This window comes from Amphiura filiformis, chromosome 12 (genome assembly GCF_039555335.1).
Source record: "Amphiura filiformis chromosome 12, Afil_fr2py, whole genome shotgun sequence".
NCBI lineage: Eukaryota > Metazoa > Echinodermata > Ophiuroidea > Amphilepidida > Amphiuridae > Amphiura > Amphiura filiformis.
Genome location: NC_092639.1, coordinates 31,033,161 through 31,177,339, shown reverse-complemented (window position 1 = coordinate 31,177,339; position 144,179 = coordinate 31,033,161). Strand labels below are relative to the sequence as shown.

Below are 144,179 nucleotides of genomic sequence, written 5' to 3'. Positions count from 1 at the left end.
ATTAAACTCATGCATGCTTGTTATTATTTACTTTATACAAATGCAACTTTTAAACACATCTCTGTCAGCGTTCACATACCGACATTCGAGACATTCATGTTAAGGTATTGGTCTGGTCGACTGTCGTGGTACATTTAACATGTTTTACATACAAGAGCGTGTTAGCAGCCAAACAATATCCTAACGTTCCGGTCCCAGGATGCGCCACTCGGATTCCGTACTATATAAGAAGATATTCAATTACCAGATCATGTTCACTATTTGATGTGAGAAACTCACAGTCCCCAGGTAAGATTATATTGTATGTAAAACAATAGTGACATATCACGCATATGTGACGTGGTTTGTCAAAAAGAGGCACTTTTGAATTTTTTACATATAGCGATAAATTCCTTTGCAACACTTTTTTTTGTCGTCGAAATCAGATATTCCAAAGCTAAGCTATGGAATTCCAACCAAAGTCGGAGTGTCTAAAAAGTAAAAAACAAGATTTCGTGATAAATTGATCAAAGTTTAAATCTAAAAGTGCAAATAATTGCAACCACAACAACAAAAGCACAAACAATTGCAGACCAAAAATATTTTTAACATTATTATTAGCACTAAAAATTAAAAAAAAACCTCAAATTCCATCAAAAATCACCCCTGCTGATTTATTTGCTGTTTCTCATTTGAAGATCGTCCCCAGAAGTACCCTCTTTTGACATACCACGCTACACATTATTTTGCAACGGGCATAGCAACAACTTGTGAATAATGTTTTAAACCATATTCTTGTTTAATACGAGTATAGGCCTATAAGATAGGAATAAATAGTGAGTATTACTAAAGTAAGTATTACTCAAGTTCAAACTACTCTTGCTAGCTGAACGACAAGCTATTGATTTGGAAACCGATGATGGATTTTTTTCTATTTTTGGTTAAATTTTAGTCGCTGATCATTTAATGTAATCTGAGCCGACATGAAATAAGCAGCGAGTTTCAGACATTGATTTCAACACGTAATTTATATCTAGACGTATGATCATTATTAAGATTTAATGTCACGATGACAATTTGAATGTGAAAAATGTAAAAAACGCGAATGGTTATCTAACGGCAAATGGTTTAAAAACACAACAGGCAGGTATTGCATTCGCCATTCTCAACAGTAGCGTAGCCAGCGGGGCAGGGGCACTCCCCAAAAAAGAATTGAAGAAAAAGTGCCCTTCTGACAAAAAATGAATCGGAAAATCTGGAGGACAAAAAAAAAAAAAACGGGCAAGGAGCCCTTTTCCACTAAAATTCACTCCGATCATGGGTTAACTATTGTTAAATAGAAACTTGCGCGCGCACATCGTCCCAGTAAAGCCTTTTTTGGAAGCTCGAAGACATTTACAGTCTCTCTAAAAACAAAAACAGTATATGTATGTATAATGCGACTGCATTTTATCGTCTGTGTTCCCAAAATGATAATTTGCCACGAACAAGAACATGAAGAAAGCTGGCTACGCTACTGATTCTCAACATATTGTTATGAATCGAAATTCAGGGAATTAGTCCATGGGAAAGGAGAGCGAGGTACCAGATTTGGAGTCCCAAGAGATGAGGGAATGAACGGGAACGGAAATGACAATAACGAAATGAACAAGATGAAACAGAAATTGGTAAGTATAACAATTTATTATGAATTTACATCATCAGACAAGCTGATCAAAATAATAATTATAATGTATGTATTAATATAAAGTCTTACCAGAGTTAAACTGTGTAGACTCTCATTCATCTGGGTATGTTGAAATTAAGATTTAATTTAAATCTGGTCAACCAGACATACCTATTTTTGAAGGACGAACCGACGTTGCGACTGAAACATTCAGTCTTCAGCTGGGTTGTGATGCAAATGACCTTGAGTACCGGACACTTCCGGTATTGATGACAATCAATCGCGTTTCTTGACTGTTTAGTGTCCGTGGAAAAAGATCGCTCCCTTACTGTGTCTGTTTATCGAAAACAGTCCTTAGTGCATCCCAAAGACAAAAAGCCCAAGGGGAGGATCAGTGGAGTGGTCTACGGGGTCCGCTGTTCTGAAGAGCAAGCCTGTCAAGACTCTTACATAGGAGAAACCGCCCAACCTCTTCACAATCGCATGTTACAACATCGCAGGACCAGCTCAAGTGGAAACGACTCATCAGTGTTCTTACATCTGAAAGCCACCGGACACCATTTTGACACCAAGGATGTCCGAATCCTAGATCGCGAGCATCGTTGGTTTGAGCGTGGAGTGAAAGAGGCAATCTGGGTGAGGGCTGAGCAACCCTCCCTCAACCGCGGTGGAGGCGTCCGGGCCAAACTATCACACGGCTGGGACAGGATCATAAAGGACATTCCTCGTCGATTGTCATCAATACCGGAAGTGTCCGGTACTCAAGGTCATTTGCATCACAACCCAGCTGAAGACTGAAGGTTTCAGTCGCAACGTCGGTTCGTCCGTCAAAATAGGTATGTCTGGTTGACCAGATTTAAATTAAATCTTAATTACCAGAGTTACATCGCATCATAATAATAATTGAATATGATTCACGTGCAAGACATGATGACAATATAAACGTCATCATGTTGACCAAGCTAACTAATCATCATGAGCCAAATCAGAGCACGTCGTTTTCGGTCGTAGGGTTAACAAGGAGTGAAGTCTTTATTAACACACAAACAAAACATCGCTTCAGCCAGTGCAATTGATGCACGGATATAAAACGAATGGTTATCATGGCTTACGCACTATGATCAATATTCAATTATCGAATAAATTATCGTCACAACAATATGCACATAAGGTCAAGATAGTCTTCAAACAATGTATCTTCAAACATCGGTGTATCTTATTACAGTCTTAATTTTATTTTAACCAAATGTTTGTTTCAACTTGAGCGCATCTTATCTTCTTTTATTATATGGAAGATACCATGCCTAACATAATCGAGTAGAAACACTGCTTACATGCGCGCAATTGGCTACAGGTTATTCAATATCGTCAAGGTTGTTTTTCATAACACAACGAACATGATCATTTTAACTGCATTGCTCTCCTTTTCTGGAATCTAAAGTTGAATCTTTACCTTAAGAGGACAAAAACAAAACACCCTGTTTTACCGATCCAGCCAGATCTCAAATGTTTGCCAGATATTCAAGCCTCTAAAAAATAATAACAAAAAATCCCAACCGATCGACCCTACTTGAAAAGTTCGTCCAGCCGTAAAACAGATTTAATTTGTAGACTAAGTTATACAAATATGCGTCAGAATAATATTCTCTAAATCGACAAAACCTACGCGGTATATCCTACCGAATAAAGTCCATAAAGCGCAAGTTACATGAACTGGTGGACATTTCTTCAATGGATTCTGCTGCAAATTCATAAAATGTATTTACCAACAGCTAGGTATATAATCTTCCTTTTGTTTTTATGCGCCCAGTCGAATCGCCAGTGAGCTCGAAGATACTGTTATTACCTTTATTATTTCATCTGCAATTGTTTTCAGCTAGCACCTGCAATTGCTTTCAGCTAGTAAGTAATAACTGACCATGTTTATACTTGTGCTATTCTAATGCAATCTGTATTTTTAAAATTTTGAGGAATATAAAGTTATAACATCATATTGAAAATACCACCCAAATTTGAATGATTTCGATCCAGCAGCAATAAGGCGTTTAACATGAACGCTATCTTGTTAATATATAAATAATGTATGTTCGTATGCTATCGCCATTTAGAATGCAATGGGAAAGCAATCAGTGAGAATTATTGACCCATAAATAATATTGAGATTGTTGTTTGCTCTGTTAGTTCCGGATTAAAAACTCAAAATGATTAAACAAAACCCGACATTTCAGGCACGTTTGGTATAACATGAAGGCACAATAATGCATGGTATATTAGATGACATGTTGTAGTCATTTAACGTACAGAAAGCATCACAACGTTGCATGCATTACATGTTGTAATCAATATATCAGATATAATGTCCGCACTGTATAGTCGAGCGGAAGACTCTTTTCAAGTTCATTCATCTGTAAAGAAATGTCATTGAGCACGTGGAATAGAAAAATAAAAAAAAGCAAGCCACCTAATCTCTTTGAGAAGTTATGGAGCGTAAACTCTCTCATTTGCATAACAAGGAACCACTTTCATAAGAGCCAACGCCCTTTATATGTGACACGGCAGCACAAATGAGCCGTAAATTCCCTAAATTGTATTCTGAGTTACGGTGTAAAATGTGTACGAAGGTCATATTCATCGGTAACTTAAGCTGGCCCGACATCCGTCTCATTTTGATAGTCAAAAACTAATCAATAATCCTGTTGTTGAAGTGGATAATAAGCTTCTACCTTAGATCGCTATAGAACTTTTAATAGCTCTGGTCTTTGTTTGCTTTTGCTAAATCCTGTTCAAGTGGTGGGTTACCAGGCATTGTATTGTGTACAGGTAGAGAACTTTCTTAAACCACGTTGACTTGGGGATGATTTGAAATGACCGCCAATTATGCCTGTTTGATATTTATTGCCAGCAATGTGGAAAAAGAGACACATGTAAAAACGTAAAAAGCTATAAAACAGCTAGGTATATAATCTTCCTTTTGTTTTTATGCGCCCAGTCGAATCGCCAGTGAGCTCGAAGATACTGTTATTACCTTTATTATTTCATCTGCAATTGTTTTCAGCTAGCACCTGCAATTGCTTTCAGCTAGTAAGTAATAACTGACCATGTTTATACTTGTGCTATTCTAATGCAATCTGTATTTTTAAAATTTTGAGGAATATAAAGTTATAACATCATATTGAAAATACCACCCAAATTTGAATGATTTCGATCCAGCAGCAATAAGGCGTTTAACATGAACGCTATCTTGTTAATATATAAATAATGTATGTTCGTATGCTATCGCCATTTAGAATGCAATGGGAAAGCAATCAGTGAGAATTATTGACCCATAAATAATATTGAGATTGTTGTTTGCTCTGTTAGTTCTGGATTAAAAACTCAAAATGATTAAACAAAACCCGACATTTCAGGCACGTTTGGTATAACATGAAGGCACAATAATGCATGGTATATTAGATGACATGTTGTAGTCATTTAACGTACAGAAAGCATCACAACGTTGCATGCATTACATGTTGTAATCAATATATCAGATATAATGTCCGCACTGTATAGTCGAGCGGAAGACTCTTTTCAAGTTCATTCATCTGTAAAGAAATGTCATTGAGCACGTGGAATAGAGAAATAACAAAAAGCAAGCCACCTAATCTCTTTGTGAAGTTATGGAGCGTAAACTCTCTCATTTGCATAACAAGGAACCACTTTCATAAGAGCCAACGCCCTTTATATGTGACACGGCAGCACAAATGAGCCGTAAATTCCCTAAATTGTATTCTGAGTTACGGTGTAAAATGTGTACGAAGGTCATATTCATCGGTAACTTAAGCTGGCCCGACATCCGTCTCATTTTGATAGTCAAAAACTAATCAATAATCCTGTTGTTGAAGTGGATAATAAGCTTCTACCTTAGATGGCTATAGAACTTTTAATAGCTCTGGTCTTTGTTTGCTTTTTGCTAAATCCTGTTCAAGTGGTGGGTTACCAGGCATTGTATTTTGTACAGGTAGAGAACTTTCTTAAACCACGTTGACTTGGGGATGATTTGAAATGACCGCCAATTATGACTGTTTGATATTTATTGCCAGCAATGTGGAAAAAGAGACACATGTAAAAACGTAAAAAGCTATAATTTTGTTGAAGGAGCAAAGTTTAACAAACCATAACCCCGTTTCTGGATATCGTTTGAAGTCAAATGATATACCATTTTTAAGTTGATGATTTAATTTTTTAAACACGAAATAAAACAAAATTTACCGGGGGAGGAATTTACGGCTCATTCGCCGTGGACGGTCACATATCAGTTTAGGTGATCGCCGGTTTGTCATGGGAACTTGATATAATCTTCCGACATAAAATAATCCAATTACTGATTTTCAACAATATGTGGCGTGTATTTTTACCCAAACCAAAAGAGATAATTGGTCTTTTACGAGTAATTAGATATTACATAACTTTGTACTTTTGTAATTTTGTACTGCATGTGGAAAATATAGAAACTATCGTTCATAAATATTTTCGTTCATAATTTACAGCTCATATAGATTTTTGCGTTCACTTCGACATCGAGAGGCTTTCATGGCAGAGTGGTTTGAATAAACAATCCTCTATATTGCTATAGACGTTGAAGTTTGTGCTTTTGAACCGCATTTCTCAAACTCTCTAATATTACACACATTGTATGTAATGTAATAGTGATATACCACGCACTTTGTTTTCCTGCAGACGTAATGTTACAAAGTATATTCGTGTCTAATATAAAATATATTATACAAAAAAGGAATGATGAAATAAGCTCAAATTACAAACGATGTATTTTTAACCAATGATGTTGCGCAGATTTTGCTATGTTCGGAAGTGATTTGTCAAATGCAGTCGCTGATCGCTCAATACAATCTCATCTAAAGTATAGGCCTACGCAGCGAATTGTATTAAAACTTTAGAATAAACGCTTTTCAATCAATTGAAAAATTGGAATATTTTACGGTGACCTCTTATTATTTTCAAAGTTCCAAAGTAACGATGAAATTATCAAATATCATGATTCAATGTGTCAAATATTTAAAAAATAAAACCCTGACTAGAAATGACCTAAAATAGAATGAAATTGATTTTAAATCTGAGACGCATGCAAATATTCCGTGCCGTTTTCGATTGAAAATGGTACGTATCCCAAGACATGCACCCTTTTTAATATAATCGGAAAACAAATTACTTACATGTGCGCATTTGGCTAGAAGTTATTCAATTGTATTCAAGGTTGTTTTTGAAATTACAACAAACTTGAGCATAGATTCCATTTCTTTTCAATTTTAACTACATTGCTCCCCTTCTCCGGAGTCTAAAGTGGAATTTTGACCTAAAGCTATACAGCTATGGCGTAGAATAATGTTCTCTAAAACCGACAATAGCTACGTGGTATATCTTGCAATATTGTTTAAGTCCATAAGGCCTAAGTTAAATATATCGGTGTAATTTCTTGAACAAATTTAGCAGCAAAATAATACAAAAACTGTATTTACAAAAAGGCTGTGTGCGAAATGCTTTTGTCCGCCAAGTCGAATATTGACATGCAGTACATCTCCAGTAAGCATGAAACTACTTTTTACCTTTGTCAATCTCATTTTATTTGAAGGAACACTTGGAACTGATCATGTTGGTACTCGTTTTCTTCCAATCTGTTTTAACACTATTTTATTAATTTATAAAATATCACCAAATTAAACAGCACCCATCTCGCTAAAATTACTAACCATCCCAGCAAACACAAAACGTTTTCGACATCATTCGCAAAAGGTTATAAAAGGTTGTCAGAAAACGTTTAAATGTCGGGTTATATAAAGGGTATATTGAGAGTATAAAACGTTTTCATAACCTTAATTTTTTTATATTTTTATAATCTACTGCTCAGCAAACAAAAATGTTTTACAGAAAACGTTTAAATGTCGGGTTATATAAAGGGTATAAAAACGTTTTAATAACATTCCAAAAATATTCTTGAAAACTTGATACAAAACATTCTAAACAGAATGTTATTTTCGGGTTAAAAAATATTTTGCGAAAAATGTTTGCCCAAAATATTTTCAATAACGTTTCAAAAACGTTTTTATGACCTTTATATAACCCGACATTTAAATGTTATTAAAAGGTTTTGAAAAACACATTTTAAGAACATTTATGTGTTTGCTGGGTTCAAATATTTTAACATAATGTTATTTACGTATTGACACAATATTTGGTAAAAATGTTTGCAAAAATAGTTTACAATAACATTTTTTGAAAACATTTAAAAATATTGTTGTAGTGTGTTTTCATACAAAACGTTTTAAAACGTTACCATGACCTTTATATAACCCGACATTTTAATGTTATTAAAACGTTTTTACCTAAACCAAAAGCCAAAATATAACTTATTTAAAACGTTTTTAAAACGTTTTTGTGTTTGCTGGGATGTTCAATGCAAGTAAATCATGTGTACGAACGCTGCACTGCCGTATTTCTTTAGATGATTCAAGCCTCTTATTTACATATTTTGTAAATATTACACTACATGTCTAATAACATGAATGATATGAAAAGTAGATCGATCTTTATCCACACTAATGCCCTGACTACTGACATATCGGAGGCGCTGAAACGAGCCGATCAAGTGTTCCTTGTCTACTTATAGGAGTTGAGAAGAGTATGGTTGGCATCTTGCCAGGAGTCTCTCTCTCTCTCTCTCTCTCTTACAAATGGATAACCTTGCACGTCTGTAACATTCAAACATTTTCTTCTTTGAGTTGACGGTTTCTCTCGTTATTGTTATTCCCGTTTTTGAGGCACATGTTGAAAATGCGTTATCCAACATTCTGATTTTACTTCAAAACTTTAAAGAACATTTTCAAGAACGATTCTACGAGTAAGGGTTTCCATCTGAAGGAAAATCTAAAAAATGTTCAGGTTATTAATTTTGTTTATTTTAGGGCGAACTTCCTCTAACTTCTGCGAACAGGGTACCCATACATTTGACATAAATCGTCTGTGTATTTATACTTAGACACTAATGTTACTTTTCCCTCCTGTATGCTTTTCACATGATTTTACCGTGTTCTTTAGTTCTTTATGCATACCTGAAACAGAATTGAAATAATCATGCAAATGTGCTTTTGTATGTGATTTTTTATACTATTTTCCAGCTTCAATGTTTAAATAATACTGCTGGAGTATGCTAAAACATCGTAATGCATATTCGGTGTAGTGAAAGAAAACCGATCTCATGAGAGTATCAAAGTGCATGCTCTTAATAATTAAGATGCATATCTTTGCGGTGCTAGCTTCCATCAGATAATTATGATGTCTATCAAATATGAGTGCAGGAAGATTATGAAATGCGATCAAGTGAAATGGGATATTTGTGTCGAAAAATCTGATTATGAAATATGTTCCAAAACAAAGTGCAAATTAATTCGTTTTTATCGCCTAAGGCATCACACGAAAACCGTAACTTTTAAACAAAAACCCAAATACTTTCAGGATCAATGCAGCAGTATTATCACTTTTAATAAGTTATCAATTATTAGAAAAGGTCTATGCACGATTTGATGTTATTTTGTCATCGTCATTTAGAATGTAATTGGAAGAAAATCAGTGAAAATTATTGACCCATGTATCACATTAAGATTGTATTCTGCTCCATTAGTTTCGCATTTAAAAATTCACGATGATTGAACGAGCCTCTAAATTAAAGGCACATTTGATAGAGCCTGAAGATATAATTATGCATGGTATATTAGATGACATGTTTTAGTCATTTAAATTTAACGTGCATTAAAGCATTAATTATCACGTTACCTGAGTTTGAAATAGTCTTCTCAAATTACCATTTTATTATAACATTTGTGAATAATAACATGTGTATAAAATATATTGGAAAGTTACATATCAAATGACTCATGTCGTTACACCTGGTCTGTTTTGTACTAATTTGTGACATTTGAAGATGTTTATACGTTTTACTTGACTGATTTATTCTTATTGGCTGAACATATTCATCAGGATCGATATAGTAAAATCAGTAGACAAGGTATTTTGTTTTTGATGCAGGAATTGTACTTACTTGTGTACGTTTTAGCCACCACCAGTTGCCAATAACAGTCACTACTCATCAGGCGTTCATAATTGCAACAGTGGTTGCTGAAACACAAGTACAATGTAAGTAAGATGCTACGAACTTAGTCTGTTGTGATGATCCTCCTCTTACTGTTGAATGTTACGGAAATAGCAAAAACTACATGGCGTGGGTTAGTGCAAGAAAACCCTCTGTCATATATATCACTAAATTCAAACATTATTATACTCTGTTGATGTTATATCTGAGTGTGTTTCATTCTTGAATTGTTTTGTTTTAACAAGAAATTTCGGGGCAATGTGGATTGTTTTTGAATATATTTTATTTCTGGCTCGTGATACAATCCTCAATTAGTGCTGCATTTGAATCTTCTCTACATGTTCAATAAACTTGAATGCCCTGCTTGCCTAGCCAAATATAAATCCCATGTATGTTATCACTTAGTTTATACATTTGTAACTTTAAAAACACTACAAATCTCTGTCAGTGTCCTCATATCGATATTCGAGACATGCACGACAAGAAAGTGGTGTCGTAGTACATCTAACATGTTTTATGCAAGAGCTTGTTTGCAGCCAAGCAATGTCTTAATGTTCCGGTCCCAGGATGCGCCATTTGGATTTAGTACCAGATAAGAAGATATTCAATTGCCAGATCATGTTCACTGTTTGATGCGAGCAGATCTTGGACCCTTGGTAATATTACATATAATTTTGTATGTAAAACAATAGTGATATACCACAAGTATTGTTTCCAACAGACATAGTACATATCGTGAATAATACAAAAGGTATAATACGAGTTTATAGTATTATGGAATAAAGCTCACATCACACTCAGCCACTGAGTGACAAGCGATTGATTTCTATGCAATGGGCTATTCCATTTAAAAAACACACTACCCCTGTGGAAGATTTTGGAAATATCTTCGACGGAGGAACAAGAATTTCAAATGGAATGACCACATTAGGCAGCTCCATTTGAATATCATACACCCTCTGTGAAAGATTCAAACCGAATCTTCAACAAAGGGAGGATGAGTTTTATATGGATCTGCTAATGTGTTCATTCCATTTGAAATTCTTACTCTGTGGAAGATGTTTCCAAAATAGTGTTGTGTGGTTTTTAAATGGAATAGCCGGTGGTTTTTGTTATTTCGGAAAGTGATTGGTCAAAATGCGGTCACTTATCGCTTAATGTAACTCCATTTGAAGTGATCGGAGTTGAGTTGCATACGTTGATTTCAACACCTAATTCATTTGCAGATTATAACGAGACATGAATTGTGAGATCTTATAATACTATGCGTTTTATATGGTTTACAATATATCCATTAAAATACTTAAAACGATGATCTAAAAGGATATTGATAAAACACCGAGCAATCTTAAATTCAATATGTATATCAACTTGGGCGCAGATTTTGTTTTGTTTATGACAACACACTTACATCAGGATTTAGAGACATCCCTGCTTTCATGTGTGCATTTGGCAAGAAGTTATTCAATTGTATTCAATGTTGTTTTACAAAACACAACAAACTTGAACATATATTTGACTGCACTTTCATTTTTAACAGCATTTCTCTCCTTCTCTGGTATCTAAAGTGGAATTTTGACCTAAAGCTATACAGATATACCGCAGAATAATGGAACAATGTTCTCTAAAATCGACATCGGTATATAGTCTGAGTCCATAAGGCATAAGTTGCATAATCCGGTGTAATTTCTTGTACAAATTTAGTTGCAAATACCAAAAGTTCTTTTACCAAAGGCTGTGTATTACATCTTCGTATTGATTTTGTGCGCCTATAGTCGACTCTGTATATTTAATCACCAGAGAGTTTGAAACTATGTTTTACCATTATTATTTGAGTAACGCTTCAGTAATTGTCTTAAAGAAGCACTTGTAACTGAACAAATCAGCATTTTCATTGATTTTTAAACTAAGGTAGTCGTAAGTTCAAATTAAATTTGATTGAAAATATCACAAAATAAAGCAATATTACATAACGTAAATTGTTAATCATTTTCAAATATTTGTAATGCAAATATTCAGCTAAACAAAATCACTGGCTTCTTCATGATCAATTCTTTCAAGCAGCCAAAAATTATAAGAACCACTCTTTATCATGAATTTGTGTAAGTTACAGAGCTGAAGTTGTGAAATGGTTGAAAGACTACAATATTATGACAGAACACGAATATGTTCGTTTGGTCTTTATTTCTATTAGCTGTACTCTTAATGTTTCGATCTAAGGATGCGCCACTTGGATTCAGTACCAGATAAGAAGATATTCAATTGCCAGACCATGTTCACTGTTTGATGCGAGAAGATCACAGTCCTTCTGTAAGAATACGCATATTGTATGTAAAACAACAGTGATATTTTGTTTCCTACAGACACAGCGACAACTTGTGAATAATGTTATCAAGCCCGTTCGTGTCTAATATAAAGATAGGAATGAATAAGTATTATGGACTAAAGCTCAAATATTATTACTCTTGCTCGCTGAACGACAAGCTGACATCCCCTTGGCTACCACCACTGCACCTCCCTGTCCACTTACAATGCCCTTCCTCTCCCCCTCTCTACCCCTTTCTTATAAGGATCAACGTATGACATGTTCTATTTAAAATATATATGCACCTGCTATACTCTTCCCAGAAGTGCTTCCTACACTGCTAGCTCCAGTAAAAACACGCCATTTTACATGAATACCTGAAGCATGTAATATGTTAGCAAGAAAGTTTATTGTAGTGAAAAGTAGATTTCGTGGATAAAAACAATTCTTTAATCCAATATTTGTGGAAGAAGGGCCAAACTCCATGGAGTTGGGCCTTCCATGAAAACCATGAATAGCTGTACGTGGAAGATTATTTAAAGAGTGGACTTTGGCTCATCTTTCACACACAAGGAAGAACAGACAGTCTGCTGGCAATAAAATGCTGGGTGTAACTCATGTTTGTAAAAAAATGTTGGGCCCTTCTTCCACTTAGGTATTCAATTTTGTACTGTTCTATATAACACTATCGTTCTTAAATATACGTATTTTCGTTCCTGATTTACAGCTCATATAGATTTTTACGTTCACTTCGACTTCGAGAGGCTTTCATGGCAGAGAGGTTTGAATAAGCAATCCTCTATATTCCTATAGACGTTGAAGTTTGTGCTTTTGAACCGCATTTCGCAAACTCTCTAATAATTTATTACACATGTTGTATGTAATGTAATAGTGATATACCACGCACATTGTTTTCTTGCAGACGCAATGTTACAAAGTATAAACCATATTCGTGTCTAATATATATTATACAAAAAAGGAATGATGAAATAAGCTCAAATTACAAGCGATGTATTTTTAACCAATGATGTTGCGCAGATTTTGCTATGTTCGGAAGTGATTTGTCAAATGCAGTCGCTGATCGCTCAATACAATCTCATCTAAAGTATAGGCCTAAGCAGCGAATTGTATCAAAACTTTAGAATAAACGCTTTTCAATCAATTGAAAAATTGGAATATTTTACGGTGACCTCTTATTATTTTCAAAGTTACAAAGTAACGATGAAATTATCAAATATCATGATTCAATGTGTCAAATATTTAAAAAATAAAACCCTGACTAGAAATGACCTAAAATAGAATGAAATTGATTTTAAATCTCAGACGCATGCAAATATTCCGGGCAGTTTTCGATTGAAAATGGTATGTATCCCAAGACATGCACCCTTTTTAATATAATCGGAAGACAAAGTACTTATATGTGCGCATTTCGCTAGAAGTTATTCAATTGTATTCAAGGTTTTTTTGAAATTACAACAAACTTGAGCATAGATTCCATTGCATTTTCAATTTTAACTACATTGCTCCCCTTCTCCGGAGTCTAAAGTGGAATTTTGACCTAAAGCTATACAGCTATGACGCAGAATAATGTTCTCTAAAAGCGACAATAGCTATACGTGGTATATCTTGCAATATTGTATAAGTCCATAAGGTATAAGTTAAATATATTGGTGTAATTTCTTGAACAAATTTAGCAGCAAATACAAAAACTGTATTTACAAAAAGGCTGTGTGCGAAATGCTTTTGTCCGCCAAGTCGAATATTGACATGCAGTACATCGCCAGTGAGCTTGAAACTACTTTTTACCTTTGTCAATCTCATTTTATTTGAAGGAACACTTGGAACTTATCATGTTGGTACTCGTTTTCATCCAATCTGTTTTAACACTATTTTATTAATTTATAAAATATCACCAAATTAAGCAGCACCCATCTCCCTAAAATTACTAACCATTTTCAATGCAATTTTGCAATTAAATCATGTGTACTAACGCTGCACTGCCGTCTTTCTTTAGGTGATTCACGTCTTTTCAAGAAGCTGTATTTAATTCAAGAAGCTGTATTTAAAAGTTGTGTGTGCGGAATAATGAAACGAAATCAATACTACGCATGTTTGCCCTTCAAATAAACACAGGCTAACGTGACAATTTATTTAAAGCAATACCTCTTCCGACATTAGGTTAGATATAACTCTTTTATATTGGTCGTATCTCCATTTGCTGGATTAATTCATTTCAAAATTATGTTAGTATTAGATTTGACTGTTTCAGGACGCAATACGGTATATCAGGGGGTATGCACATGGAAAGCCTCTTATTTACAGATTTTGTAAATATTACACTATGTCTAATAACGTCAATGATATGAAAAGTAGATCGCTCGTTATCCACAATAATGCCCTGACTACTGACGTATCGGAGGCGCTGAAACGAGCCGATCAAGTGTTCCTTCTCCACTTATAAGAGTTGTGATGAGTATGGTTGGTATCTTGCAAGGAGTCTCTCACTGTCTCTCTCTCTCTCTCTCTCTCTATTTTCCCAGTTGTAAAGTGGTCTCTTACAAGTGGATAACCTTGCACGTCTGTAACATTCAAACATTTTCTTCTTTGAGTTGACGGTTTATCTCGCTATTGTTATTCCCGCCTTTGAGGCACATGCGGAAAAATGCGTTATCCAACATTCTGATTTCCATCTGAAGGAAAATCTAAAAAATGTTCAGGTTATTAGTTTTTGTTTATTTTAGGGAGAACCACAAGGTTCCTCTAACTTCTGCGATCAGGGCACCCATACATATGACATAAATCGTCTGTGTATCCATACTTAGTAAAGACAATGCTGTTACTTTTCCGTCTTGTATACTTTTCACATAATTTTAATGTGTTCTTAGTTCTTTATGCATACATGAAACAGAATTGAAATAATCATGCAAACGTGCTTTTGTATGTGATTTTTATACTATTTTCCAGCTTCAATATTTAAATAATACTGCTGGAGTATGGTGAAACTTGAAAATCTAGATTTACATCATAATGCATATTCGGTGTAGTGAAAGAAAACCGATCTCATGAGAGTATCAAAGTGCATGCTCTTAATAATTAAGATGCGTATCTTTGCGGTGCTAGCTTCCATCAGATAATTATGATGTCTATCAAATATGAGTGCAGGAAGATTATGAAATGCGATCAAGTGAAAGGGGATATTTGTGTCGAGAAATCTGATTATGAAATATGTTCCAAAACAAAGTGCAAATTAATTCATTTTTATCGCCTAAGGCATCGCACGAATATCGTAACTTTTAAACAAAAACCCACTTTTTTGAAGGATCGATGCAGCAGCATTATCACTTTTAATAATTAAGTTATTAATTATTAGAAAAGGTCAATGCACGATTTGATGTTATTTTGTCATCGTCATTTAGAATGTTATTGGAAGAAAATCTGTGAAAATTATTGACCCATGTATTACATTAAGATTGTATTCTGCTCCATTAGTTCCGCATTAAAAAAATCTTGATGATTGAACGAGCCTCTAAATCAATGGCACATTTGATAGAGCCCGAAGATATAATTATGCATGGTGTATTAGATGACATGTTTTAGTCATTTAAATTTAACGTGCATTAAAGCATTAATTAACACGTTACCTGAGTTAAAAATATTCTTCTCAAATTACCATTTTATAATAACATTTGTGAATAATAACCAGCGTACTTCGGTTATATTTATAAATGCGCCTTTATAAATACGTGACCACCTCCGCGCTGCCATAACAGCTTGTAGATATTTCCAAAAGTTTAAACTGACTTTCAGCACAAAAATTCACTAACCTTGAATTTTCGATGTGTGACACACATCTTCATCAGAAGAAGTCCTAAGATGTTGTGATGGACTTGCCCTTTTGTTGATCATTGGCAACTTTTGGTCTAACGAGGGCGTTGTATAAGTTTGGCAATTCCAGTCCTTGATCGCGATTTAGTTCTGACGCCCTCATTAGACCAAAAGTTGCCAATGATCAACAAAAGGGCAAGTCCATCACAACATCTTAGGACTTCTTCTGATGAAGATGTGTGTCACACATCGAAAATTCAAGGTTATTGAATTTTTGTGCTGAAAGTCAGTTTAAACTTTTGGAAATTGTTTATTACCAGCACGTATGAACTTACATTCGAGCTTGTAGATAGTAAGTCTCGAAGTGACCTTCTACATAGCGGGTGGTCTTCCTATACATTGGAATGCAAAGGCGGAATAACACGAGACTATTGTGCAGAAAAATTGTTTATTTTGTTCAACTTTGTGATTATATTGTAAACGTTTCCGTCGTTGAATATTTTTTCCGTCGTCAAATACTTACAAAATGTTGTTTTTGATAACATATCACAAATTCGGAATTGCAACATGTGTAATAATTTTGCAATTCATTATTAATACTTTAATTTGATGATATTTGTCTACAAAGTTCCTATGTTTTTCTGTATGGTAGTCAATGCGTGAAGATTTAGTCACGCTTGCTGGTCTTGTCGTGCCCATGAGTCACGTGCATATTTATAAAAGCGCAGTTATAAATACAGGGTGTCCCAAAACAAAGAGGCCCCTCATTGCGCCCTCTTTTTCTCCTATTTCTGAAAAGTTGATTAAATATATTTTGGTATGTAAAGAAACCTTTAATCGTTAGCTTTAATAAACCAAAACAATTCTTTCAATCGGCTCACAATTTTTGAAGATATGCCCTTTTGAATAAAAGTACCCGTTTTTCACTCTGTCCACGGATAGCAAACAGAGTGGTTGGGATGGCTCATGCTGTGGAGTGGCCTGCACGATCACCAGACCTCACACCACTTGATTTGTTTCCTTTGTGGCAAAATCCAAGATCTTCGCAAACGTATTACTGAATGCATTCGCAAGTATCCGAAGGATGGTACGCAACGCAATTGATGCAATGAGGACCAGGGCTGAAACCTGTATTCGCCAAGGAGGCAACCAGGTAGAGGGCAGAGCAGCACAGTAAACTCACTTCAGAAGAACCAAAGACAAACCAAACAGCCTTTTAGGGCTACCTTTTATCCTAAAAAGAGAAACGACTTATGTTGTAAATAAAAAACAAAGCAAGAAACAACAAAGTAAGAAAGTAAGAAACATAATAAAACAAAAAGGCATAAATAACAAAGAAAAAATAAGTATTTGCAAGTAAAGCAAAAGAAGTCCCATTCGGCATCCATTTTACCCACAAATTAATGACACCATTAACAAAATCCATTGCCCATAAACCCACCGGTAAAGCCCATTCCATAAATAAAGTTATTTTATAAAGTTATCATTGAGGAATGTTTGATATTCATGCATGGTATGTGTACTCCTTTTCAATCTTTGAAGTAGCCAAACCTTCTCCGTGGACAGAGTGAAAAACGGGTACATTTCTGTAAAAGAGCATATCTTCAAAAGTTGTGAGCCGATTGATATAATTGTTTTGGTTTATTAAAGCTAACGACTCAAGGTTTCTTTACATACCAACATATATTTGATCAACTTTTCAAAAATAGGAGAAAAAGAGGGCGCAATGAGGGGCCTCTTTTTTTTTTGGGACACCAGTATAACCGAAGTTCACTGATAACCTGTGAATAAAATACATTGGAAAGTTACATTCCAAATGACTCATTTCGTTACAAATGGTCTGTTTTGTACTAAGTTGTGACATTTGAAGATGTTAACACGTTTTACTTGATTCAAATTAAAGATTATTTTTATTGTCTGAACATATTATTCAGGATCGGTAATCTCATTAAACAAATACGTCATCAACAATTTCATTAATAGGGCTGCGTTTAAATCTTCTTGCATAAACTTGAATAAACAGCAAACATTAATCCCATATATCACTTAGTTTATTATAACTTTAAAAACACTACAAATCTCTGTCAGTGTCCTCTTATCGATATTCTAGACATGTACGACAAGAAAGTGGTGTCTTAGTGCATCTAACATGTTTTATGCAAGAGCTTGTTTGCAGCCAAGCAATGTCTTAATGTTCCGGTCCCAGGATGCGCCATTTGGATTTAGTACCAGATAAAAAGATATTCAATTGCCAGATCATGTTCACTGTTTGATGCGAGAAGATCGTGGACTCAGGTAGTATACATATAATTTTGTATGTAAAACAATAGTGATATATAACATGTATTGTTTTCCAACAGACATAGTACATATCGTGAATAATACAAAAGGTATAATACGAGTTTATAGTATTATGGAATAAAGCTCACATTACACCCAGCCACTGGGTGACAAGCGATTGATTTCTATGCAATGGGCTATTCCATTTGAAAAACACACCACCTTTGTGGAAGATTTTGGAAATATCTTCGACATGGGGAGCATGAATTTCAAATGGAATGACCGAATTAGGTGCTCCACCGTCTCTGAAAGATTCAACCCGAATCTTCCGCAGAGGGAGGATGAGTTTCTTTTTTTGCATTTCAGGATTTTGATGATCATATTTCAGTAGAACATGATGAAAAACATCCACAGTCCAAATTTGGTGGGAATCGGATCATGAGGGTCCGAGATATGGCTGCATGAATACCTAATTAGCCCCATTGAAATCAGTGTAAATTGGCATGGTTCATAACTGTTTGGAACCAGGCCAATTTACACTGATTTCAATGGGGCTTATTAGGTATTCATGCGGCCATATCTCGGCCCTTATGATCCGATTCCCACCAAATTTGGACAGTGGATGTTTTTCATCATGCTCCACCGATACCATGATGCAATCATGTCCACAGTAGAATTCACCACGACCTTTGCAGGACTTAAACCCCATTAAAAGCTATTAAACCAAGATAACACTCATTGAAAACAGCTCAACTGATTAAATCATATCTTCTCTGGTTAAATAAACACAACATATGTTTCTGCTTTACATGTACAATGGAGCAATGAGCTGGTATTATAGTTTCAGTTGGGTGAACGATTATAAAGCGAACGCTAGAGAACAATTCTGTGTGGGCTTTTGTTTACGAAATCAGACAATACTCTGCTTATTGTTAACCAGCGTTCTTGAAAATGAGAAGCATGGTGGTTTGCAGACTTAACACGGTTTGGAAATAATTTCTTCATATTTTTGGCGTTATCTGTCGTTTACATATCCTTCCTAAAACACCAAAGTACGAATATTTCCAAACATCTAAATTAGCTAAAAATTTAGGACATGTTACAAAACTATATTTTCTAGAATTTTAGAAGAGTACTTTTAATATTGGCCGGTTATTTTTCACACAGCGACGTTAACTAGGCAATTACCATCTAACATACGCTATTTGTAGAGGTTACGCGTCAATGGTAAGAGCGCTGTGTATTGTGTATAGGAAAACGGACAATAATTGCAGTATGCATGGTATTCAAAACGCTGAAATGCAAAAAAGTTTTCTGTGACGTCATCACTTCGGTACTCTATTCCATTTGAAGTTGTTATTCCCCTTGTGGATTACAGTGAAAGACGTTTCCAAAATCTTCCACAGGGGTAGTGTGGATTTTAAATGGAATAGCCGGTGGTTTTTGCCTCTGTGAAAGATTCAACCCGAATCTTCAACAAAGGGAGGATGAGTTTCATATCGATCTGTGTGGATTTTAAATTGAATAGCCGGTGTTTTTTACTATTTCGGAAAGTGATTGGTCAAAACTCAAACACTTATCGCTTAATGTAATCCCATCTAATCGGAGTCGAGTTGCATACGTTGATTTCAACACATAATTCATTTGAAGATTATAACGAGACATGAATTGTGGTAATACTTTGCTTTTGATATGGCTCACAATATATCTATTGAAGTACTTGAAACGATGATCTAAAAGGATATTGATAAAACAGATCTTAAATTCAATATGTATATCAACCCTGGCGCAGATTTTGTTGTTTTTGACAACACACTCACATCAGGATTAAGAGATATCCCTGCCTACATGTGTGCATTTGGCAAGAAGTTATTCAATTATATTCAATGTTGTTTTTCAAAACACAACACACTACAAACTTGAGCATATATTTGACTGCACTTTCATTTTAAAAGCATTTCTCTCGTTATTGAAAATATCTTAGGCAAACATTTTTCGCAAAATATTTGTTCAACCCCAAACCAACATTCTGTTTAGAATGTTTTGTATCAAGTGTTCAAGAATGTTTTTGGAATGTTATTAAAACGTTTTTATACCCTTTATATAACCCAACATTTAAACGTTTTCTGTAAAACATTTTTGTTTGCTGAGCAGTAGATTATCAAAAATATTTTTAAAGGTTATGAAAACGTTTTATACTCTTAATATACCCTTTATATAACCCGACATTTAAACGTTTTCTGACAACCTTTTACAACCTTTTGCGAATGATGTCGAAAACGTTTTGTGTTTGCTGGGACACTATGTCTAATAATGTGAATGATATAAAAAGTAGATCGCCCTTTATCCACAATAATGCCCTGACTACTGACGTATCGGAGGCGCTGAAACGAGCCGATCAAGAGTTTCTTGTCCATTTATAAGAGTTGTGAAGAGTATGGTTGGCATCTTGCCAGGAGTCTCTCTCTCTCTCTCTCTTCCAAGTTGTAAAGTGGCCTCTTACAAATGGAAAAACTTGCACGTCTGTAACATTCAAACATTTTCTTCTTTGAGTTGACGGTTTCTCTCGTTATAGGTATTCCCGTTTTTGAGGCACATGTTGAAAAATGCGTTATTCAACATTCTGATTTTACTTCAAAACTTTTAAGAACACTTTCATTCTACGAGTAAGGATTTCCATCTGAAGAAAAATTTAGAAAATGTTCAGGTTATTAGTTTTTATTTATTTTAGGGCGAACCACAAAGTTCCTCTAACTTCTGCGATCAGGGCACCCATACATATGACATAAATACTTAATATAGACAATGATGTTACTTTTCCGTCTTGTATAATTTTCACATAATTTTAATGTTTTCTTAGTTCTTTATGCATACATGAAACAGAATTGAAATAATCATGCAAATGTGCTTTTGTATGTGATTTTTTATACTATTTTCCAGCTTCAATATTTAAATAGTACTGCTGGAGTATGCTGAAACTTGAAAATCTACATTTACATCGTAATGCATATTCGGTGTAGTGAAAGAAACCCGATCTCATGAGGGTATCAAAGTGCATGCTCTTAATAATTAAGATGCGTATCTTTGCTGTGCTCGCTACCATCAGATAATTATGATGAGTGCAGGAAGATTATGAAATGCGATCAAGTGAAATGGTATATTTGTGTCGAGAAATCTGATTATGAAATATGTTCCAAAACAAAGTGCAAATTAATTCGTTTTTATCGCCGAAGGCATCGCACGAATACCGTAACTTTTAAACAAAAAGCTAAATTTTTTCAGGATCGATGCAGCAGTATTATCACTTTTAATAAGTTATTAATTATTAGAAAAGGTCTATGCACGATCTGATGTTATTTTGTCATCGTCATTTAGAATGTAATTGGAAGAAAATCTGTGAACATTATTGACCTATGTATCACATTAAGATTGTATTCTGCTCCATTAGTTCCGCACTTAAAAATTCACGATGATTGAACGAGCCTCTAAATTAAATGCACATTTGATAGAGCCTGAAGATATAATTATGCATGGTTATTAGATTACATGTTTTAGTCATTTAAATTTAACGTGCAGAAAGCATTAATTAACACGTTACCTGACTTTAAAATATTCTTCTCAAATTACCATTTTATGATAACATTTGTAAATAATAACCTGTGAGTTTTCAATAATTTCTTTAGTAGTGCTGCATTCGAATCTTCTCTACATACTTAATAAACTTAAATGCACAGCTTGCCTAGCCAAATATAAATCCCATGTATGTTATCACTTAGTTTATACTTATACAATTGTAACTTTAAAAACACTACAAATCTCTGTCAGTGTCCTCTTATCGATATTCGAGACATGTACGACAAGAAAGTGGTGTCGTAGTACATCTAACATATTTATGCAAGAGCTTGTTTGCAGCCAAGCAATGTCTTAATGTTCCGGTTCCAGGATGCGCCATTTGGATTTAGTACCAGATAAGAAGATATTCAATTGCCAGATCATGTTCACTGTTTGATGCGAGGAGATCGTGGACCCAGGTAGTATACATATAATATGGTATGTAAAACAATAGTGATATATCACATGTATTGTTTCGAACAGACATAGTACATATCGTGAATAATACAAAAGATATACGAGTTTATAGTATTATGGAATAAAGCTCACATTACACCCAGCCACTGGGTGACAAGCGATTGATTTCTATTAAATGGGTTATTCCATTTAAAAAACACACAACCCATGCAGAAGATTCTGCAAATATCTTCGACGGAGGAACAAGAATTGCAAATGGAATTACCTCATTGGGCAGCTCTATTTGAATTTCATACACCCTCTGTAAAATATTCAACCCGAATCTTTCACAGAGGGATGATGAGTTTCAAATGGAACTGCTAATGTGTTCATTCCATTTGAAGTTCTTACTCCCCCTGTTGAAGATTTGGAAATATCTGTGCTAATGTGGATTTTAAATGGAATAGCCGGTGGGTTTTGTTATTTCGGAAAGTGATTGGTCAAAACTCAGTCACTTTACGCTTAACGTAATCCCATCTGATGTAGTCGAGTTGTATATGTTGGTTTCAACACATAATTCATTTACGATTAACGAGACACGAATTGTGAGATCTTATAATACTTTGCTTTTATATAGTTCACCAAATATCTATTGAATTACTTTAAACGATGATCTAAAAGGATATTGTTAAAACACCGAGCAATCTTTAATTCAATATGTATATAACTTGAGCGCATCTTGTTTCCTTTTGAATATATGTAGAGACATCAGGGATAAGAGATATCCCTGCATTCATGTGTGCATTTGGCAAGAAGTTATTCAATTGTATTCAATATTGTTTTTAAAAACACAACAAACTTGAACATATATTTGACTGCACTTTCATTTTTAACAGCATTTCTCTCCTTCTCTGGTATCTAAAGTGGAATTTTGACCTAAAGCTATACAGATATACCGCAGAATAATGGAAAAATATTCTGTAAAATCGACATCGGTATATAGTCTGAGTCCATAAGGCATAAGTTGCATAATCCGGTGTAATTTCTTGAACAAATTTAGTTGCAAATACCATGTGCTTTTACCAAAGGCTGCGTATTAAATTTTCGTATTGAGTTTAATCGCCAGAGAGTTTGAAACTATGCTTACCATTATTATTTAGGTAACTCTCTAGTAATTTTCTTGACGAAGCACTTGCTACTGAATAAATCAGCATCATCATTGGTTTTTTAAACTTGAGTGTTTGTTTCTTACGGGGAAGATTAATGGAAGGAGAGACAGAGGGCGCCAGAGGACAACATATCTTCAGAGTATCGCAGCCTGGACGGGTGTGGATAACATCAAGCTGTTGAGATTGGCAAAGAACAGGATGGATTAGCATTCCATGGTCGCCCACGTCACTGGATATGGCACATAGAGAGAGAGAGAGAGTCGTAATTAAGTTTAAATTAAGATAGAATTAAAAAAAAAACTACAAAATTGAACAATATTCAATTCCAAACGTAAATTACTAAATATTTTCAAATAATTGTAATGCAAGTAATTAGCTAAACAAAATCAATGGCTTCTTCTTGATCAAGTGATTCGAATCTTTCAAGCAGCTGCATTTGTTAAGAAACGAATCTGAATCAATACTAATATTACTGTTTGTACTTTTAATACACTATAAATAAAATGCGGACGTTTATCCCTCAAGTTTTCAACTAAGCGTGGTACAACAGCTTACAAAGACCCCATTTGTAATGATGTTTCATCAAATTTACATCTACTTTTTCAATCAAAATCGAAGCCAAAAATTGGCAGCCCAATGTCCAGAAATACGAATTCAATATTGTCATTAATTAAGACAGTTGTATAATTAATTGATTAACAAATATAGGCTCCTACTAAAAACGCACTTGTTCTTTGGCAAATATATGCCAATGAAGATTGAATAACAATTTCGTCGCGAGTGTATTAATGCGCGCGTCTTATTTGAAGAATAATTGAATTTAAAGTGATTTTATTACTCGTTGTTGAATTTAATGTATTGCGTTCCAATATTATAGAAATCACGGAAATATACTTCGATTGGAGAGAAATATTGAAAAATATGAAAATGTGCTTTAATAATGACTATTTTGAATGATAAGGCGACAAAAAAGCCTGTTCTGTGGACCCGACTGACCCAGAATTTGTGTTTCGGAGAATATGTTTTTAATTTGGCTTAAGGGAACTGGAATGAGCCTTTTGAGCGTTTCGACAGCATTTTTTGTGGGACATGAGAGCACATCACACCTATCGAATTGCATTCTGAATACGAAAACTGTCTTTCTGAAATCAAATAATTTTCATTTTATGAAATTCACGATATGATACAAATTTTATGACAAATTATTAAAATTTGATATTTTTCACATTTTGGAGATATAACAGTCCTCGAAATAAATGATACTAGCGGTCACCCGTCTTTTGCGGTCAGGGTCTTTCGCGGTTGGTACATTTTGTATTATTTTGTGTACATGTAAATGTTTTATTTAATGTGATTAATGGTATGAGAGGAGATTATCATTTAGAACTTAGAAGTATAATATTTAGTATCTTTTCCATAATCAATGGCTTGAAATTGCAATTAGATCATGATCGAAGCAAGTCTTCTTGCCACCATATCATATCCACCGTGAGAAGTCTTGCCCCTGTGAGCTCCTGTGGGATGCTGGCCTCTCTGATATTTAAGATTATTATGCATTTGTTTCAACCGTAGGCCTACCTTTTAGCCCATTTTGGACAAATTTGTTGTACCTTTTAGCTATTTTTTTTATCATTTTCATCCAAGTATGTCCCCCACCTTGAAATGTACCTTGCTGCCTCCGCCTCCTGCAAAAGTCCTGGCTACATCACTGAGCAGATGAAAACAATTTTATTCACATCATGATCTGTTCCTATGGGAAGTCTCAGTGAAATTGTTCAAAAGTCACCCATTTGGGTTACCCGTTTGGCAACCCTGATTAATTTGTCCTTCAAAAGTTTCACTTACAAACTAATTCAATAAACAAACACTCTACTGTTGATTATAGGTTCTCCATAAAAATACAGAATACATGCTAATGTTGATAAATTAGTTGAATAAACAATAGATGTTAATTGAGTTTCTACTGTGTCATGTAATAGTTGAGACTACAGGCATACTTCTACTGTGTCATGTAATAGTTGAGACTACAGGCATAATATCCTCACACCGATGACAGGATAGAAGGCCTAATTCAGGCTATGTCAACATTAGTGTATTGTGTTGGCGTGAAAAGTTTTAGCATGCAGTGCGCTGCCAGTGCCTTTGAAACTAATTAACATAATTTGACACCCTCAACGTAAACAAAAACAAAATTGGACGTTTTATTGGGGTGCGGACAACTTTACTCTACGCAACACAAAAATCCGTTTTCCGAAATAATGTAAGCCGTAGAAGTTTTTAGCCTTACCAATTCGCCAAACTCAGTAATTTATTATAGTCTTAAAATGTATGTATAATGTATATTTTCCCCAAAAGACCTAATTTTTTTGGTGTTTTGGAAAAAAAATATATAGCTTCAATAGTAAAGTTCAAAATTTTCAATTGATCGTCGGCTTTTCATCCCACCTACATACACTTTAAGTAGAAATCACCAGATTTATAAAGTTTACTTCGAGTACTGTTAAATATCAAAAATATCAATTTTAATGATTTGCCATAAAATGTGTATTACATTGCGAATTTCAAAAATCAAAATTATTTGATATCAGAAGGCCATTCTTCGTATTCAGAATGCAATTCGATATGTCTGATGTGCTCTAATGTCCCACAATAAATACTGTCCAAACGTTCATACCCCACCCCTTAAATCGTGTTAAGTCAGTTAGTTATTTAGCTGGACTTTTTTGTTCAGATTTTGGTGAAATTTTAGGTTATAAAGGGTTTTTCATCGTAACAAAAGATAACTTTCAACTGCGATACCTAATTATGATATACGGTATTACATTAGAATTTGGGGATGCATTTATCAGAACATAAAATAATAATCTGATGTAGATTTGAATGAAGTGTTTTGCTATCAAGACATTAACCGCTCTCTTTGCAGAGGCTTCCTTTAGGTTTGTTCTTAATTGCTTGGGCTGCTGTAAAAGTGCAAAATTACATGCTCGACTGGTTGCAATCTTAACAAAATATCAGTTGAACAGCACCCATTGGTGGGATAAGCCAGGTGTTAATCCTGGGGAAAGGGGTGACTTCTTCCTCAACCATCTTTTGTCAAAATGACCATTTTTTTTGTTCTTTTCAGCCACTTTTTGACAACTCAGGCCTATTCGCCGTCGAAGTGATGTAATAATCGGATTAACTACCATAGCAATATATGTGATACGATCATGCCAAATCAGTCTCTTATAGAATAGTAAAAAGCATATACAAACTGCATTTTGCAGAAAACCCCATCGAAATTAAAGCAATTAAAGAGTTTCCAAAACAAAATATTGCCTTTGTTGGGCTATATCTCAAAATCAATATTTCCGCGTTCCGACTAATTTTGCTTGATCGCATCACATATGAATAATTTTTTTGAATAAATCGCCCTGCACTACAAGCAGATTACACTCATCACCTGTGTATGTTGTAATCATAGATTGAATAAAACACCACTCTTTTTAAAGATACTTATCTTACAGGTGCGAGTAATCAGCATTTCTCTATGGTTTAATGCATAGGTACCGCGTGAACGTTATAGTGCAGGGCGATCTATTACAAAATGGTATTCGCCTATTGATATGGTAGTTACTATTGCTAATCCTGTTACATCATCATTTCGACGGCGAATTGTCCCCTCATATTTCAAGACGGATCGACGCTAATGGTAATGTTGAAATGCGCCCCTACTGATGCATCGGGCATTTTCTTCCTACTCTTGAGGGCTTGTCCATCTTTCATTACTGCAAAGGGAATATTTATTACTACGCGGACAACGTAGTTATTTTATGTTATCTCACGTTGCATATCGTTACATTATTTTACAACGACAGTTATCTGTACGTTTATGTAATCTGTTTCTGTTTTTTTAAAATTGTAGTTTGTGATACACAAATCTTCACAAAATCATGGAGCAATTTGCGTAGTTTATACGTATACACCTTTACATAAATGTTCATATCTTTTATTGCATAAATAACCACAGTAATATACAACATATATAACACAAGCGGAGCTTAATAATGCAATAATTATGCAGAGATGAAGAAAACGCGGAAACCAATAATAACGGTTGGCTGGCGGCGCATCGTATTGTGAAACGCGAGAATTGTGACAATTGTTTAACATGAATATGTCGTGTCCATAGTAATGTATTCATTGAGTGGTTGGTAGCAATAAGTGTCGGCAGAAGCATTAACATTTCGGGAGGGGGTAGGGTCGGGAACGAGCATAATTTGTTCCGGTTTTTCTGGGCACGAAGCGCGCGAAAATTTCCATTCCTGACTATTTTATGGGCCAGTGCGCGCAAACCGCGCCTTTTACAATGTTATACATGTGTTAACAAAAGGCAACAAAAAAGGGCAACATCACAATAAAGGCATGCATGGTCTGACGACGCAAATAAGAAGATCGGGTTTTCGGTGATGGGTATTGGTAATGAGATTGAGTACCAAGAAAGTCTGAGAGAGAGGTCGTTTACGGGTAGACTGGATCTGGTGTAGCGTGACCGACCATCAACCCCAATTCTACCAGTCTGAGATCTCATGGCAATTTTCTCTCCATTTGTACGTATCTTCTTCATCCTCTTCATCACAGCTTTACAATAATTCAGAAAGATGTTTCAATGATTCCCTAATGACATGTGACGCGCTTTACAGAAACGTGGGCCAATCACAGCGTGTGCCTTATCATCAATTCAGTTTTATCATGTTCATGCTCCCAGGATGGCTATGGTGTAGATTTAACGTATTTCTACGAGGTCCGAAGAACGCCATACTAAAAGTACTATACTAAAACATCCTGTTTGGGGGTCACCGGGTTTAGCGGTTCTTTGGGGTATAACATGCTTAAATGGCCCTATACTAGGGCTATGCCATACCAATGTATTCATTATGCCTCATGATATAAAGATTAACAAAAAGTAAAGTTTGATATATTGGTCTCCTTCCAACTCTGTCAACTAAAATGAATTTGCTCCAATTTTGATCAAAATGGTCTTAACATGTAAATGACCCTGATTGACAGTGTATGTTTGTAAAAAATGATCTTATGGGTTTTAACGATAGTTAGTTTCTTTTACAGAACCACTGTTTAAATGACTCTCTGCCTCCAGATCTCCTTCTGATTGGCTCCTATTCTGCTTCGCAAAATTGGCCGTGATCTCTCCAAATGTCTTATTTTTAGTTTCAGGTAAATATCGAAATACTACCATAGTAGCTATTAATAAACAAGCGAAGTATATAAGAAATGTGTATCCACCCAATTCTTCCTGTAAAAGTTAATAATAAAGAATATTTGGTAATCACATTTAAGGGCATGGAAAACAAGATCATTGCCTTTGCAACATCTGGCTACAGTGTCATGTTAAACATCAAGCGTGTGGATCGGATTCCAAATGAAACAATCTACAGCACTTCACTAGTTACCGTAGTCGAGATACATCAACGCAAATTTCTCAGCCATATACTGCGTCTTAAAGACGACGAGCCTGTTAAAGAATATGCCCTTTATATTCCACCACATGGGAAGATGACACCGGGACGGCAGCGCATACTGTACCCACAGTATAATATGTCCAACACCTTCTGGAAGATACTGCAGCCAAACAAATCATCATCATCATCATTATCATTATCATCATTATCATCATCTTCATCGTCGTCGTCGTCGGTTGCGACGTCATCATCATCATCATTATTATCATTATCTGATCATCATAATTCTCTTCATCACCACCACCACGCCCATCGCCACCACCACCACCACCACCACCATCATCATCACAACCACAACCACCACCACACCACCGCCACTACCGCCACCGCCACACAACCACCAATCATCACCACCAACAGCAGCAACAGTAAACAATAAAGTTTATGTCCCTGGATAGCATCATAATGTACATTGTACAATCTTCGAGAAGTATTAATAAAAATTGATAGTTTCAAATTATGTTTTATGTCATGTACACATACGTTTAGAAGTGGAAATGTAAGAGATACAAACGCCTTTGTCCACCAAGTTACTTGGACCGTTATACTCATGGCCGCTGGTCTTGTACTCTGTAACCACAGCTCTGCTGTTATCAGATTTTTACACTCCCTAAAATAATATAAGAAACCGGCTGATGAGTTAGTCTTATTAAAATTATTTTTAGCATTAAAACTACGCTTGTCAAAATATCAATTCTAGACTAGACTTAAATGTCCCATGTTCTACTTTTATGTGGCATATCATTTGTAAGTGTCATAGATGTCCTAACATGGCATGCTAGTGGTTAAGCAGAAAGCCGATTATTATTATTAATTATTTGATTATTATAATTATTGATCCCCTATCAGTATTACCTGGACCGAAAGAGAAAATCGCAATGAAAATAAAAACAATCGCGACGGTCAACCATTTCATCCAGTTCAGATCATCCTAATACAATAAAGCAATATATAGATATGAACATAATTATATTGACAAGTAAAATATAGTTAGAACTTTTGTTTATATGGTTTTTCGTGTGTGATTGTTTGCGGAGTCGTACTCAGGTAAAACACCCACGCAGGGCTTACAAGCCTATGAAATATTTAGCTCATAGACCCCTTTAAGGGATCACTGAGAAGGTAACGTATCCAAGAGATGGAAGGCCCCAAAATATTTTAGTATAATACATAAACTAGGTGACCAATTTGCTTGTTTTAAAGTTTGGAACACAAGGCATTTATGATATTTCCGGCCCAAAACTTAAATATCTATATGGGCTTTTTTAAAAGCGTATAAATGAAAACCGAAACTTCCTGCTACAATTATTCTAACAAAGTTTTTAACAAAGGGTACAAACAAAGACATCGATAATGGCGTCACTCAAGAGCTTAGCCAGGAAAATAGGAAACCACGTGAGCGAAACCAAACCTGATACTACAACTCAATATTTGAAACAACCATATGTTGTTCGAAAACGTTGAACTTTGACCTTCCGCTTTGCGCGAATATAACTAAGTAGTTTTATAGGCATCTACCTGTGTGTTAATAGACACTGTCATTCCTAGAAGTAGGACGAGTCCTATTATAAATGGATATAGAAGTAATGGTCTCCTTCCAACTCTGTCTACTAATATTACCTGTGGATATAATGAAAGAAAACATCAAAATGTATAGCAAGGAAGATGGCCTGTAGGCTCGGATGTAGACCTGAAGAGGAGTACAGGAGATATAAATGAAACCATAAGATGTTATTGTTAATTGCTCGCGGAATTCATTTTGTCTCGATGTTATCCTCGGGCTGATTTAGATATGCACAATTATACACATCAACTAGAGTGCTAAGATCGAATGTTAACAAATCATGTGATATTTTTCTGTTGTAATTGTTTAATAGAGCCTAACCATGGCATTAGTAAAACAAACACAGTTAACGCAAACGGATTGGCACCAAATAACAATCAATCTCCCTCTTGAAGATCTACAAATCCTGGGTTGAAAATTGACGGCATTCCATATACATACAGTGCAAAGTATGGGAGAAATGTTCCTCTGTGACTGACCAGTTTGGATCTTGGCATAATCACTGTTAGATTGTGATATCTAACAGAACGACTGAGATGTGGGTAAACTGTGCGAAGTAGTTAGGGTCCCACTGCTCTGTAATGCCCAATTGTACCATAGTTATCCATGACCTGACCACAGTGATACCTATGATTTATAGATAGTTTATGTTGTTTTGAACCATGGATTTGTACAATCTTTGGATTCGTTTTTTTTTGGTAGAGGTAACTTGACGGAATCATTTCAATACGTTAACTGGCAGTCATTGGCATTCTAGTGACCACATATGACATTGTCAGGTCCTTACAGATAGAGATACCAAGTTGTTTACAGTCAATGTATACGAGGTGTTCATAGTATTTACGTAAGTTTACAGGAAAGTATTAAAATAAGTCAAACCTACCCTAAAAACGTTGAAATGACGTTGATAACGCTGTAACCGACAGTTGATAGAGCAATTTCTGTTTGATCTAGACCCGCAGACTTAAAGATTTCGGTTGTATAATATGTAAGCTGAAACGGATAGACATTTTAGAAATTAAAAAGTAGCCCTAATCATAATGATCTCATAATATATTTAACTAATCGACATCCTCGTATATCCATATAGCTCATGTCTATTGTTAGATAACCTATTGCGCGTCACCACGCTTTCCTGAAGCCATACCCTTGATAAAAATTAAAGGTGACTATAGTTAACGCTTTAACCAAGTTCTTCACATTTGTGTGGCTCACCAAGTCCATACAGTCTGATCAAGGATCAGACTTTACTTCTGGGTATTTTCTGGAGGTCATGTACCAATTTTGACTTCTCCGTAGTCCACTTGCCCATTTTGCATACTCTGGCCATTACATTTAAGCATAAAACTCTGATTTATATTGATTTGTGTGCAACTGATAGATTTTCACATCTGTATCTGATCTTTTCAGTCACCGCACTCCCTCTGTTTGTTAGCTTCCCAAGTGGACTACTGACTTTGCCTTGCGGTTACGATTTTTAACATGGGACTCTATGGAGAATTAGGCCAATTTCTGGCCTAACTAAAATTGGCCATGATGTAATGCATCTTTAAATGGATCTGCCTTGTGATTGGTCGCCCATATCTCGCTATGGTTTAAATCTTCTGGACCCGCGCCATTACCATTAACTACACCGTACACAACTGTCTGTGGTATTTGCGGCGCTTTTGTGTTGACGCGAAAGTTAATCTCTCATCAAACATCTAGCGCGTCTTGTACTATACCATGCTTAGTACTTGTGGTTAATGGACTGATAAACAAGTATGCTTGACAGTGTGTTTTTAGAGAGCAAAGTCCCGGGTAAAGTTCTGCTTAAAATTCAAAGTCCATAGTCGGATTTTCGGGGTTCGCTATCAATAAACTGGTAGATTCCAAAATCAGAATTGTTCAGTATTAAAGTGAGCCATTATAATTATGCAAGATAATGTTGCATTCAGTTACTTTTATTGTCACTAATTATCTGATATTTTAACTCTTTATGACCATTTTACTATTGAATACTTTAATTTTAATAAACATCAGTATAATTTTGAGTTCAACGAAATGGGTTCATCATGACTAATAATAACATATTTTTAATAAAATTCGACTATGGCATAGTCTAGTACCAATTAGGTACAGAAGAGTACCTCAAGTGATTACCATTCGGAATCACAAAGTGCACTAAAAAGGTCCACCAAACTTGGAAAAACATGATCAAGACACATTGTGTGGAATTTCAGAGGGATTAGGATGAGGGAATACACCTGTTATTGTTTGTTTTCTGCTAAATAAGCTGTTCAGGAAACTTGAGGATTTAGTCCTTTTGAGTTTGGACACACAGTACGCGAACCCGTAAAGTTGTTTAAAGGAAAGTGACTCAATAAAAAATCAGTTATTGGAGTATGTCTCCAATTTTAAGCATAAGCTTAACAGAGCAACTGATATCGTCAAAGAAAACTAGAAAACAGGGTATTAGGCCAAATGAAACGATGGTATGATAAACGTGCCAGAGAAAAAGTGTTCAAACCAGGGGATAAAGTTCTAGTTCTATTTCCAATTCCAGGATACCCATTATAAGCCAGATATCATGGCACATTTTGAGGTAGAGTCAAAAGTTGGCGATGTAGATTATAATTATTATCAAGACTCCTGGTAGACGTAACAGAAAGTAGTTATGCCACATAAATATGCTCAAAGAGTATGTTGAAAGAAGTTACAATGGCATTCCAAAACATGTCTGTGTAGCAAACAATCATGTCAATGTAGACAAACATGCCGATGTATACAAACTCGCCAATGTAGACAAAAGTAAAGATGACAATTCTGATTCTGACATTTGATCAGGATAATGAGCTTGAGCACAAAGCGTATAATGTAAAATTGAACAATGCTGATGTGCTTACTAACTTGGATAAAAAGGTCGTCTTGCTCAGGACCAACAAAGTTGCACCACAAATTTGACAATATATTCCCTGACCAAATGCTGCATTTCATGACGTGGATGTTATATATACAAAACCAATCAAGCAGCAGCCTTGCAGAATCAATCCACTTAAAATGGAACATCTCAAAAAAGAGATCATGCTAAACAATTAACGACATCATAGAACCAAGTAGTAGTGAATGGAGTTCACTACTACTTGATTCTATGATGTTCTATCCTTCCCAATCCTGATGGTTCATACAGATTAGTCGCACAAATGAGAGCTGCAAATGTTCATTCAAGGACAGGCTTGTACCCTATTAAAAATTGATGATTGCACAGACAAAGTTTGGCCCAATCCAAAATCTAAATAGCAGTTTCATGTCTGGCTTGCATGCTACTTCTTGGAGGTGTCAATCACCAGAGACATTGATCATAATCAGCATCCAACAGCAAACATCATCTTTCTTCTCTGTACTTAAGGGGTAAGTTGGAATTATAGACCACTTGACATGTGACGCCATTGCCCGGCAATATACGCAAGAATTATGGCAATTTCCATTGTTCTTTGCCCTGCAGTGTGCGTACATCGTAGTTTGTACAGGGCACGTGCATTTTAAGAAAGCCAGTTTAGCGGTTCGTTCGAGCATATCGATAGATCAGTCCCTCGCCTTTGTTGATAAACAAAGATGTCAAGTGGTCTAGTATACAGGTTTAATTTTATTATTATTATACGCATCCGTGCACCTGGGCGCCTGTTTATATCAATAAAATCATTTAGTATACAAATATATTAAAACTTTGGACATAGCAAACTTACCGCTGCAAAGCCGGATAGATGGAACCCAACCGTGATGATAATGCAGAGCATGAGCGGCGTCTTCCATTCAGGATTTTTAGTCTAACAATATCCATATTACCCACCCCTTCTGTAGCGTCATCTCGAAGGGCCTCAATTTTCATCTCCTCAATCTCTTTACTAATATCTGCGGTTTTACCCCGAAGCTGTTGCAAAGCTGAGAATGCATGAATCAATATAATCATGTCAAAATGTTGGAGTTGTCTATTACCATTATTGAATTTAAGGGATGGGTTTATATGTGTGTAAATGGAGGAGAAATGGGAGGATTTTGGCATGTTTGCTGTGATTGTTTGCCTAGCAATATTGATCACAAGTACACAATTGATGGTGCATATCAAGGACCAAACTCTATAGTTTTATATTTGAGCACGATCACTTCTGTAAGGTCATGGGAAATTATGTAAATCGGCTTTTATATTTGATGTTGCATATCGGCTCACGCACTTTTTTTTTTGTACCAAGTATTTCACAAAGTCCCTGTACTCTGATGACCATATGACTTTTTGCTGGTATGTTGAGTACTTTAAACAATTAATTATAGTACTTACCTCCTACTTTAGGAACATGCGTATGCCTTAATGTATGTCGACCATGTCAACAACCCAGTGTAGTTTTACATGGTTGGAAAAGTCTATTTCCTTTCGCTATTTTGCCAATCATAATTCATAAATTGTCCAACTTTTTTGACAAAAAGAGTTTTGCAACTATTCCGCCAGCAAGGAAACACAAATTTATGTGTATCCAGTGCGTCCTTTACGTTTAAATAGTTCAGTTTATTATCAAGTTGTGCCTCTATACGCCATATTTACGGAATTGATGATACGAGCTGATACGGAATTTTTGAACCCAAATTTCTTGAAATATACATTACCTTTTTAACTTCTCGCCACGAAATTGGATTCATAAGAAGGTCAAATACAAGCCTTCCATTATGGCTGGTATCATCATCTCGATTGGTGTCTTGTGTTAGTATTATTCCATATTTTGCTGGTAGAAGTTCAATGAAACCCTCCATAATTCACGACTACTGTCACTTGTGTTATAAACTCGATGTGTTTACTATATTGTCGCTCGGGTCCGCGACTAATCGCAGGGACCGGTATATCATTAGCTATTCTATACACTTTTCAATAGCCTTATTGTGATGTGTGGGAGTTTGAAAAGCCGAGCCATGAACAAAATATAATGCGAGCACCCGGGGGGCATCAACTTTAGAGGTGACGGTATGTGCCTGTCAATATATGCCCCTCTTTTGAAGCCGACTATACCCGATGACCAGGCACCTTCAGTTTTCAAAATATTATACCCAATGACCCCTTTTTCATTTTGATTGTACATAATGACCTTTTTTTTAAATAAAAAACCCCCAACGTTTTGTACTGATATGCGCCTACTTCGCGACGCTTGTAGGCACATATACCCATCAATTCTAAAGTTGAGTGCCCCGGGGCGAGCGCATACTGCGGGCCAATGAACAATGAGATAGTGGCTTTTCTGATATCGCTTTGAGGAACTGTTGAAGTATAAATCAGCCAACGAGTAGGTGTGTCCAAATTGCACATCTTGAATTGAGACCAAGACAGCTGTTATTTCAATTGTTATACCGTTCCGGTTGGTTTATTACCTACCATTGCCTACGAGATGCAGTTCTAAGGTGACAGAGGGACAGGTCTGCAATTCGATTCCACAACCATTCATACCTTTCATCTGTTTTATTGTATTACCGTGCGAATTGCTCCGTGGTACCTTACGGGTACCTGAATTTTATTTGAATGAAGATGACTCTGTCATGCTCGACGTCATATTGCATAATTTCTATACAGTATATGCAATAAACCAACCAGAACAGTATAACAATTGAAATAATAGGCAGTTCTAAGATAGGTTAAGAAGAATATAACGTCACAATTCTGTATTATTATTCAAGGTTGTAACGTGTGTCCATGGAAGAAAGAGATGAGAAGGAACCACAACGACTTCGATCGGCCAAGTTTTAATCCGCTTATCTATTGACGCATGAAAAGAAAAGCTATCAATGGTACTTACTTTCATGTATGATCCATTTACCGCGATCGATGCTTGGCAAAATCATTACTGGAAACAATAACAAACCCATCCACGAACAAACAAACGCTACCCAGAAGTAAGATTATGGAATTTCACTGATGCTCTGAACATGTATAGTAGCTTTGTTTTGGGATCTACAGTCAAATTGTTTTCTTGATCGTGTTGTGTAGAAAATGTCCTATAAAACATCGAAAAGGTAATCAAAATCGGCCGTTTTTTTGCTGAGTTTCATCTTTAGCAAATAAGGTAAGATTTTGGTGACTTTTTCGATGAAAAATAGATGTAAAATGTTCTTAAATAATGCACAATGTTCCGGTTGAGTCCGGTACATAAAACCTGTTTAATTTAATAGTTTATATGTGTATAATCGTAACTAGCTAACTCGTTTCAGTGCCAAAGACTGCCAACTCTGAGAAAAAAGTCATCAAAGTTCGGAAAAATTGGGCAAAATGGAAGAAAAAGATGTAGGCCATCAATGACCGATGATCACGTCACCAGAGAAAATCCTATAGGGTGCTTGCACGGAAGGTCATTAGTTCAAATCATCCTTCACACACGCTCCAGAAGACATGCAAATACATGGAATACAATACCAATCACCTATTTAACGCTGGGTATTGATCAAAGTAAATCCTCATGAATAACAATGTCAATGAAATGTCGGTAAAGGGAGTGGACAAAGTGAATGCGTTCGTTGTGGTTCCTTCTTATCTCTTTCTTCCATGGTGTGTCTATGCTGTCATGTAGGCCTACCTGGCAACAGACACGCCCCCGGTACAAACAGATGAAATTTGCAGAAAAGCGTGATTATGACAAAAAACATTAAAAATGATACTTTGAGGTATTGTTTTTTAATTTTTGTATGGCAGATCATACATACACATGTGCTGAGGTCAAAAAGGTAAAAATTTTGTTTTTGACCCCTGACTCACCTGTCATTCCAAACAACCCCTTAACACATCATTTCAATATAAAAGGAAAGCGGCTTTTGATTGTTACTGATTTAACGGTAACTACCTTTCTTTTTATGTTAGAATATTGTGAATACAAGTCTTTATGATATGTGACGCGATCAAGCAAAATCAGTCGGAACTCGGAAATATTGATTTTGAGATATAGCCAAACAAAGGAACTATTTCGTTTTGTTTCCTCTTGTTTTGGAGACTCTTTAAGGGGTACTACACCCCTGGCGAATTTTGTGCCTATTTTTGCATTTTTCTCAAAAATTATAGAGCATTGATGAAGCAACCCTTAATTGCTCATATCTTTGGAACTGGTTATTCAATTTCAATGGGGTTTTCTGCAAAATCCAGCTTTGTAAGTGCTTTTTACTATCCTATAAGAAACTGAAAATTTAATATTTTCGAGTTCCGACTGATTTTGCTTGATCGCATCACATATAGGCTATACCCTTTTCGGCATCCCGGTAGCGTTTTTGTTTGATGAACAACCAGCGTGGACTTTCTGGACAAAACGGTAATACAAGAATATTAATCATTCCCACACATCCAATTAATGATAGCAGTATCGGCCATGATTCCTGGCTATAGAAGCCCCAAAAGCCGATCACCTGTGATAAATAATGAATATATTCTCTATAAAAACACATAAAATATCTCGCTTTAAAAGCCAGAATGTACAAAATTCGGTAAAATGTGGACAACAATATTTGTTGTAGAAAGACCTTCATATCATGGATCCATTGCCCGCTGGCAACATTTTAGTATGAAACTAAAGTTTACGTTTGCTGTCCCGAGTTACTACAAGTATACGCATCAATGTATGTCAAAACTAAACTGTCATTTATATCGTAGAAGAATGGGTAATATGGTGTGTCTTACATGACTTAATAGTTGTCCACAGGTGAGCATCAAAGTACCGAAAACACCGATTGCTCCACGTAAATTGACAGGTGATATCTCAGCAAGATAGAGAGATATTATCCCAAGACTAATCCCTGCAAAGACACAGATTTCATATAGTTATGAATCCGTATTCGATTTTTAGTACAATCATGTTACGCATGAACTTTTTTTTTGAATTATTGAACAAGTGATTAACGCTGTAGTTCAAGAGGGCAGCATATCAATTTTTGTAACGGTGATAATCAATTTATCAAAAAGATGAATTCAGATTCGGCAGTTTGCAGAATTTATAACGATATACGCAATCAACAACAAAGACAGGGGTTATGGCAGTAGGGTTATGATTGGATCTAGGGTTAGGGTTGGGGTTATGTCAGGATAGGGTTGTGATTAGAGTTAGTGTTAGAGTTGTTCTTAGGGTATTAGGGTTTGCCGTGAGGAACAAGTGGAGTGTCGGACCCCAGGAGAAAAGCTCAGCACATACGAAATTCTTCAACATAATAGCAAAAAAATAATGTAATTCTTTTATCATAACTTACCACAATATAAACCAACGACAAATCTTCCCAAGAATAGTAGCCAATACATGTCGGCTCTTTGGCATACCCCCATTAGTAAACCTCCAATTGGAAGGAGTATGGAAAACCCAACCAAAGCGTACTTTCTATAGATAAACAACACCGATGGCTCACAATTACACAATTTCGATAAACATAAATTATGACAAAATATAAACTACATGTACAAACATTTACAACGCTACGCTTTCATAAATGTTTTGAAAATGCAATTCTGCTTTATTTCCTGTATTTATTAAAAGCTTGACTATGTTTCATCATGATGTGTTTCACAAACCATTCATGGCGTTGCTGATAATTTTACCAATTAGATTGAAATTATCGTTTCCTATAGTAGGGTCCACAACTTATAAGTTCCCCCCCTAAATACTTTTTAAGATAAATCGAAAAATATTTGACGAAATGCAAACGTGTAAAATGGTATGGGTAGCCTTATGTGTTTTACACATATGTGAGTGGACGCGGCGAATCAGCCGTAAACTCGGCAAATTGTATTTTGAGTTAAAGTGTCAAATGTATGTGAAGGTCGTATCAAGGGGGTGACACTAAATTCACGGTTGTTCTATTAGCAACGCAAAATCTATGAAAAATTCAGCTGGTTTACTAGCTAGAAAGTGAGGCCAGTTATCGATCCGTTATAGCTCGTTATGAATAATTCATGTTCGACCCTTGGATCATGTTAATTGAGTTTGGCAAATAACAACGTTGTTAGTTTTGCGAACTTTGCCTGTTCAATGAGAGTATAGCGCGCCCCCAATACATCTGGGCGCAAAACAGGCGAAAACGATCCAGTTTAATGAAATGGCGGACGGGTATTCCCATCAGGCACCAGTGATATGTTTTTTTCAAAGAAAGTCTACTAATTTGATATGAAATGACATTTTGCAATAGCAAAGTCAAAATTAGGACTTGCTGTCAATAATATGAAGGAAACATGTGACAGAGGCAAGGTGGGAAATACAAGTAGTATTTAAGTTATGAATAACCTTTGATACCCGACCTGACCTTCCATCATGGCGCCTTATTCGTTTTTATGTATTTCTATTATGCTCTCAAGTAAAATAAAATACCAATCTGCTCTGAGCAGACAATGTTACTTGGCTCCCAGCATGAATTATTGATTTTATACGGAAGTAAAGAAATGCACAGTGTATGTGCATGATGTGCAAGCATACTCCAAATATTTACGGTAAATCTGAATAGTGGTCACATGTTAACATATCATGTGTTCGGGAAATCACGTGGCAACATTTTAAGATTTCAGGCTTGTTTACTAGTTAATTGCCATTTGTACTCTTTATTATTTATCTTTGTTAATTAACATATATTTTAAATGCTGATAAATCGTGGTTGGCTACCCACGATATCTGTTAAATTCAATATTTTATGAATATAATTCTACCACGCAGAGGGGGTCACGCAGCAGAATTTCACATCACCTGACTTAGCTACATTTCGAAGCTCTGCTCTTCAAATTCATGTAAATTTCAAAGTTTATACATTTAATATATTTAATATGATACTAATTTTTTTGTTATAACCAACTGGTACACGAAATATACTATACAGAAAGGTAATTATCAGCCTTCACTCAGCAAATTGACATGCCCGGCATATGCAGCCATTCTCCGTCTGGATAACATGACTGTCGCCCTCAATACGTCTTGGCGCAAATTTAAATAACAATACGCTATTTACATATCAATGCGGCCTCATGCTAATTAAAGCTGCCCCATCCAGGAGTTCATCTATGGTATTATTTGAAATGACCGCCAATTATGACTGCATGTTGGATATTTATTACCAGAAATGTAGAAAAAGAGACACTTGTAGAACCGATAAAAAATACAATTTTGTCGAAGGAACAGAGTTCAACAAATCATAACCCCGCTTTTGGATATCGTTTGAAGTCAAATGATATACCATTTTAAAGCTTATGGTGTATATTTTCTAAACACGAAATAAAACAAAATTGACCGGGGCCGACTTTACGGCTGATTCGCCGCGTCCAGTCACATATGGTCCAAATTATAGCGTCACACGTCATTGCGTTTGGTCACAATGGTTCATTATGTAAACAAAAGAGACCGTTTTTAACAGTGTTAAAAGTTACATCTGAGTCCATAGGAGGTAATTACTTCTAAAACAATACAGTAGGCCAGGAATATTCATGTGTTTGTTAAAGAAAACTTAATCTTTGTTTTTCTTCTTTTTCAAAAGCAAAGCAGTTGTTTAATTCTTTTCTCTTTAACCGATAAATGGCTGAGTTGGGCGGGATATGTACGGCGGTGAGATTAGACCATACATCGCCAGTAGTTCATCACATGTGAAAAGTAATTTTAAAAATGCCACGTTTGCCCGATTTCCTTCGCGGTCGACCAATAGGTTTGCTGGATGAAAATGTACCAGTGAAAGAAATTGCTCGTCGTGTGGGAGTTGCGCCCAATGCGATTCGAAAATTGAGAACAAAACTTCAGGTGAAAGGAGAAGTGAAAAATCAGCCGAGAGCACCTCGTGGACGTGTCACGTCTGTTCGTCAGGACATGTCAATAGTGAATTTGGCTGAAACCAGCAACGGATCCGGAATTTAATGAACAGCATGCACCGACGTTGTAATGCACTTGTTAACAGTTTAGGAGGACACATTACCTACTGAACATCTAGAATTTAAGTTTTATTTCCAATACAAACACATGAACAGACCTGACATACTGTTTTGTTTAAAAATTGACTCCTATGGACCAAGGTGCAACTTTTGAAACATTGTGACCGAACGCAATGATGTGTGACACTACAAATTGGTCCAGATTTGTAAAACAAATAAGGTTACTCATAACTTTTTACAATTATGTATTTCGTTAAATAGTTTTCGATTTCTTTCAAAAAGCATTAGGGGAACTTATAAGTTATGCACCCTATATGAAAAGCAAACAAAATAAACAATTCTCCAGCCTTTACTAATTATACAGGGTGTCCCAGAAAAAAATATCGGGTGAATAAATTTGGACGTAAGTCGAGAAAATAATAGACATCAGAATCCACAAATCTAACAATCAACATGTAGCCCATCCTATTCTCCATCTCATACGCTTATTTTACTGGAATCGGTTGACTGATTGCGAAGAAATGAGCGATTACATAACGCATGCGTCAATTGACTTCATTCCAAGTTTGAGTCTTTCAACACAATGCGCACTAGTGGCTAATTGTTACGGTCTTCATATTTTGTTCAGTGAAATCCTTTTCATTCTTTTTAAACAATCTTTTTCTTGCAAACCATTTAATTAGGTTTTGTTCAAATTTGAAAACCTTCCCGATATTGAAAATGAATGATGATCGGTACTTGTAAAATATCATTTTTCGTTAATGTTAATATAAAATTTTGCATAAAGAATTATTGCATTAAGAATTCCAGCCGGCTTAAAAATTTCTCACACACATTAATGTTTTTGGAATATTTCCAAAATATTGTAATGCAAAGTTTAAATCATTTAAAACTTGAATATTAATGTTGTTTGGTATCAAAATCACACGTAAAGCTGTAAGCACTTGATCATTGTCATTCTTGGCTCATATGTTCTTTGGAAAGTTAAAATATAACATATTTGCACAACCTAAATTATTAAAGTTGGAATGCTTCCAATTGCAGAAATCAAAGTTAAAACTGTTATTCATCTTCAGCGAAAGCATGAATAACATAACCCCGTCGGATTATAAAATAGATAATGTGAACTAAATTTAATGAGATACACAAACTTTTGGAAATGATGAGCGAGTATGAAAAAGGTGTCTGTTAATCAAACTTGGAATGAACTGCATTGATACGCGCATTATGTAATCATTAATTTCTTCGCAACCAGTCAACAGAATCAAATAAAATTTTCGTATGTGATGCACAATAAAATAGGCTATGTGCTACATTTTATATTTTGTGATTCTGATGTCTATTTATCGACCTAAGTTCATTTTCATTCACTCGGTAATACAGGGAAGAGAATCATACAGATTCTCTTCCCTGTATACAAAAAGTGACGATCATTGCAGTGGCGTAATTTGACTATCGCAATCAATCCCAGGGGAAATAGGGGGACATTCTGCCCCAGGGTGGCTTATTGGCTTTAAAAGGTCAGTCAGCTCATAGGGGGGAGGGTTTTATCGTGAGGAGGGAGGAAGGGTACATTGTCGAGGTGGGGGGTAGCCGGGGAACTTCTTCCGAGGGAAGTATCGATACGCCATTGAATTATCATACAGATTCTCTATCCATTTGCCATTTGGGAACAGTGCGTGCGGGGTTTATATAATAGTGGAATTCCTCGTCAGTAACACAATCTGTAGGAATAACCGATATTGGCAAGATTCAGAGACCCTGTCCGAATACCGGTGTTTCAGCAAAGCACCTTGTCAAAATGCGGCAATTCATTTGGTGAAGGTCGCATTGAGTAAGAGCAAGGACAAAGGTTTCAATCGGGACAATACCCCAACCCCCACCTGGATCCGGATCATTATGATTTTACGTTGAAGTTTAAATAGGACCTAAACACCTCACACGCACCCTCCCCCCCTACTCCCTCACAAAGATTACAAACCTTCCTAATGTATCGCTCAGCCATCCTGCCATAATAGCTCCAAATGCCCCACCTACAGAATAAATTGTCACTGTACACGAATACATCCAAGTAATGGCCAACTCTGGTGCATTGCCGTTCCACTGCTCTTGATTAGTTTGATTCAGAAATTCTAAAATAAACTTGAGCATAAAAGAAAACATAAGTAGAAATATAGTTTTCCATATACAGTATTCCTTATTTGTAAAATTTATAAATACGAATTTATATATTCTTGATAGAGAGATCTGGAAGCTGCCATTATGGCTGGGCGAAAGTATGTCTGGAGAGTTGAACTCTAGCACAGTGGTTGGGCTTCCTGTACGGTAAGGCAGTTGACTTCAGCAACTGGTCGCTCAAAATTGGGTGTGTTTTGCCAATTAAAAGCCATTATTAAATGAATGGCGCTTGATAACTTTTTAAACGCTTTCGATAACTTTTCTCTAAAGTTAGTTTGTCATAATATATGAAAGTTACAGGATCCCCCAAGTAAATGTAGTCATTTTTGTGAAATTTTTTTCACGAATACCAATATCTAATTGTTTTCCTGTTCATTTGTATGGAGTGAATGCCTATCTAGGTACTTTTTGCTGATACGATGTTGTGTAATGGCTGCGCTCATGTACCCGAAAACTCGTATTTATAAATAAAGAATACAAGACTGATATAGCTAACTATTTATAAATAAGGAATACAAGACTGATACAGCTAACTAATTCTTTAGCTCGAACCCAAGTTCATTATCTTTAAATCATACAAATGCATCTATTTCATTATCTTTAAAATAGTTTCGGTTTTAACAGAATACAAGCGGAATACTTGGTTTCTTACCGGGGCAGCAACGGTCATAACACCATCATTGTATCCCAAAGGTACCCCCGCACCGATGGATATCACAACAGTAGATAGAGCTAACCAAGGTGTCACTTTGCCGTGAAGTTCCTGTAAGAAAAATAATACTATACCGTAAAACCTCGTCCACAAGCATTAATGCTTTTGATAAAAGCTAAATTAACCCAGCGCCATCTATCGACAAAATTATAACATTATGGAGTTTGAGCAAATAAATTACCGATACAAACATTTACATACAATTACTATTGTAAGACTAATCTATTGTATTGGCATATTTAAGGCTGTTTTGTACTAATCTATAGCTTTCATCAAAAACACTCTATATGCTTGAAGACGAGGTTTTACGGTTTATGGTTTAGTAATGTCTATAATAGATCCTGAACCCAAAGCTTACATTATGTCAATATTTTGAGAAGACTATTGCTCTCTTTGTCAAAGACTCGCGAAGCGGCGAGTAGTTAGAACTAATAGCGAGCGAAGCGAGCAGCGAGCCTACGTGTAGCTACTGTGGTTTACAAGAGTGCGTGGTTCCCAGTAGTTTCTCTCCCTATGGGTAATTATAGGTACATGGTCTGTAACACAGACTACAATGTTCGTCGCTGTACAATGAGTTCCTCGAACAACACGCATTCTGTAAATAGTTCAAATACAGTCAAAGATGATACTTACTTGTTTGTTAATAAGAGGTTTCCTAGGATCATCTTCAATGAAACCAGCATTTTGATTTCCCATATTGTAACAGAAATACCGTGAAAATTGAAGCTAAACAACCATGTTCACCAAGAATTTCATAGATATAATAACTTGTTTAAAAACACTTGTAATAATTTGGTTATAATTAAGATTATCGAAATTATGTTATTACTAGACTGATCATTGTATAGACTATTAATTGTATAGTTAAGACTTTGCACTGTGACCGTATCTTTATTTGCTATTCTGTCTATCGAATTGCTATAGTCCAAATATAGGGTCCACAAGTTATAAGTTCCCCCTAATCCTTTTAGAAATAAAAAATATTTTACAAAATGTATAAATGTTAAAATCATGTGTAGCCTCATTTGTTTTACACATGTGGACCAATTTACAGCTTCACATGTCATTGCGTTCAGCCACAATGGTTGTACAATTGTGTAAAAAGAGACCGGTGTAAAAGTTGCACCTGCGTAGATACTAGTCATGTTTTCCTTAGCAAACACACGAAAATACCTGACCTGCTGTGTTTTTGAGAGTTCACTCCTATGGACTCACTGAATGAGATGCTACTTTTAATAACGTTATAAAAACGGTCTCTTTTTTACATACTGAGCCATTGTGACTGAACGCAATGACGCGTGACGCTATAATTTGGTCCATATGTGTAAAACATATAAGGCTACACATATATTGTTACACCTTTACATTTCATAAAATATTTTGTAATCTATTGAAAAAGTATTAGGGGACAACTTATAACTTGTGGACTCTATATCACAAAGACACAGTTGAACACAAGCGCCTACAAACACATGACAACCCCACCACCAACAACCTCACCACCCCGTACGCACACAAACGCACCCCAACACCCCTCCCCCCCCCCGAAATACGCACGTATACATGCATGGTAAAATACGCACCACATATATCTAACCAGTATATTTACAAATGGGTTAAATTATCACTGACTGATGAACACCGCCCTCAAAATCACTGCATATTTATATAGAAACACAACTTTTTGTTTGAGGTCGCTCTTAGTTTTGCATTTGTAAAACTTCATTGGAAGTTGGCAATTTGTTTTCTCGTTCAACATTCTTATTTTCTCTGTAGTTTCTAATCAGGCTTCCTCTGCATAAAGTGATTCAAATCTTTCCAAGTAGCTGCATTTGTTAAGAAATTAATATAAATCAATACAAATATTACTGTTTGTACGTCTTTGAATACACTATAAATAAAATACGGCCGTTCAAATGTTCCTTGTCCACTTAAAGCCATATTATATCATTTTCAAACAAAATAGGTTCGCATTTTTTGCCATAAAATGTTAGCTTTTACTGTCAGATATATCCCCTTTTAATTTTGAGCCGAACAACTACGGCAAAGCAAAGAAAATTGGAATTTACTACCAGCGCACATGTCGCCAATACGTACCACTCCTTCAGTCATGTTATGGTACGACCCTTTGTTGTGTATAGACCGTCCCGCACGCCGTGTACGTACTGTGTGTTATGAACATCGTGTATGCGTTCGACTAATAATTCCATCGTAATAATAAAACGCCGGTTCCATCGTTTTATTCAAAATCTCGGATTTTGACAAAACTACAGCACCTAGAGTCTTGATTTTTGCAGGGTATATTGGTTTAATAAAGTACAATATAATCGTGTAAAAAAAGAATTAAAAAAAATTCAGTGAGGGCGTCCTCCTCAGCAAATGTTATAATATGGCTTTAATGATCGGCTCTATAAACGAGTCGTGGAAACATGTGGTTGCCTCTGGTCTAACAAAGACTCTTTTATATTGTCTTGTCTGTATAGCAGTTTTCAGAATCGAAGTATTTCCTTTTTTTTTGTGCACTTGACCTGTATTTGCGACTGGATATACTGTGATGTGCCCTCAGTAATTTAATTTAATTATTGAACTTTGTTTACAAGTTGAAAGTATGTCATGAGAAATATGAGACAAGGGGAAAAACCTTGGAAGTATAATCATGAAAGAGTGTGTGTGTTATGGCATGTTTAGGGGAATTCCCTTTCATTCATCAAGTGACCAAAACAAATGGAATCATATCTAATTTTAGATTGTTTGGGGGAAACCCCCTTCATCTCTAGAATATTCTCTCTGTTTATAATCTTGGGAAAATCCCTTGGATTGTGAAATGGATAAAATTTGGGAATTACCCACAGGAAGTGTTGTAATATGGCAGAGTGGCTATTAATAGATGTGGGTTTTGGTTGCTATAAAAGCAAATGTTTATTACACAGATATTCAATTATTATGGAGCAGTGAGCTGTGTGTGTATGGTGCAGCAAAATATTCACAAAGTTGAATATTGAATCAGCATTGGAATTATAGCGAAGGTGCTATATTTAAATATTTAGCCGCTGAACGGAGAAGATAGTGTGGAGACATCTCAAAAAGGAGGGATTTATTGTGATCTTCGTCGTCATGCTGATAACTGATATTCTAAAGTCTGTCAAGTAGGAGAACCGTGCAAGGAGTAAAGACATTTGGAGAACTGCGCAAGGAGTTTAGTACTGGATAACGGCGCAAGGAGTTTAGTATTTGAAGAACTGCGCAAGGAGTTATAAACGTGTTTGGAGAACGACGCAAGGAGTTTAGTATTTGGGGGAAAGCAGCACCATTTTCATGTGAGGATTTTATACGCAATGATTTATAAATGCAAGTGTACAATGGACTTCGCTGATTTTCGCAGGACAAGTAAATAAGGATATATACATCAGCCGTCCAGAACATTGCAAGAACTCTACAAGAAGACTGCTGGTTAAGTACTGAGTAGTTAAAATAGTATTGTGATTGTGTGATTATTTTATATGTGCATTTTGTTGTCATAATATTGTACCAATCATACATTACTTTCAGTTAAAGACTTAGATTTTGTTAGCTTAATCAAACAGTGTATTTGTGTTGTGCATTCGTGTGAGTTGGGTAAAAGGTGATTTTGGCCTTGAGCCAAGTACGACTCGTAACAATACCCCTGTATTCCTGTTACATTCCAATATTTTTCTTTCGCTATTGTTTCTCTTATCTTCAGTCACATGTTCAGTATGCAAATACATTATTGTTATTAATTAAGACAGTAGTATAATCAATGGATTGATCAATATTTGCTCTACTGAAAACATGTATTTTCTTTTCATTTATTGGCAAATATACCAATGAAGATGGAATAACACATTCGTCGGGAGTGCGTCTTATTTGAAGAATTTATTCAAAATGATTTTGTTACTCTTTGTTGCATTAAATGTATATTTTGTGTTCTTATAAGACAGAACATACTTCGATTGGAGATACAAATGTGGGAAAATTTGAACATAATTATATTTTAACATTGACTACAGTGAATTATATATGTTGATATTTTGTACTAAATTTCATTTTGATATAACTGTCCTTGACATTAATCGCGAGGCAAACAACAACGGTATGAGTAGAAAATGAATTATCTCAATGCGCTTTAAGATCAGCTGTACACTACGGGATTCTCATGAGAGTAGCAGCGCTGCTACTCTCGAGTACCCACGTCGGCCACCAGACCCTTGTGGCCCAGCAAGCCGGCTGCAACTCGCGAATACCTCGTGGCGTAGGTACTTTGAAGGTACTCCGAGTACCGACACTGGTACTCACCTGCCAGGTAATATGCAGCTGAGTACCGACGTGGGTACTCTGGCAAGAAAATGAGGCAAGCGGGTTGCCATTTCTTATTTGTTTTTGTTGCCATATTGATATATATTGATTAATATGTTCTTGATTTATGTTTCTTATTTGCTTTGGGGCATTTTTTAAGCGGATAAGTTAAGTAGGCCTAGGCCTATTAGTAAATGAGTAAATAAATAAGTAAATAAGTAAGTAAATAACTAACTAAAGGAGTAAGTAAATAAATAAGGCAATAGGTAAACAAATAATTAAATAATTACTCAACTTGAAGTAAATAAATAAATAAATAAATAAATAAATAAATAAATAAATAAATAAATAAATAAATAAATAAATAAATAAATAAGGAGATTGGTAAACAACTAATCATACAAATAAGTAAATAATTAGGTAAATAATAACTAAATGAGTAAGTAAATAAACAAGGAAATAAGAAAATAACCAAGTAAGTAAATAAGCAACTAAATAAATAAATAAATATCTAAATGAGTAAGTAAATAAATAAGTGAAGATAATAAATAAGTATATAAACAACTAAATAAAAAATAAATAGTGAAATAAGTAAAGAAAAAGTAAATTTATAAGTAGGCCAACATAAATAAATAAGTAAATAACTAACTAAATAAATAAATAGGTAATAAATAAATGAGTAAATATCTAAAGCAAATAATGATTTAATGAATAAAAAACATATGAACATGTCAATAAAATACATGATTCCAATCTTTTCTAAACATTTCTGAAAAATAATAAACTTAATCTATATAAATAAAAGGAAGTCGCTAAATCTTGTGCGCGAATAGACTCAGAGATGATTTCACTTTCAGCTCTGATTTATTCGTACATTGATCGGGTACATATTGCCAAACCATCTGAGGTTAATTTTTGCAACAATTGATGGTAACTAAGAGAATAACATAAAAAACTGTCGTGTTGCTATGCAAAATCGCATGCAGTGGCATTGTGGGTAATAACCATACGCAGAGCAACATTGCCCTGTTTTCTGCCAACTGCGAGGTGGCAAAGAAATGATTCAGGCTATCTGGATGCACAACATCGCGTACTTTAAGAATGATCTTACGAGCTTTCGCCCCTACGCAGAGCTACGCACCCCATTCTCCGCCACTGCACCGAAGTTGGCAGCCAAGAGATTAAGGCTACGTCGCGTGAATTTTATTATTTATTCTAGGCCTATAATGAATCGTCGTTTAGTTTTACAGCCACATTCATACGGGAGATTGAGGAATATAGGCCTACGGGAAACGCATTGCACTTTGGTTGAAAACGGTCAAGACCAAGAATTGGCCTCAAAATCAGTGAAAATATGGTTAAAACCGGGGTTTTTCCCGGGATTTTTTGTTGTCAAAACTCAGTGGTAGCGCGTACCGTAACTAACTGGCAGCAGGGGTTTGGCGTTAGTACGTCGGCGTACTGAGCAATGTGACGCGCACGTACGGGGTGCATAATATGCACAGACCAACTTTCCGTGCCAGAGAAATAGAAAAGAAAAGAAAGGAAGACAAAACTGAAAAGGTAGGCCTATGGATGGGTCGGGTTGTCGATTATATGCATGGTACTGGATTCGGTTAAGAGATTACCCGCCAAGATGATAAAAATCGTGAGGATACGAGAGGAAAGAAGGAAGCTAAAAATGAAAGAAAGAATAAATAAATAAATAAATAAATAAATAAATAAATAAACAAATAAATAAATAAATAAATAAATAAATAAATAAATAAATAAATAAATAAATTAATAAATAAATAAATAAATAAATAAATAAATAAATAAATAAATACATAACTAACTAAACTAACTATTAACTAACTAACTAACTAACTAACTCATGTAAAAAAAAATTAAAATAATGAGAACAGAATTAAATAGATAAAATTCAAACGGGAAATCACAAGCTAAGCAGGAAATATGAAAAATGGGAACAAAATGTAGAAAAAAAGCCAAAACTAAAAGGAGAAATGTAAGAAATGGTAGATTTATAAAATAATGCATGGGAACGGGGCTCAATAAATGAATAACATGGAAACGGAAATCACGAGCTAAGCAGCATGGGAACAAAATAGACCTATGCAAAAGAAACTGAAGAGAAAGAAAGGAGCTAAATGAATAGAAAAAAAAAAAAAGAAGAAGACAAAAAAGGTAGGCCTACGGGTAGGCCTATTATACAGGTTATGATTACAGTAACTAAATGAAACGGGAGCAAACTTAAAGGGAAAAAAGAAGTTAAAATTAGGAACTAATCACGAAAAATAAGAAAAATAAATAACGACTGAAGGAAACGGGAAATCACAAGCTAAGCAGCTGATAAAAATGAAGCTATAAAGGGAAACATATAAGAAAGGATAGATTTAGAAAATAATGGGAATGGGGTTAAGCCTAGATAGATAAATAACATGGAAACGGAAAATCACAAGCTAAATAGCATTTTGTTTTAATGGAAACAAACTAGGCCCGTGCAGAATAAACTGAAAAGAAAATGGAAATGCAAGAAGGGACAGGTTTAGGAAAATAAAATTTATCTTTCATGATTCTACCTTTTCAGTAATTCCTCCTGTTTTAGTGATCGCTCCCATTTACTCATCTAGTGGGGACCCGCGCGAAGCGCGGGTATCCCGCTAGTTAATTAAATAAGATAACAATTACAAATGAAAACAACCAAGCTGAGCAACCAGCCAAGCAAACGGCTAACTATATCCAACCAAGTAAACAATCAAACAAACATAAAACCGATAGGCCTACAAAAATCAAAGCACAAGAAAATAAATAACAATCTTCAGGTTTTGGAACAAGGCAATTTAAAACAGAAAAGCTTCACATAACATCGGTCTAAGTAACATGCTAAAACATTATTAACATAACAATGATGATGGTACAAAACGGAACACAACAGAAAAACGACGGGATTATAATATAACACTTTCGCCGGCGTACGGAAAAACTGCATTGTGCAACAAGCATTATTGCATCCATCATAACAAATTAATAATTCCACTTCAACGCGTTCGTGTGCAAACTTTGTTGAACGCGTAGTCGGCCGCGTAGTTGTATCATAGGCGCGCGCGCCTTGAAGTCAATGAACTTTACGATCGAAGGAATTTGGCGACGGAGTACCTCGCGGGTGAGTACCTTCACTGCTACTTCACTGCTGACACATGGGTACACCGTGTATGCGGTTACTGTGCAGGTACTTCCGCTGAAGGGCCATCGAAGTACCCCCGACTATGGTGTGCCTATAAGTCACCTACTCGGTACATCACAGTTGACAACGAACCGTAGCGGCCACTAAGCAAAACAAAGGTTCGTTGTCTGTGTGGCAGGTCACATGGGAAAACACGGAACAAGGGCACACGCCACAAGGGAACAGCCTATGGATACGAGGCCTTAGGTGACGCATGGCGGAGTATCGATGTAAGTACTTTGCTACGGGGTATCTACAGTATGGTGGCCGACGCTGGTACTTTGGTGTAGTACCAACGTCTGCCACAAAGGGATTGGGTACTCGGTAGTAGCAGCGGTAGTAGCCGCGAAGTAACATTGCAGCAGAGGTACTACGTCGCCAGGAATCTTGTAGTGTAGTTTTGACGTTAAAATACCATGTCGAAAATACCTATCTTACTATAAATAGGCGAATGTTGTATGTGTGTATCTGAGTCCATCAAAGGCTCTGTCAGTTTCGATCCAAATGTCTCCAAATTCATACGGGAAATCGAGCAATATACCGAGACGGTATTGCAAAAATTTGGTTGCAAACGGTCAAGAATTGGTCTCAAAATCAATAAAAAAGTGAGTTTTTTGGGCAAATATATATAGCGGTTGTTTGTTTTCGGCCTATGCCAACCAACGCGTCCACATGTCTAGCATAAACCGCGCCGTCGTTAGCGACTCGCGTACACGACGTGCGCCACTTGACTTGCACGCGCGGGTGCGCATAGCCAACTTGCGTACGGGGTTATGGTTTATGATATACGGGATGGGATAACAGGATTAGGCTTACGAAGACTATAAATATCGTAAGGGTACGGGAGGAAGGAAGGATCCTAAGCAAAAATACGAAAGAAAGAAAGAAAGAAACAAAAAAGAAAGAAGGATGATACATGGATCTTAGGGTATACTTCAGCGATTCTTCCCGGGCATTCCGCTAGTCTAGATAATTCCAGTTCACATCAAACTCAACTGGTCACATTTCTTGTGTGTTAGAATTTACTGATTGAACACTAAATATTCGATACTGAGTGTACATACGCTGGCGAAGTGACGTAATAAATCGGATAACTACCATAGCAATAGGTGAAAACAACTTTGAACAATCGCGCTGCACTACAAGCAGGTTGCACGGTTGTTTGATGTATATAGAATTGGCTTCATTATTAACTAAATGCAAACTATAGATGGCGCTATTTATCCTAAATCATATTTCAGATGATGGTGGATGCGATATCGCTATTTTGACGTCGCCATTGGATTAACACATAATCATGAAATCTTCACAAACAATTCTAAATTTGTTATGTGGTGTCAAAGCAAAATTATCTTACTCTAAAACCGTTGGGGTTCTGCAAAGTACCCCACTGCAAGTATGTTAATTGTCCATTTATAATCGCTAACCGTGTATTGTGAATGGGGCTGTCAGCCCTGTATCTTCGCCAGCCTCGTACGTCCGTGTTGCGTGTCCTATGCCGCCTGTCATATTTCTTTATTTGCAAGGGTAGGTGATTAATACTGCCATTAAAACAGCTGTAAAAGGTGAAACAAGCAACATGGAAATTTTATAAGCATATTTTATCAAACAATAAAAGGAATTATTTGTATTAAAAGCTTGAAAGAGCAATTTCCAGTAACTAAATAGCGCCACCAATTTTGTCATTAAAAGATACATTTTATATCCGAAAAAACTTTAAAACAATCTATAAAAGTGAATAATTTTGTAAAAGAGGGAAAATTAAAGTTGAGAATGACTCAAAAGCATCTGTATACATTAGCATGATATCACTTTAAGCTATTTAAGCTTAAAATTTGGTTGTACATGATGTTTTCTTTGAAAAACTAATAAATGGTCCCATCAAACAACCGTGGTTGCATTATCACCGGTGTATGTCTGCAATCATAGATTGAATACAATACCGGTCTTTTCAAAGATACTAATCTTACAGGTCCCGATGGCCCCATCCCATGCATGAGATAAGTTAAAGCGGAGGCCTCTTTTGTGTTCAGTGATGGTTGCTCAATGCGCTCCCAAATGGCTTCTTTTATGCCATTGTTCCTCCTGATCCAGAATAACGACTTCCTCGTTTATAATTGAGTGTCCAGTATCCTTTAAATGGAGGTAGACAGCGGAGTTTTGCGCTTCGTTGGTGCTTGGTCTCCTATGTTGACCGATACGTCATCATACGTGTTTTTGACGCCTGTTTGGTTTCTCCAACATAAGCCGCTGAGCAATCGGTGTAACCACACACAGCCCCCTACACTAAGTTCGAGCGCTTCCCAGCAAACACAAAAACGTTTTAAAAACGTTTTAAATAAGTTATATTTTGGTTTAGGTAAAAACGTTTTAATAACATTAAAATGTCGGGTTATATAAAGGTCATGATAACGTTTTGAAACGTTTTGCTACAACAATATTTTTAAATGTTTTCAAAAAATGTTATTGTAAACTATTTTTGCAAACATTTTTGCAAAATATTGTGTCAATACTTAAATAACATTATGTTAAAATATTTGAACCCAGCAAACATATAAATGTTCTTAAAATGTTTTCTTCAACACCTTTTAATAACAATTAAATGTCGGGTTATATAAGGTCATGAAAACGTTTTTAAAACGTTATTGAAAATATTTTGGGCAAACATTTTTCGCAAAATATTTTTTCAACCCCAAAATAACATTCTGTATAGAATGTTTTGTATCAAGTTTTCAAGAATGTTTTTGGAATGTTATTAAAACGTTTTTATACCCTTTATATAACCCGACATTTAAACGTTTTCTGTAAAACATTTTTGTTTGCTGAGTAGTAGATTATCATAAAATGTTTTTTAAGGTTATGAAAACATTTTATACTCTTAATATACCCTTTATATAACCAGACATTTAAACGTTTTCTGACAACCTTTTATAACCTTTTTGCGAATGATGTCGAAAACGTTTTATGTTTGCTGGGTTAGCCTTCGGCTGCTTGTCCTTTACATTCACAAGTTTCCTGCGAAGCGTCTAAACCGGTTCGAGAACGTGGAATTTCCATGGGATTTGAAGTGGTTCTTCACGCGTTCCTGAAATATATGGTATAGTAACACTGGCTCTGTTGGTTTTGAGAAAGGCCCAGTCCGGAATACAACAGTTATTAAGGGCTGTCTTGATGTGCTACTTTTCCTCAGGAACTTGTTCGGACTCACTAATGATCGTATCTGCTCTATATTGGAGAGTTCAAAATACTCCTAATTTGTGAACGAGTGGATGATGGGAACCGAACTGAAAATAATGGTCAGTATTGGTGGGTTTCCTATACACCTTAGAATTTAGGGTACCATCACTTTGTACAGATATCAAACAATAGAGAAAAGCAAGGGAATTGTCTTTGCACAGTTCTGGAGTGAATTTTATGTTGTCGTCCACGCTACTGATGTGTTCCAAGAACCCGTCAAGCTCGCTACGGTTAAGTACCCGGGTACGACTTCAATGTCTGTTGTTCGAAACTTTCCATATACTATTGGTGAAACGGAGGAGCCCACGCCATGTTGTTGTTTGAAGTATTTCCGCTTGTAGAAAGGTAGATTGCGTTCAAACAAATTTCAACCATTTCTACGATTCGTTCAACCTTCAAGTTTGTCCTTTCACTTAGTGTATTATCACTCTCCAAACACTCTTTCACAACTTTGAGGGCAAAGTCAGGTGGTATACATGTGAAAAGAGCAGGAGATCTTTAATTTTGGTTGACAAAATCTTGCGTGTTCTTAATATGATGAGGTGACCGACCAACTAAAGGGCCAAGTATTTTGGCAGCCTGTTTGGCGAGGTTGTAAGTTACGGACCCAATGCTACTCTCTATGGGCCTGGCAGGAATTGGGTCAGATTTGTGGATTTTGGGAAGCCCGTAAAAAGCCGGTAAAAAGGCTGGGGGTGGGGGTCTAACTGTCTCTTGAGCACAATGTCTATGGACCCATCAGTAGTGATTGTATTCGTGAAATCAGTCACTCGCTCTATAGTCACTGGAAAGGGTTGTAGCCTACCGGTTCGTAAGTTTTCTTGATCATTACACTTGTCATCGTAATCACTTTGATTCAAAACAACAACGCATTTACCTTTATCAGCTGGGACTACGACGATGTTATCATCCTTGGTTAAATCTGATAAGGCTTTCCGTTCGTCCTTGGTGATATTCGGTTTAAGGCAATTTGGTATTACAAAGCGTTTTGCAGATTTTATGCCGTAATGAATCCGCGTCCGATTGTTTCAGATGTGCTTGCGAAACAGCTGACTCCGCAACGGTGACGAATTCTGCTGCTGGAACATTCTCCAGTACCACAGCGTAACTCAATCTTTTCGCGAGGATGAAATCAAATACTGGAACTTGTTTTTTGCAACTTTGCGACATTGCGTCTGGAACCACCGGACTTCATCAGCCAACTTTATACCCACTATTCACGTGATAGACGGCTAGGTATCGTCCCGATGGCCCGGTCCCATGCATGAGATATATCACTTGATATAGTGATCATAAAAACAAATGTTACTCATACATGTACCTTTACCGTATCTTTTACTGAGTTAAGAACAAACGCGCAATATAACGGCGGCCATTTTGGTCACCATATCAATCAACTAACGATATTATATATTTGAGTGTCCAATACAAAACAATCTAGAGAGTGATATAATGGCTTTATATATTCGCCATGTTGTTTTAAGTGATTTTTGCTGAAAATGGAGACATGTTTTTTCCCCATAATCTCCCCCCATAACAGCGCTAATCAATCAAAGGTAGTGCGTTCCGGCCTATCCCTATTAAATCAGCAAATCTATGCACAATTGGTTTATCATTGGTACATGTATTATGTGATTACTTACGGTGGTACTACACCCCTTGATAAATTTGTGACTATTGGTGCATTTTTCTCAACAAAATTATAACACACTGGTAACAAAAGTTAGTTGTATTATAGGGGCAAGACATCCAGTTACTACACTGGCATTTCAGTGACTCAAGACAAGCGGTACGTTATTTATGATAAGAAAAGAGGTACCGCTAGAATGTACCTTATTTCTTAACATATATAACGAACCACTTGTCATGGAACACTGAAATTTCAGTGATGTAATTGGATTCATTGCCCCTATAATATACATAACTTTGGTTGCCAGTGTGTAGTTATTTTTTGAGAAAAATTAGTCAAACAATTTATCACCTTAACTTAAAAATAAAATGCTAGTCTTACCGTCTTTTCTCGAGGCATTATCCAACGAACTTGTCAGCGTAGCTAGTTGCTATAGTTACAGAATACACGTACACTTTGGTTTGGTTTATTATTTTAATAAACACTGACATCAATAGTGCAGAGATTCATACGTCTAATAGTAGTAGGCGCTCAACAACATTCATGTTTTTGTCCGAATAATTTCAGAGTAACAACATTCCGTCATCGGCGGTGTGATACTAGTGACTCATGTATGACATTTACTTCTTAACAATGCCCTTTTTGTTATCAATAAGTATTACTACAAACTAAGGAATAGCAACAGCAAATAAAGGCAAGATACGGTTGTTAATACCCAGAGGATGATTTAAGCACTACCCAGCAAGTCTTGTGGTTAGCATAGCTGTGTGAGTGAACATGGCACCACTGCCCGCCCACTGCATACACGTGCATGATTAAATTTGAATTTGGACTGAAGTATTTACAATAAAAACACCTTCAAAAAGCTGGTCGATTTCACATTTCATGTTATCTACAGAAGGTGTGAATTATCCTTTATGCATACATCACTTTAGATCTGAAATCGACCAAGTAATAATGACACACAAACAATTCTAAAACAACATCTTTTGCACAGAGTTCAATGGGATTTGAAAAGTAAAGTGGCAGTTAACTCTAGTGATAACACTTATGCAGTGCATGATGGGGCTTCCTTAAATCATCCTCTGGTTGTTACCAATAATCATGAACTTGGTATATTTGTTAAAAACGACCTTGCGTTAAAACATGAAAGAAGAATCTCTACTAGCTTCATTCGTAGAATTATTGTGCATTTATTGTATTTATTTCTTATTTATTATTCATTTATTTATTTATTTATTTATTTATTTATTTATTTATTTATTTATTTATTTATTTATTTATTTATTTATTTATTTATGTATTTATTTATTTATTTATTTATTTATTTATTTATTTATTTATTTATTTATTTATTTATTTATTTATTTATTTATTTATTTATTTATTTTATTTAACATGGGTTAACCTTTCAATGCACTAGCATTGTTCTCCCAAGGTGCCCAACATTAAAATATACAAGATACTACATAATTATAAAAATACAGATGGAACAATAATGTACACAGTAAACAACTAGCACACAGATTTAAAAAGGTAATCAGCAAAAAGAGTGGATCATGATCAGGCGGGACAACCGGATCAGACTCCAAGCCACATGCAGGCCACAGGACCCCAACCCCGACCAAGGCACAATAATTGATCCTCTCCCAGCCCCCGACCAGTCACAGTCCCCAACAGCACCCAATCCAAGGAGAAAGGTCCAGCAATCCACATGTGCCCAGGACACCAACCGGCTTTCCATCCAGTAGACCCATATATTAACCCAGGAAAGACACTATTGCACTAGTGCCAAATTATGGGCAAGTCCATTCGCGTTAGCAGAAGATCCATACTTCCACCCAATGGGAATGCTGCAGCCGAGTCAGGGGTCCCCGGTCCCCGCCCGGTCGGTCAAACCCCTATGGCCCAGTAACCATCGCCCCAGGTAAGCTTAATTAAATAAAGGGCCGGTCCCGGACAGAACCTGCATCCAGTCAAAAGCTATCTCATTTGGCGATGAAAATAATATATCCGAAAAAGACATAAATATCCAAAAACTATGGAACAATTTAGAGCCTCATTTTTGTAAGGAATGAATTTCTATCAGGAAATCCCTCGAGCAATTTTAGCTAGAAATACTCAAAATATCGAATCATGCTGTAAACATCTAGACATGTTAAACACATCTGATCTCTTCACTACACCGTGCACATGGTATAACAATATTGATTAAACGAATCAACCTTATGAGAGATCAGTGTTTTATGTCGTATAGGCTTTTGCGTTCTGAATAGTAAGCGTGCTAACTGGGAATATTAATTCCGTATAGCTTAAAAAACATAGCAAAGACTTGCAATTAATGGAGTTCCTATAATTGTCTTTCAGACTTGAAAGCATGTATACTTAATTTCATATGTACCTGCACTTTTTATGATAATGGTGATCGTACTAGAAGTCTCTTTTGCCTGCTCTTTCGAGCCTTGCAAATGTATTAAATGAGCATATTAAAATAACAGATGTGGAAAATTGGAGTATAAACTGACCATAGATACCAGTTGTAGTCATACTGTATATGGCATATTGGATGGACTAGGGGAAAGTTAGCCCATATTTGCAAGACTATCCTTGCCTTCAAGGTGAAACAAACCTACTCATGTTACCCTCTGGCCATGGGCTGGCCTGGTGTCAGATCTTACCCAGGGAAAGATGACATTCCAATATCGGCCTTTAAGTTATGCTACTCTGCGCATAACATATTCTCAAACGAGATTCTCCGGGGCGAAAAGCGACTACGCCAAGACCATCAGTCACCCGGGCAGGGATCGCAAACCCCCGCCACAGCACCGACACCCCAGCAAACTGTAGCAGGGGCCTTAAGTCAACACAAATGGACACACCCATAGTAAGGCCACATACCGTATAAGAGGGATGCATGATGAAGAACAATAATTGCAGAGCACATAATCAAATAATTAATTAAGATTTTTCATTGCACCTTCCCAGCAAACACAAAACGTTTTCGACATCATTCGCAAAACGTTATGAAAGGTTGTCAGAAAACGTTTCAATGTCGGGGTATATAAAGCGTACATTAAGGGTATAAAACGTTTTTCATAACTTTTAAAAACATTTTTTGATAATCTACTGCTCAGCAAACAAAAAAAATGTTTTACAGAAAACGTTTAAATGTCGGGTTATATAAAGGGTCGGGACCAGGAGGTCTCCCTTGCCACTGGTCACCGTGTAATCCGGTGCAATCTGTCCATGGTCGAGCCCCCGGCGACTGACCCGGGACACCCACCCTGGAGCAGCTGCTCCTGGGTGAGGAGGGGGAGCTGGACCCCCTGTCAGAATTAAGAACGAGATCTGACTTAAGAGCTCCTTCAGAACGGGCAGGAGTCCAAGGAGTTCATCCAGTACATCTACTAATCCCATCGTGGTAGATTTGCCAGATCAGGGTGAGATCAAGAGATCTCCCCTGCCACCGGTCATCATGTAACCCGGTGCAATCTGTACATGGTCGAGCCCCCGGCGACTAACCCGGGACACCCACCCTGGAGCAGCTGCTCCTGGGTGAGGAGGGGGGAGCTGGACCCCCTGTCAGAATTAAGACCAAGATCTGACTTAAGAGCTTCTTTAGAACGGGCAGGAGTCCAAGGAGTTCATCCAACACATCTACCTTGTGGTAGACTTGCCAACCCGCACCCGACCAGCGTGGCAAGTATTGGTCGAAAACCTCCCAAATTATGACAGTACAACGAAAGCCAAGGCCCTCAGTCCCCAGCAGCTCCGGACAGTCAAACGTAGGCAACGGTTTGACCGGTGAAGGAGTAGAGGGTGCTAAGAATCTCTGGAAGAAAAATAAAAGTTGCCAGCAGAAATTAAATATCTGCACCTACAACACAAGAACTTTAGTAGGAGAAGACAAACTTATTGATCTTGAGAACGAACTCGAACATATCAATTGGGACATAGTTGGATTAAGTGAAATTAAGAGAAGAGGCGAAGAACTAGTGGAACTACGAAGTGGGTCAATGTTCTATTATAAAGGCAGGGATAATGACAGCAACAGTGGAGTGGGCTTCTTGGTGAACAAGAACATCAAGGACAAAATCATCAGCTACAGGAATTCAGGGGATAGAATAGCCCAGATTATCATCCAACTTACAGAAAGATACAGACTTCAGATAATTCAGGTGTATGCACCAACAACCAACCATGATGAGGAAGAAGTGATTGAGTTATATGAGGAAGTATACAAACTCATTGAAGAGGAAAAGACACACTTTAAAATTGTTATGGGAGACTTTAACGCTCAAGTTGGGAAAAAAGATGATGAAAAAGAAACATCAGTTGGAAACTTTGGATACAAGAAGAGAAATGAACGAGGGGATCTTTTAGTGGATTTCGCAGAGGCAAATAAACTAAAAATAGGAAAAACTTTCTTCAAAAAGAAAGAAAGCCGCAAGTGGACCTGGAAAAGCCCAAATGGTCTTCACAAGAATGAAATCGACTATATTCTGTGTGACAGACAACAAACTTTGCTAGATATCTCAGTACTCAACTAATTTTCGACAGGAAGCGATCACAGATTGGTTAGATGTATAGCAACCTTCAATATCCGTAAAGAAAGGAGGAAACTCATTACCAAGAAAAAGGTAATTGATTTAAACAAATTACAGGAGGAGAAATACATCTTCAAAGTGGAACTGAAAAACAGATTTGAAGGATTGGAAGTAGAAGAAAGCTACAAAGGCACATGAGGTGGCTGGTTCCAAAAGAAAAGGGAATACAGACAAGCTTAGTCAAGAAACCAAAGATCTACTAAGCAGAAGGAGGGACATGGCAGCACAAGAAAAACACAGTACACCAGAATATAGAGAACTATGCAAATCAGCAAGAAAGAAGATGAAAACTGACATTCGCAATTTCAATACAGAGCACGTCAGAAGAGAAATAGAAAATAACAGGAGTGTAAAAAAGGCCAAAAGAAGCTTAGTCATAGGGAAAAATCAAATCATTCAAATGAAGGAAGAAGATGGTACCATCATCTATGACAGAGATAGAATAATCAAAAGAGCAGAAGAATTTTACCAAGACTTATATGACAGCAAAACCCCAGTACCTGATGTAAATCTGGTCCCAGAACATGAAGAGGAAGATATCCTTGATGTGGGAGCAGATGAGGTGGAAGCAGCTTTGAAGTCAATGAAAAATGGAAAATCTCCAGGGCCAGATGATATCGTGGCAGAAATGCTAAAGTGTGGAGGAGACACAGTCATCCAAGCATTGGCAAAACTCTTTACGAAATGTCTAAGAACCAACACCATACCATCAGGTTTGAAGAGCGCTAATGTTATTATCCTGCACAAAAAAGGCGATACAAAAGATCTTAAAAACTACCGGCCAATTAGCCTTCTCTCACATATAAACTCTTTACCAAAGTGATCACAAACAGATTGACCACTCAACTGGACGAAAATCAACCTGCAGAACAAGCTGGATTCAGGAGCAATTTCTCCACAATTGACCACTTACAGGCAGTGAATCAACTTGTTGAAACGTCTAGGGAATACCAGCTGCCCTTATGCCTTGCTTTTGTGGATTATGAAAAAGCTTTTGATTCGGTGGAAACAAATGCAGTCATCCAAGCACTCAAAAACCAAGGCATAAACAAAATCTACATAAAGACCATACAGGAAATTATATACCAATGCCACAGCTACACTAACACTTCATAAGGACAGTGAACCAATTTTCATCAGAAGGGGAGTTCGTCAGGGAGATACCATGTCACCCAAGCTGTTTGTAGCAACCCTAGAAGAAATCTTCAAAAGATTGAACTGGGCTGATAAAGGCATCAATGTAAATGGAAAGAAATTAAACCATCTAAGGTTTGCAGATGACATTGTAATCATATCTGGAGATGCAGCCGAGTTGGAAGAAATGTTAACTGATTTGAGCAATGAGAGTAGGAAAGTGGGGTTAAAAATAAAAAAAAAAAAAACAAAGGTCATGTTCAACATGTATGCAGATAATAAGGAAATCAAAATTGGAAATGAAACACTGGAACACGTATCCAAATACACTTACCTAGGACAAGAGATTTGGCCAGATGGGAATCAGCCGCAGGAAATAAAGAGAAAAACGCAAGCAGGATGGGCAGCTTTCAGCAGACACAAATATATACTAACAGACAAACACATGCCAAATGAAAAGGAAACTTTTCAATCAATGCATATTACCTGCCATAACATATGGAAGTGAAACTTGGACATTAAACAAAGATATGAAAAGGAAACTTCAGACTACACAACGAAGTATGGAAAGGATGATGCTGGGGTATACAAGGAGAGACCGGAAAAGAACAGCTGGATTAGGGAACAAACAAGAGTAAAGGATGTGTTAACAACATTAAAAAGAATTAAATGGAGGTGGGCTGGACATCTGAGTAGGATAACAGATGAAAGATGGAGTCAGCTCACAACAGAGTGGCAACCGTTGTATGGAGTAAGGAAAAGAGGAAGACCTCGAGCTAGATGGAGAGACGAGCTGGTCAGCTACCTGGGAACAACAGCCTGGACAGGAATTGCAGGAGACAGGAGAAATTGGCAGAATTTGGGAGAGGCTTTTACCCAGCAGTGGGATGACATGGGCTGATGATGATGATGATGATAAAGGGTATAAAAACGTTTTAATAATATTTCAAAAACATTTTTGAAAACTTGATACAAAACATTCTAAACAGAATGTTATTTTGGGGTTGAACAAATATTTTTGCGAACAATGTTTGCCCAGAATATTTGCAATAACGTTTTAAAAACGTTTCCATGACCTTTATATAACTTTGTATATCTACAAACCTGATGAACCTATTTAGTAGTGCTGTTTCTTTACATTTTAGACTCAAAAATTCAATATGGCAAATATGCGCATTTGTACCACAAACTTGTTCTGTCGCCAAAAGGTGCTGGATTCGCATTACTTTTTTCCACACCCTATCCCCCAATGTCAAAATAAAATCGACGCCACTGCCAATTTGTATCAATTTCAACTGCTCGAATAATGAAAATCATTTACTTCCACAATCAACCAACTTACGATCCATATAAACGACAAAAATGTATTACTTCTCTTGTTTATCAAAGTTATAAATAGTTTCAAATTTGTGCTGATTATTTGAATGAGTAACATACAGTTAATGGATTATCACGCACGGGCTCATCTGCGCATCTTCATGCGGGCGCTATAGCAATTATAAATTATCATAGTACAAATAGAGATTCCAGTTCAAAGTCATCGTTTGCCCTGAGTCTGACTCGTTTTGTGTGAACAAGAGAGGCTGTATACATAATTATTAATTCAATCAATCGCTTACTAATCAAATATTATTATGCAGCATTATAAGCCTTAAAATGGCTAATAAGAATGTTTAAATTGTTTGGTCATTCTAAAAATCTCGAACACATCATTTGGCTAAACTGTTCACGCCTATAAAGACTAACGTTTAGAATTTACCAAAAAAGGTAAAAATTGTTGTTTAATTTATTGTCGGAAATTTTGTACCAATGGATCGGCTTGAAAATCATGCAGAATATGGATCTTTCGGACATCAACGATGGGCAGGCCGCGTTGCACTTGTTACGGGAGCTTCGTCGGGGATTGGCGCTGCTGTAACAAAGAAGTTGGCGAGTAGTTTGGGAATGACTGTCATCGGATGCGCACCCAGTATTCAACAAGTCAAGAGAATACAGGTACGGTTTCCTTCTATTAAATGCTCAGGGGCACAAAGACATTACGTCCATTATTTATAATTGCATATGAATAAGATAATTCATGGAGTCTTTTAAAAATACAGGACATGTATTGTGAGCCATCGGGTTACACTTACCTTTTAATTACATATTGTATGTTGGAAGGTTGTACTTTGGTATAAAACGCCATAACAGTGTCTCAAAGGTCAACAGGAATTTTGGCGTAGTCTTTTCACTCTATTTAGTTTGCTATTCCATTGTGTTATGATCACACCAGCTACCGAGTTCACGTAATCAAATCACTATACAATATCATTCAGAAATTGAACTTAAAATTACTACAAATATCTCGTTTTGCTTATATCTAAGCCTGCAGATCTTAATTTCTGATGAGATTCCTATGATCATGATGATGGTCTCAGTTCTGGATCCAAGATCCGACAATGTCCAAGATCCTGTCTACCCAAGGGAAACCTCTTGTCAACCACAGTCGCAGTCCAAATCCTGAAAACTATGTTTTCAATATCCTAGCTGGTATGATAGTGCTTTCTAAATGGTCTTCTATATGCTGACCGTAAACTCCTCTCTCGGAGATCTCTTGAGCTTGCTGCTCCACTTGACAGACTACCGCGTCCAGTTCGTTGATGGAGATATTTCAGTATGTCCCTTCTTTGAGTCGACACATCAATCAAGCAATAGTGGCTTTTATTACCCCCTCACTGGCTATGATACTGAGTGCCATGCTGGCCGATCAATGCTCTAGAGTCTATGCTTAACATGAATTTAAGAAAGAGAGGAACCGATATTCGGGTCTGTTCCAATCTACGAACCGATATCATGATATGTCAAATATAATGAGTTAAACGATGTCGCCAGATTTTATCATTCAGCATTTAGTCGTGATATTAACAACTTTTACAATATGATTTTAACTTAAATTTGAACAGAATGCAGCAGACGAGCTTAAGCATGAGATGGTCCGTGGTTCGATTCACGCTATTAAATGCGACGTGTCCACAGAAGATGATATTATATCGATGTTTGCTGAGATCAAAAGCAAATATGATGGTGTAGACATATGTATAAATAATGCAGGATTAGCACATCCAGCAACTCTTCTCGAAGGCGAAACACAAGATTGGAGACATATGATTAATGTAAGTGTTGTAATCAACTGATACTAATTTGTGTAGTATTAATAGTGCGCTTATCCCCTTCCATTCGGTAATCAGGCAATAATACGGTACCACTTTTGAAACAGTCACCTTTTTTACGGCTGAGTACACGTCATGTGAATGTAGTGGTGTCTCAAATAGATAGAATGTGCCAAATTGAACGCAATCTGCGCAATCTGGGACCTTGTGCAATCATCCAGGATGACAACGCTCGTCGCGAACAGAGCCAGAGTAATCAACGGTTACCTACATAATATGGGAGTAGAGCCCAGACCTCAACCCGATTGAACACTAGTGAGACCAGCTTGGTCGTACCGTTTGTGCCATAGAAGTCAATGCAACCACATTAAATGACCTTCAACGAATCCTGGTTGAAGAATGAATTGCCATCCTGCAGAAACGTGTGACCAGGCTGGTGAACAGCATGAGGAGGAGATACCAGACTGTTGATAAGTACCGATGGCTTTTTCTGTAGTACCGTGAACATTTTCTATTTTTTCCTCGGTTTCTTTCTTTTTATGATGAACCCCATATACTACATTAAAATGTATTTTACAGATTAATGTCATTGGTCCTTGTGTATGCGCTCGTGAAGCAATAAAATCCATGAAAGAAAGAAATGTTGACGATGGACACATTATCAATATTTGCAGGTGAGTTAGGGTCATTTCATACTCCGTACTCTCGGCGATGACACCATTTAGAAAATAATGCCATCAATGATTAATAATGTACTACCCAGCAAGCACAAACATCCTCTTAAAACGTTTATTTAAAACGTTTGATAACATTTAAATACCGGGTTATGCAAAGATCATGAATGTGTTTTTAAAACGTTATTGTAAAATATTTAGGGCAACAATTTTTAACATTATCTTAAAATGCTTTGCACCACGCTTTTATAAATGTTTTATGAATATTAAAATGTTTTATACCCTTTATATATCCCTACATTTAAATCTGTAATTTAGAATGTGGTCTGTTTCCTCTCCAAAAAAAAAAGCACACCGTACACATTTTGTACAAGAATGTGTTATTTTTAACGCCATTTCAAGCCTTTCAGGTCACAGAATACAAAGTGGCAGTTCCGAGATTCACATGTATGCCGCAACAAAACATGCTGTTAAAGCTATTACTGAAGGTCTACGTCAGGAATTACGGCAAATGAAGTCCAACATTAGAGTTGGGGTAAGCAGTGATTTATTATACCGTGTGTAAATATCGTTTTTTGTTGAGTATTATGTGTATTTTATAGAAATTAAACGACATTGTGGTGATATCAATTAATTTTTTCTTCAGATGCAAGAAACATTTAAAACTAATTATGGAAATAAAATGAAACTCTTAACACTATCAAATTCTATGTTTATTTCAGCAAATTTCACCGGGTGACGTGAAAACAGAATTTGTGCTGAACATGTATCCAGATAATCCGACATTCCACGAAAAATTCGTAAGGAGTGGCCAGGTAAGGAATCATTGCAGAATGCCAAGTTGTGTGTTACTTCGATCAGACCCATGTTACTCTGTTGTAAACGCTAATACCATGAATGCCGGGCTTCAACTTCACTTTAAGGGGGTACTACACCCATTGATTTTTTTTTGCATTTTTTTTTTGCATTTTGTGAAAAAAAAAAAAAAAAAAATTGGACAAAGTGGTATGCAAAATGAAGGGGCAAATCTTCTCATTTTATTGGTGGCATCGGTATCAACGTAGCTTACATGCTTTTAAAAGTAGAAGCCAAAAGGTGGTACATCACTGATGATTTAAATTCACTTCATTTTGGAAAGCTTACTATCAACGGATTTCGTTAAAATTTTGGATATGTGTTGCTAACACATTAGGGAAATAAAGTTGATATGTAAAATGGGAATAAGTGGTTCCTGATTTCTTTTATGACTTCATGAACTTGGTGCTCCACAACTATCAAAAAAGGAACTGGTTAAAATGCTTCTTTTTCAATGTTGAGCTATATTTTGTATTTTTAACTAGCGACATTATTTCACTGAAACTTAATTAAGCCACAGGTAACAGGTTACCACAACCATACTACAGCAATGTTGAAAAAATTGTATTTCTTGTCACCTATACCACCATATTGGGTAGTTTTCCGTAAGCTTAACTTTTGTGATGTTGGTAACTATTTTATATTTATTTGTGAAATCCATCTCAACTAGGCATTCTAAATTGTACTCACCATTTACATCCCAAGGTATATTAGTATATCCACCTTGCACTTCTCGATATATATCCAGTTAAAGACAGAATATCAAAATTATGCCTCATTATGATATCACAGACTCTCACATGTGTATTCAAAATTGATGCTTAAATTTGACCTGAACCAATTGACCTATAACCTGACATACGGTGACCTAATAGCCTTTTCTTCTCCTAACAACTCTCCTATCCATTGTGTAAGTGTTTATTTAATTTATTCAGTGTTATATATTTTGCATGCACCACTAGATTTTCTATAGAGAGTATAACAAAGGATTTAATGTATTCTATTCATGTACCCTACTTGAACATGTTGAATAGAATAAATTATGGTTTGTTATGAAACACGCATCTGAGTTACTAGGATACAGTAAACAAAAAATATATAGGGCTAAAATGACTTACTAAAATGGTTTAAAAACACTTTGTATGTAGATATATTTTATAAGTTCAGGTCATGAGGTGATGAACATATTTTATGTACTTCATAAATTTGCGAGAAAAAAAAGAAGAGGGGTACTGATGAAAATCAGGGTATTATTCCCCCTTAACAACATGCCTCCTGGAACGTTCGTGCGGTGATATTAAAAATCCATGCAGTGACAGTTGAAAATCCGTGCTTAAAATATTTCTATACGATTCAAATATCGACCCGACAAATGACCAAGAATGTCATCTACAAAGTAAGACTGATCGAGTCGGAAGTTCTTTAGTTCCAATGCCAACTACTTCGACCAGGCCCATGTCACTCTGTAGTAAACGCTTATACCGATTTTTAACTTCACTGAGCAGAGACTATAGGAGGCACGTTTGTGCAGTGAGATTAAAAATCCATGCAGTGACAGTTGAAAATCCGTGTTTCTATACGATTCAAATATCGACCCGACAAATGACCAAGACATTTAGGGATCTAAAATGAGCATTTATTGCGTTTCGACAGTATTTTTTGTGGGACATGAGAGCACCTCAGACCTATCGAATTGGATTCTGAATACGAAGCATGTCTTTCTGATATCAAATAATTTTCATTTTTTGAAAATCACAATATAATACAAATTTGATGACAAATTATAAAAATTTGATATTTTCAAATTTTGATATATAACAGTCCTCGAAGTAAATTATATAAATCTAATGACATATATTCTTAAAGTGTATGTAGCAGGGAGGAAAAGCCGACGGTCAATTGAAAATTTTGACCTTTCATATTGAAGATATGGATTTTTTTCCCAAAAAGACCTAATTTGTTTTGGTGTTTTGGGAAAAAAATCCATATCTTCAATACAAAAGGTCAAAATTTTCAATTGATCGTCGGCTTTTCATCCCACCTACATACACTTTAAGTATAAATCATCAGATATATAAAGTTTACTTCAAGTACTGTTAAATATCAAAAATATTAATTTTAATGATTTGCCATAAAATGTGTATTAAATTGCGAATTTCAAAAAATCAAAATTATTTGATATCAGAATGACATTCTTCGTATTCAGAATGCAATTAGATATGTCTGATGTGCTCTAATGTCCCACAATAAATACTGTCCAAACGTTCATACCCCAGCCCTTAAAGAATGTCATCTACAAAGTAAGACTGATCGAGTCGGAAATTCTTTAGTTCCAATGCCAACTACTTCGACCAGGCCCATGTCAGTAAACGCTTATACCGATTTTTAACTTCACTGAGCAGGGGCTATAGGAGGCACGTTTGTGCAGTGAGATTAAAAATCCATGCAGTGAGAATTACAAATCCGTGCTTGAAATATTTCTATACTATTCACCGTTTGACCCTACAAATGACCAAGACATCAAAGAATCTACAAAGTAAGAATGATCAAGTCGGAAATTCTTTCGTACCAAAAAAGGTATATAGATGGTGGCAAAGTTAAGGGATCTAAAATGAGCATTTATTGCGTTTCGACAGTATTTTTGTGGGACATGAGAGCACCTCAGACCTATCGAATTGCATTCTGAATACGAAGCATGTCTTTCTGATATCAAATAATTTTCATTTTTGAAAATCACAATATAATACAAATTTTATGACAAATTATAAAAATTTGATATTTTTCAAATGTTTGATATATAACAGTCCTCGAAGTAAATTATATAAATCTAATGATATATTCTTAAAGTGTATGTAGCAGGGAGGAAAAGCCGACAGTCAATTGAAAATTTTGACCTTTCATATTGAAGATATGTATTTTTTCCCAAAAAGACCTAATTTTTTTTGGTGTTTTGGGAAAAAATCCATATCTTCAATACGAAAGGTCAAAATTGTCAATTGATCGTCGGCTTTTCATCCCACCTACGTACACTTTAAGTATAAATCATCAGATATATAAAGTTTACTTCAAGTACTGTTAAATATCAAAAATATCAATTTTAATGATTTGCCATAAAATGTGTATTAAATTGCGAATTTCAAAAATCAAAATTATTTGATATCAGAATGACATTCTTCGTATTCAGAATGCAATTGATATGTCTGATGTGCTCTAATGTCCCACAATAAATACTGCCCAAACGTTCACACCCCAGCCCTTAAGCACTGTATAATTCATAAACAGTGTGTTTAATATTTTGTAATAAAATTTGCATGCAACAGTGCTGAATTATACAAAAAGTACAATATGCCGATATCTTATACAGGGTGTCCCAGAAAAAATTACCGAGTGAATAAAATTGAACGTAAGTCGAGAAGCAGACATTAGATTCACAAAATTTAAAATGTAGCGCATAGCCTATTTCAATGTGCATCACGTACGAAAATTTTGTTTTATTCGGTTGAATGGTTGCGAAGAAATTAACGATTACATAATGTGCGTATCAATGCAGTCCATTCCAAGTTTGATCAACAGGCGCTTTTTTCATACTCGCTCACCATGCTCACTGCTTCCTAAAGTTTGTGTATCTCATTAAATTTAGTCCACATTATCAATTTTATAATCCGATGGTGTTATATTATTCATGCTTTAACTGAAGATGAATAACAATTTGTCCGAGAAAACTTTGATTTCTGTAATTAGAGCTTTCCAACTATAACTATTTAGGTTGTGTAAATAATGTTATAGTTTATTAACTTTCCAAAGAACATTTGAGCCAAGAATGACAATGATCAAGTGCTTACAGTTTACGTGACATGCGATTTTTAATACCGTGCAACATTAATGTTGAAGTTTTAAAAGATTTAAACTTTGCATTACAATTTCTACGAAATATTCCAAAAGTTTAAATGTGTGTGAGAAATTGTTTAAGCCAGCTGGAATTCTTTTATGCGATAATTCTTTATGAAACATTTATATCAACATTAACGAAAAAAATATATTTACAAGTACCGAGCATCATCTTATATGCAAGCTTTTTCAATATCGCGCAGGTTTTCAAATTTGAACAAAACCTAATTAAATGTTTTGCAAGAAACAGATTGTTTAAAAAGTACGAAAAGGATTTCACAGAACAAAATATGAAGCCCATTGACAGGTAACCACTACAGTGCGCTTTGTGCTGAATTATCTTTCTTTCAAACTTGGAATGAAGTAAATTGAGGCATGCGTTATGTAATCGCTCATTTCTTCGCAATCAGTCAACCGATTCCAGTAAAATTGACGTATATGATGCAGAATAAGATGGGCTACACGCTGATGTTTAGATATTTGGATTTTGATGTCTATTGCTCGACTTACGTCCAAATTCATTCGCCCGGTAATTTTTTCTGGGACACCCTGTATTACACCATTGCGGAATTTAAAGAAATCTTGTTGCATTTAGAGAATCTTACGCTACTCTGCGATATTTTATGAAATTGTAGGCACCTGTGTGCACTTTATACAGCATTGCAGAGTTTCTATGTGTTTTTCCATTCTGATTGATTCCGTTTGACTTGATATCAGTAATTCAGCTGCGTACTTTCTTTGAAATTCAGCTAGGGAAAAAATGACAATTCAATTAAATGGATTTAAATTTTAAATGAAAATCTACCCTCATTAATAAATTTAAACATTTTAAAATTAACGTATACAGAGATTGTATAACATTGTAGGTACCTGTCTGCATTTTATGCAGGGTTTTTTTAAAACATCATACCGTTCAACTTGAAATTAGTGAGCCAGGTGTGTGTACTTTTATCGATCTGTAGCTGGTTTCAAAATGACAACGAAAATCGAGCCATATGCACTTTTAAAGTTCTAGATATTTTATGCTGGTGTTTACTTGACAGAAAAAAAGTCACATCACAAAATAATAGAAATGTTGATCTAACGACGTAAGGGAAGTGTAATGGGTAGGAACCTGGTTTGGATTCCAGAGGGAGGGTGCCTGTAACAGACCCAGTGACTACCTGCTGCTGTTATTTGGGGTAACTCGTTGCTTCCCCTCTCCAGATACCTGTACTCCAAGTTCGCCCATACCCCACGCCTTAAACACTTTTTTTTTATTTGCAATTTTGTTAATAGTGTGACCAATCATGGACCATGTTCATGGACCAAGTTGTAAAGTGAAAGTTTAAAATATCAATTCTGATGTACTTGGACCTCTAATATCTGGGACGAATATGTGATTCGTCCCAGCAATTATACAAATGTTCGTGAACAACATTAACACTGCATTACTCCTGACATTCCTTTTGAGTAGTCAAATGAATATTTTATTATCTTTAATTTGGATAGGCGGAATTTCGCACTTGCACTACAAATGCATTTTCTAATGACGTATGATCAAGGTCTAACCTAAATCTGTGATTCGTTAGGGAGTCATTTCCAACCATTGTAGTAAAGTTTTACATCTTACACCATTCTACTTGCGTTATGTGCTTTCTAACAAACATGAAAAATGATCTGTTAACATAGTGAGACCGATACAAAATAATAATGTGTTTCTCTGGCGTACTCGAACAGTTGAAGAGTTCAAGTTTTGATATGTAGTCAAAAGCTGAATTGGTAACTATTTTTTTTCATCTCCTGTAGATCATGGAACCCGACGATATTGCAAATGCAATTGTATTTGCTCTTACGACTGAGCCACATGTTCAGGTATAACTATCAATGTAAAATATAATTGCAATTATATGGAAGTACATCTTTCATTGTATATTTTGTATAGAGGCTGTGCATATGACGCATCATACCGTAAATATGGCGGACTACTTATTAAATGTATTCAACAAAAGCATGATTGCAATCTATCGCGACAGTCCGTCTCACAAACATATCAAAATGCACTATGATCAAATAGGTTGATGACAACATTAATTGAATAGACTGCACTGCGCCAATAATTACGATGAAGGACATCGGTTCAGATCCTTTGTCTGGAGTCAATCAATGATTTCACGCACAACCTCTATTGCGTAATGTGAAAGCAAAACCTTTCATTATAATATGTTGTCATGTCTGCATACTGCCGAATACCAAATACGTAGTAAACTGTATCAGCCGCCCCTATTCCTTATGCGCCCCATACACGATCAAAATATTGATCCATATTGGGGACCCTAGATGCAGGAGTGGATACAAAATCTACCATTGTGCGTGTTCAATGGTAGATTTTGTATCCACTCTTGTATCTAGGGTCTTTTATATTGATCAATAAGATTGAACGTGTATGGCCGCATTATGAAGTACCCGAACGCGTTTCGTCATGAACACGATATTGGCGCCCTCTACCGTTATTTTAACACAAATATACGGTTAACAGTTATCTGGTATTGGCCAACATGGGGAAGTAACAACAACACAGGTTTTGCTACACTGATGCCCTCTGGCATATAAAAATACGTACATTGATAATATGTGATGTGATCAAGCAAAATCAGTCAGAAGTCGGAAATATTGATTTTGAGATGTAGCTTTGCAAATGCTTTATATATCGAAGTAGAAAAATGGAAATTGATTTGACTTCAGCCTGATTTTGCTTGATCACACCACACATGCGCAGTTGACAGAATGATGACGTAGAATGCATTCAATTTGTTTCTAATCTGTCAGTCTAATGTTTTGTATCGTTTCCAAAGTGTTTCTAGTCTATCATTATTCATCGTCTGCTTCAATACATAAAATTTCAATACACGATACTTTAATAATTTTCATTTCATGTCTTTCAGGTTCATGACATCGTGATTCGTCCAACTGTTCAAGACTCTTGACTGGTAGTACAAGACGATTAACTGGTGGCATAAAATGCTTGACTGATGGCACAGAACAGTGCGTGTTTTGTCATTGCCTCATTTCAAATATTTAGTTTTAGTTTTGGTTTTGGTTTTGGTCACGTGGTTTCCTATTGTCCTGCCTAACCACTTGAATCATAAGATATCGAACTCATTGTTTCTACCTTTTGTTTAAAACCGAACATTTGTGTCAGTCAGTTTCGGTTTTGGTTTCAGTTTCTTATAAGTGGTGTGGATCGTAAAATTATTTGATTTGAAGTAACCTACTCTAAGTATACAAAAGAAATGTTTAAATTTCGCAGTGCAATATTCACGAGCAGAGAAGTCGAACAAAGCAGTCTACATTTGAAAGCATTGATTTAGTTTGAAAGCATTGACTTGCGACTACGAATTAGCCTAAGCTGATTTCACTGTGAAAATATATAGACCATCGAAATATTTCCACAGACATTACAATAGCCACTTGACAGATTATGACTTCATTGATATAAACACTATTATGCACAACTCTATTTATGTGCATGTCGCATGACGGAAGATCAATATCATAGAAAGCTGGTTTAAACTAACTTTTATTCAATTTATTTATTGGAGAATAGAGACAGAGAGATAGAAGAGATCGCCAGGGAAAGAGGGTATGTGTGTGTGTGAGGGGGAGGGGTAAGGGTAAGGAGAAAGAGAAACAGAGGGAGAGAGCATTGGAAGTGGGAAGGAAGGAGGGGGAGAGGGGGCTCAAGAGTGGAGTGGAATAATAGGGAAGAGTCGATATCGAGTGTGGGGAGGGGAGGAGGAGGTTATATATAGGTGGCGGAGGAAACATAGGTAAGAGGTATGGGTTGTGCTTTCCGGGGAATAATCTAATTCATAATCAAATCATCTACATCATCATGCATCGTTTATATTTCAGACAAATAAACAAAACACCCCCCCCCCCCACCCCTCAATATATGCATAATGCACATGATTTCTACATGTAGGCCTACGTCTCAACGATGTCTATGCATAACTTATCAAACGAATCTCGGAACTCGGGTGTAATTTTATGGTGTCATGGAAGTGTGCCACCTACGGCAAAAGTCGCCCGCGTTGATAGATATCGATAATTAAAATGTTAGCACAATAGGCTATTATATACGTATGGTTATAGGCCATTATACTTTTGATTATATTATATACCCTCTTGTGTCCTCCCAGCACAATAGTGTTATGATTGCATACCAGTTCATCTCCACATTTTAATCCCTTGATTTTTGGTTTCTGAACAATAGAGAAACCAAAACTATATATTTGAAATGAGGGATTGTGAAACTTTCCGCTGCGTTTTCTGGCTGTGCCACTTGAAATATCGATTTGTCACAACAAAGCCCCAAACATTGATAATCCAATGAACGGAAAATTGTTGCCGAGTCTAACCGAAAATACAGTGTTGCAACAGCAAAAACACGCAAAATATCGGACTCTAATGGGCACGTCATATCAAATGCTGGTAGCGTTTGTACAATGGCTACAAGCGTCAAGTCATAGTTAGCGATATAGTAACAACTTTGCTTTCAAGTCAACTACTTCCGATTTGACGGTAGGGCGTGATACCAGCCACTTATTAATCTGATATCAATTGCTTTTCTGCTTAGCGATGGAAGTCACGATAAAACGCTACGCGCCCAATGATTTCAAACCTGCGGGTATGCCCTTGTCGTTAGGAGTTTTGCAAAATGCCGAAAAGTGATTTGTCTCTTTGAATTTAGAGGATAAAGGAACAGACGGTGGAGAGCCAGAGGGCAGTATATCAATCATTTACCTGTGAAATGTATTTGAAGAGCTTTGTTGAAAAACCCCTTACATCCACTTGAGCAATTTTTAGAACACCTCCAAAAATCATCAAAAATCACTGATATAAAAGCAGTTTTTGGCGGGAAGCTCATCCTACCAAAGCATCCCACCAAAAACTGCTTTTGTGGCAAACCCCCTTATATCAGTACTTTTTTTTTTTACTATCCAAAAGCACGTGGGCCTGCTTGCAGTATTTTAAGATTGACGGCTGGTTTACATGTAGTTAATTGTCATGTGTATACTCGATTGTTTATCTTGGTCAGTTAACATATATTTTAGATGCTGATAAATTGTGTTTATTACACATCTATCTGTTAGAATTCGGTGTTTTTTTAAATAGAATTCTATCATCCAGACAGGATGATGCAGCAGAATGTGACACTACTAGATTTAGCTACATTTCAACCATGCTCGGCACAAATATGCTAAAGATTCACGTACATGTTGAAAAATTGAGCAGTTACATTTATTTTACAGCGAAATTGTATACTATATATCAGTTCGGGGGCACTCGTAATAACCGGACGTCTCTGATTTCAAAGACGGGTCAGTGATTTCACATACGGGGGTCTGTGATATCACATACGTCGAGCTTTGTTGACAATTCGGCACTCGATGCAGCACATCGGAACGAAGCTGAGTGTATTACAATAAGCTTTCCTATGTTTAGCAAATATCTACCTGTGCAAAAATTATATCTATCTGTGCAAATTCTGACAAATGGTCCCAGAACACACTTAGATTGCAATGGCTAAAATCAAATGTTTTGAGGTAAAAAAATCCCAATTTTACTATCCAATTCATGAATTGGATAGTAACATTAGCAGGCACTCAACATGCTCAACTTGGGCTAGCTACAACCCTGATAAGGCCTATACACAAAATTATTCCCACTGCGCTGGCACGTTCATCAAAATTACTTATATCGTTTGCGACTGGGTTTTGAAACTAGGGAGTATGTGATTTATGAGACGTCTCTGAAATATGATACTGTAAGGTGACATAACCCTTCAAGAGTAGTTGATATCAGAGACGTCTTTGAATTAGCAGTGCCCCCGAACTGATATGGAAAGCCTATAATTTAAAAGTTATTTAATTGCGCATTTAACCATTATAGAATTCGAGTCAAGCTCTGTCTGCTGATATTATTAGCGCCCTCTAGTTGAATACCATTACGCTATTTACATAAGCATTCGACACGTGCTAATGAGTAATTGTCATATCCTGATTTTATTATCCTTAGCACATAACACGTGCTCCGCGCCGGTTCAAAGGGCATTACAAAACCTTGTGACTTGGCACACATAACGATAAAGGTCTATATCAGACGACTGAGTCGGGCCCGGGAGTCGGGTCAATATTGTTGTTTATGAATACTTTTGTTATTAAATGTAAAATATATTAAGGTACTTGCAACTAAATTTCTACTAGTACAAGTTGTACTAGTATCTGCATCTGCCATATAATTATCAATGCGAGTTATTATTCTGACATTCCGGCACGACAATGGCTTCTAGGGCATCATCAGCTACAAACTGGGCCAGACGTGTAGCACTAGTTACCGGAGCGTCTGCAGGGATAGGTGCTACAGTGTGTGAACATCTTGTTCTCAGACTAGGCATGAAGGTTATCGGTTGTGCACGAAATATCGACAAAATAGAAGTGAGTACCGTATATAGAATTTATTATATTTATGACTTAATATCGGGAGTAAACTTACCGATGTTGAAAGAAGTTTTCTTTAAGCACGAGGCAAACAATGTTACCGGCAATGTAACCACACACCCATCAGATGTGTGCAAGGCCCGGGTGCAAGGGCCGAGTACTCATCATATCAGATCCGGTACGTCACCCGTCGTCGAATATTCGTTCAACAAGTATTTGTAACTCATTCTATTTTATTTAAAATCTGCTGTTAGGCCTACAACAATACTGGTAATAATACATGGTGGTTTAATATGAATATACGTGTATATACATGTGCATCCCATTTAATGGTCCAAGATTACTGAAGAAAGACATTTTTACAAGCCTCGATCATTATTGTCTTTTTTTTTAAATTGTTTCTGTCAACGTATTTCTCATGAAATGTCTCTTGGCATCATGGCTAATTTATTAATAGGCCTATGATACAGTCTAGCCTCTTGGCATTGTCGTATTCTTACTTTACTCAAAAAAGAAATCGTACTTCAAGATTACTTCCTACGTAGGGCCTACGACGTTAATGAAGTTGTTGCATTGTCTCCTGTAATTGTTTTCATGATTTGCTTCCTTCAGGAGAGCGCGGTTAAACTTCGACAAGCGAATACCACCGGATCCCTCCATGCGATAAAATGTGATCTTCGTCACGAAGATGAAATCTTGGCCATGTTTGCTGAAATCAAGGAGAAATACGGAGGTGTGGACGTGTGCGTTAACAACGCTGGCTTAGCTCATCCGGCCACGTTACTAGAAGGCAAAACTGAGCAATGGAGGAATATGTTTGATGTATGTTTACAACTTCGGAAATACATTATATTTAATAAGTTAAGGCTTTCCGTTTTCTATTTCCTTTTCTCATTCTTATTCGAATTCTCGACCATTCTTACCCTTTATACAATCCCCTCCTTCTCCCCCACAACCATATCATACTTATGACAATCTTCTTACTGCCTTGTTCTTATACTAAAGGGTTAAAAATAACTCCCCTAAAATTACAAAACATTTCTTTGCATAACTTGGCAGACATTTTGTTGATTCAGGAAATTTAAAAACCTGCGAAAAGAAGAATCTTTATTCTATCCTACCAAAGTTCTCCCTTCTCAAAATCAATATTGTTCTTAAGTAAAATATAATCACATTTACCAAAAATGATGCTTTCAGAAAACTTTTTATACACGTAATGTACAAAAATGCTGTCGATATCAACGTGATCAATGTTTTGATTGATTGACTTTTTTGTTTGTTTTCTTCCGATAACCAATGCAATCATCCTCCAGTATAAAACAATAATTCATTGACATGATTTTCTTTGCGGAAGTCTTTATTCAGTCGGTGTTCAAAATATAAGATGAGAAATAGGGTTTGTAGTGTAATGCTTAGGTGCTTACTTGTAAATGGAAGACTTCAACAGTTGCAAAGATTAAGAGCAAAGGCGTAGAAGTCAAAGAAGAAATGACCATCAAAGATTGGTTGAATTAAGAGGTTGGATGTCAGCATCCGCAGCCTCCTAACTGAAACCAGACTCTTGTGGTCACATCATGATTGTTATGCCTTTATCCAAGAATGGCAAGAAAGTCATTACTTTCGATCAAGATGCAAGATACGTCAGCCTACCCATTGCAGGTAAATGTTCACCCTTCTGGTCATATGTATGCGTGGAGAACTCATTTTTCCTGTCCAGTGATTTTATCATTTTGAAACAACTGCTGAATAAAGACTTCGGTTGACAACAAATCTGATTCAGAAGTCAAATTTGTAGTTTTCTGTGGTTTGTATCTTTTCAAATCGGCCAAAATACTACCATTTCTATAACTTCTCGACATGGGGCCTCCAGCCAACAACAAAAATAAAGACTCTCCTCTACATGTTCATGTGTTCAGCTTCACATAAAATGCAATTTTCGCCAAGTATTTAACATATATTTTACCGAAATCGGCCCAGAATATGCTCGATTCGAGGTCAAAACAAAATGTAAACAGTTTGAAGAGACTCTGCTACAAGTCTTCAACTAGTCGCACTGCTCCACGGTCTATTGTGGGTTGAAAAGCGTAAGTGTAGGCACTGTAGCGTCATGTAAAATAAGTACCCGGATGTCCGGGGTCACCTATACTAGAAATCTGAAAATATAAAAATCGAACGGTCATATTTTTGTAATATTTTTTAATTCTGTTAATCAGAATAAAGAGTAAGGCGAATCAACATTGTTTCCCATTAAACATGCTGTAGGTCAATGTTTTAGCTCTTTGCATCTGTACCAGGGAGGCGTACCAATCTATGAAAGAAAGGAATATTGATGATGGATACATTATACACATCAGCAGGTATCTATATAATTTTAATAGTTGCTAATTATTTATCTGATATTCACGTCGTAAGGAAAATAAAAAGTTTGTCTCTCAGATATTTGAGGAAAAATCTTTGTGCTATTTTTATTTCTTTCATCATTCTTTGTTTTTCTTCGTTATATAACACTTATGCTAATCATGTAACATTGTTCTTGAAATTCTGTCCGCCTTATATACAGTATGTCTGGATATCGTTTGGAACAGCCCGCCACTAATGTATACGCCGCGACAAAACATTCAGTAAAAGCACTCACTGAGGGACTACGTTTGGAATTGAGAGAAATTAAATCAAACATTAGGATTACGGTAAGAATTATGAATAATTATGTAAGAATTACAATCCACGCATAATCTTTGAAATAAAGAATCTTTATGTTAAGGTTTTAACGAATAGTTGTATAAAACACAACTGATTTCTGTTATAAGGGAATCTTTCCCATGGAAAACAGGACAGTGCATACGTGGACAACTTTCTAAACCCATTCTTTATTATTATTATTCAAGGTTTATTACAACAATGCATATGGCAGCCAAAAGGCTGAATTACATACATGCTACAAAGAAATTGGCAACAACAAAACACTAAATATATCTTACATCAGCATGAAATCCAAAACGAAATCACATACAAACTATATATAACTGCAAACAAGCTAGCAAGAAATTATTGACCTGCTCCTGAAGTATCCTTGTTCCACAGCTGAACCATGTATGGGATGGGACTACGCGCGTATCTTTGAGTGCGCACCTTGGGTAAAGACAGGTGGTTAGCGTTTCGCAGGTTCCTACAACCTGGAAGCCAGCTACGGAAGTCAGGATGCTCCAGGAGTTTGTTGGCAAACTTAAGACAGATTTGATCGCGACGTGATCTCAGCTCAGTCAATTTGCAACGTTCTAGAGCATCTTGATAAGATGTGTATTGTAGCCCAGCATGATTTTGCATGCCCGTTTTTGGACGCGCTCCAGGGCGTAATGCTGCTGCTCGGTCAAACCTGGATGCCACGCTGGAACAGCGTACTCAACAAGCGGTCTTATAAAGCCTATGTAGATGGTTTTAAGGTCATCCAGATCTAGACCGAACCGCTTCAGCGTGGTGAGCATGAACAAACGCCCTGTAGCTCTTTTGATGACATCTGTAGTGTGCACATCCCATTTAAGATCATGAGTTATCTTCACACCCAAAATTTTGACACAATCAGTAGATTGCAATTCGACACCAGCAAGTGTCAGTGGTTGATGATCTGATTGAGTGTGACAAAAATTAATATCCATGAACATGCATTTTTTTGGGTTTAATGTCATCTTATTGATGTTAGCCCATTGATCAAATAGATTCAAATTATCCTGGATACTAGATCTTGGATTGACAAAGGTGTTCTCAACAATAGTGAGATCATCAACGTATTTGAGCACCAGTTTGTTCTCATCTGTAGTTTGAGCAGCGTCATTAACCTGACAAACAAATGTGGCAGGGCCTGTAAGTGTGCCCTGGGGTACACCACCTGTAAGATTGAGCCATGCAGAAAGGCAGTCTTGATATCTAACACACTGAGACCTCTCTGAGAGAAAATTACAAATCCAGGGGATTATGCAAGATCTGGCTCCCATTTGAATTAACTTTGGAATAGCAATGTTGTGATCCACGCGATCAAACGCCTTACTAAAATCTGTTATTGCATTGATATCTTCTGGAACAAGGTACTTCTCCGTAGCACAATGTGAATAACCTATAAATTGAAGTCATCATTATTATGTGTAAAGTTATACGTCATTTGTTTTTTAAATATATGTTATGTTGTATGTTCCCAGTCTATATCTCCCGGAGACGTATCGACCGAATTTTGCCTGCGAATGTATCCCGATGATCCTAGTATTCATGAAAAGTCCGAAGCCGCCAAAAAGGTAACGTCAAAATATTTCATAAGTTTCATTGTTATAAACAAAGATCGTTTATCCCTGCTGTATATACATGTAGCTTAGTTTTTCATAAAATCAGGAACACAGAAAAAAGCAGAATATAAGCAGTTTTCTCATGAATTTTATAATAGGCTTAAGGTGGTACTACACCCCTGGCCAATTCTGTGCCTATTTTTGCATTTTTCTCAAAAAGTATGGGGCATTGTTGACAAGATATGTATATTATAGGGACAAGGACTACAATTACTGCAATGGAAATTTTATTTCAGCACAGACAACAGTTGAGGGAAAACAAATATTTGATCAATAAATCAACAACTACTTGTCTTGAGTCACTGAAATTGCAGTGTAGTAACTGGATTCCTTGCCCCTATAATATGCGTAACTTTTGTTACCAGTGTGTTGAGAAAAATGCAAAAATAGTCACAAATTTATCAAGTACCACCTTAAATGATGTGTATACTTACATGTACATTCGTATTATTTTGTTAAGTGTCTGGAGCCTAAGGATCTAGCTGATGCTGTTGTTCATGTCCTCCAAACGCCACCACACGTTCAGGTACGTATATATCACAATTTAAAGCAATCCTAGAGACCAAGGATACCATTTTGATTGCTAGATAATAATTGATAATAATTGATAATAATTAATTAATTAATTAATTAATTAATTAAATAAAAACATTGTTATGTTTATATATATTCATACTGCGACAAGGGTTTCAAATTCCATCAACTTTTTAGCCATATTACGGGCAAACAACTGTCTTTAAAAAAGACAACGCCATAGATGAAGATTATAAATAATTGAATAAATTAATAAATAATAAAATAATAAAATAATCCAATCATTTTATTTATTTATTTACCAGGTCAAATTGGGTACATCGTTCAATACTATACATGTATGAATTGTGCGCGTAACATAGGCCCAAAAACTTTATTTGTCATCGGATTTTCCCCTTGAAAAGACAAAATTGAGGTAGCACCTGTTACCAGCTATTATGACAAACTGAGCAAAGCCATCAGATGTAACTGTCTCCACATATTAAATGATTGCCTTATAACAAAACCCATTTCAGGAACACCGGAAATTCCATTCTTGCCATTTGGGAACTAATTTTAAAGCTGCCGAAGAGAATTAATGGAGATTTTAAGGGAATATTTTACTCAGCCTGCTTTGGTTAAAGTTGTGTCCATTCGTAATTTGATGAAAGTTATCTATAACGCAATAAATCACAACTCATCATTGCCGTCCACTCCTCTTTTCGCCAAACGACAAGTGTTTCTAGAATGCTGTTAAAATAAGAAAAATTTTAATGCTAATTTATTGCACATTCTACGGAAGCGTGGTTACCTTTTTGAAATAACCGAGTGGGAAGGTTTTCAATGAAATATTTTTGTGTCAAAACAGAATCATCCTATGTATAAAAGAATATATAAATATTAACTGCACTATAACGATTCGTGATTCCCAATTGTGACACATTTGATGTCGTTTAAGAGGCGGAGAATTTTAGTTCAATTTTATATACGCCAAAATATTTGTTTAATTAAGTGAGAATGAAGATACAAAAAACGTTGAAAATTCCATGTTAAAATTACATTAGACCCGCCTAAGATTACTGTTTCGTTTTTATGGTAATCTAATCTTTTATTTCCTAAAAATAAACTTTGGGGTCTAATGTGGATTTTTTTAATATAAATAATAAAAACATCGAACGTGTATTCAAGAAAAATGGTAGGCTCCATATACTGACCTACATGTATATACGAGTAACACGTGCAGCCCGTCGAGTCAAAATCGATTATTATGATGTATTGTGCATGTATAGAAGCCCATTTATTGTCGGATTTCTGAGCGCTATTAATACACATTAATGTTTTTAAGTAAACAAAATTCTGTCACGTGGTAGGTCTATGTTGAAATTGTGATTGTATGTTCAAATAACTTTCAAGATGGATACCAACAAGTCAGGTAGCCGATCGGTCTACATGGTCTAAGGCGCTAGCCTCATACAGTATCCATAATAGCGGCGCTGCGTGAGTTTGAGCCCCACCTCTGCCAACCTTAATTTACTTTTTTAGTAAATTTCATATTAGGAAAATGTGGCTGGGAGAATTTATGTATGGCATAGGGAGAGTGATTGCCGTCATAATAAATTGACGTGATCCTCTCAGTCAATGTCTTACGTGTCCATGATCTGATTTGCATATTGTTCGTTACATATGTTTTAATACGAGTATTCATATACACATGGTTACAGTTGCATGCGTTGACAATTATCTAACGCTTTTGTATTTTAATAGGTTCATGATCTACTTATGCGACCCACTGAACAGACTACATAGGTGACTGCAATCAGATAGACCTACTGAAGACTTGTGAATTCCATGATTTTTCACTTCAATCTTTAATCTTTAATCAAGAATCAGGAACAAACTTAAAAGTACATTCTGCAACATAAAATAAAAAATGGTTGTTTTACTTTATTACGTTATTTTGTTCTGGTAAGGTGTTCGACTACAACTACTATTACTGAATTAGTCTTTGCGGTGCTGAATTGTTTTGATTTCGTATACTCACCCACCCCACGGTCATAAATTTACATTACATGTCTATATTTGACGGTTTGTGTTTAGGAATTAAACATGTTTAGAAACAAGGTGCAATTTAGTGTTTATTTTCTTAAATAGCAATAAAAAAAAAGAATGAATTTCCTCACGCCGAATATGCCATAATATGTGTTTGCTATACAACACATTCTTAAACACTTGAGAATGCTTTTGCAATCTTATTGGTTCTTGCCCGTGTGGTATGACACTGTATCACATACTTTAGCGCGTGCGTGTCGACGCGATACTCGTACACGCTATTTGAACCAATCGGAGGTGCATAGCAACAGCGGGACTGATCGATTCTAACCCCTAGGTAATTACTTGTAAAACGTGAAAATGTAGGATTTAATTTGATTAAAATTTGGTATTCTTACGAGTAATATATTTATTTGAATTGAAGTGTTTAAGAATGAGAATAAAGGTATTGTTTAGCTGCTATCATCTCATATACAGTGCACAACTTATAAGTTCCCCCTAATGCTTTTTGAAATAAATCGAAAATTATTTAACGAAATGTAAAATTGTAAAAGGTTATGAATAACCTTATTTGTTTTACAAATCTGTGCCAATTTGTAGTGTCACACATCATTGCGTTTGGCCACAATGGTTCATTATGTAAGAAAAGGAGGAGTTTTATAAGTTGCACCTGAGTCCATAGGAGTCAATTGTCAAACAATACAGTATGTTAGGCCTGTCCATGTGTTTGTAATGGAAATAAAACTTAAAGTCTAGATATTTAGTAGGGGATGTGTCCTCCTGCACTGTTGACAAGTGCATTGCAACGTCGCCGCATGCTGTTTATTAAATTCCGGACCCGTTGCTGGTCCATGTTGTTCCATACATGTTGGATTGCTCGGGTTAGCTCTTGCAGTGTTGTGTTTTCATTGATAAGGTATTAACATGGTCCCAAAGATGCTCAATGGGGTTCATGTCAAGATATTTTGCTGGCCAATCCATTCTTTCAATACCCTGATTCTCCAGGTATGCGTTCGTTATCATGGCACGATGAGGTGTAGCATTATTATCCATGAATATGAAATGTGCACCAATAGCACCATGGTAGGGAATGACATGTTGTGAGAGGATTTCATTAACAGCTAATTTTTCACCTCTCCTGTCAACTGAAATTTTGTTCTCAATTTTCGAATTGCATTAGGCGCAACTCCCATACAACGAGCATTTTCTTTCACCGGTACATTTTCATCCAGCAAACTATTGCTCTACCGCGAAGAAAAACGGTATTATTAAAATGTGACCGTACAGCACGAATGGGCCGTAAATGTCCTCAATTGTATTCTGAGTTACAGTGTAAAATGGGCATGAAGGTCGTATTCATAGGTACCTCAATTTGGTGCTACGTGTACCTCATTTAATGAGATACACGTAGCACCAAATTGAAATACCTATGAATATGACCTTCATGCCCATTTTACACTGTAACTCAGAATACAATTGAGGACATTTGCGGCTCATTCGTGCTGTACGGTCACAAATGTGACTTTTCACATGTGATGAACTACTGGCGATGTGGTCTATTCTCACTGCAGTACATATCCCTTCCATCTCAGACATTTATTAAAACGAAAAGAATAAAACACCTGCTTTGCTTTTGAAGAAGAAGAATAAGAATACCAAAGATTAAGTTTTCTTTTACAAACACATGAATATCCCTGGCCAACTGTCTTGTTTGAGAATTGAGTCCTATGGACTCAGATGCAACTTTTAACAGTGTTTAAAACGGTATCCTTTTTTTACATAATGAACCATTGTGACTGAACGCAATGACGTGTGACGCTAAAATTTGGTCCACATGTGTAAAACAAATAAGGCTACCCATATCATTTTACAGGTCTGCATTTCGTAAAATAGTTTTCGATTTATTTTAAAAAATATGCAGGGGGGAACTTATAAGTTGTGCACCCTATATATAACACGCGACAACACGCGACATCATTATTTGGGCGTAAAACAACTCAGCTTCGTCTCGTTGTTTTACTTAAAATAATGATGTCCCCCGTGTTATATGAGACGATAGATGCACTCCAGTGGCTAAAACCAATACCTTTATTCTCTAATGCATATTAGTATTACTCTTAGGTGACAATTTTTATAGTATCTGTACGTGAATATTCATGATGATCGTTTCCAATTCAGCTCATTATTGTACACGGTTCACATGCCCTTCGATTTTGTTGTAAATTGGAGAGAAAAAAAGAAAAGAAAAAAGAAAAAATCTTTACTACTAACTTGGCAAAGTACCTACTCCCCATTCCAGAATTAGAACTAATATTTTGGAATTAGAAAAATATTATCCGGTTTTGCCAAATGAAATATATTTTTCTGGAATAGGGAGTTATGCAAGTTATGAACCGTTTCATTTTCTTATGTGTTTTATTGTTTTTGTCCTCACTTTTTGCTTATATCTCAGTTTCATTATTGCCGACTTTAGCCTGATTGGATCAGATCTGGTCACATAGGGTCCGAGTTTTATCACAATCATGCATGTAAGAAACCGTAATACCCGGTTGAAAAAGATGCATATTAGTGCAAATTACTATCTTTAAGTATCTACTGCTACATTCGACCGCCTGTACTGGTGCGATAAGAGAAATCGAAACTTAATCATGAATTAGGGTATATTCGTAGTTTTAATATAATTTTGTTTAAACGTCCAATAAAATTGTGTTGTCATCAGATGTTTTTACATGTGACATGCGCATGCTTGTTTTTGTTCCAATAAATGATAATGCCAAAAAATCTGAATTTGGAAGAATATAAATTCATGTGTTAAAACGTTTTTTCATTTATACCTCAAATGGTTGAACCAACAACTAGTACATACATTATTATACATTGGTTACTGTGCCATGCTGTTGTCTTTTTAATTGACTTGAATAAAAATTTCTAGTTTCTTATCAATATTTGTATATAAATAAAACGGCATCTTCCACCACCTTAGCGCGCTGATGAGAATGCAATACCGCCCTCCTCAAAAAGATTTATATCCGGCTATATTCTGCTGAACATGCTGATGAATCGATGCACACACTGTCAAAACTCTCACGGATATTGACATCAACAAGTCACTTCCGATTCTCGAATCTACAACGTGCAAAAGTTTTTGACTCAAGCAGACGACGCACGCGACAGGCAGACTTCTTAAAGGCGGGAAATTACTTGTTTAGAACGCACGGTGCCAGAGAAAAACTTAAGTGTGAATAATTATTGCAATAGTGTGAAGCAATACGTACGTGCCCAGCAATCATGACAACATTCTGACAGATGTAATGTGAAAATAGTCAGTGAACACTGAGTTTTTAACACCTGGCGTGGAATAGAGATCGTCTGCCGATAATTGATATTTGTGACCAAACAAGCGGGAATAATATATCAAGGACAACATGTTTGTCCGTGGTTGTAAACAAGAAAATTGAATTTTATCACCAACGTGTGAAATTGAAATAGATGAATAATTGTAATTGCTTACATCGTGGAAATCGTCAGTGCTTAAGTTTCAATGCTTTTGTCAATCTGATGTATTTTTCATTCTTCAATTTTGTGTTTGCCTAGCAACGGCGCAGCACATTTTGGAATATATCAAGGAAATATTACATAATATGGCTGCCGGTAATCGAAAAGCTGTTGTTTCACCGTGCAATGTGCAAAATGAGGTGCGATTAGTTGTACTTGGACAGACCGGTGTTGGAAAATCAGGTAGGTTGCTTGAAACATTCTAAATTGGAAAATTAATTCGGCACACTTATCTGTTGAAAATTGAGGATGTCACTGTACTGGATTAACTTAAAGGCCACAACCGTCAACGTACTTTAACGTATTGGCTGGCTGTGCGCGACTTGTTAAATTGGTCTTAATGACAGATTCTATGGTTTGATTTCAACCATTACTTTAGGAATAGGAGATGGCTGGTAAAAGGTTATCTGTTCAAAAATACAGTTATAATACGCTATGCTTAGTTTAAAGATCTTAGCGATTTTATTTATTTTTTGTTCCTGTACCTTATTTAATAGTAGCATACCAAAAGCCGTGTATTAAATTTATACAAAATTATTAATTTATTTATTTATTTTGCACTTTCGCCGGGATCAATATAAATGGGCCTTTAATATTGTGTGTAGGTATGGGGATGTGAATTACAGGGTGGGGTGTGTGGAATGGGGGGGGAGGGGGTGCATTGGTGTGAGTAAACAAAATATGTGTAAGGCTATACATTTGCCGACTTGCGATCGGTCGTCCTTCATACCTTTCGCAACATACTTTGTCTTTTCGCAAGAGCAGTAAAAAAGGTATTTAGAACTGCTCTATCTTTAAAATATAGTTTAATAACAATAATACTCTTTACATGACCAAAATGATCTGTTTTTCTTTAAATGCTATGATGGCACTGACTAGCAAAACATAATTCACAATGATCGTATTGTGCGGAGATTTGTGACTGTCTAATAAACAAAAAGCAATTCTAGAATTCTTCAGACATGAGAAATATTTACATGTCACAAAAATTAAGTCATGCGTATCCAGTGTTACAATCTTTCTTATAGACTTCTTATGTGTTTGAGACTTATTTTATTTATAGCATAACAGGTTGTAGGATTATCCCTGAGTCAAAATGTTTGGCACATTATTCATCATCATCACCTGATCATCATCTCAATTTGATCAGGTTTGGTATTATAAGTTGAATAAACTCATGTCTTGATTTGAAAAAGAAGTATCTGCATAAGTAAGATACGAGTACGAATTACATGGCTGCTTGAAGCAAATACCTTTAAGGAATCTGATAGTGACGTTTCCACAGTATTTTTTGTGGGACCCGAGAGCACATCAGACACACTAAATTGCATTCTGAATACGATGAATGTCCTTCTGATATCAAATAGTTTTGATTTTTATGAAATTTGCGATATAATACTAATTTTATGGCAAATTATTAAATATGGATATAAATAATTTATTCAGAATGCAATTTGGCTATGATTTGATGTGTTTTCATGCCCCACAAAAATACTTAAATCGCCTTTCCATTTCTTGCCCTTCGTTAATTTTATTGTTGGTCATTTGTTTCTTGTATTGCCCTCTCCTTCGTCAATGTATTATTTATTTCTTCTCTTTTTTCTTATTCTTCTGTCATCTTTTTTACACCCTTCTCTTCCTAATCAGTCTGTTTCTCCGTATACATAGGTCTCATCCGTTTCCCGATTGTGGTTAATGTTATAGTATTATTGTTATTTTTTTGTTCATTTATCTTTATTAAATAAAGCTATACATAAAATATAAACTTTGACTATTATTTTATCCATAGCAATCGGCAGCTATTGTTGGATTCTTTTAACTACACTTTAATGGATATAATAATACGCATCACAATCATAATTACTTGTTCACTTAATTCCCATTTTATGGTTATTCGTCCTTTGCAGAATCCACTGAAGCGAACTCAAGCCTACTTTTCCGGTTTTTATCATAAAAGAACAAATCCTCTTAAAATGAATAACATGTTTTTATAACATTTAATCAAATGTAGACTACTCGATATTAATGCATGAGAAAAAAACTGATACTGAAGCGAAATCAAGCCTCCTTTTCCGGTCTGTTATGAAGCTTCAATGAATAGAATATAATTATGTTCTAAAATGCCATTCTTTACGCCTACTTTGAGGAAGTGACTTTGGATTTTAACAAAATTAGAAAGTAGCATCAGACCTACAATCCAGGAAAAAAATAGTTTGCACACTTGCACTAAACAATGGAAATGCGTGCCCTATCAAAATTGGGGAGGCGAGTAAAACATGCATGGAATATACATGTGAAGTACAGACTCCCCCCTATATCTCACACTTCCCCACTCCCCATCTTTCAATGTTGGAGGGTCTCACGGGCCTGTTCACAACATGGCTTGGTCCAACATTGAATTGGGGGGAGCGGGGGCAGTGATATACCAAAAGACAGGCAAAGTGTGCCAACCTTTTTTTCGTGGATTGTAGTTTGTGGTCACAACATTTTTGAAAGACATCAACATAGTTTGAAATGGTGTTATTTCTCAGATATTTGAGTCATTTTTGTTTGTTTGATATTTCAATGATTCATACAATGAGGCTTATATTTGCATGTTTTAATAATACATGTAAATACAAAACTGACTGAATTCAATATGGTAATTTTGATCTGGTTGCAAAAAAAAAAACCGCTTAACGAATACTTGCAAAGCATTTTGTGAAATCAGATACACTTGTAATCTATGCAGAATCAGGCGTAGTATAGAATTCGTTCATTTTCTAAATTTTTTGATATTTGTTATTTTGATATATACTAAGAACAAATTTGAAATATAAAAGGGTGATCAGAGTGAGATTGAAGCAAAATCACTTCCAAAAATACTGGTTTTTACCCAATTTTACAACGGCTACACTCTAAATTTCACGGATTTAAAATAAATCCTAAAGGACTGTGATTAGGGACCAATCAAGTATTAGATTTAAAATTAAAGCTTACAGATTTGAAATGAAATCTTTAAAATTTAAAATTCAAATCTATAAGATTAATTTTAAATCTAAAATTGATTGGTCCCTAATTACAATCCTTAAGGATTTATTTTTAAATCCTTGTAATTCAGAGTGTATGTTTTATAATATAATGTTCAGGTTGTTGTATACTTTGAAATAGCAAAAAATAAAAATAAAACACGTGGTTTCCCCACACTTTATATATGAATATAAATCGAAAAACCTACATATCCAACTACACAAGCTTACACATAAATGACAAGTGCAATTTCCTCTCCGATTTGGGTCATGCATGTACTAGACTTCTCCGTAGTCCACTTGCCCATTTTGCATACTCTGGCTATTATATTGAAGCATAAAACTCTGATTTGTATTAATTTGTGTGCAATTGATAGATTTTCACATCTGATCTTTTCAGTCACCGTACTCCCTCTGTATTTTTACTCGGGCTTTTGCGATCAATAAACTGGTGGATTCCACAATCAGAAATGTTCAGTATTAAAGGAAGGTGACCTGATATATTTGGAAAATCAAATTCTTTAAAACTTACGTATAACATAAAATGTCATCCCTTTGAAACACTCATGCAAAAAGAAAATGTAAATGTTTTTTGTAAATGTGACTAATTCTAATGGAATTACCGACATTTATACAGTGTGATATTGGTAGTCTACAGTGTTTTTATTAATGATAATCATCATGATCATGTAATATATTGATTTCAAGTGAAAGGCCCTATTTTTCTCATAAACATATTGAAATTAGAAGTTCCAACTCAGTGTATTTCCCAAGATATCATCAAAAAACTGCCTAATTAGACTCAACTATGGTATACCATAGTTGAGACTAATTCGGCAGTTTTTTGATGATTTCTTCGGAAATACACCGATTTGGAACGCCAAATTTCAATATGTTTATGAGAAAAATATGAGCTTTCAACTGATACCAAAATCAGCATTTTGATGAAATAAAGTGGGGGGATGAGATTTTTCAATCAGGTTACCCAGCTTTAAAGCGAGCCATTATCCAAGATATGTTGCATGCAATAACGTATACTTTACTTTTACTGTCACTAATTATTATAAACTCTTTATGACCATTTTACTATAATTATAATACACATCAGTATAATTTTGAGTTCCAACAGGATGCGTTCATCATGATTAATAATAACATATTTTTATTTATCAAAATTCGACTATGGCATAGTCTAGCCATGTACATACATACGCCTCTATAAGACGCAGGTCACTTAGACGTGTGAAAATGACGCGTAACAAAATCCGTTTTTCAGGAAAACGCAAGACATAATGCGAAGTTAGATTTATAAAGTTTACTTCGAGGACTGTTAAATATCAATTATTTTAAAAATATCATTTTAATAATTTGTCATAAAATTTGTATTATATCGCGAATTAAAAAATAATCATTATTATTTGATATCAGAAGGACATTCCTCGTATTCAGAATACAGTTCGATATGTTTGGTGTACTCTAAGCTCCTACAAAAAATACTGTTCAAACTTTAATATCCGATTATTTAAGTTAGCCTCTGACAAGAGTACCAGACTTTGGGATTGTAGTGTTCAAAGATTAGCCGTAACTAGCTATGTTTTAAGTCACATTCAGTAATATTGGAGAATAGCATCAGGACACATTTATGATTTACTGATGCATATTTTAGGAAACGATATTATTCAAAATTATTTGTTAACATCTTTAAACTCATAGCAATCAAATATATATCGCAACAACGAGTTGAGTGCCCGTTAAATATATAATACATGTGAATGCGTTTCACTTCTCTGGCAGCCGCGGGGAAGACGATTCAAAGAAAAGCCCCCGTTGTCAAAGTATAGAAATGTGAGTTCTTTAACCTTCCTAACTATTATAGTATAACATTAACCCTCATAAGAATATAGTGTAGCAGTTACAATTATATAAACGTAGATCCTAAAATAAGCCAGTAGCTCGCGAGTTATTTTCTACTTTATCTTAAGTTCTCACGAGGTACATGTAAAATGAGAATTAATTATGAATATTCAATTCTGGCATGACTGTTGAAGCATTCTCCTGCTGTGGAATGTTTAATACATAAAATAGCTCGACCCAAATTGGTATTGAGCACTGTATAAATCTCCGATAAATCTTCTTAATACAATATGTATACATATTAAAGGAGTATTTCGTGATCCTAGCATCCATACTGCAGTTACTGTCTGTTTTCCTATACACAATACACAGTGCTCTCACCATTGACGCGTGACCTCTACAAATGATGTATGTTGGAAGAATGGACACTTGCCTAGTTAACATCACTGTGTGAAAAATAACCAGCCAATATTTAATTTATTCTCCAAACTTCTAGCAAATATGTTTCTTTAACATGACCTAAAATTACAGCTAGGTTAGATGTTCAGAAATGGTCGCACTTTTGTAAAATATGAGTGAGGGCAAAGCATAGCTAGCTCATAGCTAGCCAACTCCCCGTGTTAATTGAATGGAGATTTGACCGAAAATATTGAGCTATATTGGTAACGGACCGCTCCGTTCTGAAGGATGCCACAAAAAAAACGGTACAAGCTACATTTAAACTATTCTAAATAGGTTCTAGAAAATATAGTTTTGTAACATGTCCTAAATTTTTAGCTAATTTAGATGTTTGGAGAGGGTCGCACTTTTGTGTTTTAGGAAGGATATGTAAACGACAGATAACACCAAAAATATGAAGAAATTATTTCCAAACCGTGTTAAGTCAGCAATCATTATGTTGCTCATTTTGAAGAATGCTGGTTAACAAAAAGCAGGTCTTTGTCTCATTTCGTGAACAAAGGTACACATACCATTGTTTCCTTTCGTTTCCTTTATAATCGGTTACCCAACTGAAGCTATAATACCAGCTTTATTGCGATGTCGCACACGTAAAACAGACACTTGTGAACAACCAGAGAAGATCTGATTTAATCAGTTGAGCTGCTTCAATGAGTGTTATCTTGGTTTAATAGCTTTTAATGGGGTTTAAGTCCTGCAAAGGTCGAGATGAATTCCACTGTAGACATGACTGCATCATGCCTCTTTTTATGACATTTTTCAGTAGATATCCACGCAAAAAGCCTATTCCCAAACTTTCAGTTCATTTCCGATTTTGCGTTTGCGAGTTATGCATGATTATGTGTATAATTGCATTGCTCCACAGACAATGTATTGTTATTTCGTTCTGGTGTACCAGAACGTAATTCAAATTTCACGATATTTTTGCTAAACGAATTAATCTGCAAGAATTTTTTGTACACATGCATACATTATGTAGCCAGAGGTTTCCAGTGGTACAAAGTCTCAACTTTTTTTGAGAAAGGTTGGAGGGATGATGCTCTGGATCACAAAATGCCCCTTTTATACAAATATAATTTCACACCTCACAACCCAGCTGAAGAATGAAGGTTTCGTTTAAATTAAATCATATATAATTTCAGCATTCCCATATGATTGAGACTCTTGTAAGTTTGACAGTGTAATTGCACAAATTTGCACCCATACCACACCAATATAGACAAAAAGACAGACAGACAGGAGTACGAATCAGAAATACTGACAAATATAAATAAGTAAGATGTGATTAAGTAATATTTTCAGAAGTAATATTAAGCATGTCAAAGTATAGAATCTGACTCACCATGTTCATCAGCAATGTCGGATAAAGATGCCGGGTTTCTACAAATAGTACATTATTATGTTTCAAGTGAATGTTTAACCATGTCACTCACTACTGCAAAGAACATGACTTGTGTTTTACACAGTTATTTTCGGAAATCCAAGGATTGCTATAAAGTGCGTTAGCTATATTTGATTCCTCTTGAGCATTGAATGTATTAAAATCCCTAATTGCGCTAATACATCAACCCGGGAATTCAACACATAAAAGACGTACATGCAGCAAACGGGTTTTTTGACATGGATTTATATATAGATGTACTTATTGCCGATTTTTGATCACGATCACGACGGCTCAAGTTCCTCAGATACAATAATTGAATTGAATTGATTTCCATTAGTTTCGCTCTGTTTCCCTCTGTATTCTGTTTGTCAATTATAGATAATTCATCTATTAAAGTTTGAGACTTCTTCGTGGTATAAATTTGCAACAATAAAACTTACGTTGCTATCACATACCCCCTCCCACCAACCAATCCACGCACTCCAACAATTGACATAAAACTCACCCACCTCACACATAATTTGTAATAGTATTATTATATCTTATACAGAATTAGGTACTTAAGGTTAGCAACTATTTTAAACTGTTGCGATTTGGTAGTTCACAGCATCTTGGGAATGGTAGTGAGCTTTGGCAAACATTGCATTGAATTCAAATATCACATATAAATATACTTATGTAGGTCTTGTGGTTTTGAGTTATGTTGTAGCTGAAACAACAACACTTTTGTAAAACATAACTCATTCACAACAATAATCAAGCAAGTTTATGATTTGTAGAATGAAATTTGTTGGCTGCTTCGACCAACAATACCCTTTATAGCTTGTACTAATAATAAATATTTCCCATTCTTCAAACATTTGATTTTTGTTCAAGTTGCGTAAATATCCATGTTTTGCAATATCTGGTATGCAAGTTAAATGACATTTAAAAATGCCAGTACATTTAGATGCATCAAGCGCAACATTGCTGATGTGAAATTTACACCAATGATCGTCTGCATTACCTCTGCCCTATGTTAAGCATTCAGTTGAAGGTACCGAAATTGGTGTAAATTTACAGAGCTCAGTTGCATCTCAACGAGAGAATTATATGTGACTTTTAAAATGTGACAAGGAAACCATATATATATTACTGTATGCAGTATAAGTGCTGCTTACAAACATTGTTATTAATACGAAAAAAAATATTAATTGTGTTTTCTTAAGCTATGTAAGAAAAGACGATAATACAATGTCTATCGCAATTGGTAACTTTAATTGTTTGCCTATGACACTATATCCCTTTGCTCGCTGCCAAGTCATCATCCTCCTCCATTCAGGTATGCTTGTTGCTTGGATCTCTGCTTCACGGTTGTTTAAATTTTCTAACAAAACATTATAAAAATGTTCAATTCTAGACCTCTACAATATCAACAGCTATCACATTAATATATACATTTTCCCTATTTTAACATATATTTTCGTTTCTTTATCGATTCATATTTTTCTGCTTTTTTGTTGTAATTTTTATTATATAAACTGTATATGTGTGTGCAAATTGAGGGCGGTATTTACATATTTTGAAATAAATAGCGCCATCAATGTCCACCTTTACTTAACAATGACGTTAGTTTTACATGCCATCAAACAGCCGTGACTTCATATACAACCTGGTATCCCAACTAAACTGCCGTATATAGTCAGTTTACAAATGATCTTAAACTGATCATATGCGGCAGTTTAAGATATCTTGAATAGCGCCCTCTGTTGAACGTATTTTCATTGTAGTGAATAAATATTTCAGGTAATGTGCGACACTATGGAATATAAAAAGCAGGATATTGGTATGTTAAAAATTGAAATGAGGTATGGGGCTGGCTGGGGGTGGCTACGGGGCGTTATCTCAAGGACAATATTGTTCAAGGTTGCGCCGCAGGCTTACAAAGAAACAATAGCAATCAAGGTTAAACTTTAAATTAACACCCGATAGAGGGCAGGGCCTGAAGAATGAGGGAAATTATGGGGTAAATATTTAACGGAATAAACTGCATAATCATATTCCGTTAAAATCTTATTTTAACTTATCAAATTACTAGTTTTTATATTCTATGGTGTCAAATATTTATTCACAACGTTGTAAATACGCATTAAATACGATTAATAACAACAGAGGGCGCTATCACTTTTTCTCATAAACTGCCGCATATGATCAGTTTAAGATCATTTGTAAACTGACTATATACGGCAGTTTAGTTGGGAGACCAGGTTGTCATATAAGCACAATTCTTATAGATTTTTCCATCTATACATGTAATTGGTGGCAAAACCTGTTAGTTTTGGTTTGCTGAAATCATTCAGATATGGAACCTGAAGATACGCCAGTCCTTCAAACATCTCTAACAAACTTTTGTGGATCTTGTTAAAAAATAATTCTTCTGATTATTTATTGATTTGCTTACTAAAATGTTATTCACATTGATAGTATGAAAATAATTGCAGTTGTTTGTTTTCCGTAAATGTGTTAATTATGATCGCTGATAACCTAGCAATATAATACCGAGAAGTCAAGTGTTTGTGTGATAGGGCATTTCGTGATCCACAGCCTCATCCCCCACTTTTCTCAAAAAAGTTGAGATTTTTATACCACTGGAAACCTCTGGCTACATAATGTTTATGTACCAAAAATTTCTTGCAGATTAATTTGTTTAGCAAAAATATCGACGTCAAATTTGAATTTCATTCTGATATACCAGAACGAAATTACAACACATTGTCTATGGAGCATGTAATACACATAATTATTCATAACTCGCAAACGCAAAATGGGAATCAACTGAAATTTCAGGAGTAAGCTTTTTTAGAGGATATCTATTGACAAATGTCATAAAAAGAGGATGCTAGGATCATAAAATCCTCCTTTAATATGTTCATTTATTACATGCATTTATGTTTGATTACCTGTGATGGGTTCACCCGGTTCATCGTAAATTGCTTCAGCCGACAGATGTATTGGGCTATTCCAGAAAAAAGATGCACACCCCCTATAGAGGAGCTTGAATTTCCGAAATTTTTGACCAGATATGATTGCAGGAAATGCAGACTTTCAAAGTGTCTACATACAAAGAAAGCCAGGAAAAAATACTTCATAATCAAAAATCCTAAAATTGAGGGACTCATTGCGCTATTCCAGAAAATAGATGCACACCCCCTATAGAGGAATTCGGATATCCAGACTTTTTTGTTCAGTCATTATTGTTGGAAATCTAGACTTTTAAAGTGCCCAAAGGTGAAAATATCCAGCAGAAAAATAGTTCAAAATTTCCAGTAAAATTGACAACTCGAATTCCAGTCGTTTTCAGGAATCAAGTTTGAAAATACAGACATTTCTTTTTATTGATGATAGGGAGTGTGCACTTATTTTCTAGAATAGCCCATTATGTTAAGATTGTGGTGGTTGAACGATTGCAGACATTCTAAATTTAACTTAAGCAAAATGACAAACTAAACAAGAAGTGCACGTACTTGCCATTTTTCATGTTTCAGCTGACTTGGACAGCGAAATGATATGGTTTTATATGTAGCCTACTTAATGCCTATAGGGTGGTGTGTCCGATTGACCTTTTTTCATAGCCATATGAACTGTTTGTATATTATTCAGTATCAACGAAGGAAGGAATTGAAATTAAGAAAGACACAAGAGAGAAACCACGAAAGAAACAAAGAAACATATTTACTTTTTTTTAGTATACTTTATTTAAACAGACCAACTATAGGTTATTCAAACAAGTTAATGTCCACATAGATATATCCTTATTTTTTGTATCGAATTGAAACAAGCGATTAACGATCTCTTCAATTAATTCAATTTATTGTTTAAATAAACATAATACGGTTATTTGCCATGATTGCTTGCAATTATCTTTGTGAATGTAAATTGTCTTATGACGATAAAATCTACTAAATGGTTACCTATTTACATTAGAAGAGTTTGATAAGCTAATAAAACGTTTAACTTATCACGATCGAGCTCATACCATTCTGTATAAGATATATAATTTAAAAACCCAATGTAAAACATTTGTTTGAGGACTTCATGTAGTATTTACACAGTTCTATTCAGGTATGTAGCAAAATAAAGTCATACTCCTCGTATTATAGCTATAATAATATAATTATTGTGTTTATTATAGAAAGATATTTTCCGGAGCCTACCCTAAAGGAACTAAACTGTTTAGCTACATTCCAAGATAATATGTTTGTTATTGCCAATGTTTAGTGGTTGCTTAAGGGCGATGGTTCTCGGTATGATCTTGTAGTTTCTATGAATACCAGTCCCAGACATTTGTCATTTTGTGGTAAAGATATTACCCAATAGGTATTTTGGTAGTTTTGAGATGAGTAAAACACGTACAATTTAGAGTCTAAAACCGGGTCAGAAGTCTCACATTATTGCCTTATAAACAGCCACTCTGATCACAAACATGCTCATCTTTAACTTAATTTATCACTGAACTATAAAACTGGAAATGACTCAAATGAGACCTTTTTTGGATGACGTAAACAATTAAACTGAAACTTTTTAATATAGAAAACGCGTTTTAGTTTAGGATAAAATATATCAATGAAACTGTGTTGGTAAATATTTACTAAACACTGTTTTGTGTCTTTTGCATACCTAAATCGTAACATACTATAGTTTGCTTCTCTGTTGAGAAAACATCCCTGTGAAACTGGTGAAACGCCGTTACGCCCCGTCGCCATAGTGAAGTAAACATTTGAGTTCATTTACCTCCCACTGAAAGACTCCGTTACGAGAGTATAGTTTCATGATATCGGCATTCTCAAATTAGGCAAATAGTGTTGAAATTATGAAAATACGTGCGTTCTCGTCTTTAATTATTCACTAGGATATTGAAAATGAGGACATTTAGCAATCTATTAAAACATGGTTAAATTCGTATTTTGAACTACACTGAAAGAGTATTGACATGTCCTTTAAATATTATAGAGAATGTTATGGAGTGGAGAAAAGGAAAAAAAAGCAAACATTTTACTCTCTAAATTCATTCGATTGAATATTCATTCAATTGATTTTTTTTATATAATAGTGATGAATATAAAACATTTAATATTTCTTTAAATATTTAACATCTTCTTACAATATATTCAAAGCTTGTGCAGGGGATTTAAGGGAATTAAAAGAAGAACTTATTAATGCTTAACTGCAATTTTCCCTTTCAGCAACAAATCATCTGAAACAAAGCCCTAAAACACGTTAATTATGCACAATTATTATAGAGATGCTTTATGCAAGGCTTTACCTTTATATGATAGCTAACAGGGTACTTGAATAATGATCACATGCTCTATCCGGGTGAAAAAAATTGCAACGACAGAAGGGCTTATATTTTTATAAGTTGAACAAGGTGTGCTTCTTTGTGTAGCACGGTAATGAATTTGTCTTACTACTAGAAGTGAGCACAGGGTTATCATGGATTTATCCCACGGCTGTTTGATATGATCATTTATTAGTTTTTCAAACAAAATATCATGTACAACCCAATTTTAGGCTTAAACAGCTAAAAGCGATATAATGCTAATAGATTCTTTTGAGTCATTTTCAACTTTACATTTCACCAAGATATCAAATTATTCACTTTTGCAGCATTTTTTTAAAAGCTTTTTGGATATAAAACGCATCTATTTATGACCAAATTGGTGGCGCTATTTAGTTACTGAAAATTACTCTTTTAAGCTTTTAATACGAACAATTTCTTTTATTTTTTGATGAAATATGCTTATAACATTTCTTTGCTGCTTGTTTCACCTATTCCATCTATTTTAAAGGCAGTATTGATCATCTACCCCTTGCAAATTAAGAAATATGATTTAGGATAAATAGCGCCATCTATAGTTTGCATTTAGTTAATAATGAACCCAATTCTATATACATCAAACAACCGTGATCCCGACAAAAGTGAAAACTCAAATGAATGTACAGTTACACTGTGAATAGTGATAAAGTCCTTGCTATTCAAAAGCAGCGAAATGGTCCTTTGAATTCAAGGATAGAACGAGCACCCTTGAAGATCATCCAAGGTCCCACAGACCTGCTGACTTCACCACTAATGACATCGGTGCTTGTAAAAAGACATTGAAAATGAATAAAGAACCAGAACTATGAGCAACACAAATGCACACAAATAGTACTAGTTGACAGAATTGGGTCCACACCTCCTTTACACTTAGAATGACGGCCGAGACAAGCTTCATCCATATTTGGCTACAGGTGATTATAGATACATTAATTACTGGGATTTAGAGTCCATTCAATGGCAGCACTATTGCTGGATTAACTCTGAATCTGCCACTCGGTTATTATTGTGCAAGATTCAAGGCGATGCTTGATGACAGATCTTTTGCCAAAACATTCATAGACATATACGGGTGTATCATACAATTTTCATGGCAAAAGTTAACTTAGGATACTATTAACTGCTTCCAAAATTGAAATAAACTAATAAGAATTCCACTTCCTTATAGATGCTTGTAACACGACAATATTGATTAGGATAAAATGTAATGTATTTTGGTCAAATTAATAGCCTTGAGTTGGAAGAAGATGCAATTTGACAAGCAACAACATGAACACAATCGTGCTTATTACGTACAAACCTTTGAAAGCCATAGTGTTACATACTATGCATTCATGTTCATGTACTGGAATGCTGAAATTAGCCAACTTGTGACTCAAGTCTCTCCTAGCGCAATGCGCATGGATATATTCTTGTTTATCTACTCATTGTAAGCATTCACGAGGTAGAATGAGAGCAATTAATTATAGCTGATTCAGACAGGACTGTTAAAGAATTTGGAACAAGACGTTTGCTCTAAATGTTTTGAGTAAAATTCTTAGTCCCTCTTTTAAAACATCCCGATGGAAATAAATGACCTGCAATTGCATTGCCTAGTATAATACATTGCTGCAGAATGAACCAACATAAAATGGCAAGGATAGAATTCACATCAAAACTCGCGGGAAATATTGTCTATATCTAGTTTCCCATTGGATCATGCATTATGTTGTAGATCCTGAGTGAAAGTATGAGGCCCGTTACCTAAGTAATGACAACTTTTCCCCAAGCTCGCGGACACTGAATAATGGTCTTTCTCTATCAAGACATATATCTGACCCACCAACGTCTCTTGTATGATTTACCTTACATCATCAACCATTCCCATGTTGAACCTATACGCAAGATTCTAAAAGCTTGCCATTTTGAATTTGTTATGATCTCGGTGTCGATGTTTTGAACAGCAGTCACAACACATTACTACAAATAACCCCTTTTATACGAGCAGACAATTGAAATTTCCAGTGTTACCATCAAATGTATAATTTAGTCGAAATATGATTTTTTTGTGAATGCAAAGGAAAATGTCATTATTTTGGCCAATGTATAAATAATCGAAACCTGTTATTGGTTTAGTGCTTCTTGAGATATAACACCTTGGAAATTTAAAAACACCTGTTAAAATTTCTACCATACATTGACCTCACTCCAGTAACAGCGTGCATGTAATGAGATCCGGTATAGTTTATAATAAGAATACAACCTCCGCTCCTTTTTTCGACTATCAGCAGTAGATAGCAAGTTAATTCAGTTAATGTCTTTTTCAATTTCTTCAACGATTAGGGCAAATTAGAGGTTAATAACTGCGCATCGGTTATTTGGAGGGTATTGTGAAAAATCTAAACATTTTGACTTTGGAACAGAGGAATATCTCGAGTGGCATAGCCCGAGGGATATTCCGAGGTCCAAAGCAAAATGTTTAGATTTTCACAATGTCCGATGCAAAAATCATAACCGTCCCTTTCATCTCTTCCCTTTACAAAATAGCACAAAATTGTCCTCAAAAGTTTCATTAGAGGTTGAAGCCCTGTAATTTCTGGCTTTAAATCAATTGAGGATGACATTTTTAAAAGATAAAAACGTTTTAAAATAGAAAACGCATTTTAGTTTAAAATAAAATATGTTAGCCAAATTGTGCTGGTAAATATTTAATAAACACTGTTTTGTGTCCTTCGCATATAGACGAATCCAAGGAGCCAAGTCATGGTCAGGATTTGGTCGGACATCTTTGGGTAGCCGCTAGCACCAACCTGGTGTTTTGAGCGTCCAATTGTGCAAATAAAAGCCGCCTAACACCCAGAGAAGATGCAAGGACGAGGAGGGTTAATAGAATAACAGCTAATAATATATATAATGGAGATAATTCCGCAGGTAATCCCGTCGCATCTATTCATACATAGTCCTTTTGTTCGCAAGTATATCAATGCATAGATACCGCGTGTAGTTAATCCGATTATTATGTCACTTCAACAGCGAATAGACCATGCTGTGTGTTTTGTCGAAGAGAACTGTATTGTGTTATTCTTCTGTCTGTCTGTGTTTTCGCGGAAGGTGTAAAACGGGTGATGGAATGCAGTTTAAAATTTGCGCCAAGGCCGAGTCATTTCACATTTTGAGTGCATTGTAGCCGAGGGCTACCCAACTAAAGGCTGCTAGTCAGGTGTAGGAATGCGTGAATTTGGATTCCTCTATACCTAAATCGTAACATACTGTAGTTCGCTTCATTGTTGAGAAGACATCTCTGTGAAAGGCCCGTCGCCATAGTGAGGTAAACATATGAGTTCATTTAGCTCCCCCCTCCCATGAAAGCCTCCGTTACGAGAGTATATTTTCATGATATCGGAATACTCAATTTGAAATGATGAAAATACGTGCGTTCTTATTTTAAATTATTCACGAGGATATTGAAAATGAAGACATTTAGCAATCTATTAAAACATGGTTAAATTCCTATTTTGATCTACACTGAAAGAGTATTGACATTTCCTTTAAATATTATAGAGAATGTTATGGAGTGGAGAAAAGGAAAAAAGCAAGCATTTTACTCTCTCTAAATTCATTCGATTGAATACTCATTCAATTGATTTTTTTAAATATAATAGTGCCTGCGCATGATAAATATAAAACATTTAATATTTCTTAATATTAAACATCTTCTTACAATATATTCAAAGATTGTGCAGGGGATTTAAGGGAATTAAAAGAAGACTTAACAATGCTTAACTGCAATTTTCCCTTTCAGCAACAAATCATCTGAAACAAAGCCCTTTACTTGGGATACTTAGCTATACTATTAACTGCCTTCAAAATTGAAATAAACTATTATTAAGAATTCAACTTCCTTATAGATGCTTGTAACACGACAATAGTAATTTGGAAGAATATGTAATGCATTTTGGTCAAATTAGCCTTGAGTTTGAAGAAGTTGCAATGTGACAAGCAACAACATGAACACAATCATGCTTATTACGTACAAACCTTTGAAAGCCATAGTGTTACAGACTATGCATTCATGTTCATTGGAATGCTGAAATTAACCAACTTGTGACTCAAGTCTCTTCTGGCGCAATGCGCATGGATACATTCTTGTTTATCTACTTATTGTAAGCATTCACGAGGTAAAATGAGCGCAATCAATTATATCTGATTCAGACAGGACTGTTAAAAATAAATATCCAAGTGTTGGAACAAGACATTTGCTCTAAATTAAATATTTAGAGTAAATTCTTAGTAATTCTGTGCCTCTTGTTTTGGATGTACATAAAAAAAAAACCATCTCGATTGATGTAAATGACTTCCAATTGCATTGCCAAGTATATGTTGCTGCAGGATATTGTGTGAAAATTATTATTTATATCTAGTTTCCCATTGGATCATGCATTTATGTTGTAGATCCTGAGTGAAAGTTTGAGGCCCGTTACCTAAGTAACGACAACTTTTCCCCGAGCGTGCGGACACTGAATATTTGGTCTTTCTCTATCAACATATCTTCAACTAGCGTCTTTTGTATGATTTATCTTACACCATTAACCATTCCCGTGTTGAACTCAGACCTGAGACGAATATAACCATGGTATCTGAACATAATTATACGCAATAGTCTAAAAGCTTACAATTTTGAATTTGTTATGAGCTCGGTGTTGGTGTCTGGAACAGCAGTCACAACACATTACTATAAATAACCCATTTCATGCGAGCAGTCAAGTAAAATGCAGTGTTACCATCAAATTTATAACTTAGTATTATGTTTGTTATGAATGCGAAGGAATAAAATTATGTAATTATTTTGGCAAATGTATAAATAATCGAAAACTAGTATTGGTTTAGTAGTTCTTGAGATATAGCTCATTGGAACTTTATAAACATCTTACTATCCTTTAAAATTTTCTATAATACTATACATTGACTTTGTCTAAATCCAGTAACAGCGTGCATGTAATGAGATCCGGTATAGTTTATAATAAGAATACAACCTCCACTCCTTTTTTCGGTTATCAGCAGTAGATAGCATGTTAATTCAGTTAATGCCTTTTTCAATTTCTTCAACGATTAGGGCAAATCTTTCACCTGTTTACGAAATGATATTGAGTTTCCAATTGCTATGATGTCTGTGTTTTATTCCCACTGGCAATAAGAAACAGATATTGGTTGTCTGTATGTATAATTTGAGGTTAATAACTGCGCATCGGTTATTTGGAGGGCATTGTGAAAAATCTAAACATTTTGCTCTGGACCTCGGAATATCCCTATGACTTTGGAACCGAAGAATATCCCAAGGGGCGTAGCCCCGAAGGATATTCCGAGGTCCCAAGCAAAATGTTTAGATTTTTCACAATGCCGACATATTACCGATACAAAGTTATTAACCTCATTCATAACCGTCACTTTCATTTTTTTCGCTTTACAGAATAACACCAAATTGTCCTCAAAAGTTTGCAAAAATAAACAATGTTTGCCTTTCCAGAAATCGAACAGGCTAAACCAGGACGACCAATAACAGAAGTGCAAATCACAATCTGTGCAAATATGATAGCGCGCATTCAAAAAATTGCAACCAGCGCGGGCGCAATTTATTCGACGCACAACACGACGCTCGTGGAAGTTACTGATAATTTACTAGGAGGTCAAGAAAGGTCAATAAATATGTCCATAAGTGTCTTGGTTAACATTATTACTGGTAATGATGAAATAATGATATGCAAACAACAAAGTTGTACAAACCTACGATATGTTCAGAACTTGTTTTGATAATGTGGAAAAATAGCTTTTAAAATAATTCGTTGCACAGGTAATTGATTATTTATTTTAGCTGCTTGCAAATACGTATAAAGGTCGTCTAACTGATATGCATGTATTACTATTTATGCACATAATTGTAAAATAAAATAGATAAATACAAGCTGTGTGTAAATGAGATATTTTGTTACTTGTGAGGTAAAACTCTTTCTCGTAGTTAGCTATAAATTGAAAATACTTTTTTTAATTTGAAAATTTAGATGGAATGTGATATTTTGAACATTTTAGACTTCCTCTCAGAATGAATTGTAAACTCTTAAGTTTCTCCTTCAGATGCAATTGAGTACATTATCCATCCGCTTGACATTTTCGAGCCAGATGGTTGAGATAAAAGATTAGGTAACATGTGTTGATCGTAGAAACACTTTTAATAATTCTTTGGGCATGTTGGGAGGTAAAGCGATGAGTATAATCTCCATGGAACACATTTTTGATTTGATTTTTGATTGTGGTCATCTATAAACAAATCACGGTCATTCACATTTAATGTTTCAAGGTCATAACAATTACTACTATACCTTTCTGCCCATGCTGAGAACGAGTTATTATGTAAGGCCAAATTAAAAAACGGTTTGTCTCAAAGCTCTCCAACTGTGAAAAATTAATGCGAAATGCGGTTTTTTTTTTTTTCAAATGTGACAAAACCTCAAAGTCCTATTCTACTGTATGAAGTGTTGTATTTAACATAAAGTGATGCTGCTATTGTATTAAAATAAAAGTAATCTAAGAGCAGGGGTCTGGTGGTTCATCGTGATGTACTTCCCCCCTCAGTAGACCCAAGTACAGGGAAATAATGAATTCCGGAGGTTTAAACAAAGTGTTCAAAACGGCATTTTGATTGTATTTAAAAAAAAAGGAAAAACACTAACTGGACCATCGATTCATTGGCCTCTTATAAATGGATAAGACCAGTACTCGATCATTTTATCGTCTCATCCTCAAAGGCGTTAATCTGAAATTCAAATTGAGGCAACTTTTGTCGCCAGTATAGACTGATTTTGGATCTGGTTTGGCCTGGAATCTTGCCTGCAGCCATCCAAAGTGAGCCGAGGGTGATCTTTTACGGAATCAAAACTGTTGACAGGACCCCTCTCCCTCTGCAAGGCCTCTTTCAAAGATGATCAATTAGAAGCAAGTTCAGGACTTTGATTTCCACTAACCATTACCGGGCTCTTCACGCCAATGTTGGTGTTGGTTTAGACATTTGGTCTTGATGTTCATTACATTTAAAGGCCATCTTGCCACAAACATACATGTTAGATTTTAGGGTCTCATTAAAGGGGATTTTAAAACTGACAGAACGTATATCATTGTATATTATTATCATGGTTCATGCGCAACTAATGCAGAATGATACAAATCTTCTTAATAAGTTTCATAGGTTCCCGTTAGCAGTAACTTCTATGGAGTTATATGAACCTGATAAATATTTCCGTTTTGCTCGTTTGAGGGGAAGAAAAAAGTACGCCAATTTGATTATCAGATTTGAAATTCAACGTCTGACTTATTCAGAATAATCAAGTTACATCTCTAAATTAAAGGTGCGTGCGGATTTCTGTATGATAAACATTAATCATTTTATCATTTGATGAATGGCATTGGAAAAAAATCACAGGTACTTCATGATTATAAAACAAAATTGAATGGGAATTATTGTACCTTGAGTGCCTCTGAAGTCCTCGTCTAAAGCAGCATGTAGACTTTTTATTAGACGTACAATATTGTATGTAACATACATTATTTAATCTATTGCCATTCAATTTCCAGTAATGTTTAAGTTCTAACGAATGTTTGATGACGTAAAATCGGTAATATATTTCTACCAGATATTATACGTAACTTATTATCGATTTGACGTCATCAAACATTCGTTAGAACTTAAACATTACTGGAAATAGAATGGCAATAGATTAACGCAGATATGTTACATACAATAGTGTACGTCTAATACTCGGAGTCTGCATACTGCTTAATGGATTTTAACTCCTCTTTCTGTTTGACTGATGTAAATCAGTTAACACAAAATGATGAAAAGGGTGAATAGTAAGGTTAGTAATTACATAGGTGATAAACACATCATATATAATTACATGTATAATTAGGTTCAATCTTAGAATATACTCATCAAAAACTCACCTTTTGCAAGGGCAAATCTGTCACCTGTTTGCAAAATGATATTGAGTTTCCCAATTGCTGTGATTGCTGTGATTCTCACCCACTTGGATAGATACGGATAGGGGTGTGTATGTTTGCGTATGTAGAATGCATCTCCAACAGGATTATCCCCGCTTCATTTCTTTATCAAAATGGAGAGATAGTGAAACCGATGGAAAACCTGTATTGTATTTCAGCATTATCAATCTTCATAATTTTTATAATATTATGTATTTCACATGCTTTCCGAAATTATTACATTTACGCATAATGTAGTATTATACTGTTAGGATAATATACCTTAATAGGTCATGAATACTTTTACGTTTGAAATACAAATGTTTTTGAAAAAACCAATACGAATTAGACAATGTTCCACAGAACTACAATGTTTGCGCATTTGTTCATACCAGGTCAAGAAAAGTCAATATGTCCACAAATGAGAAAAGATCGTTGTTTGAGCACTGCTCAAATTGTCATCTTATGCCACATTTTACCTTTGACACAAAACGACGAAAAGAGTGAATTTAAGGTTAATTATAATAACACAGCTGATAAGCACATCTTAATATATAATTACAGGCGTAATTAGGTTCAATCCTACATTATGCCCATCACAAACTCACCTAATACGTTCCTCAATACTAGGAAATTATCCACAAGCGATATAGCAGTATCTCATACGAGCATTAACTTGTAAGAGTAAACTCGCCTCAGGTTTAAAGCACTTATGAAACCTGGCTAATTTAGGACATGTCTTTGTATAAATTGCATAGAGTCTCAAAGAATCAGTCCAGGAAAAATGTGGAAAAAAAACTTCATGATTATAAAACAAAATTGAATGGGAATTATTGTACCTTGAGTGCCTCTGAAGTCCTTGTCTAATATATTTTACCTCTTCTTTCGGTTTGACTCTCTTGATGCAAACCAGTTAACACAAAATGATGAAAAGGGTGAATAGTAAGGTTAGTAATTACACAGGTGATAAACACATCATATATAATTACATGTATAATTAGGTTCAATCTTAGAATATACTCATCAAAAACTCACCTGATACGTTCTCCAATACTAGGAAATCATCCACAAGCGATAGAAGTCTCTCATACGAGCATTAACTTGTAAGAGTACACGCACCACCGGGTTAAAGCACTCCATGAAACATTGCTAATTTAAGGACATGGTTTCGGCTCAATCGTAATCATGGTAATTGTTTCAATGCAACTCTGATCTATTTTGGCTTTGTGTAAATTGCATGATATATAGAGTCTCAAAGAAGCAGGCCAGAAACGATATGTTAATTTCCTGAAAAATGTATACGATCAAGATCGCATTTTGAGACATGAAAATATGATGCTACAATTGTTACTAACTCCTTTATAAGGTAAACTATATCAAGATATATTAAGATATGACACGAAGACTTATATCATACCAGCTCAAATATAATTATTTATTTGAATGTAGTTTTCACGTAAATTCCACACGAATTCATGAAATTGAAGAAGGCATTGCTGTGTGTTATTATCTTATTAGAAACTGATAATCTGAATATTGAGGACCGTACACATGGTAACCTCTAGTAACGACTATTCCTCCATCTTGCGGACTCTGAACATAACTGGCTCAAATGGCCTGATGTTCTTTGCCAGCCATTAATGCATTATTGAAACGTATCATAAATTAAATGTTCCACTAGCGTCTTTTGCAGGATTCTTCATAAATCATTTATCCATCTCATGTTGTACCTACAAGCAATAGTCTAAAAGCTTGCAATTTTGAATTCATTTTGAGCTCGGTATCGATGTCTGGAACAGCAGTCACAACACATTACTATAAATAACCATTGTATATGCAAGCGGTCGGGTGAAATAACCATAGCGTTATAAAAATCATATTTAATCAATTATGATTGCCTTGAACAAAATAAAAATGCCAAGGAATAATGCAAGTATAAACAATCGAATACTTGTATTGGTTTAGTGCTTATTGACATACATTGTATCGTTCCGTGAAATTTTAGAAACATCTTATTATCCGTTACACTTTTCTACCATACATTGACTTCGTGTAAATCCAGTAACAACGTAAAATGTAATGAGATCCGGTATATTATATTATGAGAACACAACCCTTTTCTGCTATCAGCAGTAGATAGCAAGTTAATTCAGTTAAAGCCTTTTCTAATTTCTTAAACGATTAGGGCAAATCTGTCACCTGTTTGCAAAATGATATTGAGTTTCCCAATTGCAGTGATTGCTGTGATTCTCATCCACTTGGATAGATACGGGTAGGGGTGTGTATGTTTGTGTAGGGGTGTGTATGCAGAATGCATCTCCAACAGGATTATCCCCGCTTCATTTCTTTATCGAAATGGAGAGATAGTGAAACATTATCAATCTTCAAAATTTTTATAATATTATGTATTTCACATGCTTTCCGAAATTAATACATATATATTTTACGCATAATGTAGTATTATACTGTTAGGATAATATACCTTAATAGGTCATGAATACTTTTACGTTTGAAATAAAAATGTTTTTGAAAACACCAATACGAATTAGACAATGTTCCATAGAACTACAATGTTTGCGCATTTGTTCATACTAGGTCAAGAAATGTCAATATGTCCACAAATGAGAAAAGATCGTTGTTTGAGCACTGCTCACATTTTCATCTAATGCCGCATTTTACCTAAGACACAAAACGATGAAAAGAGTGAATATTTAAGGTTAATTGTAATAACACAGGTGATAAGCATATCTAATATAATTACAGGCGTAAGTAGGTTCAATCTTACATTATGCTCATCACAAACTCACCTGATACGTTCCTCAATACTAGGAAATTATCCACAAGCGATATAGAAGTATCTCATACGAGCATTAACTTGTAAGAGTAAACTCGCCTCAGGATTAAAACATTTAGAAACCTGGCTAATTTAGGACATGTCTTTGTATAAATTGCATATAGTCTCAAAGAAGCAGTCCAGGAAAAATGTGGTAATTTCCTGAAAAATATAATTGACCTAAATTATTAAGATCGCATTTTGTATCTACGACATGAACATATAATGCTACAATTCTTAAAATCATAATTGATGAAGTAAAATATCTCAGGATATATTACGATATAACACGAAGACTTAATCATAACTTCAAGCGCTGCAATTAGTGTATAGCATAAATGTCATAATCCATCTAAAAAAAGGAGGCAATTTAATTTTTATTATGGGTTTCGGCGATAATTTCTTCAGGAACATACATGTTATAAATATAATCCGAGCTAACATTGAATTGAGACTAGTATACCAATTTTGTGGATGCCCAGATTTGGGGTCAACTTTATGAAATGTTATGTGCTTTGTAGGTCACCTGATGGCTGCTCATAAATCTGCTATATAATATTTAAAATAAAGCCAATAGCCAAGTTGTCACCTTCAAACATCGGTTCTTCGAGTATCGCATTTGGATTCTCTGGTTTATTTTATGTCGTAAAATGAATATAATCAAGAGCTGAAATTTGAATGTTTTGTTTAGGACAACATTTCGTAAGGGCATTGCGTATTCTACAGTAGAACCAGATATCTTACCAATAACGATTTACTGTTTAAAAGGACATTTCGTGATCCACAGCCTCATCCACCCAACTTACTTCAAAAATGTTGAATCATCAGAAACATAGGATTACAAATATTTGTGTTCATAAACTTTATAACAGATTTGGTCGTTTGACAAAGATATCGGCCAATTTGTATTTTCAATGTCCGAATCAACTTATGAGTTTAATCTGTTAAAGATATCGGCCAGTTTGTATTTTTAATGTCCGAATCAACTTATGAGTTTAATCTGTTTTCGTGGATATCTATTGAAGCATTCCTTAAACATGATAAATGCTAAAATGCTAATAAGGCTCACGGAAGGTCGCGATGTTTTATACAAATATCCTTCCCTCCACAAATGAGAAGAAATAAGGACATCATATCTTAAAAATAGTTTATTATTATTTGAGATAAATGTCGTTTGTGTGATTGTATTACAAATAAATGCATGTTTCATACATGTACTTCACTAAAAGTCGATATCCGTTAACCTATTTACGAGGGGCGGTCAATAAGTTCGTAGAATAAGGTACTTGAAAGAGTTCTATCTATCTATCTCTCTCTTGAGCATGGTCACTACATACCTTAATGTACCCGTCGCAATTTTTCTTGAAACCTTCTATGTCAACAAAATGGAAGTCTTCCGATAGCTCCTTGAGCCACTCTTCAGTAAAGGCTCACCGCCATTGATCATCAGCAACCCTGATATTATGAATGTAGGACTTAAAATTCTAAAATAGGTTTCACTACCTGGAGGCCATGCCTGAACCACAATATGGTTACTTGAATTAACCGACCCCTATGTCGTGAATGGCAGCTTGACAAACTAAGAATAGCGTACAGAAGAAAATCCGAGAACAGCCACATTCCTACCATCAACCTTCTTCACATGATGGCTTGCCTCAATTTTGCTATCAAAATTGTATGATATATGCCTATGATTGTACTTTCGTTTGGCAAATGATCTGTCATCAACACTATCCCTGGATCACAGAAACAGCGATGAAGCCCTTGCACAACGGTGACCGAGTGATGATCTTCTAAGGGGCGTGAGATCCATGTGCTTCCACTAAATTCACTCATAATTTCAGTGATTAATGTATGCATTATCATTTTTAACCTCATATAGATTAAACTTGCCTTGGTTCTCATCCTAAGTGTATAGAAAGTGTGGACCTGAATATGTTAACTGGTATCAATTTTGTACATGAAGATTCCGGGACCCCATCTAGAAGACGCCATAGAATACCCATATGTTAATGTATTAATATTGAAAACACATTCATCAGAGTTGTCATATTTTGTGGCTATCTCATCTTTCTTATTTGGCTCTTTATTCATTATCAATGCTACTGTACCAGCGCGTATATCATTAGTGGTGACGTCATTAAGTCTTTTGGACCTTGGATGATCTTCAAGGACGCTCATTCCATTCTTGAATTCTAAGAACCATTTCGTTGCTGTTGAATACCAAGGACTTCATTACCATTTACAACAACTGTACACTGTTAAAGTTTATTTGAGTTTTCGCCACCGTCGGGAGAAATTTCCATGATGACCCTGTATTCACTTCTGGTAGTACCTGTGAATTCATGGAGGTAGGCTTCCTCTGAAGAGTGTCCTGCCCATATACAGTGATGCAAAAATATAATATCTTTGCAGTAATGTTTTGAAGGAAGAAGCTTTCAAATGAGGCCAAATTCAATACCGTGCGACAAAGTAGCATACCGAGTTCTACGAACTTTTTGACCGGCCCTCGTAGGTATGTCAAAGAAACAACGACACCAAATTCATCAACATGAGTGGTGAACGATTTAATTCAATTATTCATTCATTCATTCATTCATTCATTCATTTATTATTTTTCACTCATCAAATTACAAAAATCAAGAATACATACAAAATCATAATATAAGTGAGAGAGTGAAGGAATCACAGGAAAGGCCAAGGAGAGGCCTGAAAATCTGTGATCCCTTGATTGGTTAATTCATCATTTGACATGGCAGCAGACTGTCACTTCAATGAAGTAACAGTAAGCTGTCATATCTTGATATGAATTAACCTAAATACATAAAAAAAATAACAGTTAACAATAGTAAATAAGAAAATGCACAACACAAATAAGTAATATACAATATAAATATCCAATGTGGTCATATAAACCAGATACAATAAGAGTTAATAGTAACTTTGCATAAGATGTTGTTTAAATACATGGCGGAATTGATTAATCGATGATGATCTTTTAATGCTGTTATCAACATTATTCCATAACTTAGTAGCTGCATATTTGATGGATTTTTCACAGAAAGCTCTTTTGATAAAAGGAAGCCTCAGACGATCTTTATTTCTGGTGTTTAAGTCATGGATTTTAGACTGTTTTATAAACAAATCATCAAAAACACTTGGTAAAAATCCATTTTCATGCTTGTACATAAATAAACCAAGTTCAAATGTATACATATCCCTGACACTTAAAGTATTATACCTAATCAGTAAGGGATTAGTGCTACTTCTATAATCACTTGCACTTATAATACGAAGTGCCCTCTTTTGAATTTTAAAAGATCATTTATGTATGATGAACATGCACATCCCCAAGCTAAAATACCATAGTTGATATACGGTAATATCAACGAACAATACAATGTATGTAGCGCCTCATGTGGGAGGAAGTTTTTTAATTTATTAATGATACCTACATTTCTTGAACATGTTTTTACAGTATTATCAATATGTTCTCTCCAAGTGATATTCTGGTCGATTTGTAGACCTAGAAACTTAGTGCTTGGCTTAGTGCTTAGTGCTTAGTGCTTATTCATTCATCCCTGTAATAAATAAAATATAAAGTAAAACTAGCGGGGGAAACTCTCATACATTATTAATACTACAATACGCAAATAGGCTAAGTAGGATACCCGGTTAGGATGACACTTTTCTTTTGCATATCAGTATGTAGATGCTTTGTTTCTATATGGGGTGAAATGTGTGTCGTCTTCCATTTTTAGAGTTTGATTTAGGTGGGAATCGTGAGAACACCGCCTAATGCTATATAATAATTACCCAGTGGCAATTCACCACCATCTTCTGAATTATTCAGTGAACTAGATAAAGGCGATATATATTTTTTTCTATAATTGTGAGTTCTTTGGTGCTTTGACTTACAATAACCATTTGATATATTTAATCGACTTAATGATTAGAAAATAAATTTAATGGAAAAGATCGTTGTTTGAGCACTGCTCAAGTTTTCATCTAATGTATTTTATCTCCTCTCGCTAGAAATCAGTGACACAAAACGATGGCAAGAGTGAATTTAAGCTTAGTAACAATTACACCGGTGATAAGCACATCTTATATAATTACAGGCATAATTAGGTTCAATCGTACATTATACTCATCACAAACTAACCTGATACGTTCGCCAATACCAGAAACTTATCCACAGGTCTCTCATACGAGCATTAAACTTGTAAGAGTAAACTCGCCTCAGCATTAAAGCACTTATGAAACCCGTCTAATTTAGGACATGTCTTTGTATAAATTACATTATAGTCTCAAAGAAGCAGGTCAGAAAACAATGTAATTTCCTGAAAAATATAATTGACCTAGATCGCATTTTGTATCTACGACATGAACATAAAATGCTTTAAGAACTTAATTAATGAGGTAAAACATCTCCAGATATAACACGAAGACTTAATCATACCCTCAAGCGCTGCAATTACTGTATAGCATAAAATATCAGAATCCATCTAAAAACGGCGACAATTTAATGTGTATTATAAGTTTCTGCGATTTTAATTTCTTCAGGAACTTGCAAGTTATAAATATAACATGAGCCAACATTTAATTGGGATTAGTATACAAAATTTTGTGGATGCCCATGTTTGGGGTCAACTTTATTACACTTCATGTGCTTTGTAGGTCACCTGATGGCTGTTCATAGATATTATAAATCTGCTTGGTTGATAGAAGCCAATAGCCAAGTCAAAGTTTGTCACCTTTAAGCATCGGTTCTTCGAGTATCGCATTTGGATTTTTTTGCTCTATTATCTGTCGTAAAATGAATACAATCAAGGTCTGAAATTTGAAACTTTTGGTTAGGGCAATTCTCGTGAAGGCATTGCGTATTCTGCAGTAGAACCAGATATCTCCCCTCATCACGATTTATTGTTTAAAGGGATACTATTAGTTACCCCCTGTTTGTTCACGAAATACGGGAAAATATCTACGGTCTGGTGCCGTATTCCATGAAGCCGTAGATATTTTCCCGTATTTTGTGAGAACAAACAGGGGTAACGATTTTATCCTTTAGTGAACATGAATTTTGTTATCTTCCGACTTTTCGTTAACTTTGCTGAAAAAATTTAGTTTGATAATCTTACTGAAAAGTTGGCTAGTTTCTTCCTTGCTTTTTAACAGTGCAGCCATGCCGCGCGTGAAGTATGCGCGCGAGTCTAGGATATCGCCCGAGTCATGTTACGCAGACGCGCGCGTATTAGGACTACGCGGATAATACGGGAAATATTACCTGCCTGTATATTAATGAGGAGTACGCAGGTAATACGATTTTTTATCCAAGTGGTGTTTGACCAATGATATTACAGAATTCTTATCAACTAAAGGATAAATAAAAATATCCATCCCTCCACAAATGAGAGCAAATAAGGACATCATATCATATAAATACTGTATTAATATTAGAAACAAGTATTTGAGTGTGATTTTATTACATATAAATGTGTGTTTCATACATGTGCTTTAAAACAAACCTCAATATGCATCTATCCGTTAACCTATTTAGGTATGTCAATGAAATGACGACACCAAATTCATCAACATGAGTGGTGAACGATTTAATTCAATTATTCATTCATCCCTGTAATAAATAAAATATAAGTAAAACTAGCGGGGGAAACTCTCATACATTATTAATACTACAATACGCAAATAGGCTAAGTAGGATACCCGGGTAGGATGACACTGCTCTTTTGCATATCAGTATGTAGATGCTTTGTTTCTATATGGGGTGAAATGTGTGTCGTCTGCAATTTTTAGAGATCGGTTTAGGTGGGAATCGTGAGGACACCGCCTAATGCTCTATAATAATTTCCCAGTTGCAATTCACCACTATCTTCTGAATTATTCAGTGAACAAGGTAAAAGCGATATAATTGGTTTTTTTTAAATAATTGTGAGTTCTTTCGTGCTTTAGACTTACAATACAGTTCTTGCAGTAAATGTGTTTTTGCTTGCTTGGAATTAAACGCAGATTCCCTCTGATATAATTATTTCGAGTCTCAATTCAAAAGATACTTTAAAGACACAACAGTAGTATGTTAATTAGGTATGAAAACATCTTTGGGCAATCGTGTCCATTATAGTGAACTACAGACAATCTCTTCAGTCTACGTTGTAATATCCTATATACAAGGTGTATCAAAATAAAGTATACAGTTTAAAAAATGCCACTAGATTTAAAAGTATGAGGTATTTGGTAAAAATGCTTAATTGATAGCTGAATCAATAAATTATAATGAGAACACAACATTTGTCGAATATCATCAGTAGACAGCAAGTTAATTCAGTTAAAGCTTTTCCAATTTCTTAAACGATTAGGGCAAATCTGTCACCTGTGTCAAAATGATATTGAGTTTCCCAATTGCTGTGATTGCTGTGACAGAATGTATGTCCAACAGGAATATTCTTGCTTTGTTTCCTTATCGAAATGGAAAGATTGAATCCGATAGAAAACCTGTATTGTTTTTCAGTTTTATAAATTTTCATCATTTTTACAATATTATGTATTTCACATGATTTTAGAAATGTATATATATTTTACGCATAATGCGGTATATCTATTGTTAGTTTAATATACCTTATAGGTCATAAATACTTTGATTTTGAAATAAAAACGTTTTTTAAAAGACCCAATACGAATCAGACCATTTTAAAGGTTGGAGTCCTCATCTCAATAGAACAAATCCTAAGGCAAGAGAACTACAATGTTTGCCCATTTGTTTATACCAGGGGGTCAAGCAAAGTCTTGAAAAATGTCTTGTCAACAAATAATGGTATGCAAAAACTTGTGCAAACCTACGATTTGTTCAGCAACTTTTGCGACGTATTTGCGGTGTCTTCGTCAAAAATGTTTCATAGCCTTCAATATATATACAGGGTGTCCCAGAAAAAATTACCGTGTGAATAAAATTGAACGTAAGTCGAGAAATAGACATTAGAATCCAAACATTTAAAATGTAACGCATAGCCTATTTTATTGTGCATCACATACGAAAATTTTATTTGATTCAGTTGACTGGTTGCGAAGGAATTAACGATTACATAATGCACGCATTAATGCTGTTCATTCCAAGTTTGATCAAAAGCGCTTTCTTCATGACTCGCTCACCGGTTCCTAAAGTTTGTGTATCTCATTAAATTTAGTCCACATTATATATTTTATAATGTGACGGTGTTATGTTATTCATGCTTTCACTGAAGATGAATATCAGTTTGTCCGAGAAAACTTTGATTTCTGCAATTGGAAGCTTTCCATCTTTAATTCTTTAGGTTGTGCAAATATGTTATATTTTAACTTTCCGAAGAACATTTGAGTCAGGAATGACAATGATCAAGTGCTTTAGGTGTGATTTTTGATTCGTCATTAATGTTGACGTTTTAAAAGATTTAAACTTTGAATTACAATTTCTTGGAAATATTCCAAAAACATTAATGTGTGTGAGAATTTGTTTAAGCCAGCTGGAATTCTTTATGCAATAGTTCTGCATCCAACATTTACATCAACATTAACACAAACAGATATTTACAAGTATCGAGCATCATCCTACATGCAAGCTTTCAATATCGTGAAGGTTTTCAAATTTGAACAAAACCTAATAAATGTTTTGCAAGAAACAGATTTTTTAAAAACGGAAAGGAGTTTACAGAACAAAATATGAAGGCCATTGACAGATGACCACTAGTGCGCATTGTGTTGAATGATCTTTCTTTCAAACTTGGAATGAAGTGAAGTGACGCATGCGTTATGTAATCGCTCATTTCTTCGCAATCAATCAACCGATTCCAGTTAAATTGGCGTATAAGATGCAGAATAAGATGGGCTACACGATGATGTTTAGATTTTTGGATTGTGATGTCTATTTCTCGACATACGTCCAAATTAATTCATCCGGTATTTTTTTCTGGGACACCCTGTACTTCGTTGCATGGTAATTGATTATGTTTTTACTACTAGCAGATTCTCCCATCAGTAGAAATGTTTGAAATGGATATGCATGTATCAAATATTTATGCACATAATGTTATGAAAACATAAAATAGATAAATACCAACTGTGTGTTAAAGAGATATCCTATACTCGTGAGGTAAAACTCGCGTAGTTAGCTGAAACTGGAAAAAGTTCTTTAATTCCAAATTCAGAGGCAATATGATATTTTGATCATAAAAGCCTTCCTCTCATAAAGGCAATTTGATATCATGAAAACGATTTTATCTTCGCATACTTTAAAACCTGAAGTTGCTCATTTGCAATATAAGGTAGTACAATATCCGTTCGCTTGACATTTTGGAGCCAGATGATTGAGATAGAAGATTATTTCGTAGTAAACAATTTTATGAATAATCCGTGGTTATATTGGGAGGCAAAACGATGTGTAATCGTCATGTAACACACTTTAGATTTAATTCTTGATTGTGTTGCTTTAAGTCATATAACAAATCAAGGTCACCCACGTTTAATATTTCAAAGCCATTCACAGCCGCATTAACGTTAAAGTCCACTGCTTTTTGATACCACATTGTTAACATGCGATTGCCAGACAAGATTGGACTGGTCAGTCAGCCCCAGGAGCGTAGTTTCAAACACCATCTGAAGCTCAATCTCAGCAGTTTGAAGACTAGGATGGCCAGGAGATTCCCTCATGAAGCAAACTTGCATTACCGCACACTTACTCGGATTGAGCTTAAGATAATTGTCTTTTGTCCAAGCATCCAGTTCCTGAACATCAGATCCAATTTGGCTGACTTGGTTGGCATGGTTAGCACGACGAACCTCTCCAATGCCGAGATCATCAACATACTTAAAGCTTTTAGTCGATGACACCATAGAAGTGCTGTTGAATGTACCAATAAATGTGATGGGCCAAGCTTAGTGCCCTGTGGGACACCACAAGAGAGAGTTTCCCATTCTAACAGGGCAGAGTGGTACTACACCCGTTGACGTAGATCTCTCGATAGCTAAAGTATAGTCGATGCAATCAAATGCTTTGGAGAAGTCACAACTAGGATTTGTACGATTGCTCCTTTGTCAGTACCTTTGAAGAATTTATCTGACTTCTCAGAATAATCATGTTACATCTCTAAATTGGTTTTTGTTCCTACCATTTTATAAAGTGTGCGTAAGGTAATTGATTTCTGTATACTGTATATACGTCATTTTACCATGGGCTACACGATGATATATTTAATCGACTTAATGATTAGAAAATAAATTAAATGGAAAAGGTCGTTGTTTGAGCACTCAGTTTGAGCACTGCTCAAGTTTTCATCTAATGCATTTTATCTCCTCTCGCTAGAAATCAGTGACACAAAACGATGGCAAGAGTGAATTTAAGCTTAGTAATAATTACACCGGTGATAAGCACATCTTATATAATTACAGGCATAATTAGGTTCAATCGTACATTATACTCATCACAAACTAACCTGATACGTTCGCCAATACTAGAAAACTATCCACAAGTCTCTCATACGAGCATTAAACTTGTAAGAGTAAACTCGCCTCAGGATTAAAGCACTCAAAGAAACCCATCTAATTGAGGGCATATTTATAAATTGCATATATATATTCGCGAAGAAGCAGCCCAGAAAATAATTTAATTTTACGTCGTATGAAAAATATAATTGACCAAGATCGCATTTTGTGTCTAAGATATGAACATACATGTATAATGCTACAATCCTTACGAACTTAATTGATGAAGTAAAATTATCTCAAGATATATTAAGCTGTAACACGAAGACTTAAACATAACCTCAAGCGCTGCAAGATTTATTGTATACTGCCCAAAATGCTATGACGTTCAATACTACCATCACGTTTACGCAAATATGCTCTTTAGCGTTTCGTAGTATCATTACCTTCACATTAAGTAGTCAACGTCAACATGGTCAGTAGAGAATGACCGACGCTGACCACTCCTATTGCTTCACTGATCCCGAAGAATTATATGAAGAACCTCTTAATTTAATATCTTTGTCATCTGAAACTAACTACTTGAAAAATAAGATGTATTTTTGCATCTTCATGCTAACCACAGGTAAGTGATAGCTATGTGGCTTTGACTTGGTTGTTTTACATTTGCGGTCATTGTCTTTAATGAAACAACCAACTCCTGGGACAGCTGTTCTATTTCGCTTTTATTAGATTTGTTCAAGATTTCCTTTTTCTTTATCTGTTTAATATAATAATCATGTGATGGGTGGACCCAATTGTAACCATTTTTAGAAAAGAAGGCTAAATATTTCTTACTCTGTACAGTCTCATTGCAAGATAAAAGGGGCTAAATTGGCCTTCTCATATGGGGCATGCTTAGAAAAGGGCATACAAACCAGGGTATGAGATATTAGAAATTATTTCTCTTAAACTTCGGGTTGGTGGGCTGAAATAGCTATTCGTGACACAGGATAAACTGTGCATATGAGATACAGTATGGGTTCAAGTGGAATTATATAGTTCACTGCTGAGCAAAACAAATTAATAGGTAAAATCTATGTTCATACACACTGGATGGACATACAAGATAACGAAACAGGCAGCTTATCATTACGATCATGAAGTAGCAGAACGAGAAAAGGGCTTAAGCAAGCGATCATGTCCTGAACGAACTTCTAAATTATCGGTTTAAAATCTTGTTTAATCAGATTTTCATGTTTTTTGCGCACCTACTGCAGAAAGATATACATCTTGTCAAGTTTTGCAATTGCGAAGGTTTACACGCTTTTCATTACTCCTGATATATGAACATGATAAATATTTCTATGTTGCTACAGGGGAAGAAAAAGAAAGTAAATTTTGCTTATCGTATTTTGAATTCAAATTACGTGACATCAGATTTATTCATAATACCATTTTCAAAAGGGTGCATGAGCAAATTGATTGATATTATCATTTTACCATTTTGTATGTCATCGGCAAAATCACTGGTACTTACTGATCAGAAAATTAAAAATCAAATGGGAAAGATCGTTGTTTAAGTGCCCCTCAAGTCTTCATCTAATGGATTTAACCTACTCTTCATGTTTAACTCTCTTGCTGGAAATCAGTTAACACAAAATGATGAAAAAAGGTGAATTTAAGGTTAGTAATTTATACATAGGTGATAAACACTTCTTATATAAATTACATGCATAATTAGGTTCAATCTGATATTATACTCACCTGATTCTTACCCGTTCTTCAATACTAGGAAATTGCCCACAAGTCTCTCAAACGAGCATGAAGAGTATAACCTCGTCTCAGGGTTACAGCACTCAATGAAACCAATGAAATCTAGTTTAGGCACATGTTAATGTTAAATTAAAATTGTCTTAAAATTTTGGCTCTGTATAAATTACATATTTGGGTCAGAGTTAGACCTGGTCTAAAGTTAGACCTGGTCTAACTGGAATTTAGTTCCATCAGGAATGGTCCTTTGCTCTTATTTCCTCCCTAGATTAGCTAGCAAATTTTCAGAATGTTCAAAAATAATACCAAATAACTAAAATATTACGGACCATAGAGGCTCAGAGAAGCAGGCCAGAAAGAAATTGTATTTAAATCTTTTTAAAACATTTTTACAGAATTGATTTTTTTTAAAATTAAAAACCGACGATAAAGTTTTTAAAAATATTGTTTTGTGCATTGTATGTGAAACTGAGAATGGCTCAAATGCTCAGAGATTTTTCAGAATGCTGTTTCTCAAAAAAAGTCACGATTTGTTTTTAAAATAATATTTGACCCCAGAGGGTCATTTAAACGTTCAGAGTATACGTACCACTCATATTTTTAAGTTCCTCCCATTTTTCCAAACGGGTGCATTGCCAGTGCTCTGACGAATACCAATTGCTGACGAAGTTCAGGAAGTATAATTTAGTATAGCCTCAAACTCCTGCAATAAATTTGTAAAGTTTATAAAGTCCGTTTGTCCCCTATAAATCTCAAATTCAGCTTCCTGAAGACTAATTTAGGCAAATTCACTACATTATAAGTACCATAATGGAGACTCATGGAAAAACCATTTTGCTAATAAAAATATTTAACACCATCTCCCTATACATCCATCCTGGTTACTATTTATCCCGTGTGGTTTATTGCAGACTCCTTCCAGACTAATCTTGGAACTTTGTGAAAAAATATTCCATACTTATGTCAAGTCTGTACTATCGCTAAAACTCAATATGCATCTCGCCGTTAACCTATTTAGGTATGTCAAAGAAATAACGACACAAAATTCATCAACATGAGTGGCGAACGATTTAATTAAATTATTCATTCATACCCGTAATACATAAATATATAAAGTAGAACTAGCTGGGAAAAATATTAATGCCACAATACACAAATAGGCTAAGGATAACACTGCTCTTTTGGATCTCAGTATATTGATGCTCTGTTTCTAAGTCCGCAAGAGGTAAAATGTATCGTCTGCATTTTTTAGAGATCAATTTAGGTGGGAATCGTGAGAACACCGCCTAATGCTATATAATACCACTGTCTACTGAATTAATCAGTATAGCAAGGTTAAAGCGATGTATTGTGTTTTCCTATATAGTTGAGAGTTTATTGGGGCTTTTAACCTACAATTCTTACGTTTTAATGTTTTAGTTGTTTTATTCCTTGTTTGGAATTAAAGGCAGTTTCCTTCTGACATAATTATATCCATTCTCAAGTCAACAAAAGACTTTAAAGTGCTTCAAAAGGACAAAAAAGTGTATTAATAAATTAAGTATGAAAAACCTCTTTGGGCAAATGTGTCCATTATTGTAAACGACAGACAATCAGTTCAGTTAACGTTGGAATATTCTGTATACAATGAATCTGTAGGTTAAAATGATGTGTTTTCAACCATTAGTTTTAAAGCTCCAGTCGATAGACTCGTTACCACTTTATATTTACATAAACTTTATATTCTTATAATTAAAACAAATTAACAGCGTGCCCTCGTCGTTTTAAACATCTGATGTTGTTTTTAGAATGACTTTTTTTATTTAACATTTGAAACGTGTTACCCCAATTATTTTGACAGAACCAAACTATATCTATAGGTATCATAGTGAATATACATAATTAAATCATTTACACAAATTAAATGTAGAATAACGAAAAAATTGGACATCATATTCTTATATGTTTAAAATTTAAATTTCCTTGTATCGTGAAGCTATTAGAAGGGGAATATGATACTGCAATTCATTGTAACTTCAAATCATGTAGCTGTTGTTTTAACGGGAAGGATGAAAACCATCGTTTATGTGATGCCTAAGCGTAAGCATCATCTAACGTGGCTTCGTAAAATGTACCTGAATTAGGTAGTCGTGGCGATTTCCTAGGATTTCTCTATCAGGTCTGCTTGGTTCGTTTATTTATGATCGATCACATATCTTTGCATTCCTATTAATTGAACTTTAGATATAGGTGATCAAATAGTGTAAATATTGTGTGAAAAAATATGATGTATTCAAAGATGTTACTATGTATTGTTAGACCATGTGTCCTATTTTTCTTCGCATCATTTTTGTGACACGCTTTTTGCAAAAACGGTTACCATGAACGCTGTATTATTTTCTTAAAGCTCTCCCCTAATGTTAACACGTGTACTACGTGCATTCAGTAGATGCCAATGTTAAATTTTATTCAGGAAATTGACGATCAGTAACGTTATTACCTCAGACGGTTTGATTGAATTAATTAGCTTTGAGGTTAAGTGGAAATTGCAATTGATCCGTCTTGAAGGGCTCAATGTGTTTAGCTAATTGACTGTTGACCTTTTATGCCCTGTCTAATTTTTACATTAGGTGGGCGATACCGTGAGGCTTTTACGAATTCAAATAAATCTAGACATGCGTTTTAAATGATGCGTTAACGTGTAAGGCTCCATTTACCAAATCAATCCAACTTTAACGGTCACAGTCACTATCGTAGTCATACAGTAAGCCAAATAATTAAGGTACCAGGTATGTTTGCCCCCTGTATATCCCAAACAAAGGCAGATATGTAATAATTGGAAGCAACATCAACAGCCAATAGCTGCATCTTTTAGCTCGAATTTAAGACCTCATTCGTTGAATTTGTTCAAGAAATAAAGACATGACGATCCAAAAACCCAAGGAAAATGCAAATGGTTGCAGTTGCAGTTTGCCACATTGCACGCCCTATTGCGAACAAGAGAACTAGCGCCGTGCTGTCATTGATTAGCACGAAAAACTAGCGTCGTGCTTTCATTGATTAGAACACAAAAGTGCAACTATTTATTTCGTATCTTCATTAGGTTTTGGATCACCGTATCTTTAATTCTCAACCAATTTCAACAAATAAGGTCTTAAATCAGAGCTAAGGAGTACAGGCGTTTTTCTTTATTTAGGATATAAAGGGGTACGTGAACGCAACTGGTACCCTTTTTCTTTTCTTTTTCTTTTACATTACCTACGGCACATCTGGGAGACTTACAATCCGTGATCTGTACCGGTATAGACCATTTATTCCTCTAGGTACATATGTTTCGACCAAGATTCATTTTGCCACATCTAGGAGATTCATAACACATATATATATTTGTGTCACTCATAAGATTCCTGATGGCACGGTTCGGAAATTTATGTTCCGCGACCAGTGTCGATCCTTATTCTTAGTCCAACTGTGTCACCCAAGATTCCTTTTGCCACATCTGGGAGATTCATAACACATATATATCTGTGTCACTCATAAGATTCCGGATAGCACAGTTGGGAAATGTATGTTCCGCAACCAATGTCGATCCTTATTCTTCTTGGTCCAACTGTGTCACCCAAGATTCCTTTTGCCACATCTGGGAGATTCATAACACATGTATATCTGTGTCACTCATAAGATTCCGGATGGCACAGTTTGGGAAATGTATGTTCCGTGACCAGTGTCGATCCTTATTCTTCTTGGTCCATCTGTGTCACCCAAGATTTCTCTTACCACATCTGGAAGATTCATAACACATATACATCTGTGTCACTCATTAGATTCCTGATGGCAAAGTTGGGAAATGTATGTTCCGCGACCAGTGTCGATCCTTATTCTAAGTCCACCTGTGTCACCCAAGATTCCTCTTACCACATCTGGGAGATTCATAACACACATATATATCTATGTCACTCATAAGATCCCTGATGACACTGTTCGGAAATTTATCTTCCGTGACCGGTGTCGATCCTTCTTCTTCTTGGTCCAGTCCACCTGTGTCACCCAAGATTCCTCTTGCCACATCTGGGAGATTCATAACACATATACTATCTGTGTCAATCATAAGATTCCTGATGGCACAGTTGGGAAATTTATGTTCCACCACCAATGTCGATCTTTATTCTTCTTGGCCCACCTGTGTCACTCAAGATTCCGCTTACCACATCTGGCGGGGAGACTTGCAATCCGCTATCTGTGTCACCCATCTGTGTAGAGAGACTTACGATCCGCTACCTATGCCATCCTGAAGTCCTCGTGGTATAGTTGGAAGACTTGCGATTTGCGACCTCTTATCACTCGATATTGTAACATTCCGGGTGATGAAACGGAATGTTATAATATCGAGTGACAACTGTAAAGTGAACATGAAATAATCAACGGTGTAAACCTGTTTAAAAATGAAAAATTAAATGTAAAAATTGCTGTATTAATATGTTTCTTATTCTCTTGTTCTTTTCAGCAATTGTAGTACGATATCTGACAAGACGCTTCATCGGAGACTATGCACCTAATCTTGGTAAGATTGATAATTAGTTTTGTCAGTTAGAATTTTAATTTTAGTTATATTAATATTTTAACGAAGATGGCACTTATAATTTAAAAAAACTTCCTCTGCATGAAGCAGACATATTTTTACACTCATTGTTACAAGTTAAAATCAGTTTTTTAACGTTAAGATTTTAACGAACCTGGCATTTATAATTAAATAAAACAAAAAGCAGACATATTTTTTACACTCATTGTTACAAGTAAAACTCTACTTTTCCATCGGGAATGTTTCTTTTAAAAGCACCTTCCTAATTAATGATAGATAAACATTAAGAATAGTTGCTACAATAGTATCAATATCTTTCTATAATCTATACTAACATACTCAGTTAGGTTTACTTACAATTTAACGTAAAAACATCATACATTTTCATACAGTTAGAAGTTAAAGTCATGACTTGTAGCATTTAATTCTGCCTATTGCATTTATCAGATATTCTATTATCATCAAAGACAGTCAATTATTTCATTACCTATGCTCCACAGGGCGCAGGTGAAGGCACTAATAATGTTTGCGCAAATACTTTGAAGACATGTAGACTTGATATTGAATGATCAAATAAACACTTTGTAAATACGCCGGTTACAGAATGCCATTAGCCTAATTCACTTAATCACATTACAGTAGGACATACCTCCTGAGACCAGCGTAAATAATTGTACGCTGCAGACGACGATTCTCTTTTTCTTTTTTATCTTGTGGAGATGATTTTATTTTATGGCAAAAACGGATGAATCAAAATACTGTTTCATGAGCAAGTTTAAAACTTACGTGTTCACTTTAACTATAGTGGCGACGATTTACATTTTCCTTAACAATTTATAAAGAAAACTTTGTACATCCACGCGTTAAGAATTCAAGCAAGCTTGAATTACTCTTGTAACATCAATAGGTCAGAAGCAGTCGATAGTAATAACTCATCGTGAAAAATGTAATAGCTGGTAGCTGCTGTTATTTCGATGGGCAATCATTCAGGGCTGGACTTTTACAGATGCATGGTTTGAAATAAAGGACACATTAAGAACGAAACATACATTTGACATGCTAAAAACCTGTTTTACTCCAACAACAACCTCCGCGGTTTGGAAAAGCGAAAATAAGAGTAGATAAGGATTGCATCAAACTTTGTTCGGCACAACAGACATAATTATTGAATTTGTCCCAAATAATGACTAAATAAAGAAATAGTCTTCCATGAGACACTAGACAGTATTTGAAGGCAAGTTATAATAAATGACCAAAAAGAGTGTAGCAAGTGACATTGTAGTTGGGTGTCCATATTTTTAGATATTCACCTCGGGGACATAACTTCACCAAGAGATTTGATTTGTAATCATTTTCTATCTGCATGATTTCAGGTGATTTTGATTTAAAAAAACAAAGACTTTTTAATTAAACTGAATTACCGGATATAAGTACCCATAACAAAGTCAAGGGTTATGTAACAGTAACACGACGAGGGAAAATCACTACATCACTATTATATTTAAATCTTTTAAATCGTTGCACATAAGCTTTACCCATTGCTAACCAATTTGCATTTAACCTTTTATATCCTACCAAAAGCGTGTTTAATTTTGCGAAGGAAATAATTACTCCATTACTCTCTTCATCCACAGAATCCGTGTATAATCAGTCAACAAAAGTCGACGACCAAACGGTTCATCTAAACATCCTTGATACCCCGGGAGATTTCGTGAGTATATTCTTAACTGTTACGTGACAGCAACCGTCACTTTAAGAGAGTGATTTAACTAGGGCAAAACAGGCAGAAGTAAAACAAAACAGTGTAAAGAGATGCAGAGGCAGACATACATAAAGGACGGACGGACACACACGCATACATGCAAGACAAAGACACAGAGAGACTGAGAGACGGAGAGGGAGACGGACTTTATTAAATTATCCAATAATTGAGTATTCAGTCAAAAGGATTGATCTTTTTGTTGATTGCAAATTGTTTTCGACTGAAAATCCGATTTGAGTTTTAAATCTTTTGAATCGATCAAAAGGAGTGATTTGCAAACTTTTAACCTAATCAAATAAATCAGAAACATCGGCAGCACCATGATTTGTTTCTGAGGGAATCAGAAAATGTGCCTTTGTGCATTTGAAATCATTTTTAATCTTAAGGTTAGCAACTCTTTTAAACTGTTGCAATTTGGTAATTCAGCATCTTGCGAATTGTAGTGAGCTTTGGCAAAATTTGCATCGATCATTTCATAGCAAGCGTGCAGAGGAATTCAAATATATCAGATATATATGTAGGTCCTGAGGTTCTTGAGTTATGTTATAAAGATAGCTGAAACAACAACTCTTTTGTAAAACGTACAAAACCCATTAACAACAATAAATCAAGCAAGTTTTTAAAGTAAATGATTTGTAGAATGAACTTTTGCAAAACATCAAAGTGTTATTTTTTAATAACATATTGATTATTATATATTATTTTTGGTTGCTTCGACCAACAATATACCTCGTCTACCCTAGGGCTGGGGTATGAACGTTTGGACAGTCTGTATTTGGTGAAATCAGAGCACATCAGACATATCGAATTGCATTCTGAATACGAAGAATGTCATTCTGATATCAAATAATTTTGATATTTTGAAATTCGCAGTTTAATACACATTTTATGGCAAATCATTAAAATTGATATTTTTGATATTTAACAGTACTTGAAGTAAACTTTATAAATCTGATGATTTATACTTAAAGTGTATGTAGGTGGGATGAAAAGCCGACGATCAATTGAAAATTTTGACCTCTCGTATTGAAGATATGGATTTTTTTCCCAAAACACCAAAAAAAAAATTAGGTCTTTTGGGAAAAAAATCCATATCTTCAATATGAAAGGTCAAAATTTTCAATTGACCGTCGGCTTTTCCTCCTGCTACATACACTTTAAGAATATATCATTAGATTTATATAATTTACTTCGAGTACTGTTATATATCAAAAATTTGAAAAATATCAAATTATTATAATTTGTCATAAAATTTGTATTATATTGAAAAATAAAAAAAATGGAAAAATTTTGATATCAGAAAGACATGCTTCGTATTCAGAATGCAATTCGATAGGTCCGAGGTGCTCTCATGTCCCACAAAAAATACTGTCGAAACGCAATAAACGCTCATTTTAGATCCCTTAATATAACATTATTTCTCGCTTTTCTTTGTTATCTTTCCAGGACGTTGAGTGCCAGACCAGACAAGAACAAATGCAAAAAGCAGACGGAGCCATCCTTGTATTTTCCGTCACCGATAGAAGTAGTTTTAATCATCTTAATAAACTGAAAACTTGCGTGACACGCGGTGCTAAAAAAGACGTTGATAAACTTCCCGCCATTTTGCTCGGTAACAAAGCAGATCTATGTCATCTAAGAACGATAACTGTGTCCGAAGGAGCGGAATTTGCTAAGGAACTAGGATGCCAGTATTATGAGGTATCAGCAAGTGATGGATCCGTAGAAATTGTAGACGCAGTCCATGATTTGTACAGGGAAATCTACAGAGCTGAAAAACGTGCTAAAGTGAAAAAAGTCTCGGCGAGACTACAATTACGACAGACAATAAAGAATTTTACTGATAGACATTTATATAGGTCAAGAACAAACACTCTTTAATAATGGTTAAAACTTTAGGTATATGGTGCTAACTTAGATAGTAATACATGGTATATTATCGTGTATATCCTCTCTTACTAAAGACTGCAAAGCGTGAAAATAATTAAACAATCACTCTTTCAAAAGATGACACATTATCAAATGGACAACTCTTTCCAGAGTAGAAATCAATCTGGAAAACATTAGGTTTCACTGCCTGAACAGAATTGATCATGTCTCACCACCCTTTTCAACCAAATCGACGGTATTAACTCTTTTTGTGAGGGATCAACATAAAACCACAAATTGCCTCAGGTAAAACTCACTTACTGGGAACTAAATACCACACAAGGTAATTTTTATGTAATTCATTGACCCATTTGTGTTATATACTGCCTATGGCTATGACAGTCTGGTGATCTGGTCAATTCATTAACAGATACCAACACCAGGAAGGAATTCAATGTTTGATCAATTCTCTTCAGGTAGTGAAACGTAATGAGAGTGACCGTTCATTTTCTGGTGACAATATTCCACTATTTCTGTCACAATCTGGAGCGTAAATCATTGTACCACTCCAAAGCAGTAGACAGCAAACCCCATGAAATTTTTATGTCGTCAGACACATATGCATGTTTCAAATGGACAAATCAAACTAACACGTTACGTTTCACTACCTGGAGAGAATTGATAAAAACTGAATTCCCTCCTGAGGTTCGTATCTGTCAATTAGTTGAATAGATCACAAGGATGTCATTATAGCTAGAGGCAGTATATAATACAAATGGGCCAATGAGTTTAATAAAAATGACATTGTGTGGTATTTAGTTCCCAGGAAGTGATTACCGTCGATTTGGTTGAAAAAGGAGGTGAGACATGATAAAATCTCTCCAGGTAACAAAACGTAATGAACTTGAAAATCTGAAGTTTTATTATAATGAGGCATGCAAGATAATATCATATGCTTCATTGAATTCGATATCCAGATATTCTGTTCATATCACGTTGAGCTAGTCAAATGAATTTCATTTTGTGTACTCCGGGGTTAACTAATGAGGAGGCTTAGCATTATTTTGGCAACACCCAGAGAGGGGCTCGGCATTTTTTGCACATCCCCTAATTCCTTATCTTCCATCCAGGGAAAGGAAATTTCATTTGTATTTTATTCGCTAAATTTTGTAACTGGATTTTGCCAGAAATCTCAACTGGAATTTGAATCATCTATGGAAAATAAACCTGGAATTAACGGATTTCATCTTTCTATGTAAGACACACTTTGAATGTGTAATATTGGTCCTACCGGAATTGGCTTTTCAATACTTGCAGTAATTATGGGTGATATTATGTACGAATACTGTAATTAATATCATTCCAACTTATTGTCACGTGTTCTTCTTGCCTCAAGTTACACAGAAGTTTGTTGATTTCACTTGGAATAAGGTATCTTGACTAGCAACAAAGTAATGACTTACTAGCAGCCCTATTGAAGCTTTTAACTGACCTATAATTATACGGATATATACCATATAATTATTATTTCAACATCAATCGCGGCGGCTGTTTTTTTTTTTTTTTGTGTGTGTGAAAACCCCGAGCTGGAATCGGGTTTCATTTCAGACAGCGATATATGGATTTCTATTTTGTTTAACTATAATCTTTAAATAACTGAATTGTACGGGATATAGACATGATGCATGAACTTTAACATCTGATCCACACTATTATACACTACGCTCTTTATCATTTTATCTACAAAATAAATTCATTGACTTGTTCAAACCTCAAAGAAGGACCATTTTTATATAAAATGGAAATCAAGTAAAGTTGTTCTAAATTACGGGAGCTAAATGTACTACGGAATTGATTGATATCAGGTATATAGAGGCCTTGCATGTGACGTATCATCCCGTAAATATGGCGGACTACAGCTCAACTTACCGTACTTTGCCTAACCAGACAGTCCATGCCAAAATTGTTACTACACCTTTACATTTCATCGAATCTCTTTTTGATGTCTGTCATTTTGAACATCACACTTGAAAGATGTATGCTATGTAGAAACTTTATTTTGCAATTTCATAATTTGCATATTATTAGCATATTTGCAAGAAAAAACATGAAAATCAATAAATACCTATATTTTTCACAATTTCAATATTTTATTAGAAATTAAGCATGTAGGCCGTTTGTTAAAACAGATTTTGATATTTTTCTTTATTTTTCCTTTTTTGCCCCAAAATGTGTAAAAATCTACATTTTTTGGATGACCTATATTTTCTTTGAATATTTATCAAATTTCTTAATTTAGGTATAATACAGTGCAGAAAAAGATGTCAAAAAAATCTGTTAAAACAGATTTCCAATCAATTGTTCCATTTTCCATTTTGGGTTAAATACTCAATTTTCATGCGCGGGATATTTGAAACATAAAATGAAAACATGTCCATTGCACTTTTTCCTCGAGATGTACTATAATATCAAGGTTACGGATATATTATAATCCCTTCTTATCTTCACTGATCCATCAGATACCTATTGTTATGAATGATCAATGAAAAGGTTCAGAACTGGGCAACTAATGGTCTGTCAAGTATCTATAGTTATTTTCATGACTGTGTCAACTCAAAAATCATGCAAGGTCGAATGTAGGAAAAGTATGATCAGTTGAGCTGTACTCAAATGCATTCAACAAAAGCATGATTGCAATCTACCGTGACAGTTCGTCTCACACACATAACCCTGCACTACGATCAAATAGGTTGATGACAACATTTGATTGAATGGACTGCACTCAGCCATAACTACGGTGAAGGACACCGGTTCAAATCCTTTGTTTGGAGCCAATCGATAATTTCATGCAGGGCCTCTATTACGAGTCTGAGCCAAAGAGCTTATACAATAACTAGAGGCGTACTACTGTACATGTTCTCGTAATCCCCTTCAACTCATTTACATAATTTACCAGGATCGTTTACTGATTCGTTGCAACAAAGCATAGTTTTGAATACCTCCATACCTAGCAAAAACACAAAGTTGTACAGACAAGGTTCAAATGTCGGGTTTTATAAAGGGTATAAAAACGTTTTAATAACATTCATAAAACATTATTTTTTTGAAAACGTGATACAAAATATAATGTTACCTAACGATTGACAAAATATTTTGCAAAAATGATTGCCCACAATATTTTACAAAAACGTTTTAAAAACGTATTCATGATCTTTATATAACCCGACATTTAAATGTTATCAAAACGTTTTGAATAAACGTTTCAAGAACATTTTTGGTGTTTGCTGGGTATTTGGTGTTACCTAATTAATTATGAATACCCGTTTTATTTAGATATGTACATTATGAGTAACGTCACTATTATCAATTTGTCAAAATAATTTTTACCGAAAACTAATGACGAACAATTTCACTTCTATTTCCATTACTACCACATTGTGAAGAGCAATATAGCTATGAAATTAATCTATATAACTCATACAAAGTTTCTTGTCATTTGATTGGCCAACTACTATTGATTATTTCTGCTATTTTTAACGGCCAGCTGCAAAAGGACTATTGCACTCCGCGTCCGTGCAATATTTTTTTTTCCATTGCACGGACGCGGAGCTACCATAGCAACGCTGACAGACGCGAGAGCGTATAGCGCGAGTTTCCCACCTCGACTCGCCAATTATAGTTGCGGGTGTTGCTTCTAAAATAATTATGCATTTAGATATCTTTTAGTTTATTTTGTTTTCCTGGTGATTTATAAAATTAAGTGGAAGTAAGGGAACTTATCTATGAGTTACATAAAACAAATATTGAATGTTTGTATTCGTTCAATGGACATAATATTTTCATTCGGTGAAATATGAACAGTTCCATTCAAAGAGGCTAGTCCATATTTCACCTCATTTTTACCATTGAACTCATAAATTTTCAATATTTGTATACCAGTATGTTCGAAAAATATCTGTGCTTATTACCACATGTTGACATTGGCTAAATAAGCTGTGATATCTATCGAAATGGTACCTTTTGTCGGCTCGTTTACTATACCAGTCGTTTTTATTATCCTAAATTCAAGTTGAAAAGTAAACATTCTTTTTATATAGAATATTTTTGGGTTCATTAATATTCATGTTTCAGCCGGGCGGACTTCGGCCACGCATCAGTTTGCGTATATGCACTTCTTGTTGTAATAAGTTCTTTGGTCTGAGCAAATTACCTAATTAAGTAAAACCTCCTGGCGAGGCAACGACGCTTCTGAATTTGGCAGACTAACACTAAAGAATATGAATTGGTGACTTAGGCTAATAACTGATCTTGCCACATTTTTCTTACTTTAAAAATGTTCATCGGGAGAAAAATTTTGTTTCAATTTTTTTCCTCAGCTGAATATTCTTAAAACAAAACAATTTTTAACGGTTTTCAATTTTTACTCCAAATTTTTGAAAAAAAATCACCGAGCGTTTAATTAATTTATTCTATTTATGCATCTTTGATACTGTAAATCAAAAAACAAGCAGATATTAATTCAATTAATGCTATGTATTATTAAATAGGCCTAAAATGTTTACAAATCAGGCAACATGCTGATCATAACATGGATATGATGCCTTTTTCATGAACAATCAGAAGAGAGTTATACATTATTAATTTTCAATCTAATCTAAGGATATTTCTTATTGTTCTCTATTATATTCTGTTATCTATTAAATAAATGCCCATTCTGGCATGACAGAATATTTTAAGGCTCAGACAAATGCATTTTCTTTGTTATGATATGAGTTCATTTCTTGTATCCAAGTTCATCTTGAACTTGATGTCTACCATTGTGGGCCATCTAACTTTTTCCCTGAGCATCTGCAGTGCAGAACATATGTCACATAATTTCACAACTCTTACGGATATTGACATCAGTACTTACGATTTTCGAATCTGCATCGTGCGAAACTTTTTGAGTGGAGTAACACAAGGTCCAGAGACACTTTAAGTGTGAATTGCAATGGTGTGAAGCAATATAATACGTGCCCAGCAATGACAACATTCTGACAGGTGTGTTCCGACAATAGTGAGTAAACAGCGAGTTCGTAACACCTGGGGAGGAGTAGAGCGTCTGCCAATATTTGCAGTGCTAGTTTGTGAAAAGCCAAGAGGGAATGTTGTTTCGAAGGACAACAATAGTTACAACATGTGTGTCAGTGGTAGACAAGAAAATGACAATACAATAAAAACAGGGCCGTTCCAAGGGATTTTGCGCCCTAGGCAAAGCCTCTTCCTGCCGCCCCACCAAAGCGTACTAAAAGGTGTTATGGGGGTTCCCCCTTGAAAACTCATCAGTTTTGACTATTTGTATACTGCCCACGACCGTTTTCATTCTTTATTTGCTCTCATTTTTCTTCCCTTTTCTTTCTCTATTGCCGTTTTTATTTCTTTTTTCGCCCCTTTTTTTGCGCCCCTCTGCGTTTGCCGCCCTAGGCGACCGCCTTACCTGGCCTAATGGTCGGAACGGCCCTGAATAAAAAGGTGATAGGTATGAATGGTGTGGAATCGATCTAGAGATCTGTCCATATGTCATCTTAAGCTATCCTAGACCGGTTCTCCAACATGGCTGCCATGTATACAGTCTGCCGGTTAAAAACAAATCACCTAGGTTTCATTATCATTGAGGTATAGGACTTTTTATTTTTTCGGAGAAGAGCAGGTAGGGCAACTACTTGATTATATTTCTACATGTTCATACTACATACTCAGTTTTTTTAAATCACATTTTTGTATCTAAAATGTGGGTTATAGCGCCCTCAACGGGCTACATGTAAAGACCAGTTATAGACAAATGGCCCTAAAATAAAACGGACTCGTTCATTTTTCCTCAAATTTTGCATATCATGTAGATTTAACATCTGGAATGTAATGCAAGTGGCGTCGTTGCTGCTCTTCTAAATTCATTTATAAAATGTCCGCCCTAGACCATAGGTCATATACGATTGCTCGGACAACATCATATCATTGGCAAGCTAATAGTATGAGGACAATAAAAATTGCTCATTTTTTGAGAAAATAAGACGTTTAAAATTGATATTCCGCAAAAACCAACTTGAGTTCCTTCGAACGAGACAGATTTGACCTAGAAAAAAGTTGACGTCATGAAATGAGATGTGCCTGCTTTGAGAGAATGGACTGTAAACGCTCTCAATGCACAGAACGTATACTGTTGTTGGTCTCAGATAAAAAGTTTAATCAAGTGTTACACATTTAATGATTTTTAAACATATGGATAAAATCAGCCGCTTCTTTTTTTATATATTAGTAAATTGTGATATTTTATAGATCATATGTATATCAAGGTGTTGAGAAATATTTGGACTAAACAATAAAAAATATTTTAGACCAATTTTACCGTGCGTGAGCGTGATGTATATCCATATTGTATTTAGTATGCAAATAAACATAAACAATAATTTCAATAGCCTTTTGTTTGAACCTTCCCGATTTCGCGTGGTACAAGGTCGCATGTTATACACATGACTGAATGTCAAAAGAGCTCATATCCAGGGCTCATGTGTTTGTAACATGACTCTTCATTTACTGTGGCGTCACCAGTCTCCTTCCATGGAAATCAACTTTGCTTCGAACGGGGGAAGGACCGTAAATTTGTGTACGAGAGCATTTTCTAAACACAATAATTTCTCTTTTTTCAGGAGAAATACGAATTAAAAAATTGCAACGAGTGTCAACTAGTAATGTAATAATTATTCTCTTCAAGTTAAACTTGTTTTTGCAATAGATATGCCCTTTAAGTACATTTTAATTGGATTGCTTAACTGGTCTGCTCATGTGACCGCACTGACGCTGAGCAGTGCAGTAAATAACACATTTTGGGGACTAAATTAATATAAAAAGCAATCATATTATGATAATAATTCCTTGGCATTTTGATTATCAACAACGTAAACTTGAACCCCGACTTTAAATCATCGCAATCGGCCACACAATCGGTTACACAAACCTGTTCAATTAGGCACAGAAACAGCGGCGAAAACTAAACTTAAAAATCACTTTTTTTTTAAAGTGCCCCTTCAGAGTTCTTCAGAGTTTTAAGTTAAGATATGTTTTCTAGACACAACAAATACGTTATATACACAAACCTTCCACAATAATTCTGGGAAGGGTAAGATATCTTTTCTGGGCTTTGAACTGAAAAATTGGGCCAATACCAAGTTGTATTATTGTTTCTTGATAAACATGGGGAATAGTGCCCAACGTACAATAGTTATACAGGATTTTGAGTGACGGGAGCTTTGCGCAAGTAAGCGAAGCAAGTTTCTAAACCAGCCTTTTAAATTCGGCCACCATTTGAGGTGAATTTTACAGGATATTTTACCCATATTACACCAAATCTATTTTTTTTAATGGAGAAATTTGATAAAAATTAAGCAAGAGGCGACAAAAAAGCCCACGAAAGCGATTTTGATCATGTTTGTCATTCAAAATAAAAACGACCTACACCATGGGAAATGTCCTTCGCCACCGGCAGACTGGTAAATCACCAGTGCTCATCAAGGAATTATTATTACATGACTGGTAAATCGAACACTGTTTTTTTTACCGTGAAATGTGCAAAATGAGGCGCGATTAGTTAATTGTACTTGCAAATCAGGATTTTTTTATATATACAATGCATAAATCTGTAAATAGTAAATAAACTTTTCACATTTTTCTGGTGAAAATTGAGGATGTCACTAGAACTAAAAGACCACAACGTACAATGTACTGGCTGGTTGTGCGTGGATTGCTAAATTGGTCTTAATGACAGACTTTCTAGGTCTGATTTCAACCATTACGTTTGGAACGACTTGACTTCTAATTACGAGATGGCTTTTAAAAGGTTGTCTATACAAAAATAGAACTGTCTTTTCCGTGCCTGTAGATGGTGTTCAGACGTGTCTGATACGATGATAACACTCTGTACTTTCTCTGTGTGTATGGTCGTAGGTGCGGGCTGTACGTAGAATGAGTAGAAAATCAAAATATTTAAATATTCAAAATGATTCATTTGCTTTTCTTTAAAGACTATTATGCATAGGAAAACATCATTTATAATAATGATATTGCACGGACATTCTGTGACTGTCTGAGCAGAAAGTGTGACAATGTTTCTGATGTGTTTGTGGCCTATTTATCTGCAGCATAACTAACAGGTCAATAGTTTTGTCATATTATTCCTCGCCTTTATCCCAATTATCTGGTCCCGTATTATAGGTTGAATAAACCATTATACGTATAGTCACGTGAACGCGAGGTAGTTCCTGCAAACTACGTAACTGGTCATTGCCGATGTATATTGCATTGCTTTGGGGAATACATAACTCTCTGACAATAGTATTGAATGCTGGACCCGGGGCTGGACCTAGCTTTGTGATCATAATCATAGTATTCAAATATTTTAAGTCACAATCAGTATTATTGAGAAAAGTATCAAGACACATCTGGTCTATGCATAATTTGTATATAACTTTAAGGGTAGACTATTGGTCGAAGCAGCCAAACAAATTTTCATTATCTAAATCAATATATTATTCAAAAATAACACTTTGATGTTTTGCAAAAGTTCATTCTACAAAACATGTACTTTGAAATCTTGCGTGATTTATTCACTACCATTTGCAAGATGCTGTGAACTACCAAATCGCAACAGTTTAGTTGCTAACCTTAAGAAAGAGTACTGTTCAAAATCAGCCATTTTAATCGCAACGAAATAGCGAGTATCCCTTAAATACATTATACATATGCATGTGTTTCACTTCTCTTGCGACCGCGAGGAAAACGATCCAGATAAAAGCCCCCGTTGTCAAAGTAAAGTAGAAATGTATAAGTTCCTTAACCTTTCTAACTATGGCAAGAGTTACAATTATATATAAACGTATTCATGTATTGGAATCCTAATATTAGCCAATAGCCCGCTGTGAGTCATATGCATTAAGAATGTTCCTATGCAATACTCTTGAGTGCTTTTATATTTATTTATTTATTTTTAGCATTCACCATGCTCACAATGCTGATAGAGAAGAATGAGTTTGTCATTCCAACATTGCTGTTAAAGATAACGTTTTTCTAGACGTTTAGGGTTTTTAATGATTTCAATACAACTTTGATTCTTAAACTGAAGTTCGTCTGCAGAGGACGGATAGACAGACTCTCGAACTGACACACAGCGCAAGCATATGTTTCTTTCAACCCACAGCATGTTCAAAACTGCTGAGACACTTGCACAGTCCTCCCCGCTTCCCTTATTCAATGTTGTATACCAAACGCCTCAACTTTGAAGTGCGTATACCATACTGCTTAGTGAGGGTGGGATACCAGCAAACACAAAAACGTTTTTAAAACGTTTTAAATAAGTTATATTTTGGCTTTTGGTTTAGGTAAAAACGTTTTAATAACATTAAAATGTCGGGTTATATAAAGGTCATGAAAACGTTTTAAAACGTTTTGTATGAAAACACACTACAACTATATTTCTAAAATGTTTTCAAAAATGCTATTATAAACTATTTTTGCAAACATTTTTTACCAAATATTTTGTCAACACTTAAATAACATTATGTTAAAATATTTTCCCCCAGCAAACACAGAAATGTTCTTAAAATGTTTTCTTCAAAACGTTTTAATAACATTTAAATGTCGGGTTATACAAAGGTCATAAAAACGTATTTAAAAAGTTATTGCAAATATTTTGGGCAAACATTTTTCGCAAAATATTTTTTCAACTCAAAAATAACATTCTGTTTAGAATGTTTTGTATCAGGTTTTCAAAAATGTTTTTGGAATGTTATTAAAACGTTTTTATACCCTTTATATAACCCGACATTTAAACGTTTTCTGTAAAACATTTTGTGTTTGCTGGGATGGGATCGAAATACGTTATCATTTGGTGAACCTCACATAGACCATTTTAATTAACCACGAAATATGATCAAGCGTCACATCCCATTTTTGCACTTGTTTGCAGATACATAATATATAGGTCCCTAAAACACCCTCTATCTGTATGCTTCGGCTATATTTATAAATACGTTTTTAAAAATACGCACGTGACCACCTTTGCGCTGCCATAACAGCTTATAGACAGTAAGTCTCGAAGTGACCTTCTACATAGCGGGTGGTCTTCCAGTACATTTGAATACACAAACAACATGAGACTACTGTGCAGCAAAATTGTTTATTTTGTTCAACTTTGTGGTTGCATGGGGTTTATTCAAGCATATCGATATACCAGTCCCTTGCCATTGTTGATAAACATTCAGGTCACCTCATCTATACAAAACTTCATTAGCAGTTAGCATACAGCTGGCTCAGCAAAGAGATACATGTGTCCATTTATTACATAATACATATAATTATGTTTGACTGACGTGGCGGGTGTACCGGAAAATTGCTTTGCCGCCATTGTATTATGTCTAGATAATGTTGTGATGCGTTTTGCTATTCCAAATTTAAATAAGCAAAACTTGGCCAAAGAACAAAATATACAAAAAGTGCACGTATTTGCCCTTTTTCATGTTTCAGCTAACATGGGCAGCGATAGGATGTGGTTTTAGTTTAACCTCATGCCTTCAGGGCGGTAACCGAGTGGCCTTTTCGTCATAACTATGTTGGACCTTGGAAGATTTAAGATCGAATTCAGTTTATGGAAGGCAATGTTGGTCTAGTTCACACTGTTCACACTGAGGGTTAATTCTTTAGTCTGAGAATAATGAACTTGATTGTTATATTACTCTTTACCAGTGAAGGTTTTTGTCTAAATCATCTTCCCAATAGCGTATTGAAACAGGCGACTTATGCTCTTTTACAAGGGTAGTACTAATTCAACTAACTGCATCTCAAATAGTCATAGCAGATCATTTCTTTATATGTGATAACACTATGGCAACACGAAAACCGTAATTTGATTTCACATCAATTTGTATTACAGAATCTTGCCAATTTCCTGGCACAGATAAAATTACAAGTTTACAGAAAACATTCAATGTTTAAATTAATTATCTTTTGGAATGCATCTTTAATGACACTTATGAATTTCATTATACGTTTACTTTCTCAATGTGAATTGTTTTATGACAACAAACGCCCTTGGGAATAATATCAGTTAAAACTCTACCGAAGAAGAGTTTGATTTTGATCAAAGTCAATAAAAATTTTAACTTAATCAAAGATCAAGCTCTCCCCATCCAATACGATAAATGGCTTAAGAACACATCGCTCAAAAACATCTTAAGTTTGGGCATTAATATTTGCGCAAATATCGCCTGGGGATAGTTGTGTGTATAATATGTATTAGCAAAACGGAGTCATACTACTCGAATCATAAACTATATAATTATTTTTAATATACATGTACAAAGATAGAAAGTTACCCTTAGGACCTAAACTGTTTAGCTACATTCCAAAATGCTATGTTCGTCATTGCCATGTTTAGTGGTTGCTTAAGGGTGATACTTGTTTGGTTCTCTGCGTGCTCTTGTAGCTCCAGAAACAGACATTTGTGCAAATATTATTTGAAGGTATCGCCCTATAGGTATTTTGATAGAGAAATGGTTTGAAATTTGAAATTAAATCTGAAAATGTGAATTTAAAGTGTGATATCAACCTCTATTAATAAACAGGTTGCATTTTAATATGTAGAAGTTTGAGGCTTTTGAATGACGTTTAAAATAATGAATACATGAATGAAAACCCACCCAAGTCCATGGGAAGTGATTTTGAGAGAAAAACCTGTGTATCATTTTAATTCCTTCAGTTATATTTACCTGGTCAATATGGTAAGTTTAACGTGCAAATGAGTGGGTTAAACTGTATTAAGTATGACGATTAGCATTTCAGGGATTTCGTGGTGTTCATTTTAAATGTTGGACTTGGGTGGTTTTTGAATCATATACAAAGACAACAATGTTGGAATGAGATTACCACTAGTAAGATAATGCAAAATAAAGCACACAGGTATGTATAATGTTGACAAGCATTCTGCCATGTAATATAAACCACACACTTTCCTGTATTAAACCCTTTTTTTTTTCAAAAGTCACTCTCCAGCAATGAATGTGTTACAAGCGAACTTTTATACATACTGGATTTCAATCAATGTGTTACTAGACTCAAATCATGGATTTGGGTGGTTCTTTCATACATGCTATTTTTCACATGCTCAATAGACACAGAGGATGAATTTGAGTAGTTTTTTCATACATATGACATGCATACGTATAGCAACAATTTCCCATGCTTAACTCAATTTGGCCACAGTATGGACTTGGGTGGGTTTTGTATTCATATATTTAATTGTTAAAGGGGTATTTAGTTATTTCGGCACCCTCGTTTTAGTGTACCAATGGATATCTACAAAAAGCATCATATTACGCATAATTACATGCATTTCAGCGTCCCATAGGCTAATGTGTTGTAAGTTCAGGCTGTCGTTAGCTCCAAAATACAAAAAAAAATCTTTTTATGTATCGTATGATATTAAGGGCAGAGTAACGAATGGACCTTTTCCTACTTCACTATTTCTTGAGTGTAAGTCTAAAGTATGTAAAATTATACATTTGTGGAAAGAAAGGGAATCGATAAATCGTATGGTATCGTCAGATTCCCAGCAAACACAAAATGTTTTGGACATCATTCGGAAAAGGTTTGAAAAGGTTGCCAGAAAACGTTTTAATGTCGGCTAATATAAAGGTAGAACTAGCTCCGTTCTCAAACCGCGAAGCCTCTCGAACAGCGAGCGAAGCGAGCAGAGAGCTTAGCGAGTTTGAAGATCTTTAGATCATTATACAGGTATCAGAATACAGCCCAGAAGCCTGTGCTAATATGGGTATATACATTTTCATAACATTTCAAAACATTTTTGATAACTTACTACAAATATTCTATCATAATATTAACATTATATGCTATTAAACAGTAGACTTCGGTTATATATATATATATATATATATATATATATATATATATATATATATATATATATATAAATGCGCTTTTATAAATGCGCACGTGACCAGATGTCCAGCGCCATATTTGCATTACATCACTGTCAATCACTGAAATGGCGACCATTGAAGGAGTGGCTACAGTTGTGACCTTGTTTCGTGGCTAGCACTGGCAAGGAACATTGGCTGGAGGTTCGATGCTATAAATTTGCAAGGATAAATCATGGATATCGAAGGATCATGATTATTGCACAGCACCCCCCAGGTACAAGCATAACTAATATTTATTTATTTATTTATTTATTTATTTATTTATTTATTTATTTATTTATTTATTTATTTATTTATTTATTTATTTATTTATTTATTTATTTATTATTTATTTATTATTACATATGTACTTAGGCGACGAAAAAAGAAAACCCTGTTCTACGGGCCCGACAAACTCAGATACAAGCATAATTAATTTTTGTTTATTTTTTATTTATTTATTTATTTATTTATTTATTTATTTATTTATTTATTTATTTATTTATTTACTTATATATTTATTTATTTATTTATTTATTTATTTATTTATTTATTTATTTATTTATTTATTTATTTATTTATTTATTTATTATTACATAATAGGCGACGAAAAAGGAAAACACTGTTCTACGGGCCCGACCGACTCAGATTTTGGACAAATTGAGAAATAGAAATAATTTTTTTTTTCGATACAAATAAATGTTTTTTATTTTCTCAAATTGCAAATTATTTACAGATTTTTGTGATTTTTTTGAGTTATTTCAACAAAAAACCGACTGACCGACCCTACTTGAAAGGTCCGTCCGCCCGTAGAACAGAGTTTCTTTTTTTCTTAGCTTTACTTATAATTTTATAAATATTATTTGTTCCCCCTTTCGGCTAGGCAAAACCCACCCTTCCCCCCATTTACACTCATAAATTAATTGGTTTTTTTTTTGCTAAGTTTCCCCTTCCGTGTAAAGTAAAACTTTATAAGCCGTTTGAGCCAAAC

The 144,179-nt window shown here is 35.3% G+C and overlaps 3 protein-coding genes across 3 annotated transcripts; all 3 read left to right on the top strand.

Annotated features, from left to right (window-relative positions):
* The first annotated feature begins 65,410 nt into the window (after positions 1-65,410).
* LOC140165508 (dehydrogenase/reductase SDR family member 11-like) lies at positions 65,411-72,267 on the top strand. Its single transcript, XM_072188798.1, has 5 exons — positions 65,411-65,530; positions 66,107-66,201; positions 66,604-66,736; positions 66,924-67,016; positions 72,223-72,267. Exons 1-5 carry the CDS (start codon positions 65,411-65,413, stop codon positions 72,265-72,267), a joined length of 486 nt encoding a protein of 161 aa, XP_072044899.1.
* A 4,876-nt stretch (positions 72,268-77,143) lies between these two features.
* LOC140166068 (dehydrogenase/reductase SDR family member 11-like) lies at positions 77,144-84,786 on the top strand. Its single transcript, XM_072189448.1, has 7 exons — positions 77,144-77,423; positions 78,039-78,248; positions 79,689-79,783; positions 79,987-80,113; positions 81,617-81,709; positions 82,218-82,283; positions 84,035-84,786. Exons 1-7 carry the CDS (start codon positions 77,268-77,270, stop codon positions 84,074-84,076), a joined length of 789 nt encoding a protein of 262 aa, XP_072045549.1. The 5' UTR covers positions 77,144-77,267; the 3' UTR covers positions 84,077-84,786.
* Positions 84,787-87,283: 2,497 nt separating this feature from the next.
* Positions 87,284-131,735, top strand: LOC140166067 (ras-related and estrogen-regulated growth inhibitor-like). The gene is made up of 4 exons (XM_072189447.1): positions 87,284-88,057; positions 126,479-126,535; positions 128,188-128,264; positions 129,762-131,735. Exons 1-4 carry the CDS (start codon positions 87,961-87,963, stop codon positions 130,194-130,196), a joined length of 666 nt encoding a protein of 221 aa, XP_072045548.1. The 5' UTR covers positions 87,284-87,960; the 3' UTR covers positions 130,197-131,735.
* The last annotated feature ends 12,444 nt before the right edge of the window (positions 131,736-144,179 follow it).

What these genes read in the sequence shown, in the direction of transcription:
- LOC140166067 (XM_072189447.1), top strand. Translation starts at nt 87,961, where the DNA reads ATGGCTGCCGGTAATCGAAAAGCTGTTGTTTCACCGTGCAATGTGCAA. An exon ending in GACCGGTGTTGGAAAATCAG is followed by an intron (nt 88,058 to 126,478) that starts GTAGGTTGCTTG and finishes TGTTCTTTTCAG; the next exon opens with CAATTGTAGTACGATATCTG. An exon ending in TTGATACCCCGGGAGATTTC is followed by an intron (nt 128,265 to 129,761) that starts GTGAGTATATTC and finishes TTATCTTTCCAG; the next exon opens with GACGTTGAGTGCCAGACCAG.
- LOC140166068 (XM_072189448.1), top strand. Translation starts at nt 77,268, where the DNA reads ATGGCTTCTAGGGCATCATCAGCTACAAACTGGGCCAGACGTGTAGCA. An exon ending in GAAATATCGACAAAATAGAA is followed by an intron (nt 77,424 to 78,038) that starts GTGAGTACCGTA and finishes TGCTTCCTTCAG; the next exon opens with GAGAGCGCGGTTAAACTTCG. An exon ending in AAACGCCACCACACGTTCAG is followed by an intron (nt 82,284 to 84,034) that starts GTACGTATATAT and finishes GTATTTTAATAG; the next exon opens with GTTCATGATCTACTTATGCG.
- LOC140165508 (XM_072188798.1), top strand. Translation starts at nt 65,411, where the DNA reads ATGTTTGCTGAGATCAAAAGCAAATATGATGGTGTAGACATATGTATA. An exon ending in ATTGGAGACATATGATTAAT is followed by an intron (nt 65,531 to 66,106) that starts GTAAGTGTTGTA and finishes TGTATTTTACAG; the next exon opens with ATTAATGTCATTGGTCCTTG. An exon ending in CACATTATCAATATTTGCAG is followed by an intron (nt 66,202 to 66,603) that starts GTGAGTTAGGGT and finishes CGCCATTTCAAG; the next exon opens with CCTTTCAGGTCACAGAATAC.